The sequence below is a fragment of the Staurois parvus genome, unplaced genomic scaffold (assembly GCF_062004578.1).
Source record: "Staurois parvus isolate SC_StPar_1 unplaced genomic scaffold, SC_StPar_1.0 ptg000430l, whole genome shotgun sequence".
Lineage (NCBI taxonomy): Eukaryota > Metazoa > Chordata > Amphibia > Anura > Ranidae > Staurois > Staurois parvus.
This window is the reverse complement of record NW_028318226.1, coordinates 2,110,928-2,234,414: the sequence shown is the minus strand read 5'-3', so window position 1 is coordinate 2,234,414 and position 123,487 is coordinate 2,110,928. Positions and strand designations below refer to the sequence as shown.

General features: G+C 44.7%; 1 protein-coding gene across 1 annotated transcript; it reads right to left on the bottom strand.

Moving 5' to 3' along the window:
* Positions 1-8,586: 8,586 nt before the first annotated feature.
* Positions 8,587-96,412, bottom strand: LOC149454433 (glutathione S-transferase P 1-like). Its single transcript, XM_089687553.1, has 7 exons — positions 96,330-96,412; positions 92,664-92,699; positions 43,994-44,106; positions 26,227-26,314; positions 24,503-24,606; positions 15,991-16,098; positions 8,587-9,145 (listed from the first exon to the last, which is right to left on the bottom strand). Coding segments are annotated over exons 1-7 (636 nt in total). The 5' UTR covers positions 96,331-96,412; the 3' UTR covers positions 8,587-8,959.
* Between the last annotated feature and the right edge of the window lie 27,075 nt (positions 96,413-123,487).

Here is a 123,487-nt window from a genome sequence, read left to right as displayed (position 1 = left end):
AACACTTTTGAATGGCCTTTTCCTGACAATCCTCTCCAGGCTGCTGCTTGTGCACCTTTTTCTTCCACACTTTTCCCTTCCACATAACTTTCTATTAATGTGCTTTGATACAGCACTTTGGTAACATCCAACTTCTTTTGCGATTACCTTTTGAGGCTTTCCCTCCTTATGGAGGGTGTCAATGATGGTTTTCTGCACAACTGTCAGGTCAGCAGTCTTTCCCATGATTGTGATTCCTACTGAACCAGACTGAGAGACCATTTAAAGGCTCAGGAACCCTTTGCAGGTGTTATGGCTTAATTAGCTGATTAGAGTGGGACACTATGAGCCTAGAATATTGCACCTTTTCACAATATTCTAATTTTCTGAGATTGTGGGTTTGGGGTTTTCATGAGCTGTAAGCAATAATCATCACAATTATGACAACTCACGGCTTGAACTATCTTGCTTTGCATGTAATGAGTCTATCTCATATATTAGTTTCACCTTTTAAGTTGCATTACTGAAATAAATGAACTTTTGCACGATATTCTAATTTTTTGAGTTTTACCTGTATGTAAATAATCTTCTCAGAGTTTTAACTGTGTTATTATGTGCAGTTAAACCTGTGTCTGGTTTCTCCATTCAATTCTGCTGTGTGTCCACACACTTCCTGCTTGTGCACACTGATGTCACTGGAAGATCCCTGAGGAAGTCAATGGGACGCAACACGTAGGATCGCATCTGTGTGTCATCAGTGCACACAAGCAGGAAGTGTGTGGACACAGCAAAATTGAGTGGAGAAACCAGACACAATGTACAGAATTGATCCTGAGGTCTAAAGAAGAAGCAAGTGCTTTGAAACGTGTCACCTGACCCTGTTCCTGCCGTGCCATTGGTTGCCCACTGAGGTCCCGACTTCCTTGCTGGTTTGCGTGGTTGCACGCTGGTTTCAGCGCCATTTTCAAAAACTCTCTGCATTGCTGAATACTGACGGCTGCATCTCTGCTCATCCTGAATAGCCAGGACCCATCTTCACATCAGTGGCAGACTGAGGGCTTACCAAAGGCATTCTTTTACCATGCTGTAACACTTCTTACGTTTGTGAGTAGCTTTTAACCTCTTGTTACCAATAAATGTTTAACCCTCTACACTGAGATTGGTGCCCCCTTGTGTCCGATTTATCTTCTACAGAGTTCTGCTTTGCTCTATGGGGAGCTGCCTTCACCATCCATCCTCCACCTAGGACCCTTGGACTATGGACTTTCATGTTTCCATTTGTCACTTTATCGCCAACCTATTTTGAACTCATTATTATTGTATGCCTATTCTGCTAATTTATTTCTCCTTACTTTATTTCTCCTGCTGTATCCATCATTTGTCACTTACCATATCTAGACTTTTTTATGTGTGGTCCTCTCCCAGTGCCGTTTTTTTTTTTTATTTGTACAGAATTGATCCTGACTGAGATTTTAACGTGAGATATCTATGTGCACAAGAAATGGTGCACTTGTAAATATTGTTTTAATAAATGTATTTTTTATGTTTGATCCCAACCTGCAATTACTTGTTACAGACCTTTGGCTCATTTACTAACTACACATCTGCTTCATCCATACCTGCTATATCTACTACTGGATCCCAGCTTGTTCGCCTCCTGGATGGGTTATCCTGAGGACTGCAACTGGGTACTAGCACTCAGAAAAACCCACAAAACCCACATCCACCATCAGAAGCTTTGGTGAGCACTGGTACTTTTTTAGACTCCGCACCCCGGGTGAGCCTGTGTTATCCACTAGGATGACCTGCTTCTGCGCTTATCCAGCTGGTCAGAGGGACCCTCTCTACTGCTATAGTTACTGGTCTCTGAACCTGCCTGCCCCCTGACCATAAAAGAATAATCAAGCACAAACATGGAGGTTGTTATAACAAATGCTGTGGCTCCTTACAGGCAGCAAATTGCAGAGCTGCAGGAGTTTGGTGTTAACTACCAATACAAATTTGCAAAACTTGAAAGTGTGGTGAAAGGGCAACAGGAAGAAGTTCTTGCTCTGCAGAAACAATTGCTAGACTTACGTTCCCAAGATGATGCTAAAGCACGTGGTATGCCTCTATCACTCAAGTTCAATGGAGACTGTCGCCATTATAGAGGTTTCCTTAATCACTCCCACTTCGCTTGTGCCTCCCCTTACGTAGAACAAGACAGCGCCACTCTGAATAATTTTGAGACTTTTGTGACTGCTATGAATCAGGTTATTGATAATACTAACTGCTGCACTACTGTCAAAGCAGTTTGACCAGGGTCAAACTGCTTTGACAGTAGTGCAGCAGAATCACAATAGTAGATGCATAGTATGTCTCTGAAATATTAAAAATGAAGGCACGGTCGCAGTTTAAAAATTGCCCTTCAAATTTGAGGTGGCTAGAGTGGAGTTTCAATGAATATCAATGGGCGGCATGAGTTGCAAACAAATGGTCATATTGTGAATACTATCAGGACTATGGCTTAGCCGTGGACATTTTTAGTGGCAGCAGGGATACGTTTTGATATAAGATATGTGTAGGTGGGCTTGAAAATGAGGGAGTGATGGCAGTTTAGAAATCATGTCCTGATTTTTTAGCTCACCCTCTAGCTTTTGTCATCTCCCACTCTAGTTTTGAACATTCCGCCATTCATTCCTATGGGAGCAATTTCACGACAAAAACGGCGATATTTCGTGAACCATTCGGCGAAACGTTCCACAAAGTAATAGCACAGCAATCGGGAAGAATCCGCACGTTTCGGTATATTACTGTCTATGCAGTGTAAAAACTGTGGGAGGAGTTAGGGTGGTAAATTTGGCTATAATAATAAGAATATATATGTGAGATAACAGCAAGTGGTCTTGCCATGCAAGAACATTTAATTAGTGATGAAACTAATGTTATTATCAAATTTCTTGGGAATCTTTGTCCTTTTCTCTTCTGAGTGGTGGTCTGAGCATCTCCTAGTGAGGATATTTGGTATCTTTGAAGAGGATTTTCAGTTCTGCAGACTATTACTCCTTGGAGCTCATCCTGCAAAATTCCTATTGTTGCTGTCATCTACTGATCATCGCTCCCAGAGCAAAAAGTGCTTTATGCTGGTTTATCATATATCAGCATATTGCTCTGGTGAGTTTTATTTAACTGATTTTGGTGGTGTATTCACTTGGTGATAATATTTTTTGGACACCATTGATTATTTGAACTTTATAATTTTGGACTTTATTTTAACTGCATTTTATATTTTCCATTTTATGTTTTTTCTCACTGATTATTATTGGTTCGATACATATTTGTATATACTTTAGCGCAACCTGTTTTTTATATACTTGGTACACCCTATACACTCTTATAGGTTAGGTTTTGCACCTTATTGATTTATATATATTTTCCGTGGTGCTGGTTCCATTTATTATATCTCAAAATCTTCAGCTCGCTCAATCACGGTCCAAAGAGATTGCTGTGCAATGTCGACCAGCAATAATGAATAGCATAGGCTAGTGTTTCCTATAAGAGGCTTTGTGATCAAAGAGATGAAGCAAAGGTATTTGCATGCAGGGATAGAAACGTCCTTGAGAGGCTCTTGATGGATCCAAGCCCAGTGCGAAGTGCCTTATTCCATGACTCTGGCGAATCAGGCTGTTCCCCGTGCTGGGAACCTGCTATGCCTCTCCCAAGCAGCAGGGCCCCCTGCTTTTATCCTCCAGTGGTGGTCCCAAGAGAGCAAGCTTCCCCCGAGCCTAGCCCTAAATATCCTCTCCCAGCATTCCACACTTCTTTCCAGATGGCTGGACCTTGTAGTTTCCAAGAGCACTGGTTCCATCTAGAGAACCGACTTCCTGGACTATGTGTCTTTAAGTAACGGACATTGTAATCAACTGTCTGCTTGACACCTGTTTAATGAATAATTAGACTCACCTGTAGTTAAATTCTTGTTAATTAGGTATTTGCTGTCTAAAATATAGCTTTGCTCCTAAGGGCTCGTTCACACTTGACTGTTTTACCAGTGCTTGCCAAACGCCCCTATAGCATTTGGCAAGCGTTGGTCCGGCGTTTGCGGAGTGTTTTTTAACGCTCCGCAAATGCCGCATGCGCGGTTTAGCGGCGGTTGATAGGCGTTTGCTGAGTGTTAAAAACCCCCCACAAACGCCTATAATGAAGTTTAAATGGTGTTACCGCTCCACAAATGCCCCGCAACCGCGTCGCAAACGCCGGCCGGGCGTTTGCGGAGCGGGGCCATAGACTAGAATAGGAGGGTTCAACGCCTCCTGACTCGACCAGAGGCGTCCGTTTAGCCACGACGCGACACTAACGCTCTCGTTAGAACAGCACCATGTGCTGCAATGTGCAGAATTGTCCAAGGCATTTGGGAAGCGGTAAAAACACTTCCCAAACGCCTCTCTGCCACCTGCACACAACGCTATTGTGAACGTAGCCTAAGACTCGTTGGGATGTATTCATTTTTGCAACATGGTCTTGAATACATAAGGGGGGGCAAAATGCGAGACCACCCCCCAACCCCCTTCCCCGGGTGAAGGAAAAATGTATGTAATGTTTGTGGCATGTGCTGAAATAATACCAGTAGTTGTGGTACACTGCAATGAACTGAATAGTTTAAAATTGGTGCACAAGTGTGGGACTAACAGTGGCAAAGAAAAAAAAAATGCCCCAATATCAGATGTTACTAAAACGAAAAAAAAAATGTCCCTGTGTCAGGAATCAAAAAAATGCAACTACATTGCTGAAGTCAGTCTAAGGAGGACTGTCAGAGGGATGAAGGAGGGAAGGAGAGTTGGGCTCTGAGGGGTGCATAGAACTAAAGAGATCTAGGTGGGTTCAGAGAAAGGAAGCAGGGCTGAAAATGTTCTAAGGCAGTCGTAGGCAAGCTGTGGCCCTTCAGCTGTTGTGGAACTAAATTTCACATGAAGCATTGCAAGACTGGAGTTACAACCATGACTCCCTGAGGCAGAGGCATGATAGGACTTGTAGTTCTACAACATCTGGAGGGCCGCAGGTTGCCCAACCCAAGGGCTTGTACAGATATGCAGCATTTGCTTCCCTTCTGTAAAATGTTCTGTGGCAGATCATTGGCGATGTATCACCTACTTGCTGCGTATTTTACCCACTGAACAACTGCACTGCATTTGTGTGCATTGCCATGTTGTGTGCAATTGCATGTCATTTTACTGTAATTTTTGTCTTGGTCCCAAAGCAAAGCATCATGGCCATGGCATGTGTACAGCTCTGACCATCTGCTTCTCCTTGTTCGGGTTGGTGGTTGGGGGGGGGGGGGTCAACTGCTTGCTTTTGCTGCCCTTCATCTGCCCCTGTTAACTAACATTAAAGTATTTTTAACATTTATGGTTGGGAGAGATGGGGACAGTAAATAAAGGTGATTGAACTAAGAGCGGAGGTCTGAATTTCCCTCCCTCCCATGTATTCACAGATCACAGTCTTAACACAGTGCTGCCCAAAAGGCAGTTTCTTCATTCCCTCTCCAGTCATGTGATATGAGAAAAGTCTCAGTCTCAGCACTGGTTCTCTTTTGTTCCCAGCAAGCTGGAGGGAGGTGAAAGCCAAATTATCTCTCCAGCAGCTATCAGCTGTTGCTCCATCTCACAGGAGTGACACTATAGTCACTCCTCTCAGTGTGGAGCGGGATGAATAGAGAAATTGCCAGCATGCCTCCACTCAACAGGAGCCCGAGGCCCATGCCCCTTCTTTACCTTACCTACCTGGTCATACTGGCATCATGGCACTTCTCTTTGGAGTATGTGGATAGTATCTTGGCAATTGCTATTGCCATTTTTTTCCATACCACTTCTAACTACTGTGGTCCTATAAGGCTGTCATCTACTTTAAAGTGACCTTCACATTTTTTATAAAATTAAATAAATGCAATATGTTTAAATATAAGTAGAATGTACTTTCTATCTCTCCCTTGTTTTGCTTCATCTCTGAAATGCAAGCTTTTTTCTGCTATTGTCAAACTTCCTTTTCTAAGGTGACTATGTTTGTTCTTCATGCCCCCCTTGGGTATGGGAACATAGCCACTCTTCCCTGCTCACCCCTGAGACTGACTAGACATCTTTATGCAGACATATTGAGCTCTATGGGAGTTAAAGTATGCATAGAGTGGAGCAACAAGAAAAAATGTTACTGCTCACTCTAGAATAGTGGAGGTGAGATGCATTAGTGGAGGAAAGGGAGTGTGCCCAAGCCTGAAGAAAAAAAAAACAGAGCAATGGTATAGTTTGTATTTTAGAACAATTGATGTAAAAATTGAGTTTAGTGTCAAGCTAACTGTCCACACTTATGTTGAAAGAAAATTACTGCTCTACTGCTCTTCAGTAACATGTCTTATCATAGTGGATAACGTTGTACGTTGTGTGTAGATTTAATTTAAAGTATATATAAGCCAAACATTTCATATTCCTGATACAGTATGTGCCTGCTGTACCATGTACTTGTATGAAAAATTATCCAGTCCCTCTGCTTTCCTATTAAAAACTGACCACACTAGTCATGAGAGCATGGCATGGTCAGTTTTCAAGCTGTGCTGAGAACTCGGTTTGCTCTCCTGCATACCCCCCTCCCACACACACACACAAAACCATTTGCTGGGAAGATCAGTGTGCTGCTATTTTCCTCTCCAAGCTTTCTGAGGCCCTTACACGGATGAGAACAGAAGGTATATCCTCACTTATAGAAAAGGGGAAACATTTCTTTATAATGTTTTTTAGTTGAATACACAAATGTTTTGCCCTATTTCTATTTTAAACTGACTGGGTTGTTTTACAAGGTGAAGGTTTACCTACAGTGAGGCAAATAAGTATTTAGTCAGCCACCAATTGTGCAAGTTCTCCCACTTAAAAGATGAGAGAGGCCTGTAATTGGCATCACAGGTAGACCTCAACTATGAGAGACAAAATGAGAAAAAAAATCCAGACAATCACATTGGCTGATTTGGAAATAATTTATTTGCAAATTATGGTGGAAAAAGTATTTGGTCACCTACAAACAAGCAAGATTTCTGGCTCTCACAGACTTGTACCTTTTTCTTTAAGAGGCTCCTCTGTCCTGCACTCATTACCTGTATCAATGGCACCTGTTTGAACTTGTTATCAGTATAAAAGACACCTGTTTACAACCTCAGACAGTCACACTCCAAACTCCACTATGGTGAAGACCAAAGAGCTGTCGAAGGACACCAGAAACAAAATTGTAGACCTGCACCAGGCTGGGAAGACTGAATCTGCAATAGGCAAGCAGCTTGGTGTGAACAAATCAACTGTGGGAGCAATAATTAGAAAATGGAAGACATACAAGACCACTGATAATCTCCCTCGATCTGGGGCTCCACGCAAAATCTCACCCTGTGGGGTCAAAATGATCACAAGAACGGTGAGCAAAAATCCCAGGACCACACGGGGGGACCTAGTGAATGACCTGCAGAGAGCTAGGACCAACGTAACAAAGGCTACCATCAGTAACACACTACGCCGCCAGGGACTCAGATCCTGCAGTGTCAGACGTGTCCCCCTGCTTAAGCCAGTACATGTCTGGGCCCGTCTGAAGTTTGCTAGAGAGCATTTGGATGATCCAAAAGAGGATTGGGAGAATGTCATATGGTCAGATGAAACCAAAATAGAACTGTTTGGTAGAAACACAACTCGTCATGTGTGGAGGAGAGAGAGTGCTGACTTGCATCCAAAGAACACCATACCTACTGTGAAGCATGGGGGTGGCAACATCATGCTTTGGGGCTGTTTCTCCGCAAAGGGACCATGTATTATGCGATTTTGAGTGCAAACCTCCTTCCATCAGCAAGGGCATTGAAGATGGAACGTGGCTGGGTCTTCCAGCATGATAATGATCAAAAACATACTGCCCGGGCAACGAAGGAGTGGCTTCGTAAGAAGCATTTCAAGGTCCTGGAGTGGCCTAGCCAGTCTCCAGATCTCAACCCCATAGAAAACCTTTGGAGGGAGTTGAAAGTCCGTGTTGCCCAGCGACAGCCCCAAAAGACAATTACAGGCCTCTCTCATCTTTTTAAGTGGGAGAACTTGCACAATTGGTGGCTGACTAAATACTTTTTTGCCCCACTGTATATGTTAACACTACTACTATTACTACTACTGTTTAGCATTCTTGTGTGTTAGTCTTATATAAGGACAGTAAGGGGCTGTTCAGAACTCTCATTCTCCTTTATATTACCCTCTTACATGGTTTTATATCTCCTTGTTTAATTTTTTTTTTTCAGTTCATTGAGGGGGTTACAGTGTTCCATATCCAATAACACACTTACTTTACAAGATGTTGTGCATGTAAGGTGGTGAAAATATGTACACTGCAAACCAGCTTTTGTCAGCCTCTTTAACATGAAGGAACCCATGAAATAAATTTCAGGTCTCAGGAAACCTCTTCTAATATTATACAGTTACTACAGTTTATGAGACATTATCGTGAACAGTAAATTGTAGATATAAAGATTAAAAAAAAAATGTGCTGTACTAAGGGCTGCTTTATATTATTTTCAATAAACATAATGAAATGAAATAAATGGCCAGAAAATAAACACAGTTAAAATAGTACTGTTCTCTTTATTGGCTGATACGTGGGAAAGCTACCCTACATTGATGGTTATAGGAGACGTGGCCCCTTACACTCGGTGGTCAGTGGGAAGAATACCCCTGTTACAGATGCCTGAAAAGTAGTAGTTTATCTGAGAGAAAATAATTGCCCATTGCTCCTGGGAAATTTAGCAACCTTTGGAGGAACCCTGGTTGAGAAAGGCTGTTATATGCATAAGAGATGTAGCAACTGCAACAGAAACATTTTTGGGATAAAACAAAAGTTTATTTTGCCTTTTAAACTGTGTAATAGTTCTCATGGAGTGGAAGCTTAACATAAAACCATGAAGTGTGTTTTCAGGCTGGATGTTGGTAGTACATGCTCATTTGTGTTTAGGGGTAATAGGACGCTTGTTGCGTTTCTCTGATTTCAGATATCCACTCAACTTTGGACGGGTGGCAAGGTGTTGAATGTAAGCTGAGAGGAGAGGGAAGGAAGCTAAACATTTTGGGTCAAGGTCAAGGTGACAATGAAGCATGTCCAGGAGATTGTAGTCAGCATATGAGATCTGCAACAACAAAAGCATGAAACATCAGCTTCAAATCTCATACAATCTATTTCGTTTTAACGGTTTTAACCGATCCCAATGCTCATTTCTATTTCCCAACTATATTTTATTGCTGTGGCCCTGTTTGGGACTTTTCTACTTTCTCCATGCTTGTCTTGGTTGCACCTTGTGTGTCAGAGTGTGACAGGAGGTCACCAGAACATAAAGAAAAGGTAACCTGAAAGTTGATTCTGTTAAGAATGGCTAGAAAAGAATATCTAAGAGAAATATTTGCTACAATTTGATTTTAAAGCTGCATGCACCCCATTTCCCACAAATAACAGCTTTTTTTTATCCAACTAGTCCTTGCTTCTTTTTATTAATACCTACATTATCTATCTGCCTAACATTGAAGACAAATACTACCATTTTCTAAGTCAAAAATAAATCATCTAGAGAAACACTTCTGAATTGCTTTTAAAGTATCGCTTACAGTGAAAAACCTATCCTAGGTCAGGTAGAAATATCAGAGATAGCACAAAATATGATTCTATATCAATATTTTGAAATCTGCCTCCTCTGGTATTTCATCACTTAATGCCAACACTTCCATTGTATATTTGGTTTTAAATTTAAACATTTAAATAAAGTGCCACACCACTGCTATTCTAATAAATGTCAGATGGAAAATCCAAAAAGTATCCAATGCATTTCTAGGGATAAATAGACTACAACAGAACTAGTGAATAGTGTGTTTACAAGCACAGGTCTTGTCAGCAGCTGGTTTGACATTGTTGTCAATCAAGTCTTGATGATAGGGGACTCTTGGACCCTCAAAATGTATTGGCTACCTTTTGGATTGTCCCACTGATTTTTATAAAGTTGTATCTGGACCTCTTAGCAGCAATTTCAATTTTGGTTACATTACACTACAAGCCAAAGAGACCATGGAGATCCTCTAGGGTGTAGAAGCTGCTTGCCCAGGAACCAAATTATATACATCAACATCAATACTTAAAGATAGCAATACCTGTGAGATAACCCTATGGGTGCAGCGCTATTTTTACATTTTCCTCAACTAAGTTTATATTGAAGAAGCTGTGCAAATAAAGGTAGATAACACATTTCTACCAGGGTTGAGTATCTGCTTGGAATTCTACTTGTGTAGTATTATTAACCTCCCTAACGGTATTCCCGAGTGTAGCTCGGGGTAAACTGTCTATACCAAAAGCGGTAACCCCGAGCTACACTCGGGCTTACCATGCGGCGCTGCATAGGGAGTCCCTGCAGCACTTACCTTGTCCTTGGCTCCCGCGATGTGTCCCCTGCAGCGTCCCCGGCCATCTCCTCCGGGTGATGCCAGAATCCGCCTCCTGTGTTCCGGTCCCTGTGACGTCGGGACGTACGGGCACCGCCAGCGGCGGGAAATTTGAAAATTTAAAAAAAATTTCATTTTTTTCAAACTGATTTTACATAGTAAAACATTGCTGTTTCAACCTATTTCACATACATTTTGTCCCTAGTGCTTTGTCCTGTCCCCTGTCTGCATTTTGATTGTTCTTTCTGCCTGGAAACGTAGAAAAGTCCATGGCGTCCAAAAAGTGTCCCTTTAGGTCAAAAGCGGGTTTAGATCAGCTAGAGAACAGCGATAGTAAATCAGAACCACTTGCAGAATTGAGTGATAATGATTCGTGGAGAAATTTGTCATCAGACACTGAAAACAATTTTGCGACTTTGCTCAGTGATGTGCGAACTTGGTGCTATATTTCAAATTTCAGTGTTTTTGGTTTGATTATATTATTGAATTAAATGTATGATTTAGAATCTTGTTCAGACAGATTTCAGTGAGTTATTCCTAAAAATTACAGCCTACAATAAAAAAACTACATATTTCCATGCAAAATAATGGTACCGCTTTCAGCACCAAAAATATGAAATAATCATACCGCTAGGGAGGTTAAAAGGCTTTGTCCATTTCTCCATGTCAAAATGGTAAAAGGGAACCTGCTGAGCAGAGTAGGGACAGTTTAATTTGTGAATTCTTCTCTGCTGTCTTTCTTCATACATTTTCTCTGGACCTGTGCTCGGATTTCTGGTAAAGTGTAGGTGGAGGAGAACACTAAAGATACCAAACATTGAGAACTTCAGAACTTTTAAATTGTGAGGATCACTGAAGTAAGTGTAGTTTACACTCACATCCACCATTTGGTAGTTTGAGGTGGAGTCACTCTTTTAACCACTTCCAGACCGGACACTTTTACCCCCTTCCTGACCAGGGCAATTTTCAGCTTTCAGCGCTATCACCCTTTGAATGACAATTGCGCGGTCATGCAACACTGTACCCAAATGAATTTTTTACCATTTTTTTGAGACAGATAAAGCTTTATTTTGGTGGTATTTATTCACCACTTCGATTTTTATTTTTTTTGCTATGTAAATGAAAACGTCCAAAAATATTGAAAAAAAGAGTTTTTTAAAAAAACATTTTGCAAATAAATAATATTTCATCATAAATCTTGGCCAAAATTTATTCCGTTATCTTTTTAGTAAAAAAAAAAAATCCAAATTAGTTTATAACTAAAAATTATAATTTTTTAACTTTTTTTTTTTACATTTTTATTTTATTTTTTTATATTATTATTTTTTATTTTTATTTATTTTTTTACATACTGTCACCGTAGCAGTACAGTGTTACCATGGTGACACTGTACTACTTGTGGGGGGTGATGAAGATTTATTTTTTTTTTTACACTGATTGCTTTTACACCCATATAGGATGTAAAAGCAATCATTTCTCTTTCTCTCTGTCTGCATTCTTGCACTCATTGAGAAGTACTGAGTGAGCTGTGATCAGTCACAGCTTGTCACATGGTACAAGGCTGTTGTGAATAGCCTTGTACCATGTGACCTCTGTGATCTTTCACAGATTTCACAGGTAGTAAGCAATGATGTCACAAATTACTTTGCATGTGATCACTGATTGGCCAATCAGTGATCACATGATCGGGACCTCGTACAGAGGTCCCATTCGACGATCGGTGTTTCACTGTGCCCGGAGGACACAGCGGGCACCGGATCGCGGTGCTACGCGCTCCCAGGGAGCGGCCACCCGACCCTGCAGTGCCACCATCCGGCCGTTTATATGCAACGGCCAGTCAGGAAGTGGTTAACCACTTCTAGACCGGACACTTTTACCTCCTTCCTGACCAGGGCCATTTTCAGCTTTCAGCGCTATCACACTTTGAATGACAATTGCGCGGTCATGCAACACTGTACCCAAATGAATTTTTTACCATTTTTTTTAGACAGATAAAGCTTTATTTTGGTGGTATTTATTCACCACTGGGATTTTTATTTTTTTTTGCTTTGTAAATGAAAAAGTCCAAAAATATTGAAAAAAAGAGTTTTTTAAAAAAACATTTTGCAAATAAATAATATTTCATCATAAATCTTGGCCAAAATTTATTCCGTTATCTTTTTAGTAGAAAAAAAAATCCAAATTAGTTTATAACTAAAAATTATAATTTTTAAACTTTTTTTTTTACATTTTTATTTTATTTTTTTATATTATTATTTTTTATTTTTATTTATTTTTTTACATACTGTCACCGTAGCAGTACAGTGTTACCATGGTGACACTGTACTACTTGTGGGGGGTGATGAAGATTTATTTATTTTTTTTTACACTGATTGCTTTTACACCCATATAGGATGTAAAAGCAATCATTTCTCTTTCTCTCTGTGTGCATTCTTGCACTCATTGAGAAGTACTGAGTGAGCTGTGATCGGTCACAGCTTGTCACATGGTACAAAGCTGTTGTGAATAGCCTTGTACCATGTGACCTCTGTGATCATTCACAGATTTCACACGTAGTAAGCAATGATGTCACAAACGACTTTGCATGTGATCACTGATTGGCCAATCAGTGATCACATGATCGGGACCTCGTACAGAGGTCCTATTCAACGATCGGTGTTTCACTGTGTCCGGAGGACACAGTGGGCACCGGATCGCGGTTCTGCGCGCTCCCAGGGAGCGGCCACTCGACCCTGCAGTGCCACCATCCGGCCGTTTATATGCAACGGCCGGTCAGGAAGTGGTTAACCACTTCTAGACCGGACACTTTTACCCCCTTCCTGACCAGGGCCATTTTCAGCTTTCAGCGCTATCACACTTTGAATGACAATTGCGCGGTCATGCAACACTGTACCCAAATGAATTTTTTACCATTTTTTTGAGACAGATAAAGCTTTATTTTGGTGGTATTTATTCACCGCTGGGATTTTTATTTTTTTTGCTATGTAAATGAAAATGTCCAAAAATTTAGAAAAAAAGGTTTTTTTTTATAAAATTTTGCAAATAAATAATATTTCATCATAAATCTTTGCCAAAATTTATTTTATTATCTTTTTAGTAAAAAAAAAATCCAAATTAGTTTATAACCAAACATTTTAATTTTTAAACATTTTTTTTTACATTTTTATTTTATTTTTTTTATATTATTATTTTTTATTTTTATTTTTTTTTTTACATACTGTCACCCTAGCAGTACAGTGTCACCATGGTGACACTGTACTACTTGTGGGGGGTGATGAAGATTTTTTTTTTTTTTTTTACACATTGCTTTTACACCCATATAGGATGTAAAAGCAATCATTTCTCTTTCTCTCTGTGTGCATTCTTGCACTCATTGAGAAGTACTGAGTGAGCTGTGATTGGTCACAGCTTGTCACATGGTACAAGGCTGTTGTGAATAGCCTTGTACCATGTGACCTCTGTGATCATTCACAGATTTCACACGTAGTAAGCAATGATGTCACAAGTGACATCATGCTTACTACTTTGCATGTGATCACTGATTGGCCAATCAGTGATCACATGATCGGAACCTCGTACAGAGGTCCTGTCCGACGATCTGTGTTTCACTGTGTCCGGAGGACACAGCGGGCACCGGATCGCGGTGCTGCGCGCTCCGAGGGAGCGCGCACAAGCAGGGTGCGGGAGGCCGTTTATAAACGGCCACCCGACCCTGCACTGCCACCGTCCAGCCGTTTATATGCAACGGACGGTCGGGAAGTGGTTAAGTAGTGCTGTTACTTCCTCACTGTATGACATAACTGTAGGTACAGTATATATGCTGTGTCTATCAGTTCCTCTTACAAAACTACACTTACAAGAAAAGTGTAGGGGCTCATTTACACCTGCTTCAAAATTTGGCATTGGACATTCTTTTTTAACGTGCTCTGAATGACAATCAAAGCACCTGTCACTAAATAAAATGGTAAGCTTACAGTCCTAAAACAAATGAAAGTGTTAAAAATGCATGAAACAACTGTCAGAATCAAACAATGGGGAACAAGACCCTACCTGTCGGAACGATGTAGGAACGCTGACGTCACCTTACTCGTATCATCACACACCACGTGACTTCACCACGTGACCTCTTATGAAGTCACATGGTGTGTGACGATACGCGTAAGGTGACGTCAGTGTTCCTACATTGTTTCGACAGGCAGGGTCTTGCTCTCCATTGTTTGATTCTGACAGCTGTTTCATGCGTTTTTAACACTATTTTCATGTCAGTTCATATGCTTTAATAAATATTTGCCTTTTAAAGAAGCCTACTGCACTATGGTCTACTTTTTGGTTGTCAAGCTTTATCCACAAAGTTGACTGTACTGAAATCGGGTGCCATTTGTAAAGGTCCAGTGGTGATTCATAATGGGAAGAGTGCACAGAGGAGCAAGTTATGTATTACCCCCACTAATAGGGGAGATGCTTTGTTTGACCTGTGTCCACATATAGGTCCATGCAAGAAGGTGAGAGTCCACCTGGAAGTCTATGTTCACTGTGGGGATTCACATGTACAGTATTGAAGATTTACAGCACTGGGATTTTGGGCTCAATCACCAGCAGGCAGATTTTTCACTTATTTGGGTTTTTTTTGAAGAACTGTGTTTATTTTTGATCATATTTTGGGACTATCAGTCACGTTTTTGTTCGTATATTCATATGTATTGATTTATGCTAGCAGAGCAACACTTTCATTTCTGTTTTCTATGTTTACACACATAACACGTGTTCGCAGCTGCTCATCCATTATTATTCTCAATATTTGGCAGCGCACGATTTTCTTTTGCCTTTAAGCTTACAGTCCTGTTTACACATTGCGTTTGCCTTTCTTTGCTTCACTTCAAAAAATATACCTCATGTCGTATTTCTTGGCACTTCAAAGCATCTCCAAAGCCTCCTTAGAAGTCTGAAAAAGCTTCACTTTGTTTTGGAGGTATTGCAGATATGAGATATCCCAGGATGCACTGGGAAACCAGCAAGCGAACTAGAATGATGTCATCAACAGCCATCTCCGGTTCATGTGTATATATTCTGGGAGTGTCTGGTGCAGACATCACATCTGGTGTGCAGCGTGGAGCGTCATGAAGATGAGCGGGGTTCAGACAGGAGTGGGGCAACTAGCAGATGGCACATGCAGTGTGCAATATGGGAACGCAATAGTGGAAAGTGAACGGGAACCAGATAGAGAAGAGTGGCAGATTATCAGCAGAGCTCGGGGACCAGAGCAGGAGACATTAGATATTTCACATGTGGTGTGCAGCATTGGAGCAATATAGCAGGAGGGGAGAAGGGACCAGAGAGAGAGGAGGAACAGCAAACCAGATGATCAGCAGAGCTGGGGGTTACTGCTGAGTGAGGGATCAGCAGAGCTGGGGATTACTCATCAAAGCATTTTGAAGCAGTAGGCGCTTAAATGTGTGTTAAAGTCGAAGCAATTGTAAATGAGCCCTAAGGGTTTAATAATCATGAAACATGTTTCAGAGCAAAAATAATTTGTTTTGACTGATGTTACCTTATCTCCCACTACAAATTTGGTTCCATTTGCATTATTAGAAAGTATCCTTTCAAATGGTGAAAGCTGATTACATAGATCCTTCAAGTATTTCTCCTTCCCAGTTTCCTGTGAAATTAAAATAATTACATGTTAACAGTGCTTTCTAAAATAGCATTATACACACTATACAGTATATGCATACATATTATATACATATACTTAAAGTGTATCTAATGGCAAAACTCTTATTAAAATTCTGAATGAGAGGAGTGGTGAGAGGTGATAAGCTCTCTCAGATTTTTGCTGTCTTTGTCCCTGTTTTAGAAATTCACTCTATTTGTCCTTTTGGCAAATGTCACCATGACTGAAAGTGATGGAAAATTAAAATTTTGTCATGAAAACAGATATAAATACAGATGGCAACCAATTGACAGGAGTTTTAACTATTTCCTACTCTATAAAAAATAAATAAAAAAAGTTTTGGCTTTAGACATACTTTAAACTCTTATTAAATTTTTCAGAGATGCAATAAGATTCCTTATTGAACGCTTTGCTTGACTTTTCTCACTTAAATTTGGTGATAAACTGTGTATATGAACGGGAATGCACAGATTAGGGTTAAACTTTATGGGGATTATTGATCAAAATGAAAACTGTAGAAATAGGAAGAGAAAGCCCGACTGCAGATCTATTCTCCAAGCCATGCTCCAGAGGCTGGGCAAACATGTTGGAGGCATGGTTTGGATGAATCAAGCTGAGGTTGCTTTTACCTGCTAACCACTTGGGCTAGGTGAGGTGTGCGGCGGTCAGGCTATATCCTCCTATTTCTACCATATACTTTCCCCAGCCTGCACCCTCACTAATAGGCTGAGTAGGGGACACTAAGCATTTATCATGGGTTGCAATAATCAAACTGCAAGATATGATAATGGATGTTAAAATGGCTTTTAAAATTATATCCTGTCATGTCTACTCAGCCATTAAATAGGATACACTGCTTGTCTCCTCTACTGCTGACTGGGTCATCCCTCTACTATTTATTGATAGGGAGTTCATGGGATTATAAGGTCAGTACCTTATAAAGAATCTGATAAAGAATTACTGTAGTTTCTTACTGGGTGTCAATAGCCGACTGGCGGTAGCCTCTAGCGACTCACAGACCGGAATTCCTCAGGGCGCGGAATCTAAGCCTCAGTCTGGTGGTGGGGATGGATTTGAAGCAGCCTGAGACCAGGTCGCGACCCCCAAGTACAACCAACTGTTGTAGAGGCAGCCGCCAATGGCGGATAACAGGTGAGAGCCAGACGCGAAGAGGTATAAAGTAGTCAGACAGGCCAGGTTGGTAACAGCGGAGCAAATAGTACAGAGTGGTAGGCAAAAGAATAAGCAGGTCACGGGTCAGGTTTGGCAACAGGAGATCAGGCAATCAGGATCAGGCAGAGAATAGTCAGGACGAGCAAGAGGTCAGAGCAGGAGAGGACAACAGGATCAGGAACAGGCTGGGTCAGCAACAAATCAATCAAGGATACAGGAGCAATCAGGAACACAGGAAACAAGACCAATACAGCAGTTTGGAGGAGCACAGGGCTAGTTTAAATAGTGCGCCCTGTGCTCTCATTGGTGCCAGGCGTGGGTCCGCAATTGGGAGTGCGCATGCACGGCGGCTGCCGCGATCGCCCAAGCCCCAGTGCTCGCCGGCTAACACGCATCGGCGTTCTGCGCATGCGCATACCTGTATGCTGCCGAGATTCCTGACATTGCCCCCCCCCCCCTACGGGCAGCCTCCGGATGCCCAACTGACCTCTCCTTTGTGGGTGGTTGCGACAAAATTCTCGGATCAATCTGGGAGCGTGAACGTTTTGGGCTGGTTCCCATGAATTTTCCTCCGGGCCATAGCCTTTCCATTTAATGAGGTATTGTATCTGACCTCCTCTCTTCCTGCAATCCAAGATTGCCTCCACTTCAAACTCCTCCTCTCCATCAATGTCCAGAGGTACCGGAGGTCTTGATCTGCGATCTGGGAAAGGATCTGGAGTTGTGCGCTTCAACAGGGATACGTGGAACACTGGGTGTATCCTGAAAGATTCGGGCAGTGCTAATTCAAAGGCTACTTCATTGATCTGCCGTTTCACCGAAAAAGGCCCCACGAATTTGGGTGCCAACTTCTTTGATGGGCATGCCATCTTCAGGTTGGTCGTTGCCAACCAAACCTGATCTGCTGGGTGTAAGACCAATTCCCCCTTTCTCCTTTTATCAAATGTTTTTTTGTTATCCTCCTGGGCCATTGTCACTGCTTAGTGTAGTAACTTGTTGGAAGTGAAAAAATTTAACGCTTCTTGAATCAGATCCGGTAGAAAAGTGGGATGGAACCCGAAATTGGCGTAAAATGGAGACTGCTTCGTGGCGGAATGGTTTGTATTATTATATACGAATTCTGCTAGGGGCAGGAGTGCCAGCCAATCGTCCTGAAGAAAAGAGGTATAGCACCTAAGGTATTGCTCCAACGCCTGGTTGGTCCCATCCATCTGCCCGTTTGTTTGCGGGTGGTATGCCAATGAAAATGACAGCTTAATCGCCAACATTTCGCACAGAGCTCTCCAAAACTTTGACGTAAATTGGACTCCCCGATCTGATACTATGTTCCTAGGAACTCCATGGAGCCTTACTATTTCTTTAATGAAGAGTTGTGCGGTCTCGGGAGCGGAAGGTGTATTCCTGAGCGACAGAAAGTGAGCCATCTTGGATAAGCGGTCGACCACCACGAATACTGCGGTCTGGCTTTGTGAAGGTGGTAGTTCCACAATAAAATCTATGGAGACCATACTCCACGGTCTGTCAGGTACCGGTAAGGGTTGTAGTAGGCCCCATGCTTTACTCCACGTAGGCTTATTTCTGTTACAGATATCACAGGTCTTGACGTAAATTTCACAATCCTTGGCCATACTTGGCCACCAAAATGTGCGCTGGATCAGCTCTAGTGTTTTACCTATTCCGAACTGTCCTGTCAATGGGTGGTTGTGACAGTAGCCCAAGACCAGGGTTCGAGCTTCTTCAGGAACCACAATCTGTTCCCCCTTCCATAACAATCCTTCTCTGTTTTGTACCGAGACTCCGGATGGCTTGGGGGCCCCCATAGATGCGGCTTGTAACTTTGACAGGAGTTCTGACTGTAGTAGCAGAAAGTTACCCGCTGGCAGAATAGTATCAGGTTTAGGAGTTTCTTGAGGATCTTCGAACATCCGTGACAGGGCGTCGGGTTTTGTGTTCTTAGAGCCAGGTCAGTAGGTTATGTGGAATGTGAATCTCGAGAAAAACAACGCCCATCTAGCTTGCCGTGGTCTAAGGCGTTTAGCTGTCCTTAGGTACTCCAAGTTTTTGTGGTCTGTATAGACCAAGACTGGGTGCAGGGCTCCTTCCAATAAGTATCTCCACTCTGCTAGTGCATTTTTAATTGCCGGGAGTTCCCGGTCCCCAATATCGTAGTTCTTCTCCACCTAGGTGAGCTTCCTAGAAAAGAAAGCTACTGAATGCATGAGTTCTTTTACGCCTTTTCTTTGTGACAGTACCACTCCTACTGCGTTTTCGGATGCATCTACCTCCAAAATGTACGGCAGGGATGCATCCGGGTGACTTAAGATGGGGGCTGCCGTGAAAACTTTTTTTTTTTAGGGTCTAGAAAGCAACCTGCGCCTCTGGTGTCCAATGAAAACATACCCCCGATCTTGTAAGTTGGGTGAGAAACCAGGCCTGAGAAATTCTTAATGAATTTTCGATAAAAGTTTGTGAAGCCAATAAACCGCTGAACGCCTTTCTTATCTGCGGGTACTGGCCATTCCAGAATTGCATAGATCTTCTGGGGATCCATGGCAATTCCCGAGGTGGAGATGATTAGCCCCAGGAACTGGATACTGTATTGCTCGAAGCTGCACTTCTCTGCCTTGGCGTAAAGTCCGTACTGGCGAAGCCGCTCCAGCACGTTCCTGACGTGACCTCGATGTGCCTCCAGGGATGGGGAAAAAATCAGAATATCGTCCAGATAAACTACCACGAAGATATCCAGATAATCTCTGAAAATGTCATTTATGAAGTGTTGAAAGGTGGCCGGGGCACTGCACAACCCGAATGGCATAACCGGATACTCAAAGTGCCCGAATCGGGTGCGAAAAGCTGTATTCCACTCATCCCCTTGGCGTCCAGGTGGAGTAGTTCCTGATGGTGCCCCGCTACTGTGGTGTGGATCGGAGGGGTCTCTCGGTCTACCAACCTGGACTTTATCCGAGACCCGTCAGCCAAATAGATATTCAGGCCCTGTTCTTTGGTCTGCAAGGGAATTTGCTGATGAGCTGCAAAGCCAAGATCAATAAAGCAGCTACAGTCTCCTGAATCAATAATGGCCGTCACTGGTACGGTTCCTCCAGGGAGCTGGAAAGAAATAGGCACAGCTAGGTGAGTTGCGTTATTCAGGCAGGTAGGAGACACAGAAGAAGGGACAGATGCACACTTACTCATCTTTTCAGGGCAAGAGTGTACTATATGGCCAGCTGCTCCACAATACAGACATAAATTATTCAGCCGACGCCTCTGGCGTTCTTCAAAAGTCAGAGAGGGCCGCATCAGTCCGATCTGCATCGGTTCAGGCCCATCAGCCATCTCCGAACCTCGATTCCTTACTGGAGCATTCGGCTGGATCAGGATTCGAGGTAACACCCATGTTGGTCTGGAGCTAGGATTGGCCCTTTCTTGCCGATGCTCCCACAGGCTGCGGTCGATTTGAATGGCCAGGCTAATCAAATCCTCCAATGTGTCAGGTATGCCTACTCTGGCCAGCTCATCCTTAAGTGGGTCAGACAGACCTAAATGAAATTGGTGACACAGGGCTGCGTCGTTCCACTGTGTGTCTCCGCTCCAGCTCCTGAATTCGGCCGCATAATCCTCCGCTACCCGGCGGCCTTGTTGCAGGGTATGTAGAGCCGCCTCAGCAGAAGCGGCTCGTTGCAGATCGTCATAAATTGTGCCATCGCTTTAAAAAATGACAAAACAGAGTCCAAACGTGAATGATGATCCTCCATCAAACGATCCCCATTAAAACGCTCGGGCGTTGGTACTCGAGGTTCCAGTGGAGGAATGGTGAACATGGCTCTGGCAGATGATTCTGCGGAGCCCCGGACCGGGGACGGATTAGCTGTGGCTGATGGCGTGGCTGTTGGTGTGGTTAGAGTCTGAATCCGTCCCTCCAGATGTGTGTACCCCTCCTGAAGTGTCTTCACAGCCTGGGTAAGTGCCGCCAGGTGTTGGCATATCTCATCCAGGGGTGAGGGGCCTCTTCCTGGCTCAGTCATGGCCGTATGGTTCTGTTAAGAGCCGACTGGTGGTAGCCTCTAGCGGCCCACAGACCGGAATTCCTCAGGGCGCGGAATCTAAGCCTCAGTCTGCTGATTCACCAGAGCCCTTGACAGTGGGGATGGACTTGAAGCAGCCTGAGACCAGGTCGCGACTCCCAAGTACAACCAGCTGTGGTAGAGGCAGCCGCCAATGGCGGATAACAGGTGAGAGCCATACGTGAAGAGGTATAACCTAGTCAGACAGGCCAGGTTGGAAACAGCGGAGCAAATAATACAGAGCAGTAGGCAAAAGAATAAACAGGTCTCGGGCCAGGTTCAGCAACAGGAGGTCAGGCAATCAGGATTAGGCAGAGAATAGTCAGGACGAGCAAGAGGTCAGAGCAGGAGAGGACAACAGGATCAGGAACAGGCTGGGTCGGCAACAAATCAATCAAGGATACAGGAGCAATCAGGAACACAGGAAACAAGACCATACGGCAGTGCACCCTGTGCTCTCATTGGTGCCAGGCGCACGTCCGCGATCGTGAGTGCGCATGTGCAGCCGCCGCGATCGCTCAAGCCCCAGTGCTCGCCGGCTAATGCGCATTGGCGTTCTGCGCATGCGCATACCCGTATGCTGCCGAGATTCCTGACACTGGGTCTCTGGCCAAAACTCCTTGTTTTAGATAGTCGGGAAGTGTTAAAACCCCTGTCAACTTTCTTTTCTGCTATCTTTATATCATTACCTTCACAGATATCACCTGGTCAGGTATGCCCTTTGTTAAATTTCTCTTTACCTTCTATCACAATGGAAACTGTAAAATTTTGAATTTCCAATCACTTTCTGTTCCAGTGACGTTCACCAAGACCAATAGAGATGGTATATCACACTCACTGGAGACACAGACAATATTAAACGCCTAATAATGGCCACATGCTTCGCTTTCTTTATCAGATCAATGTGCAATTCATTCAAAATGATTGAATACGCAAACAGCAGAATAGCTTGTAAAAATAGTAACAGTTTTGGAAGACTAGCACTGTTTTACTCTGAAAATTTAGAAAACTAATTAAAGTAGAATAATGGCCTGCCATTTAAAAAAAATATTGTGCTACAGTACCTATTTATAGGTTCATCTGCATTTACAGTTTTCTCTTAGTCTCCCTACACAGTCCCTCAAATAACTGTTGAGCCTGCTGTGAAGTCCACCTAATTCCCCACATGGAAGAAAAATATATCTGAAATACATTTTAAAAATATTCTTCCCAAATATATTGACATATATTTGAAATACTACAATTTTGGCCATATTCAATATATATATAGATATGCTGTATTGTGAAATGCGTTTTTATTACAAAATATATGAAAAATATTTTTAAAAATACATTTTCAAATATACTGTATGTCTTTAAAAATACAAATCTACAATTTTGGAATGCATTTACAAATATATGTAAAAATATATGTTAAAATGACTTTTTTATGTTAAAATCTGAAGAATATATTTAAAAATATATATATTTTTACAAATATTTTTCATATATTTTGTAATATATGCAACATGCAGTATGTGTGTATATATATATATATATATATATATTTATTGAAATATATTTAAAAATATATTTCAAATATATTTTTCTTCCAAATGGGTCAGCTTCCTGTAATGGTGCAACAAAGATGCTGCACTGCTCCTGAATTCAGAGCAGAGTTGCCACTCTCTTGTAGGTTGTGCCTGCTTTCTGCTTTCACTACAGCTGGATAATAAAAGGTTGTAGAGGTTGTGGCTCTCAGTATTGTCAATGCTGATTCACTGTAGCTTTCAATCAGCACATAGCCACATGTAGTACTACCCCCTTTTACTGTTCTGGATTGACAGCACTGTCTCTGTTTGCAAAAGCCTGCTCACTGTGAGCTGCGGTGTCTGGGAGGGGATCATTTGAGACACAAATAAAAAAGGAATTGGTTCAGGAAAGGAAGGTAAAGGAAGTTTTTGTTTCCTTAATGTGGCTTGTGCATCACATAGTAACTTGATTTGTTATTTGCTTAGAGACTGTTATACAGAGTCTGTTACATACTTGATGGGAGACTGAATTGACGAGGTCGGCCTCACTTGTGTCACTAGCCCTGACCCCGTTGAAGTTGGAACAGAGGGAGTCTAGGGACCAGGGGGACAAGAGCACCAGAGGTTTGCTTGCAGCTCTTGCAGATGATGACCTTGGTAGGCAGGATATCCTCTGATTTAGGTACTGTAGCAATAGACCAGGCAGGTACAGTGGATTGCCAGATGCACAGCAAAGACAGGTTTGTAGCCAGGACTGACCATTCGAGAACTTGGGCACTGCCCGAGGGCCCAGGGTCAGTAGGGGGCCCCATGAAATGCCCCTGGTACCTTTTAATAGACTTTTTGGGTGTGTTTTGTGTGGGCAAGGACACAGGGGCCCCATGATCCCCTATTGCCCGGGGGCCCCATGAGTTGTCAATCCGCCCCTGGCCAGGACACAGGACTGGAGCAGAGTCGTAGGATAGCCAGGGTCATAACAGTCGGGCTGCGCGGTACAGGATCAGGAGGAAAAGCCAGAGTCAGGATCAGAGCCGAAGTCAGGAACCGGGGGCAGGAGAGTACTCAGAGTCGGGTCAGGAACAAAGAAGGTCAGCAACAAGGAAACGAACAGGAGCAAGCAGGACACGGGGGAGCTGAAGACCAGTCAGCACTGAATCTGGGCAGAGGCGCACCTTAAATAGCCCATCTGGCGCCAATCTTCGCCGTGCATGTGCACGTGTGCGTGCATGTGCGCGATCGCGCATTCCTGCGCGCCTGCACACAACCCACAATTCTTCTGTGGGATCTCTTTCGCGCATGCGCGTTCCCGATCGCGATTTTCCTTGCAGGAATTCTCTTACAGAGTCTTTAGTTGTGCTTTAACCTATCTAATACGCCTGACAGCATGTAACATACTGCTTATTACCTTTGATGTTAAGCAGATATTTGCCAACACTGTTTGCATTATGACATATTTACATGTATTTTACATACATTGGAATGGAGAAAAAAACCTGCTTGCAAATTCTGAATTGTGAAAGCCTCATGAGGCAGGTTAATCGATTCAAATAAATTAAGAAGGGAAAGAGGAGATGAGTGGTGAACACTAAAAGCAATTTTTTGAATTCCACCCTCTAATTAATCTATAATAATGGCACGTACATATTCCAAAAAAATCAAGCGGCTGTATTTCTGCCTTAGATCCTCCACGCCATCATTCACCATGTCGATAAGTGCAATTTCTTGGCTGTTACTGCCAGCAATTCCTGCAGAGTTAATAAAATTTGTGTTAGACCCAACTATGTATTTGTACACTTAAAGGAAACATTTTATATATTCTTAAAAAGTATGCTTTTTCACTTTGCTGTAATTTGCAATGTTTAATAAAAGCCATTTTTAGATATTACTTCCACATTTTGATTGACTGAAGCTATCCAAAAAAAGCACCCTGAAATAAAGAATTCTAAAAAGTATTCTTCAATTGTAAGCTCCAAGGAGCAGGGCCCTCCTAACCCTCTTGTATTGAACTGTATCATTGCTGTATTGTTTTCATTTATATTGTAAAGCACTAAACAAACTGTTGGCGCTATATAAATCCTGTATAATAATAATGCTCTCCAAAGGGGAGCAGCTATTGAAGTGTGGCTGATGATGAATATCCTTCCGCAGCTATATCTTAAGAAGAGTGAAGATCTGAGGAACGGACAAGAGGACAGGTCAATACAAAACTTTAGATTTTGAAGGTAACTTTGTTTTAAATTTTATTGGATAGAGTCACAGTTGACAGTATTCCTATAAGGAATTACTAGAAAGAAAATAAGCATTTTGCAGAAATCAGGAGATATTTTCAGTAAGATGATAACTTTGGAAAGGCAGTAAACTGATTTTAATAATCAGCAATTCATTTTACAGAGACCATGCTTTATTAAAGAAAATGTCTACTACTTGAAAAACTCAACCCTACATTTTAAAATGGAGTTTGGTCATGGGTTTTATTTTTAAACTCAAAATGGAAAAACATTGTGAGTACCCAGGACATATCTTGCACATACTGTATTAGAGACCTTTCACTCCAGGTGCAAGCCTGCTGGCCTAGTTGCCAGAAGCTGTCAGCAGTTGTTTTAGCACTGATCGCAACAACAGCTTTTCAGGAGTAGCTATTTAATATGTATCTATAGCTTATACAGGACTTGCTTAAGCAAGCATGAAGGTAGAGAAAAGGTAATTATTTACTTATTTGTGGTTTTAAAATTAATAGAATATTAAGTAACTCTTCAGAGACAATGCCACCAAAAGAAAGCCTAGTTTTTGTCCCCCAAATGTATATCACCTCTGTATCAAATAATAAAGTTATTGCCAAATTACCATGCCTATAGCTGAAACTAACAAAGAGAACTTATGTAATGGCATGTTTTTTACATTTGCCATTTTCCTTCTTCTGTTGCAAGCATCTTGCTGGAAAACCACCCCATGTGTTTATTTGTGGTGCTAGAAAGTCTATGCTTGCCAAGAGTTTTATATGCAATTAAAGAAATACTAAAGGTTCCTTTTTTTTCTTTTTGTAAAATAACAAACATGTTATATTTACCTGCTGTGTGCAGCCATGGCTTGGCCCCACCCCCTCTTTCTCCTCATTGGCTGACTGGCTGCGATTGACAGTAGCAGGAGCCCATTTGCTAACTTATCCAATGAGGAGGCAGAGACCCGAGACAACCGAGACTGTCATGTACATCACTGGATCTCGATGGGGCTCAGGTAAATATTGAGGGGGCTGGGGGAACTGCCGCACACAGAACGTTTTTTACCTTCATGCATAGAATGCATGAAGATAAAAAACCTTGAGTCTTTACAACCACTTTAAATAATAAAAAGATCTAAACTCTCACCTAATTTGTGTCCAAGGTACCTCAGGATAGTATTGCTCTGATACAGAACAAAGTCTCCATCTTGAAATCGAGGCAGTTGTCCAAAGACCTGCAGGAGACATCAGCTGTCATTATAGAGATAGAAAGGGTAAGAGTGTGATGGGGTAAAGATGTAGTGAGGGCTGGAAGACATAGGCAATCATAAATACAAACTCTGGGCTCACAATATTTTATGCATTTTTTAATATATACCTTTTTCCAGTCTTTAGGTCTGTCACGTTATTCTACAGGAACTTCTTCCTTTTTGATCTTCATCCAGCGATTGGTGGTCTTTGATTATGTAAAGAGCAGGGCTAACATGATTGTGTCAGTGTTGCATTCTCTATGGCACCATGGTAATACCTCTTCAGGGGGAGGCCCATGACACCCTGCACTCAGTCTGTCCTTCTCCACAGCCCTCCAGAATTATTGACACTGGGTGTTGTTCCACCCAGAAGGCTAACATTATAGTAGAAAGGGAATACTGTCATAGCAGCTCTGGATGAAAGGAGAGTATTGCCGCCTGATCTATAGTTTTTACCCTTTTGATGGGGATAATATTCTTATTAAAAAGCAGGAGTTTAGCAATAAGAAAGTATAGAAATTACTTACAGCTATTCACAGTTTTATCTACTTATCCAATAGGAGAGCAGATAATATGTCAGTAATAAACACCTCATAAACTATGTACCTGCTCTCACCACTACTTTATGCTATTTGATGGCATAAGATACACAGCATAGTTCAGGGAAAGTCCCACTATGCTAGGGGTGATAAGGTTTCTTGGTACAAACATGCAGAGAATAGAACATTAAAATATGTGAAATCAAGAGCCTCTAAATTTTACAAATAACAGAATCCCATTCCCAATAAATATGGCAGGTTCCTGCACCCAATAAACATTTACAAATTATGTAAGGAAAAATTTTTTGATAACCTGGGACCAATGCTGGGTATTTCCATACAAAATGTACCTTCATTTAATTTAAAAAAAAATGTATACACAGCATTTATGAGCACACTTATCTCTCCCATTAAAAACAAGGCAATGCTGTCTGAAAGTGTAAACTTGGAAGGTTTTTACCACCCTCTAAATCTCACATGGCATAGAAATACATATCAAATAATCCAGGAATATACACTCACTGACCACTTTATTAGGTACTCCTTATTATTGCCAAGAAAATATTCCCCCCACCATTACACCGCCACCTGCAGCCTGAACTGTTAATACAAGGCAGGATGGATTCATGCTGTCATGTTGTTTATGCCAAATTCTGACCATACCATCTGAATGTCACAGCAACCAGTCTGCCCATTCTGTTCTGACCTCTGACATCAACAAGGCATTTTCGTCCACTCAATTGTAGCTAACTGGATATATTCTCTTTTTCAGACCATTCTCTGTAAATCTTAGAGATGGTTGTGCATGAAAATCCCAGTAGATCAGCACTTTTTGAAATGCTCAGACCAGCCCGTCTGGCACCAACAACCATGCCACGTTCAAAGTCACTTAAATGCCCTTTCTTCCCCATTCTAATGCTCGGTTTGAACTTCAATACGTCGTCTTCACCAAGTCTACATGTCTAAATGCATTGAGTTAGCTGCCAATTTGAGTTCGCAATTTGTGTTACCAAGGAATTGAACAGGTGTACCTAATAAAGTCGCCGGTGAGTGTAATTCCTCAATTAAATATTTCCAAATAGTATATTGTAGTAAACTCCATACATATGGTTCCATTAAATGTGGATTGTAAGTACTTGTTATTATACAGTCTGTTCATGATACATCAATTCTCATTAGCATACATATTATGAATGAATGTAGGTAATTATCCTGGTTTGCACACAAAATCCTGACATATTTCCTCTCTCCCTTTGATCGAATGTGTTAACCCTATGGTGTATTAATGATATTTTCTCATATGCTAATGTTTCTCATGCCTGAGGTTTACATTCCACGACTGCCTCAGTTCCCACAGGAGATGTGTCTTCCAGGGAGTGTACAGTATATACACCCGAATTCCTGCACACTACCATACAAACATTTCTGTAGTATAGTATAGTGTTTATGACAGCCAATTCCGACTGAAGGTGCAAGCTAAAAAATGTTTATCTTATGTGAACATAACATACAACTTTAATTTAATGTGTACAGTAATCGTACGAAAATAATTGAATAGAGAAAAATTCACATGATCAGAAGCAAAGAACGACCCTACTCTTTCTCTTCTCCTATGCTAGTATGTAGCTATGTTTACCTTTGTCAGCTGAGAATTTTCTTACAAGTCAATACCATTATGACTACATCATGATATGCGCTATCTTCAGATGATCTTCAGATGATCATTTGTATGATTTTGTCATAGTGTGTACTAGGCTTAACGCAGGCCATACATTATTATTGCATTTATTTCTCTCCCTCATTACTTTGGTGTTGTTTTGTGCTTTTCCCACAGGCAGATTACAAAGACTACTGCTCGCAGTTATAGCCGCCAGCAGTGACTGGGCAAAAAACCCCAACAGGCTGGTTGTACTGAAGTCAATTGATAGATCGACTTCAGTACAAACAGCCTGACCATAGATGGATCGAAATATTGTCTGGTTCGTGCTGATTTCCATCCGTCTATGCCTGGTTTAAATGAACATTGTGTTTGTAGTACAAATCACTCTTCAACAAACGTAGTTTAATGAACAAATAAATATATGCAGTGCCTCCGACTTGCACACAGTATGGGCTAATCCTCTCTTCTTTAATAATGACAAGTAATGTGCTTATTTTTACTTGTAACTACCGTATCCCATGTCCGAGATTTACATTTCATAACTGCCAGAATTCCTCCAAGAGACATTGCCCTAAGAAAGAGAGATATTTCTGTTCATATCACGTTACTCCTCTTTGACAGACATGTGATTCAATGAATGAATAAACAGTGCCTATGGCTAAATCTGGCCATACACTGACCAAATTTGACTGGTTCAACAACAATGTACAGCTAGTCAGGCATAGAGTCCCATAGAAACAATTGCAACGTACTTAGTGAAACAGCAATGGACTTAAAGTAAAAGTATTGGCTCCAATTAACCATTTCAATACCGTGCAATTTTACAGCTTCCTGCCCAGACCCATTTTCAGCTTTTAGTGCTATCGCACTTTGAATGACAATTGCACGGTCATGCAACATTGTACCCATATGAAATTTTTATCATTTTTTTCCCACAAATAGAGCTTTCTTTTGGTGGTAATTAATCACCCCTGAGTTCTTTATTTTTTGCACTATAAACGAAAAAATAATAATAATAAATAAGATTTTCTTTGTTTTTATTATAAAATTTTGCAAATAAGTAATTTTTCTTCATAAATTTAGGCAAAAATTTATACTGCTACATACCTTTGGTAAAAAAAAAACAAATCGGTGTATATTATTTAGTCTGTGTGAAAGTTATAAAGTCTACAAGCTATGGCACCAATCATTGCAAATTGATCACACATGAAGCACTGATGGCCTATTTCATTTCTTGAGGCCCTAACATGCTAGGAAAGTACAAATAGCCCCCAAAAGACCCCTTTTTGGAAAATAGACAGTCCAAAGTATTTAGTAAAAGACATGGTGAGTTATTTGAAGTTGTAATTTTTTCCCACAATTCTTTGGAAAATGAATAAATTATTATTTTTTTTTTTTTTTCACGCATAATTGCCAAAATAAAAGTTATTTCTCACACCTGGCATAGACATACTTGCAATTGCACCCCAAAATGCATTCTGCTACTCCTTCTGAGTATGGCGATACCACATGTGTGAGACTTTTCCGCAGCTTGGCCACATACAGAGACCCAACATCCAAGTAGCACCTCCATGCATTCTAGGAGCATAAAAGGGGCATAAATTACACATCTAATTTCCTGACTCCCTATCACAGTTTTGAAGGCCCTGGAGCACCAGGACAGTGGAAATACCCACAAAATGACCCCATTTTGCAAAGCAAACATCCCAAGGTATATTCTATCAGGCATAATGAGTCTTTTGAACGGGTTATTTTTTTCCAAATGTTTTTAGAAAATGTGGAAAGAAAAATGAAAACTTTTTTTTTTCACACAAAGTTGTCAATTTCTAAGATATTTCTAACACACAGCATGTACATACCAAGAATTATGCCCCAAAATGCATTCTGCTACTCCTTCTGAGTATGGCGATACCACATGTGTGAGACTTTTCCGCAGCTTGGCCACATACAGAGACCCAACATCCAAGTAGCACCTCCATGCATTCTAGGAGCATAAAAGGGGCATAAATTACACATCTAATTTCCTGACTCCCTATCACAGTTTTGAAGGCCCTGGAGCACCAGGATGGTAGAAACACCCACAAAATGACCCCATTTTGGAAAGCAAACATCCCAAGGTATATTCTATCAGGCATAATGAGTCTTTTGAACGGGTTATTTTTTTCCAAATGTTTTTAGAAAATGTGGAAAGAAAAATGAAAACTTTTTTTTTTCACACAAAGTTGTCAATTTCTAAGATATTTCTAACACACAGCATGTACATACCAAGAATTATGCCCCAAAATGCATTCTGCTACTCCTTCTGAGTATGGCGATACCACATGTGTGAGACTTTTCCGCAGCTTGGCCACATACAGAGACCCAACATCCAAGTAGCACCTCCATGCATTCTAGGAGCATAAAAGGGGCATAAATTACACATCTAATTTCCTGACTCCCTATCACAGTTTTGAAGGCCCTGGAGCACCAGGATGGTAGAAACACCCACAAAATTACCCCATTTTGGAAAGCAAACATCCCAAGGTATATTCTATCAGGCATAATGAGTCTTTTGAACGGGTTATTTTTTTCCAAATGTTTTTAGAAAATGTGGAAAGAAAAATGAAAACTTTTTTTTTTCACACAAAGTTGTCAATTTCTAAGATATTTCTAACACACAGCATGTACATACCAAGAATTATGCCCCAAAATGCATTCTGCTACTCCTTCTGAGTATGGCGATACCACATGTGTGAGACTTTTCCGCAGCTTGGCCACATACAGAGACCCAACATCCAAGTAGCACCTCCATGCATTCTAGGAGCATAAAAGGGGCATAAATTACACATCTAATTTCCTGACTCCCTATCACAGTTTTGAAGGCCCTGGAGCACCAGGATGGTAGAAACACCCACAAAATGACCCCATTTTGGAAAGCAAACATCCCAAGGTATATTCTATCAGGCATAATGAGTCTTTTGAACGGGTTATTTTTTTCCAAATGTTTTTAGAAAATGTGGAAAGAAAAATGAAAACTTTTTTTTTTCACACAAAGTTGTCAATTTCTAAGATATTTCTAACACACAGCATGTACATACCAAGAATTATGCCCCAAAATGCATTCTGCTACTCCTTCTGAGTATGGCGATACCACATGTGTGAGACTTTTCCGCAGCTTGGCCACATACAGAGACCCAACATCCAAGTAGAACCTCCATGCATTCTAGGAGCATAAAAGGGGCATAAATTACACATCTAATTTCCTGACTCCCTATCACAGTTTTGAAGGCCCTGGAGCACCAGGATGGTAGAAACACCCACAAAATGACCCCATTTTGGAAAGCAAACATCCCAAGGTATGTATCAGGCATAATGAGTTTTTTGAACATGTTATTTTTTTCCACAAGTTTTTAGAAAATGTGGAAAAAAAAATGAAAAAGTTTTTTTTTTTTTTACACAAAGTTGTCAATTTATAGGATATTTCTTCTATACTCGAAAATACATTTTACTACTCCTCCTGAACATGACAATACCACAATCTGAAACTTTTTCACAGCTAAAGAAAGGATAAGCAAAAGATTACCTATGGTTTTAGGAGAGCATTGGACCAGGAAGCAGGCAACAGCAACAGGATTCGACCAGGCAGCAGGCAGGAATATAGTGGATAAACAAGCCAGGGTCAGAACAGGCAGCAGGCTGAGATCCAGGTAGAAGGAAGAAACATGGTCCATAAAAAGTCCTAGGTCAGTCCAGGCAGCAGGCAGAGATATGGTCAGCACAGCCAAAATATTGGTCCTAGACAACAGGCAGGAACATGGTCCATAAAAAGTCCTAGGTCTGTACAGGCAGCAAGCAGAGATATGATTAACCTGTGTTGGTTTGTATTGGTCCATGCAAAGTATTGGTCCAGGCAGCAGGCAGGAACATGGCCCGAAAGTTTTGGGTCAGTACAGGTAGCAAGAGGAGATATGGTCAGCACAGCCAAAGTATTGGTCCAGGCAGCAGACAGGAACATCAGGCTTAGGGCCTTGATCAGGTAGGACTGGGGCACAGGGGTAGAGGCTTCGTCCCACCCAATCTCTTCGAAGCCTCCGGACAACAGACCCTATTCCGGGACTAACAAAACCCGGAGAAAACCAAAAACTGGTTTTTATCTATTCTGAAGCCCCTCACATATGCGAGACCCCTGTGTTATCTTGAATCCCACTACTGCAGTAGCAGGGCAAAAGATCAATCCAAGCAGCAGGCAAAAAACATTGTCGATTTAACAGGCCAAGGTCAGTCCAGGAAAAAGGCATAAACGTGGTTAATAATCCAGACGGCAGGCAGAAGCATAGTCGATAAACAAGCCATGGTCAGTTTTGGTGAAAAGCAGAAATGTGGTGTAGAAGCAATTCAGACGGCAAGCAGAGGCATTGTCGGTAAACAGGCCAGGGTCAGTTAAGGTAGAAGGCAGAGGCATGGTAAATCATGGCAGTAGGCAAAAGATCAGCACAGATAACAAAAATGGGGAAGCTGTAGGCTGTTGAAAATATGGGGAACTAATATCTTATTATAGTGTGATAACGTTTGAAGCAGTCTTCGAAGCATAGGCCTGGTTGGGAGGGACATTGGGGACAATGAACACTGGTGTCTTTCCTAATTCCCCTTCTGCTGCATACCTTACATGTTTTTCGACGTCTTCTTCCTGTTTCTGATGGTGGAATTCTCTCAGGGAAATGGCGTTCATGCAGTCTGCTGACACAATCGGAGCGAATGGTTTGTGGTGGAGATCCTTGCTGATAGATTAGGGCAGTGATGACATCTTCAGTGTATTTGAAGAGGTGGCTAGGTCTTTCAGTTGATTTTTGATAGATTATATATGAATTATAAATTGCCATGTGGAAAATGTATATTGCAGCTTTTTTGTACCAGTAGAGGGTCTTCCTTGTTGGTAAGTATGGCTGCAGCATGCGATCGTTTAAATCCACCCCCCCCATGAATTGATTATAATTGAAGATACACTCTGGCTTTTGGACTTCCCCTCGTCTTCTATGAATGTCCACCATGATGTCATTATGGATTGTGGACAGGACATAAACATCTCTCCTATCCCTCCATTTCACGGCCAGCACTTCCTCGTTCCTAACACTTGCAGATTCCCCTCTTTGTAGAGTCGTTCTAATTAAACTTTGTGGGAAGCCCTTCCTGTTTGGTCGGACAGTACCGCAGGCCATTGTTTTTTCAAGGTACAGGTGGCGGAAAAGGGGCAGGCTTGTATAATAATTGTCAAGATAGATGTGATACCCCTTTTGGAGGAGTGGAAAGGCCAGGTCCCAGACAATTTTGCCACTTATGCCAATGTAGGTTGGGCACCCAGGGGGCTGAAGGTGGGAGTCTTTGCCTTCATACATGCGAAAGGCATGCACATAACCCGTGGCACTTTCACACAGCTTGTTGAGCTTAAGTCCATACCTGGCCCTCTTACTGGGCATGTATTGCTTGATTCCCAGCCGGCCAGTAAAGTGGATAAGAGATTCGTCCACACAGATGTTTTGGTCAGGGACATAAACTTCAGAAAATATTCTAGAAAAAAAAATAATTAGGGGGCGAACTTTGTACAGTTTGTCAAAGCCTGGCTGATCTCGGGGAGGGCACTGGGAATTATCACTGAAATGCAGGAAACGCATTATCATATCATAACGTGACCTGGACATTACGAATGAAAATATGGGAATGTGATGGATGGGGTGGGTGGACCAATATGAATGTAGTACATTTTTTTTTGTAAGCCCCATGTTGACCGTAAGGCCCAAAAACAATCTAAGCTCTTCTAGTGTTAGCGGTCTCCACTCGAATGGACGGGCATAACACGAATTGGGGTTGGCTGCAATAAATTGTTGGGCAAATAGGTTGGTTTGATCGACAATTGACTGAAGGAAACTATCAGGGAAAAATAAATTAAAAAAATCAATTGGGGAAAAATTTTCTGTGTTGATCTGCACTCCTGGTTGTGCGGTGAAAGGGTGGATTGTAGCTGATCCTGTGTTGGAAGGCAGCCACAAAGGGTTTGCAAGAGAGTTTGGGAGGCAAGTTTGGGACCTGACTCTTGGGGTCTGGCGTGATATCCCAGTGCTGGTACTGGGCCTGTCATCCTGGGGTCTAGCTCTGTTGGTATTTTCTGACTGACCATTTGTGTGTAATGGCACTTGTATGTTGGCGCTGCTCGTTGTTGCCTGCTCTTCAGAGCGTCTTACTCTTTTTGTAGGGACTACTTCCTCTTCCGATTCGGTCACCGATCCACTGCTTTCTCTTGGCTCGTAATCAAAATCGGAATCGGAGGGTGAGAGCTCCCCGCTGCTCTCGTCCGTCATGCTCAGGATTTGGAAAGCCTCCTCACTAGAATAATATTTTTTGGACATGTTGGCAGTATGTCAGGCAACTGTAATGGGTAATGGGTAACTACTGATGGGCTGCAGTGATGGTGGCTTTTATGGGTACTCTGATGACAGGCTGATGACAGGTACACTGACAGGCTGCACAGTTGTATGCGCTGACAGGTACGCGGTGATGGGCTGCTGACAGGTACGTGGTGATGGGCTGCGGACAGGTACACTGTGATGGACTGATGACAGGTACACTGTGATGGACTGATGACAGGTACACTGTGATGGGCTGCTGACAGGTACACTATGATGGACTGATGACAGGTACACGGTGATGGGCTGGTGATGCGCTGACAGGTACACTGACAGGTACACTGTGATGGGCTGCTGACAGCTACACGGTGATGGACTGCTGACAGGTACACTGTGATGGGCTGCTGACAGGTACACGGTGATGGACTGCTGACAGGTACACGGTGATGGACTGATTACAGGGACACTGTGATGGGCTGATGACAGGTACACGGTGATGGGCTGGTGATGCGCTGACAGGTACACTGTGATGGGCTGGTAATGTGCTGACAGGTACACTCTGATGGGCTGACAGGTACACTCTGATGGGCTGACAGGTACACTCTGATGGGCTGACAGGTACACTCTGATGGGCTGACAGGTACACTCTGATGGGCTGACAGCTACACCGTGATGGGCTGGTGATGCGCTGACAGGTACACTCTGATGGGCTGACAGGTACACCGTGATGGGCTGGTGATGCGCTGACAGGTACACCCTGATGGGCTGACAGGTACACCCTGATGGGCTGACAGGTACACCGTGATGGGCTGACAGGTACACCGTGATGGGCTGACAGGTACACCGTGATGGGCTGACAGGTACACTGTGATGGGCTGACAGGTACACTGTGATGGGCTGACAGGTGGGCTGACAGGTACACTGTGATGGGCTGACAGGTACACTGACAGGTACACTCTGGCAATCTATAATGTGCTGCACTGTACTGAGCTGTAACTCACGGTTCCCCTTCTTCTCCTCACACAGGATCCGTGTGTGAGGAGAAGAAGTGGTGACAACAAGTGACAGCTCTTTGTTTATACTTCTGATCGGCTGTGATAGGACACAGCCGATCGCAGGGTAAACAGCCAATTGTATTGGCTGTTACCCTAATCAGGGAAAGCGCTGTGTCCATGGGACACAGCTGGCAAGATACCGGCTCGCTGCGCCGCCGGGGGCGCGCCTTGGGGGCGTGCTTTGGGGGCGTGTCCGGGAGGAAGCCAAGTGACAGCTCCATTGTTGCTACATTGGATCGGCTGTGATAGGACACAGCCGATCGCAGGGTAAACAGCCAATAGTGTTGGCTGTTACCCTCATCAGTGAAAGCGCTGTGTCCATGGGACACAGCGGACATGAGACCGGCCAGATGCGCGCCGCTGGGGGCGCGCTTTGGGGGCGTGTCCGGGACAACGCCAAATGGCGTGGACCCGGAAAGCTAGAACGCTTTTCAAGCCGCCAAACGGCTATTGGCCGGGCGGCTAATGGTTAAACAATATGTGCTGCAACATTTAATTAGTTGTGCATCTGCAATTCATAGCAGAGTTGCCATTCATTCATATATTGGGATGAAAACATTTTCTTGTTCAAACTTTTTATTGTTTTCAAAAACATAACAAGAAAGAGAAGTAGGACAGTCCATGAACATACAGGCTCAAATGAATACAGAAAAAACATGTTACCATACAGGGAAGAAGGATTATTGCATGAAAATCTTCGTACAAGGAACCATATAAAGCATGAAGGGACACTGATACATGGGAAGATAAAATCTAAATGTACAACAGAGATGGAGCACTATTCCCAATGACCAATTGGAGGTTCCGTATGAAACAAGAGGAGGGGGGCAAAGGTAGATTGGAAAAATAAAAAGGAGAAAAAAGGAAAAAAGAAAGGGGGGAGGATTAGAAGAGACTAAAAGCGAGAGTGAGGGAGAGAGAGAGAGAGAGAGGGCGTGTGACTTCAAGGAGAGACTAGAGAATCTTGGAACCAGGACAATGCAAAACGCGGCTCTTAGGACTATCACGATGCAGGATAAGAGGACGTCAGGGAAGGAGCAATGAGTCATCAAAGTTTGGTGGAAGAAAATGTACCACCCATGGGGTCCAGATCAATAGAAACTTAGGGATCGAATCTAAAATAGATTCAACTTTGGCGTGAATCATTGATTGTGTTACCTTGTTTCGAACTGAAAGTGTACATAGAGACGATGACTTCCATGATTAGGCCAAAATCTGTTTAGCTGCGGTAGTGATTTGCAAGAGCAGTTTCAATTGGGATTTGGAGATGGAGGTGGGGCGCAAGTTTAAGAGTGAAATAGTTGGGTCTGGCGGTATTGATTTTACAAAGAGCTGGGATAACATATGGAAAACTTCGGCCCAAAAGGTCCGGGCAACTGGACAGGACCACCAAACATGGAAGTAAGTCCCTACCATCGCACAACCCCGGATTTGGTAGCAGACCAAATGTGGTCCCAGTCTGTAGGGCTCAGCTGGAGTCCCAGGTCTTTCTCCCACCTAACGACATAAGTACGGCTGGATGAGGTCCCAGAAGTGGAGAGAAGATTACAGATATCAGAAATAAGACCCCATCTATATGGGTCTCTATCACAGGATCGTTCAAAGAAAGACATTGAACGAGCTGAGCGGGAATGGACAGACGGGTGCATAGAAATGCTGTAACTGAAGGCACCTAAATATTTCTGATGCCGGTATAGAGTGCGACTCACGGAGAGAAGGAAAGGGTTTAAAGCCTCTACTGGTTATAAAATGGAGAGTACGAAGCAGATTCGCCGAGTTTGAAGGGGATGAAAACATTTTCAAGGGGGAATGGCTATCTTTATTGTCGCTGTCTGCATGTTATCAAACAGCACCTAGCCAAATCCAGTAATGTGACTGTTTTCTGGATTGACAGCACTGCCTCTGCTGCTGAAGCCCTCCTATGTGGATTGCAGTATCTGGGAGGGGGAGCGTGATACAATATGCAGCATCTGCATTCTGAGCTTATGCGGTTTCACAAGGACCAGACAAGATTTTTCAAAAGTGCACTTTATTCATTTTCCACCCTTTAGTAGGCTGTTTGCACTCTTATGAATATCCATGGATAGTTACAGTCAGGTCCATAAATATTGGGACATCAACACAATTCTAACATTTTTGGCTCTATACACCACCACAATGGATTTGAAATGAAAGGAACAAGATGTGCTTTAACTGCAGACTGTCAGCTTTAATTTGAGGGTATTCACATCCAAATCAGGTGAACGGTGTAGGAATTACAACAGTTTGCATATGTGTCTCCCACTTGTTAAGGGACCAAAATAATCATAAATCAAACTTTCACTTTTTAATACTTGGTTGCAAATCCTTTGCAGTCAATTACAGCCTGAAGTCTGGAACGCATAGACATCACCAGACGCTGGGTTTCATCCCTGGTGATGCTCTGCCAGGCCTCTACTGCAACTGTCTTCAGTTCCTGCTTGTTCTTGGGGCATTTTCCCTTCAGTTTTGTCTTCAGCAAGTGAAATGCACACTCAATCGGATTCAGGTCAGGTGATTGACTTGGCCATTGCATAACATTCCACTTCTTTCCCTTAAAAAACTCTTTGGTTGCTTTTGCAGTATGCTTTGGGTCATTGTCCATTTGCACTGTGAAGCGGCGTCCAATGAGTTCTGAAGCATTTGGCTGAATATGAGCAGATAATATTGCCCGAAACACTTCAGAATTCATTCTGCTGCTTTTGTCAGCAGTCACATCATCAATAAATACAAAAGAACCAGTTCCATTGGCAGCCATACATGCCCACGCCATGACACTACCACCACCATGCTTCACTGATGATGTTGTATGCTTAGGATCATGAGCAGTTCCTTTCCTTCTCCATATTCTTCTCTTCCCATCACTCTGGTACAAGTTGATCTTGGTCTCATCTGTCCATAGGATGTTGTTCCAGAACTGTGAAGGCTTTTTTAGATGTCGTTTGGCAAACTCTAATCTCGCCTTCCTGTTTTTGAGGCTCACCAATGGTTTACATCTTGTGGTGAACCCTCTGTATTCACTCTGTTGAAGTCTTCTCTTGATTGTTGACTTTGACACACAAACACCTACCGCCTGGAGAGTGTTCTTGATCTGGCCAACTGTTGTGAAGGGTGCTTTCTTCACCAGGGAAAGAATTCTTCGGTCATCCACCACAGATGTTTTCTGTGGTCTTCCGGGTCTTTTGATGTTGCTGAGCTCACCGGTGCGTTCCTTCTTTTTAAGAATGTTCCAAGCAGTTGTTTTGGCCACGCCTAATGTTTTTGCTATCTCTCTGATGGGTTTGTTTTGTTTTTTCAGCCTAATGATGGCTTGCTTCACTGATAGTGACAGCTCTTTGGATCTCATCTTGAGAGTTGACAGAAACAGATTCTAAATGCAAATAGCACACTTGAAATGAACTCTGGACCTTTTATCTGCTCATTGTAATTGGGATAATGAGGGAATAATACACACCTGGCCATGGAACAGCTGAGAAGCCAATTGTCCCATTACTTTTGGTCGCTTAACAAGTGGGAGGCACATATGCAAACTGTTGTAATTCCTACACCGTTCACCTGATTTGGATGTAAATACCCTCAAATTAAAGATGACAGTCTGCAGTTAAAGCACATCTTGTTAGTTTCATTTCAAATCCATTGTGGTGGTGTATAGAGCCAAAAATGTTAGAATTGTGTTGATGTCCCAATATTTATGGACCTGACTGTATATGAGCCTAGGAAAATTGTCAGGATGGAAATATGCTTTTAACCTTCCCTACCACTGGCACCCAGCGATCACCGAGTATCACTGACAGGGGAGAGACCCGTGTGTAAACAACAGGTCTCTCTCCTGCTAGCAGTAACATACTGCTGTATATTTCTCTGCACAGCAGAGAAATACACAGCAGTATGTCCTGCAAGTAAAACACACACAGCACACAGTTAACCCTTTGATCGCTCCATATGTTAACCCCTTCCTGCCCAGTGTAATTAGTACAGTGTCAGTGCTTTTTATTAGCGCTGATTACTGTATTAGTGTCATTGGGATGTCAGTGGCAGTTAGTCAGTTCCGCCCCAGTGTCAGAATGCCAGCAGTGCCGCTATAAGTCGCTGATAGCCGCCATTACTAGCATAAAAAAATTAAATAAATTCCAGTATATATACTGCCATTTGTAGACACTATCATTTTTATTATTATTATACAGTGTTTATATAGCGCCAAAAGGTTTGCTCAGTGCTGTACATTAAGGTGGGGGGACAGTACATGAGACAATACAGTAACAATACAATACACGAGGGGTACGAGGGCCCTGCTCTTTCGAGCTTACAATCTAGGAGGGAGGGGGTAGAGGTACAGGAGGAAGTGGATGTGGGGGATGGAGTGGTAGGAGGAGTGGAGGAGAACGGTTGTTAGGTGAGGGTGGGGTAGGGTGAGATAGGTTTTCAGGGTGCGCTTGAAGGTGAGGTGGGTAGGTGACAGTCTGATGGATTGGGGTAGTGAGTTCCAGAGGATGTGGGAAGTCCTGGAGAAGTCCTGCAATCGAGCGTGGGGGGAGGAGACCAGGGAGCTAGAGAGTAGGAGGTCTTGTGAGGAGCGAAGGGCACGGGTAGGGTGGTATTTGGGTATCAGGTCAGTGAGGTAGTTTGGGGCAGCGTTATGAATGGCTTTGTATGTCAGAGTTAGTAATTTGAATTTAATGCGTTGGGCAATCGGGAGCCAGTGAAGGGATTGGCAGAGGGGGGTGGCAGAAGTGGAGCGGTTGGTGAGGTGGATGAGTCTAGCCGCTGAGTTCAGGATAGACTGGAGCGGGGATAGCGTGTGTTGGGGTAGGCCGGTGAGAAGGGAGTAGTAGTCTAGGCGTGAGATAATAAGGGAGTGTACGAGTTGTTTAGTGGTGTCTTGGGTGAGGAACATACATATCTTGGAGATGTTGCGGAGGTGGAGCCTGCATGAATTTGATAGTGATTGAACATGAGGTTGGAAGGAAAGGTTTGAGTCCAGGGTGACACCTAGGACTTTGGTGTGTGGGGTAGGATTGATGGTGGCGCTTGTTAGTCCTGATGGAGAGGATGGGGGGGGGGCGCAGGCTGGGGGGAAAACTAGGAGCTCGGTTTTGGAAAGGTTTAACTTGAGGAAATGGAGCGACATCCAGTCTGATATGTCGTTTAGGAGGTGGGTGATGCGGGCGGGAGTGAGGGGGTGAGGCGAGGGGTGGAGAGGTAAATTTGTGTGTCATCGGCATAGAGGTGATAGTTGAAGCCATGGGAGTGTATCAGTTTGCCAAGGGAGGAGGTGTAGATGGAGAAGAGAAGGGGTCCAAGGACAGAGCCTTGGGGGACCCCAACAGAGAGGGGGAGAGAGGGGGAGGTGGCAGCGTTATAGGTAATGCTGAAGGAGCATTGGGATAGGTAAGAGGAGAACCAGGAGAGAGTGGCCACTAGCTTTGGCGGTTAGCAGGTCGTAAGTGATTTTAAGTAGGGCGGTTTCGGTGGAGTGTAGGGGACGGAAGCCAGACTGTAGTGGATCAAGGAGATTATTGTCAGTGAGGTGGGTGCTTAGGTGATTGTAGGCTAAGCACTCAATGAGCTTTGAAGTGAGTGGCAGCAGGGAGATGGGTCTAATGTTGTTCAGGTCAGTGGGGTCCAGGGAGGGTTTTTTGAGTATGGGGGTGATGTGCGCGTGCTTTAGGGAGGAGGGGAATGCGCCAGTAGAGAGGGAGAGATTGAAGATGTGGGTGACAGAGCGAATGAGGAGGGGGGTGATACTATAACTTTCACGTAAACCAATTAATTTACACGTATTGGTATTTTTTTTTTAGCAAAGACATGTAGCACAATACATTTTGGCCTAAATTTATGAAGAATTTTGATTTTGATTTTTAAAATTTTTTACTGGGTAAGTTTTATAGCAAAAAGTAAAAAATATATTTTTTTTTCAAAATTGTCGGTCTTTTTTTGTTTATAGCACAAAAAATAAAAAGGTGATCAAAAACCACTGAAAGAAATAGCTATTTGTGGGGAAAAAGGACATAAATTTAATTTATGCATCTTCAAAATGTTTGGTCTTTTTTTATTTATAGCGTGAAAAATAAAAAGCGCACAGGTGATCAAATACCACCAAAAGAAAGCTCTATTTGTGTGAAAAAAAGGACATAAATTTCATTTATGTACCGTATTGCACGACTGCGCAATTGTCCGTTAAACTAGAGCAGCGCTGTATAGCAAAAAAATGGCGTAAATTGCAGTATCTATACCATAGTTTGTAGACGCTATAACTTTCACACAAAGCAATCAATATACACTTATTGGGATTTTTTTACCAAAAACATGTAGCAGAATACATTTTGGCCTAAATTTATAACCAACTTTGAGTTTACTATACATTTTTTATAGCTGAAAGTAAAAAATATTTTTCTTCAAAATGTTTGGTCTTTTTTTATTTATAGCGTGAAAAATAAAAACCGCAGAGGTGATCAAATACCACTGAAAGAAATAGCTATTTGTGGGGAAAAAGGACATAAATTTAATTTATGCACAGCGCCGATTGTCAAAGTAATGCAGTGCCATATTGCAAAAAATGGAAGGGGGGGGGGTAAATCCTCTGGAGGGTAAGTGGCTAAAGGCACAAAATCTCCTTATCTACATACTTTTCCATTGGCTTACTAAATAGTATTTTCAGGATGAGGGACTGGACTTTTAAAACGTGCTTTTGCAAAACAGGTAGGGGGCTCGCACAAGGCGCCGCCCTACCTGCACTGCCGATCCACGGGTGTCAGTCGCCGGGTTACGGCCAGTCATTACCGGCTGTGTCCCGCCGATTAGCGGCAATCACTGACAGAGAGCAGGGCTGCAGTAGCTCTGCTTTCTGTCAGTTCCCTGACAGCTCCTGACACGCTGATCGGGAGAGAAGAGTTTATCTCTCCTGATCAGCGTGTCCCCTTGCAGTACACACCCCCGTCCCCTAGTAAAACACTCCCCTCACACAGTTAACCCTTTCAGTGAATAAAAAGCTAACCCCTTCCTCCCCAGTGCCATTAGTACAGTGTCAGTGTTTTTTTTTTTGCACTGATCACTGTATTGGTGTCACTGGGGATGTCAGTGACCCCAAGTCAGTTCCCCCCCAGTGTCAGAATGTCCCCGTAGTCCCGCAGTCGCTGCCATAAGTCACTGATCGCCGCCATAAGTCACTGATCGCCACTATAAGTCGCTGATCACCACCATTATTAGTATAAACAAAAATTAAAAATCCGAGTATCTTTCCCGCCATTTGTAAACGCTATAACTTTCACATAAACCAATTAATTTACACGTATTGGGGTTTTTTTTAGCAAAGACATATCGCAGAATGCATTTTGGCCGAAATGTATGATGAAATTTGATATTTACATTTTTTTTACTGGACATGTTTTATAGCAAAAAGTCCAAAATATAGTTTTTTTTTCTCAAAATTGTCAGCCTTTTATTTTAATAGCGCAAAAAATAAAAAACACACAGGCGATCAAATACCACCGAAAGAAAGCTCTATTTGTGTGAAAAAAAGGACATAAATTTCATTTATGTACCGTATTGCACGACCGCGCAATTGTCCGTTAAACTAGAGCAGCGCTGTATAGCAAAAAAATGGCGTAAATTGCAGTATCTATACCATAGTTTGTAGACGCTATAACTTTCACACAAAGCAATCAATATACACTTATTGGGATTTTTTTTACCAAAAACATGTAGCAGAATACATTTTGGCCTAAATTTATAACCAACTTTGAGTTTACTATACATTTTTTATAGCTGAAAGTAAAAAATATTTTTCTTTAAAATGTTTGGTCTTTTTTTATTTATAGCGTGAAAAATAAAAAGCGCACAGGTGATCAAATACCACCAAAAGAAAGCTCTATTTGTGTGAAATTTCGTTTGGGTGCAGCATTGCATGACTGCGCAATTATCAGTTGAATTAGTGCAGTGTCGAGTAGGAAAAAGAGGCCTGGTCATTAAGGGGGGTAAATCCTCAGGAGGGCAAGTGGTTAAAAAGTGTTACTCACAGCAGTCTTCTTCAGTTCACATTTTCCAGACCACCAATCATTCAACTGAACTTCGTCCTCCGTCCAGGAGGCCCCTTGATCGGCCAGCAACAGTCGGATAGGCTCCGCTCTAGCTGAAATAAGATCAACAGGAATGTGTAAGGTAACTTTTAAAAGGTTTTGTGCAAGTAATAATGATATCTGTCTTCTCTGCAGGAACTGCAAAAACTTCAGTCCATGAAGCTGTAATAGCTAGTGCCTACTTGAAAAACCTTTTGTATCTCTGAGCAAATGTGCCTTTAGCTGTATTGATGAGTTACTGGGAAGTGCATGACCCCATTTTCAGATTCTAGAATAAATGTGCTACAAAAGCCTATTTTGCCTTCTCTCTCATGCCTAAGGATTCTGCCTAATTATCTCACAATCCTCAACTAGAAACATAAGATTGATGAAAGCATGGAAAAAGTATCAACAAATACACAAAGAAAGTAAGCGAGCGCTAACAAAGCTAGCAGCTAAATGCACCAAAAGGAACTACAGGTCCTCTCATAGAAATTAAATGTATCACGAATGAGTGCAGCGCATAAAATGAACCAATGAATAACTGAGGTGATCTAGATCATATATGTCTCTCAATCAAAATAAAAACATAAAAACATATTCATCACTCAAGAAAAACAGTAAAATAGCACATGTAAGAACATAGGATTAGTCCCAATATATAAATTCTATGACGTGAAAGTACTATTCAAAAGTGAAGATCCAGCAGGCTGTGCACATATATTCTGAAAATCAGAAATCAGCCATAAAGTGGAAGATGATAATCATCCGGTGGTGTGTGAAAGAATAGTGGTATTGCAAACTCACCAGAAGCGCAATCGTAATGCGCATTGGTTAATATTAGCCAGCCTGGAGGTCTCCCTTCAAAGGAATCTGGTCTGGTCTGGAATATTCCCCCTCTAATGGTATGGGCGCTTAGAGCGATGTTAATCAGAGGTCCCTCTCATGGATGGTATGAAATGGTCTGGTCTAAGGAAGTTTATTCCATGCTCCGAGTCGGATGTGACCTGGGTCCTGAGGGTTTAAGTGCTCATATAGAGCAAAAAATAGGGGATCCCATAGTGTAGTATTCTTGTAGTTTATTGTGAAATGATTAAAAGGTAAAAAAGTGTACACACATATCATCCAAATAAAAATCAGGTGAACGAGGTAGAATAGCTCTGTAAACAATCAAATATAAGTAGCCTGTGCTGCCAATGTTACTGACCAGTCAGCTAGTTATGGTGGCCGCCGGACCTCCGTGATCCGGCGGCGTGACGTCTCAGGGTATTGGGGCTCCTCCTTGACAAGTTTTGTATAAATATATGTCCTCAAAAGGGACTATTATTATTATTATACAGTATTTATAAAGCGCCAATAGTTCGCTCAGCGCTGTACATTACAAAGGGAGACAGAACATGTGACAGAACAATACCAATACAATGCAAAACATGAGGGGATCAAGGGCCCTGCTCTTTCGAGCTTACAATCTAGGAGGGAGGGGGTGGTGGCACAGGAGGAGATAGCTGTGGGGGATGGAGTGGTAGGAAGAGTGGAGGAGGTCGGCAAGTTAGCAGGGGGTGGGGTAGGCTTCCCTGAAGAGATGGGTTTTCAGGGTGCGCCTAAAGGAGAGGAGAGTAGGTGATAATATGATGGGTTGGGGCAGGGAGTTCCAGAGGATGGGTGACACCCTGGAGAAGTCCTGGAGGCGGGCATGGGAGGAGGAGACCAGGGAACTAGAGAGAAGGAGGTCTTGTGAGGAGTGGAGTGTGCGTGCTGGGCGGTACTTGGATATTAGGTCAGAGATGTAGTACGGGGCAGTATGGTGGACAGCTTTGTACGTCAGCGTTAGGATTTTGAATTTGATCCGTTGCGCAATCGGAAGCCAGTGGAGGGATTGGCAGAGGGGGGTGGCAGAGACAGAGCAGTTGGAAAGGTGAATGAGTCTGGCAGCCGTATTCAGGATCGACTGAAGCGGGGATAGCCAGCGGCGAGGCAGGCCAGTGAGGAGGGAGTTGCAGTAGTCGAGTCGTGATATGATGAGGGAGTGGATGAGCTGTTTAGTGGTTTCTGGGGTTAGGAACGTGCGGATTTTGGCGATGTTGCGGAGGTGGAGTCTGCACGAGTTTGTTAAAGATTGGACTTGGGGCTGGAAGGATAGGTTGGAGTCCAGAATGACACCCAGTACTCTGGCCTGCAGGGCGGGTTTGATGGTAGCGTTGTTGGATGTGACGGAGAAATCAATGGGGGGTGGTGTCCGGGCTGGGGGGAAGACAAGAAACTCGGTTTTGGAGAGGTTCAATTTAAGGAAGTGGAGCGACATCCAGTCTGATATGTTGCTCAGTAGGTGTGTGATTCGGGCTGAGACCAAGGGGGTGAGGTGGGGGGTTGAGAGATAGATTTGTGTGTCGTCGGCATAGAGGTGGTAGTTGAAGCCGTGAGAGTGTATGAGTTGGCCAAGGGAGGAGGTATAGATGGAGAAGAGAAGGGGCCCAAGGACAGAGCCTTGAGGGACCCCAACAGAGAGGGGGAGTGAGGGGGAGGTGGTAGCATTATAGGTAACGCTGAAGGAGCGTTGTGACAGGTAGGATGAGAGCCAGGAGAGAGCAGAATCTCTGAGGCCGAGGGAGTGTAGTTTTTTGAGGAGGAGGGGGTGGTCGACTGTGTCGAAGGCCGCAGAGAGGTCAAGGAGTAGGAGCACTGAATAGTGGCCATTAGCTTTGGCGGTTAGCAGGTCGTTGGAGAGTTTGAGTAAGGCAGTTTCGGTGGAGTGTAGGGGACGGAAGCCGGACTGTAGGGGATCGAGGAGGTTGTTGTCGTTGAGGTGAGAGCATAGGCGGGTGTAGACTAGGCGCTCGAGGAGTTTAGATGTAAATAGGAGCAGGGAGATGGGTCTGAGGTTGTTCGGGTCATTGGGGTCCAGGGAGGGCTTTTTAAGTATGGGGGTGATGTGTGCATGTTTCAGAGGGGAGGGGAAAGTGCCTGAGGAGAGGGAGAGATTGAAGATGTGGGTGAGGGAGCGTAGGATGGAGGGGGAGGGAGGTCGTAGGAGTTGTGAGGGGATAGGGTCGAGGGGGCAGGTGGTGAGGCGGGCATCAGAGAGGATCTTGGAGACTTCCTCGATGGTAGTAAGGTCAAAGGTGTGGAGTGTTGGGGGAGCTTCAGTATGAGGAATGTAGGGTGGGGTGGAAGAGGAGGTCAGAGCAGTGGTGGGGCCGTGGGAGAGGGGTGATGAGGGGGTAGCTGAGTGAGGGTGAAGGGGGTTGGAGAGAGTTTGAGCAGCGACAAAGTCCCTGCGGGTTATGTCGAGGGGGAGGGGGGATAAGGGGGTAGCTGTGTGAGAGGGGACGGGTTGAGAGGGTGTGTGAGTTGCGGCAATGTCCTTGCGAATTGTGTCAATTTTGTTTTTGAAGTGATTGGCAATCTCAAGGGCAGTGAGTGAGGTGCTGGGTGGAGGTGGGGGTGGAGAGAGTAGAGAGTTGAAGGCAGAGAAGAGTCGGCGAGGATTGGAGGAGAGGGCCTTGATGAGGGTCAAGAAGTAGGCCTGTTTGGCAGCATGGAGGGAGGAGGTGTAGGTGCGGAAGGCAGATTTATAGCGGGTGAAGGCTTGTTGGGATTTGGTTTTGCGCCATAGTCGCTCCAGGGCACGACTTTGTCGTTTGAGGGTTTTGGTGTGATCAGTCTGCCATGGCTGGAGCGGTCGGGGTCTGATGTTGCGTGTGGTTAAAGGCGCTAGTGAGTCAAGGGCTGTTGAGAGCGCATTGTTGTAGGCGGTCAAAGCCAAGTCGGGGCAGGACAGGGGGAGGATGCGGTCGTGGAGTTGATCAGCTGCAGAGTAGAGGGAGGCAGGGTTAAGGTTGCGGAGGTTACGGCTGGTAGTAGTGTGACATTTGGAGGGGTAGGCGTTGGAGGACGAGGAGATAGAGAAGGTGATCAGGTTATGGTCAGAGAGAGGGAAGGGGGTGTTAGTGAGGTTGTGGGGAGCGCAGCGGTTGGAGAAGACAAGGTCCAGGATATTTCCGTCGGAGTGGGTGGTGGATTGTATGCACTGTGCAAGTGCAAAGGAGGAGGTTAGGTGGAGGAGACGGGCTGTGTCCGGGTTGTCAAGGTTGACAGGGATGTTGAAATCCCCAAGAATTATGGTGGGTAGCTCAGAGGAGAGGAAGAAGGGTAGGCAGGAGGAGAAGTCATCCAGGAAGCGGGGTATGGATCCAGGAGGCCGGTATATCACAGCAATCTTCAGGGGGGTTGGGGAGAATAGTCGGAGGCAGTGGGCCTCGAAGGAGGAGAAGGATAGGGAGGGGGGGTTTGGGAGGACTCGGAAGGTGTTCTGCGGTGACAGGAGCAGACCAACCCCACCACCTTTACGACCGTTAGGCCTGGGTGAGTGGGTCCAGGTGAGACCTCCGTAGGAGAGTGCAGCAGGGGAGGTAGAGTCAGTGGGCTGGATCCAGGTTTCCGTGATCGCTAGGAGGTTGAGGGAGCGGGAAACAAAGAGGTCGTGGATGGCGGTAAGCTTGTTGCACACCGAACGGGCGTTCAGGAGTGCACATGAAAATGGGGGGGAGATTTTAGGGAGCAGGGGGACAGATACTAAGTTGCGGGGGTTGCAGTAGGATGTGGAGGTGGGAGGGTGTTGAGCGGGTGAGGGAGGTGGAGGGCCAGGATTCGGGGAGATGTCCCCCGCGGCTAGGAGGAGGAGAAGGGTGAGAAAGGTGGCATGGGAGCAGGATGTGCAGGAGCGTGAGAAACTCCTAGTGGAGGTGTTGGGGTCAGTGGGAGAGCGGAGTAATAGGAGGAGGTGGTGGGTGCCATAGAGGGGTGAGGGAAGCAGTGAGGACACAATATACAAATGTTTGGGAGGGGCAGAGGGATATAGTGAATGGATTTTGGGAATGGAGGAGAGGAAAATGAGAAGGAGGAATGGAAGAGACATTTTGGGGAGGTGAAGAGAGCAATAGTAGGGAGATGATAGCAGTGAGGGGGAGATGTACAGGTTGTGGGGTGGAGCAGAGGGGTAAAGAAATGAGATTTGGGAACAGAGGATAGTAATATGATAAGGAGAAGAGGGGGTGTGTTATATAAAAGGTACACAGAGTGGGTCTCAGGCATGTAAGAGGTTTCCCAGGGTGTTTGCTTGCAGTCTTCCAGCATGCAGTAGAGCTTCTTGCTGTTGTTGTGTCTTCCTGCTGCTTGAGTTCTCCTGCTTTAGTTCAACTGCTGCGTTTAACTGCTTCTTCTATGCACTCGTTCTAAGCCACACTCAATCTGAAGCAGCACCCCCATCAGAGACTGTGCCCCCCATCAGAGATCTCCCCCATGAGCTGATCTAAATTTATAGGGAGATGCTCAAATGAGCATTCAACTCCACCCCAATTAGAAGCTGATAAAGATCACATGAGTAGTGGGGGATGATTCTCTCAGGAAACAGACACCAATCGTAAAACGGGTGCAGCTGGAGGTGAGAGCTGGTCAACATATACACAAATATAAAGACTATGGTCCCTTAAGTATTTTATAATAGATCTTCTAGAGTTTGCCATGCGGAAAAATTATTTTTGGTACAATCACACCTTTTACTTACAAACCAGGGGTGTTGCAATGGGCACAAAATTCGCCCCCCAGCCTGGCCAACCTCTTCATGGCCAGGTGGTAGGAGGACGTCACATATTCTAGGGATTGGCCAGAATTTTTATTTTATAAACGCTATATTGATGACTTTCTGCTTCTATGGCAAGGTGAGGAATCAGCTTTAGTTAACTTCTTTGGAACGCTCAACAACAATGACTTAAATATACACATACACCTACAGCACAACTGAAATGAATTTTTTGGACATTACGTTATTAAGTAAAGATGGCCACTTAACATTTCAAGCATTCTTTAAATAAACGGATAGAAACAGCTATATCCCTCTAGACAGCTGGCATCACCCATCCTGGTTAGCCAATGTCCCCAGAGGTCAACTTATGAGAATCAGGCGTAATTGTACAGATATTGAGTATATACCAAAGCGAGTATACTTAAACAGAGATTTATGGAGAAAGGCTACGAGGAAGAGATCCTTAATACTGAAATAACCAACGTAGCAGACATGAATAGGGAGGAAATGCTGTCTGATACTAACACGCAGAAGAAAAGTATGTTCTGCCCATTAGTCACTTCCTTTTCTATACAGCACAAAATCATTAACAAAATCATCAGGAAAAACTGGAATATCTTAAAGGCAGACCCGATTCTAGCGAATGCATTACCTGAGAAACCGGAAGTAGTCTTCAGGAAAGCACCCACCCTGAAAACAAAAATTTCACCCAATGTGATTGAACCCCCTCCCCGACCGAGTTTTTTCACGAATATGAAGGGTTTCTTTCCTGTAAAAAATGCCCAATATGTATACAGACCAAAATGCTCAAAAAAAGAATCAAAACATTTACATCTACTGTAACTGGTAGGATGTACGATATATTGCACTTTATGACCTGCAACACAAGATACGCAGTGTACCTTCTGAAATGCCCCTACCGAAAACAATATATTGGCTGTGATAGATTCTGTGAACACTGCTATAACATTAAGAGGGGTATTATAGAGCATTCGATATCCAAGCATTTCAGGTACCATCACAATTGTGATCCATCAACCCTCCAGTTCACGGGAATAGACATGGTCCAACAACATTGGAGAGGTTCAAATAAAGGCAGACTGGTTTCGCAAATGAAAACAAAATAGATCTATGAAATGAGGACCCTTACCCCCGCAGGCCATAATATCGACATTGATATTAACTGTTTTATAGCTGACAGTTTCTATCAATGAGCAATATCTATTTCCATTTTATATGTTTTTGAATTCCTTACATGTTCACCAACATGATGTTTTTGCCTCTCTAAATATTGTTTATATGTTTTACACTATTCTGATTTTATCCTATTTATTGGATTTTTATGCATTCTTACCTTTTTTACACCAAAATCAGGTTGTTATTGATTATCAATACTACATAATTTTTATTATTTTTTATTCATTTTATTCGTCATCAAACATTTATTATTTTGTTTGATGTTCGTATTTGTTAATAACAATATTTTAATATTTTTGTTTGTGATTCACGACCTGTGCTGCATGTTAGGCCCCAGACAGCGGATTACTTATGGCATCCACCTGTAATTGTTAGTCCATTTGTCCCATATACATTAATTAGGATTATTAGCTAATTAATCACTATACAGTAACTATCATATGCATGCTTTGTACTCTTCATCCATAGGAGTAACTATCATATGCACGCTTTGTACTCTTTTGGCGACTACAATAAAATGGTGGCAGTACAGCATGCACTAATATTCACTGATTCCGCTCTCATGACTTATATTAACATGGCGACTATTGTGCTTATTTAGTTTTTTCTGACCAATATAGACTCACAACTATATGGCCATTAGTATGCAGCTGGTCATTTACCATAGCTGACTAGTAATAGCCTCGCTCGCACGAGCGCATCTTTATTTACAGATTAAACGATCTACAGTAATATGGCGACATTCGCGCATGTGCAATTTGCATTGGCCGACAATGATCTAGTATACAGCAGGCCATTCACCATAGCTGACTAGTGACAGCTCCGCATAAGCGCATTTTCATTCTACAGTAATCTGGTGACACTCGCGCATGTGCGTTCTACAGTGGCCGACAATGATCTACAGGAACATGGTGCCCGCGACATTCGCGCATGCGCAGTCTGTACTGATCCTCGGCAAGATGGCGCTTGCTAATAAGCGCGCACCATTTGAAACACTATATATAGCTGCTCAGACGTCCAGGTAGTTAAGGCTCACCCCTTTTGAGGACGTATATTTATACGAAATGCGTCAAGGAGGAGCCCCACTACCCTGAGACGTCACGCTGCCGGATCACGGAGGTCCAGCGGCCACCATAACTAGCTGACTGGTCAGTAACATTGGCAGCACAGGCTACTTATATTTGATTGTTTACAGAGCTATTCTACCTTGTTCACCTGATTTTTATTTGGATGATATGTGTGTACACTTTTTTACCTTGTAATCATTTCACAATAAACTACAAGAATACTACACTATGGGATCCTCTATTTTTTGCTCTACTATGAGCACTTAAACCCTCAGGACCCAGGTCACATCCGACTCGGAGGATGGAATAAACTTCCTTATGACCAGACCATTTCATACCATCCATGAGAGGGACCTCTGATTGACAACGCTCTAAGCGCCCATACCATCAGAGGAGGAATATCCCAGACCAGACCAGATTCCATTGAAGGGAGACCTCCAGGCTGGCTAATATTAACCAATGCACATTATGATTGTGCTTCTGGTGAGTTTGCAATCCCACTGTTCTGTCGGACACCACCGGATGATTATCATCTTCCACTTTATGGCTTATTCCTGATTTTCAGAATATATGTGCACAGCCTGCTGGATCTTCACTTTTGAATAGCACTTTCACGTCATAGAATTTATATATTGGGACTCACCTATGTACTCACATGTGCTATTTTACTGTTTTTCTTGAGTGATGAATATGTTTTTATTTTGATTGAGAGACATATATGGTGTAGATCACCTCAGTTATTCATTGGTTTATTTTATGCGCTGCACTCATTCGTGATACATTTGATGGAAAAAGTATGGACATTTTCCAAGTATGAACAATTAGAATACTATATCTCAAGTTGCCTTACCTTGGATTTGTAAAAACATAGGTTGTCTACAGCTTTGACATATGAAGATAAATGGCCCCATCATAAAATGTGCATCGAGGGGAAACGATGCATGCACTGCAGATATGTACTGATTTTTTTTATATTATCCAGACATACAGTGAGGAACAGAAGTATTTGAACACCCTGCGATTTTGCAAGTTCTCCCACTTAGAAATCATGGAGGGGTCTAAAATTCACATTGTAGGTGCATTCCCACTCTGAGAGACAGAATTTAAAAAAAAAATTCAGGAAATCACATTGTATGATTTTTAAAGAATTTATTTGTCTTGCACTGCTGAACATGAGTATTTGAACATCTGAAAAAATCAGTGTTAATATTTGGTACAAAAGCCTTTGTTTGCAATTACAGAGGTCAAACATTTCCTGTAGTTCTTGACCAGGTTTGCACACACTGCAACAGGGATTTTGGCCCACTCCTCCACACAGATCTCTTCTAGATCTGTCAGGTTTTCAGGGCTGTCGCTGGGCAACACAGAGTTTCAGCTTCCTCCAAAGATGTTCTATTGGATTTAGGTCTGGAGACTGGCTAGGCCACTCCAGAACCTTCATATGCTTCTTACGGAGCCACTCCTTGGTTATCCTGGCTGTGTGCTTCGGGTCGTTGTCATGTTGGAAGACCCAACCACGACCCATCTTCAATGCTCTGACTGAGGGAAGGAGGTTGTTGCTCAAAATCTCACAATAAATGGCCCCATTCATTCTCTCCTTAATACAGTGCAGTCGTCATGTCCCCTTCGCAGAAAAGCACCCCCAAAGCATGATGTTACCACCCCGATGCTTCACAGTAGGGATGGTGTTCTTGGGATGTAACTCATCCTTCTTTTCCCTCCAAACACGACGAGTGAAGTTTAGACCAAAAAGTTCTACTTTGGTCTCATCTGACCAAATTACTTTCTCCCATGCCTCCTCTGGATCATCCAGATGATCCTTGGCAAACTTCAGATGGGCCTGGACATGTGATGACTTGAGCAGGGGAACCTTCCGTGTAATGCATGATTTGAAACCAGGACGGCGTAGTGTTCTACCGACAGTGATCTTTGAAACTGTGGTCCCAGCTCTCTTCATGTCATTGACCAGCTCCTCCCTTGTAGTTCTGGGCTGATTCCTCAACTTTCTTATCATCAGTGATAGCCCACGAGGTGAGATCTTGCATGGAGCCCCAGTCTGAGGGAGACTGACAGTCGTCTTTAGCCTCTTCCATTTTCTAACAATTGCTCCAACAGTTGATCTATTTTCACCAAGCTGCTTGGCAATTGCTCCGTAGCCCTTTCCAGCCTTGCGGAGATCCACACTTTTGTCTCTGGTGTCTTTTGACAGCTCTTTGGTCTTGCCTATGGTAGTAGTTGGCGTCTGACTGACTGCGGGGTGGGCAGGTGTCTTTAAAGAGCTCAAACTGGTGCTACTAAGTTAGATTAATGAGTGGAGTAGAGGTGGACTTTTTAAAGGCACAGTAACAGGTCTTTGAGAGCCAGAATTCTTGCTGTTTCTTAGGTGTTCAAATACTTTCTTAGGTGTTCAGCAGTGCAAGACAAATAAATTCTTCAAAAATCATACAATGTGATTTCCTGATTTTTTTTTTTTAATTCTGTCTCTCAGAGTGGGAATGTACCTACAATGTGAATTTCAGACCCCTCTATGATTTCTAAGTGGGAGAATTTGTAAAATCGCAGGGTGTTCAAATACTTCTGTTCCTCACTATACACTTTAATAACTTGCAAAAATATATTTTAAATTCCTCTTTCTGGAATTAAAAGCAATAATCTGATCATTGTACTTTCTTTTCCTGTACGCTCTTAACAAATCTGGACTTTGTCAACATACTAATGTAATTTACTTGCCAATTCATTATCAGTAATATAGTTATCAAATATATATTTATTCACTTGTTTTGAAAATAATCTCATCATTGGTGCTTTTTGTACCAGAGTACAATAGAGTTATCGTTAATAATGCTGAATACAGCATTTTCATGTATCTTTCACTGTTGAAAAAAAACTGCAGAACTCCCCGAAATCTCAACTGCAGTGCAGGGTTGTATCAATTACATGCTGTTCATGGTTTTGTGCCCATCCAGATACTCTAAATCAGTATATAAATATTTAATTTCTAAGTCTAACCTAGAGTAGGGGTTGGACCTTTAACTAGGAATGAGGGTGTCTTTAACACTACATTTTACATTGTAGTTTGGGAGTTGCCTTGACACAGAGGGGTTGTAGCCCAACGAAAAGTAGGAAATTCAATAAAAAAGCTTGTTTAGCATTTTTGGCTCCTCTTTAAGTCATGTACCAGTATTCCCAATATTCCCAGATGCATAATTAGATATACAGTCATACAGATACATTATTTGCATAATCATTTATACCTGTGCACACTCTAGATTGCTGATTGTCTGTATAGCAACTCAAGCTGAGAATCTGACATTGGATAAGCTACTGAAATTCGGTTTATTTTAATGTTCGTACAGTGTTCTCTAGATTGTGTTTTTTTCCTAAAAAGTTAATATTATATGCTTTGTGTACCAATATGTGTACAACTATTTATTTCTAGAGACATAGAGCATTTGGTGTCATCTTCAGTACTAGAACACAAATAAATTAATAAATGCTTGATTGCTTTCATGTCCCACCTATTTTCTTCATGGAACACGTAAAAAAACTGTAAGATGTTGCAGATAATTTATATTCAAATAATTTTTATTGAAAAGTTTTAACATATCAAAAGTATATACAAACAACAACATGGAATGGTTCACATTGGAGAGGAGTAGTACATGGAATGGGCAAATAAGGATGGAGGATCCCCACCATTTGGCTGGGAAAGCTATAGGTCTTAATCATATTTACATGAGAGGTATGCTCGGTGTCTTGTGAACCATGTTAGGAAACAAGTAAGATGTATGTAGGGGAGGAACACGGGGTAGAGGGAAAAGGGGAGGAAGGGAGGCTCCAATGCAGCAGGGATAAAGTACATTGAAATAGTATATTATAGTAATCAATTTATTGACCAATTGGGATTGTTTAACCATCGAGACCATTGGACTGTAAATTTGTTATAGGAAGAATTGTGAAGGGCTGTTCTTCTTTCCATCTCACATTGGAGATTGAGGTCAGCTATGAGGCGGGACAGAAGGGGAGTGGTGATGGATCGCCATAGTTTGGTAATGTTAGTCTTTGAGGCTGCTAAAATGTGTATGATAATGGTGCGTGAGTTCGTAGGGAATTTATCTATTCCGATGTGGAGGAGACCTAAGGCCGGGTTTGGGGTTACTGGCGTTCTTGTAATTGAGGAGATTATTTGGAAAACTTTGTTCCAGTAGGATTTGAGGGACTTACATGTCCAGAGTAGGTGAAGAAGTGAGCCAGTTTCTCCGCAGTGTCTCCAGCAGGCCTGTGAATGTTGAGGGTAGTAAAGGGATAATTTAGTAGGGGTTAGGTACCATTGGTGGAGAATTTTCAGATATGTTTCCCAATTGGAGCTACATTTAGAGGCTTTAAAAGTGATGGTGAATGTTTTTTCCCAGGTATGTGGGGTTGTTGGTTGGAGAAGGTTTTTTTCCCAGTTGATTAAGGATGAAGTATATGTGGTAAATTGCGCTTCAGTTATAAGTGTGTAGAAAGTTGAGATTCCTTTCTTTGGGTATTTTGTCCTATGAAAGAATTGGTGTGCAGTTGCAGGAATTTCTATTTCGAGTGGTATATTTGTTTTGTGAAGTGAGTAGGTTAATCGCATATAGGTGAATTGTTCTTTGTCAGGAAGGTGGAATTTCTCTTGGGTAGTATGGAAGGAGTCTAGTTTGTGTGTAGTGTAATTGTATTGGATATAATGTATGCCAAGAACTTTCCACGATGTCAGATTTAAGTGAGGAGTAATGAAGTGTAGGGATGAGAGTGGAGTAGGTATTCGCAGGTTGTCTTTGTGTAATTGGTTGTAAGTAGAGATGAGCGAATCGAACTCGGCGAAGTGGAATTCGTTTCGAATATTAGGAAAATGTCCGAAAATTAGCAGACTACGGATGCGCGAATCGAAATTTTTCCAAAAATGGCGGCGACATGTGCGGCGACGGAGCGGGGATCTCTGGGAAGGCGCGCAGACAAGGCGCGCTGACACATAATGCATTCATTCATGACATGTGATCGCATTAGCCAATCAGCAGCCAGCCAGCCAGCTCTGTGTAATGGTGGAGCTATAAATTGCGGCCATCTTACAATTCTCCATTTGCCTCTGGTCATTCAAGAGAGACAGACCTCTCTGTATTAGGGACAAAGAATCGTTACTTAGGGACACAGAACCGTTACTTAGGGACACAGAACCGTTACTTAGGGACAAAGAACCGTTACTTAGGGACACACAATAGTTACTTAGGGACACAGAACCGTTACTTAGGGACACAGAACCGTTACTTAGGGACACAGAACCGTTACTTAGGGACACACAATCGTTACTTAGGGACACAGAACCGTTACTTAGGGACACAGAACCGTTACTTAGGGACACAGAACCGTTACTTAGGGACAGACACAGAATTGTTACTCAGGGACAGACACAGAATTGTTACTCAGGGACAGACACAGAATTGTTACTGAGGGACACAGAATTGTTACTGAGGGACACAGAATTGTTACTGAGGGACACAGAATTGTTACTCAGGGACAGACACAGAATTGTTACTCAGGGACAGACACAGAATTGTTACTCAGGGACAGACACAGAATTGTTACTGAGGGACACAGAATTGTTACTGAGGGACACAGAATTGTTACTGAGGGACACAGAATTGTTACTGAGGGACACAGAACCGTTACTTAGGGACACAGAACCGTTACTTAGGGACACACAATCGTTACTTAGGGACACAGAACCGTTACTTAGGGACACAGAACCGTTACTTAGGGACACAGAACCGTTACTTAGGGACAGACACAGAATTGTTACTCAGGGACAGACACAGAATTGTTACTCAGGGACAGACACATAATTGTTACTCAGGGACACAGAATTGTTACTGAGGGACACAGAATTGTTACTGAGGGACACAGAATTGTTACTGAGGGACACAGAATTGTTACTCAGGGACAGACACAGAATTGTTACTCAGGGACAGACACAGAATTGTTACTCAGGGACAGACACAGAATTGTTACTGAGGGACACAGAATTGTTACTGAGGGACACAGAATTGTTACTCAGGGACAGACACAGAATTGTTACTCAGGGACAGACACAGAATTGTTACTCAGGGACAGACACAGAATTGTTACTGAGGGACACAGAATTGTTACTGAGGGACACAGAATTGTTACTGAGGGACACAGAATTGTTACTGAGGGACACAGAATTGTTACTCAGGGACAGACACAGAATTGTTACTCAGGGACAGACACAGAATTGTTACTCAGGGACAGACACAGAATTGTTACTGAGGGACACAGAATTGTTACTGAGGGACACAGAATTGTTACTGAGGGACACAGAATTGTTACTGAGGGACACAGAATTGTTACTCAGGGACAGACACAGAATTGTTACTCAGGGACAGACACAGAATTGTTACTCAGGGACAGACACAGAATTGTTACTGAGGGACACAGAATTGTTACTGAGGGACACAGAATTGTTACTGAGGGACACAGAATTGTTACTCAGGGACAGACACAGAATTGTTACTGAGGGACACAGAATTGTTACTGAGGGACACAGAATTGTTACTCAGGGACAGACACAGAATTGTTACTCAGGGACAGACACAGAATTGTTACTGAGGGACACAGAATTGTTACTCAGGGACAGACACAGAATTGTTACTCAGGGACAGACACAGAATTGTTACTCAGGGACAGACACAGAATTGTTACTCAGGGACAGACACAGAATTGTTACTGAGGGACACAGAATTGTTACTGAGGGACACAGAATTGTTACTCAGGGACAGACACAGAATTGTTACTGAGGGACACAGAATTGTTACTCAGGGACAGACACAGAATTGTTACTGAGGGACACAGAATTGTTACTCAGGGACAGACACAGAATTGTTACTGAGGGACACAGAATTGTTACTGAGGGACACAGAATTGTTACTGAGGGACACAGAATTGTTACTCAGGGACAGACACAGAATTGTTACTCAGGGACAGACACAGAATTGTTACTCAGGGACAGACACAGAATTGTTACTGAGGGACACAGAATTGTTACTGAGGGACACAGAATTGTTACTGAGGGACACAGAATTGTTACTCAGGGACAGACACAGAATTGTTACTCAGGGACAGACACAGAATTGTTACTCAGGGAAAGACACAGAATTGTTACTCAGGGACAGACACAGAATTGTTACTGAGGGACACAGAATTGTTACTGAGGGACACAGAATTGTTACTGAGGGACACAGAATTGTTACTGAGGGACACAGAACCGTTACTTAGGGACACAGAACCGTTACTTAGGGACACACAATCGTTACTTAGGGACACAGAACCATTACTTAGGGACACAGAACCGTTACTTAGGGACACAGAACCGTTACTTAGGGACAGACACAGAATTGTTACTCAGGACAGACACAGAATTGTTACTCAGGGACAGACACAGAATTGTTACTGAGGGACACAGAATTGTTACTGAGGGACACAGAATTGTTACTGAGGGACACAGAATTGTTACTCAGGGACAGACACAGAATTGTTACTCAGGGACAGACACAGAATTGTTACTCAGGGACAGACACAGAATTGTTACTGAGGGACACAGAATTGTTACTCAGGGACACAGAATTGTTACTCAGGGACACAGAATTGTTACTCAGGGACAGACACAGAATTGTTACTGAGGGACACAGAATTGTTACTGAGGGACACAGAATTGTTACTGAGGGACACAGAATTGTTACTCAGGGACACAGAATTGTTACTCAGGGAAAGACACAGAATTGTTACTGAGGGACACAGAATTGTTACTGAGGGACACAGAATTGTTACTGAGGGACAGACACAGAATTGTTACTCAGGGACAGACACAGAATTGTTACTCAGGGACAGACACAGAATTGTTATTGAGGGACACAGAATTGTTACTGAGGGACACAGAATTGTTACTGAGGGACACAGAATTGTTACTCAGGGACAGACACAGAATTGTTACTCAGGGACAGACACAGAATTGTTACTCAGGGACAGACACAGAATTGTTACTGAGGGACACAGAATTGTTACTCAGGGACACAGAATTGTTACTCAGGGACACAGAATTGTTACTCAGGGACAGACACAGAATTGTTACTGAGGGACACAGAATTGTTACTGAGGGACACAGAATTGTTAGTCAGGGACACAGAATTGTTACTCAGGGACAGACACAGAATTGTTACTGAGGGACACAGAATTGTTACACAGGGACAGACACAGAATTGTTACTGAGGGACACAGAATTGTTACTGAGGGACACAGAATTGTTACTCAGGGACAGACACAGAATTGTTACTGAGGGACACAGAATTGTTACTCAGGGACAGACACAGAATTGTTACTGAGGGACACAGAATTGTTACTGAGGGACACAGAATTGTTACTCAGGGACAGACACAGAATTGTTACTGAGGGACACAGAATTGTTACTCAGGGACACAGAATTGTTACTCAGGGACACAGAATTGTTACTCAGGGACAGACACAGAATTGTTACTGAGGGACACAGAATTGTTACTGAGGGACACAGAATTGTTACTCAGGGACAGACACAGAATTGTTACTGAGGGACACAGAATTGTTACTGAGGGACACAGAATTGTTACTCAGGGACACAGAATTGTTACTGAGGGACAGACACAGAATTGTTAATGAGGGACACAGAATTGTTACTGACGGACACAGAATTGTTACTCAGGGACACAGAATTGTTACTCAGGGACAGACACAGAATTGTTACTGAGGGACACAGAATTGTTACTCAGGGACACAGAATTGTTACTCAGGGACACAGAATTGTTACTCAGGGACACAGAATCATTGAATTAAAGAGTATGTCAGACAACATGCAGAGGAGTGGCAGAGGAGGCAATGTTTTAGGAGCGAGCAGACGTGGCAGCAGAGGAAGGGGTCGAGGCAGCACTAGTCGCAGCCAGAGGCCAGTGCTCCCGGTGTCATCCAGCGGTCGTGTCTCCACCGACAACCCTGCCGTCATCGATTGGTTGGCTCGGTCGTCTTCCTCTTCCCAGGTCACCTCTGACACCTACAGCCAATGGTCGGTGGGTACGTCAGACACAACCGTTAGTTGGCATGGCCCGGGAGCAAGCCCACTGAAATCACGTGTCCTCTACCTGCCCCTGTCCTTTGGTGTTCCCTCACCAAGCGAAGTATCGCATGCTGTGGGCTCAGACTCACTGTACAGTGAGGAAGAGCTAACAGAGGGCGGTCAGGAACGGGGGGAGACATCCGCCTCTTCATCAGCCAGGCGAAGAAGTACTGGCGAGGAGAGTGGCTCGGTAGCCGGTCTAGAGACAGGTCTGTCTCCTGACCCACACGCAGCCGAGGGGGCTAGTAGTGAGGCGGAGACCCTAATTGATGATGATGAGGCTGATCGCACTTGGCAGCCTCGTCGTCATCAGGCTATTGCTTCCGCATCATCAGGAGAAGAGGGTGGCAGCTTGGCAGCGAGCAAAACAGTCGGTGGGTTGCCCAGGAGGCAGCAGGGTCGCAGCAGTGTCAGTGGAGGCAAACGGCCACGGAGTAGAGCACCAGCTCCACTGCAGCCTACCACCACGGCCAGTAGTGGTACCGGTGTGCACGGAGGAAGTAGCAGTCAGCCAGTGAGGAGTAGCGGGGGCAAAGTTTCCTACTCGGCGGTGTGGCAATTTTTCGTCAAGCCGCCCGAGGAAGTAAACGTAGCCGTATGTCGACTATGTGGCCAGAAAGTCAAGCGTGGCCAGGGGGCCCATGTTGGGACTACAGCGTTGCGTCAGCATATGCAGCGTCGCCATTTGGTGGCCTGGGAAAACCGTGATAAAGATACGGCGGTTCTGCCTGCCCCAGCCCCCGCTCCATCACCCGCTCCGTTACTTGCTCCGTCACCCGACGTCAATCGCCCTCTATCAGCCAGTCAAGGCTCCAACACCTCTGCTGAGGGGAGTTGTCGCTCGTTGGCATCTTCCGCTCGTTCAGATGCTCCTTCTCCTGCTACTCCTCTTCACGGATTCCGTCAGCAGTCTTTCTTGGAATCCGTTTCCAAGAGACAACAGTTTGCGAGCACGCACCCGACGGTGCAAAAGCTGAACGTCCTCCTGTCCAAGTTGCTGGTGCTCCCTCCCTTTCCAAGTGGTGGACTCAGCACCTTTCCGAGAAATGATGGCTTGTGCCGCGCCGCGGTGGAGAGTGCCAAGCCGGCATTTCTTTGCCAAAAAGGCAGTGCCAGCCCTGCATTCACATGTAGAAGAGATGGTGGGCCAGTCTTTGAGCATGTCGGTCTCTGCCAAAGTGCACGGCAGCGCCGACGTGTGGAGCTGTAACTACGGTCAGGGACAGTACATGTCATTTACGGCCCACTGGGTGAACATGGTGCCGGCACAGCCGCACCAGCAACTTGGACAGGTCACGCCGCTTTTGCCTCCACGTTTGCACGTCCTTGGTCCAGCAAAGATGTCCGCCTCTACCACCTCTTCTTCCACCGTGTCCTCAGCCGCCACCCCCGTGCCAAGTCCCATTACCCGACCGGCATATCACATGTGCAGGGCGCAACGGTGTCACGCTGTGCTGCACCTGGTATGCCTTGGCGAACGTAGTCACACAGGGGAGGAACTTCTGACTGTAATGAACAGAGAAATCGACAGTTTGTCTCCGCGCAAACTGAAAATCGGAAACAATGTTGACCGACAACGGAAAGAACATAGTGTCTGCTCTGCGTCAAGGAAGGTTGTGCCATGCGCCATGCATGGCTCACGTGTTCAATCTGGTTGTCAAGCGGTTCCTAAAATCCACCATCCCACTGCAAGACATCCTTAAAATGTCACGTAAACTTTGCATGCATTTCAGCCATTCCTACACCGCAAATCACACCCTCCTTGAGCTGCAGCGGCAGAACGGAATTCCACAGCATCGCCTGATCTGCGACGTTGCAACAAGGTGGAATTCAACCCTACACATGTTAGACCACCTTTACGAACAGCGAAAGGCCATCACCGATTTCCTGATGTTACAAGCGGATAAAGGTACTCCCCTGTGTAACTTCGATGTCAGCCATTGGCAGCTCATGCGTGACACCTGCCGCTTGCTCAGGCCCTTTGAGGAGGCCACGCTATTCGTGAGTTGGCAGGACTATGGGATGAACGACGTCATTCCTCTGTTGCACGTCCTGGAACAAATGCTGTTAACAATGGCTGGTCAGGGTGCGGTAGACGTGGCGCACAGATCTCAACGCCACATGACCCCTGTGGGGGCAGGACAGGAAGAAGAGGAGGAGGTAGAGGAGAACATTGGTGTCAGGAATTATTGAGTGAAATGGGTGGTTTTTCCACTCAGCGGACAGGAGTGGAGGAGCAGGAGCATCTGGTAGAGGAGGAGGAGGAGGAGACAGAGGACCCAGACGCACCGTGGCAGTATGCTGTGGAGATGGAGGCAGGGAGTCCCTCGCATTCCTTGGCACAAATGGCCCATAGCATGCTCGGTTGCTTGCGTAGCGACAGCCGAATAATAACCATCAGACAGAGGGATGACTTTTGGCTGTCCACCTTGTTGGACCCTCGCTACCGTTCAAAAATGGTGGCCTTTTTCACACCTGCTGAGAGGGAGGCCAAAATAACGTACTATAAAAACCACCTATGTAGTCAGTTGGTCTCTGCCTTTCTGCGCCATCGTCCATCCTCAGACACTGTGGGCCCTGTGCGCTCGCGTTCCGCTGCCATGGCAGCAGGGGAGGGGTGGGGTGGTAGGAGCAGTGGCAGCTCCACCAGCAGCGGCTGCCTCAGTCTGCAGTCGATGATGAGTAGCTTTCTTCACCAGCGCAGTGAGGAAACTACTAACCAGCCGCAGCAGCAGCAGCATCAGGTGGACCTGGAGCAGGACCACAAACAACAGGCTTGGGCCTACTTGGACAGCACCCTGCCAACCGAGGTAGACAATCCCCTTGACTACTGGGCAACAAAACTTGACCTTTGGCCCCAACTAGCTGAATTTGCCCTTGAAAGGCTGTCATGCCCGGCCAGTAGCGTGGCATCGGAGCGCGTGTTTAGTGCGGCAGGAGGTATTGTAACTCCGCGGAGGACACGACTGTCCACCCAAAGTGTGGAGAGACTCACGTTTGTGAAAATGAATCAGGCGTGGATTAATCTGGATTTCAAACCACCAGTTCCTGACACAACTGACTAAATCCGCCATGAATCATGCCCCAAACATGTGCCACTTTCAGGTCTCCTCACACTGCTGGTGGGTTCCATTTTGTCATAGGGTGCTGGCAGATTACGGGCCTCCCATTGCTGCTGCCAGGCCCGTAATCTGCCATGGGCCCCTGTACCGCCTCCTCATGCTGCTGCCAGGTCCACAGTGTCTCATGGGTCCCTGTACGGCCTCCCATTGCTGCTGTCTCCATCGCCACACTCTGCCATGTGCCACTTTCAGGTCTCCTCACACTGCTGGTGCTGTCCATTTTGTCATAGGGTGCTGGCAGATTACGGGCCTCCCATTGCTGCTGCCAGGCCCGTAATCTGCCATGGGCCCCCGTACCGACTCCTCGTGCTGCTGCCAGTCCCGTAATCTGTCATGGGCCCCTGTACCGCCTCCTCATGCTGCTGCCAGGTCCAGAGTGTCTCATGGGTCCCTGTACGGCCTCCCATTGCTGCTGTCTCCATCGCCACACTCTGCCATGTGCCACTTTCAGGTCTCCTCACACTGCTGGTGGGTTCCATTTTGTCATAGGGTGCTGGCAGATTACGGGCCTCCCATTGCTGCTGCCAGGCCCGTAATCTGCCATGGGCCCCCGTACCGCCTCCTCATGCTGCTGCCAGGTCCAGAGTGTCTCATGGGTCCCTCTACAGCCTCCCATTGCTGCTGTCTCCATCGCCACACTCTGCCATGTGCCACTTTCAGGTCTCCTCACACTGCTGGTGGGTTCCATTTTGTCATAGGGTGCTGGCAGATTACGGGCCTCCCATTGCTGCTGCCAGGCCTGTAATCTGCCATGGGCCCCTGTACCGCCTCCTCATGCTGCTGCTAGGTACAGAGTGTCTCATGGGTCCCTGTACGGCCTCCCATTGCTGCTGTCTCCATCGCCACACTCTGCCATGTGCCACTTTTAGGTCTCCTCAAACTGCTGGTGGGTTCCATTTTGTCATAGGGTGCTGGCAGATTACGGGCCTCCCATTGCTGCTGCCAGGCCCGTAATCTGCCATGGGCCCCCGTACCGCCTCCTCATGCTGCTGCCAGGTCCAGAGTGTCTCATGGGTCCCTGTACAGCCTCCCATTGCTGCTGTCTCCATCGCCACACTCTGCCATGTGCCACTTTCAGGTCTCCTCACACTGCTGGTGCTGTTCATTTTGTCATAGGGTGCTGGCAGATTACGGGCCTCCCATTGCTGCTGCCAGGCCTGTAATCTGCCATGGGCCCCTGTACCGCCTCCTCATGCTGCTGCTAGGTACAGAGTGTCTCATGGGTCCCTGTACGGCCTCCCATTGCTGCTGTCTCCATCGCCACACTCTGCCATGTGCCACTTTCAGGTCTCCTCACACTGCTGGTGCTGTCCATTTTGTCATAGGGTGCTGGCAGATTACGGGCCTCCCATTGCTGCTGCCAGGCCTGTAATCTGCCATGGGCCCCTGTACCGCCTCCTCATGCTGCTGCCAGGTCCAGAGTGTCTCATGGGTCCCTGTACGGCCTCCCATTGCTGCTGTCTCCATCGCCACACTCTGCCATGTGCCACTTTCAGGTCTCCTCACACTGCTGGTGCTGTCCATTTTGTCATAGGGTGCTGGCAGATTACGGGCCTCCCATTGCTGCTGCCAGGCCCGTAATCTGCCATTGGCCCCTGTACCGCCTCCTCATGCTGCTGCCAGGTCCACAGTGTCTCATGGGTCCCTGTACGGCCTCCCATTGCTGCTGTCTCCATCGCCACACTCTGCCATGTGCCACTTTCAGGTCTCCTCACACTGCTGGTGCTGTCCATTTTGTCATAGGGTGCTGGCAGATTACGGGCCTCCCATTGCTGCTGTCAGGCCTGTAATCTGCCAAGGGCCCCTGTACCGCCTCCTCATGCTGCTGCCAGGTCCACAGTGTCTCATGGGTCCCTGTACGGCCTCCCATTGCTGCTGTCTCCATCGCCACACTCTGCCATGTGCCACTTTCAGGTCTCCTCACACTGCTGGTGCTGTCCATTTTGTCATAGGGTGCTGGCAGATTACGGGCCTCCCATTGCTGCTGCCAGGCCCGTAATCTGCCATGGGCCCCTGTACCGCCTCCTCATGCTGCTGCCAGGTCCACAGTGTCTCATGGGTCCCTGTACGGCCTCCCATTGCTGCTGTCTCCATCGCCACACTCTGCCATGTGCCACTTTCAGGTCTCCTCACACTGCTGGTGCTGTCCATTTTGTCATAGGGTGCTGGCAGATTACGGGCCTCCCATTGCTGCTGCCAGGCCCGTAATCTGCCATGGGCCCCTGTACCGCCTCCTCATGCTGCTGCCAGGTCCACAGTGTCTCATGGGTCCCTGTACGGCCTCCCATTGCTGCTGTCTCCATCGCCACACTCTGCCATGTGCCACTTTCAGGTCTCCTCACACTGCTAGTGCTGTCCATTTTGTCATAGGGTGCTGGCAGATTACGGGCCTCCCATTGCTGCTGCCAGGCCTGTAATCTGCCACGGGCCCCTGTACCGCCTCCTCATGCTGCTGTCAGGTCCACAGTGTCTCATGGGTCCCTGTACGGCCTCCCATTGCTGCTGTCTCCATCGCCACACTCTGCCATGTGCCACTTTCAGGTCTCCTTACATTGCTGGTGGGTTCCATTTTGTCATAGGGTGCTGGCAGATTACGGGCCTCCCATTGCTGCTGCCAGGCCCGTAATCTGCCATGGGCCCCCGTACCGCCTCCTCATGCTGCTGCCAGGTCCAGAGTGTCTCATGGGTCCCTGTACGGCCTCCCATTGCTGCTGTCTCCATCGCCACACTCTGCCATGTGCCACTTTCAGGTCTCCTCACACTGCTGGTGGGTTCCATTTTGTCATAGGGTGCTGGCAGATTACGGGCCTCCCATTGCTGCTGCCAGGCCTGTAATCTGCCATGGGCCCCTGTACCGCCTCCTCATGCTGCTGCCAGGTCTAGAGTGTCTCATGGGTCCCTGTACGGCCTCCCATTGCTGCTGTCTCCATCGCCACACTCTGCCATGTACCACTTTCAGGTCTCCTCACACTGCTGGTGCTGTCCATTTTGTCATAGGGTGCTGGCAGATTACGGGCCTCCCATTGCTGCTGCCAGGCCTGTAATCTGCCATGGGCCCCTGTACCGCCTCCTCATGCTGCTGCCAGGTCCACAGTGTCTCATGGGTCCCTGTACGGCCTCCCATTGCTGCTGTCTCCATCGCCACACTCTGCCATGTGCCACTTTCAGGTCTCCTCACACTGCTGGTGCTGTCCATTTTGTCATAGGGTGCTGGCAGATTACGGGCCTCCCATTGCTGCTGCCAGGCCTGTAATCTGCCATGGGCCCCTGTACTGCCTCCTCATGCTGCTGCCAGGTCCACAGTGTCTCATGGGTCCCTGTACGGCCTCCCATTGCTGCTGTCTCCATCGCCACACTCTGCCATGTGCCACTTTCAGGTCTCCTCACACTGCTGGTGCTGTCCATTTTGTCATAGGGCGCTGGCAGATTACGGGCCTCCCATTGCTGCTGCCAGGCCTGTAATCTGCCATGGGCCCCTGTACCGCCTCCTCATGCTGCTGCCAGGTCCAGAGTGTCTCATGGGTCCCTGTACGGCCTCCCATTGCTGCTGTCTCCATCGCCACACTCTGCCATGTGCCACTTTCAGGTCTCCTCACACTGCTGGTGCTGTCCATTTTGTCATAGGGTGCTGGCAGTTTACAGGCCTCCCATTGCTGCTGCCAGGCCTGTAATCTGCCATGGGCCCCTGTACCGCCTCCTCATGCTGCTGCCAGGTCCACAGTGTCTCATGGGTCCCTGTATGGCCTCCCATTGCTGCTGTCTCCTTCGCCACACTCTGCCATGTGCCACTTTCAGGTCTCCTCACACTGCTGGTGCTGTCCATTTTGTCATAGGGTGCTGGCAGATTATGGGCCTCCCATTGCTGCTGCCAGGCCTGTAATCTGCCATGGGCCCCTGTACCGCCTCCTCATGCTGCTGCCAGGTCCACAGTGTCTCATGGGTCCCTGTACGGCCTCCCATTGCTGCTGTCTCCATCGCCACACTCTGCCATGTGCCACTTTCAGGTCTACTCACACTGCTGGTGCTGTCCATTTTGTCATAGGGTGCTGGCAGATTACGGGCCTCCCATTGCTGCTGCCAGGCCTGTAATCTGCCATGGGCCCCTGTACCGCCTCTTCATGCTGCTGCCAGGTCCACAGTGTCTCATGGGTCCCTGTACGGCCTCCCATTGCTGCTGTCTCCATCGCCACACTCTGCCATGTGCCACTTTCAGGTCTCCTCACACTGCTGGTGCTGTCCATTTTGTCATAGGGTGCTGGCAGATTACGGGCCTCCCATTGCTGCTGCCAGGCCCGTAATCTGCCATGGGCCCCTGTACCGCCTCCTCATGCTGCTGCCAGGTCCACAGTGTCTCATGGGTCCCTGTACGGCCTCCCATTGCTGCTGTCTCCATCGCCACACTCTGCCATGTGCCACTTTCAGGTCTCCCCACACTGCTGGTGCTGTCCATTTTGTCATAGGGTGCTGGCAGATTACGGGCCTCCCATTGCTGCTGCCAGGCCTGTAATCTGCCATGGGCCCCTGTACCGCCTCCTCATGCTGCTGCCAGGTCCACAGTGTCTCATGGGTCCCTGTACGGCCTCCCATTGCTGCTGTCTCCATCGCCACACTCTGCCATGTGCCACTTTCAGGTCTCCTCACACTGCTGGTGCTGTCCATTTTTTCATAGGGTGCTGGCAGATTACGGGCCTCCCATTGCTGCTGCCAGGCCTGTAATCTGCCATGGGCCCCTGTACCGCCTCCTCATGCTGCTGCCAGGTCCAGAGTGTCTCATGGGTCCCTGTACGGCCTCCCATTGCTGCTGTCTCCATCGCCACACTCTGCCATGTGCCACTTTCAGGTCTCCTCACACTGCTGGTGCTGTCCATTTTGTCATAGGGTGCTGGCAGATTACAGGCCTCCCATTGCTGCTGCCAGGCCTGTAATCTGCCATGGGCCCCTGTACCACCTCCTCATGCTGCTGCCAGGTCCAGAGTGTCTCATGGGTCCCTGTACGGCCTCCCATTGCTGCTGTCTCCATCGCCACACTCTGCCATGTGCCACTTTCAGGTCTCCTCACACTGCTGGTGGGTTCCATTTTGTCATAGGGTGCTGGCAGATTACGGGCCTCCCATTGCTGCTGCCAGGCCCGTAATCTGCCATGGGCCCCTGTACCACCTCCTCATGCTGCTGCCAGGTCCAGAGTGTCTCATGGGTCCCTGTACGGCCTCCCATTGCTGCTGTCTCCATCGCCACACTCTGCCATGTGCCACTTTCAGGTCTCCTCACACTGCTGGTGGGTTCCATTTTGTCATAGGGTGCTGGCAGATTACGGGCCTCCCATTGCTGCTGCCAGGCCCGTAATCTGCCATGGGCCCCCGTACCGACTTCTCATGCTGCTGCCAGGCCCGTAATCTGTCATGGGCCCCTGTACCGCCTCCTCATGCTGCTGTCAGGTCCAGAGTTTGTCATGGGTCCCTGTACGGCCTCCCATTGCTGCTGTCTCCATCGCCACACTCTGCCATGTGCCACTTTCAGGTCTCCTCACACTGCTGGTGGGTTCCATTTTTTCATAGGGTGCTGGCAGATTACGGGCCTCCCATTGCTGCTGCCAGGCCCGTAATCTGCCATGGGCCCCCGTACCGACTCCTCATGCTGTGACGTTGCAACAAGGTGGAATTCAACCCTACATATGTTAGACCGCCTTTACGAACAGCGAAAGGCCATCACCGATTTCCTGATGTTACAAGCGGATAAAGGTACTCCCCTGTGTAACTTAGATGTCAGCCATTGGCAGCTCATGCGTGACACCTGCCGCTTGCTCATGCCCTTTGAGGAGGCCACGCTATTCGTGAGTCGGCAGGACTATGGGATGAACGACGTCATTCCTCTGTTGCAAGTCCTGGAACAAATGCTGTTAACAATGGCTGGTCAGGGTGCGGTAGACGTGGCGCACAGATCTCAACGCCACATGACCCCTGTGGGGGCAGGACAGGAAGAAGAGGAGGAGGTAGAGGAGGACATATGTGCTCAGGAATTATTGAGTGAAATGGGTGGTTTTTCCACTCAGCGGACAGGAGTGGAGGAGCAGGAGCATCTGGTAGAGGAGGAGGAGGAGGAGACAGAGGACCCAGACGCACCGTGGCAGTATGCTGTGGAGATGGAGGCAGGGAGTCCCTCGCATTCCTTGGCACAAATGGCCCATAGCATGCTCGGTTGCTTGCGTAGCGACAGCCGAATAATAACCATCAGACAGAGGGATGACTTTTGGCTGTCCACCTTGTTGGACCCTCGCTACCGTTCAAAAATGGTGGCCTTTTTCACACCTGCTGAGAGGGAGGCCAAAATAATGTACTATAAAAACCACCTATGTAGTCAGTTGGTCTCTGCCTTTCTGCGCCAACGTCCATCCTCAGACACTGTGGGCCCTGTGCGCTCGCGTTCCGCTGCCATGGCAGCAGGGGAGGGGTGGGGTGGTAGGAGCAGTGGCAGCTCCACCAGCAGCGGCTGCCTCAGTCTGCAGTCGATGATGAGTAGCTTTCTTCACCAGCGCAGTGAGGAAACTACTAACCAGCCGCAGCAGCAGCAGCATCAGGTGGACCTGGAGCAGGACCTCAAACAACAGGCTTGGGCCTACTTGGACAGCACCCTGCCAACCGAGGTAGACAATCCCCTTGACTACTGGGCAACGAAACTTGACCTTTGGCCCCAACTAGCTGAATTTGTCCTTGAAAGGCTGTCATGCCCGGCCAGTAGCGTGGCATCGGAGCGCGTGTTTAGTGCGGCAGGAGGTATTGTAACTCCGCGGAGGACACGACTGTCCACCCAAAGTGTGGAGAGACTCACGTTTGTGAAAATGAATCAGGCGTGGATTAGTCTGGATTTCAAACCACCAGTTCTTGACACAACTGACTAAATCCGCCATGAATCATGCCCCAAACATGTGCCACTTTCAGGTCTCCTCACACTGCTGGTGGGTTCCATTTTGTCATAGGGTTCTGGCAGATTACGGGCCTCCCATTGCTGCTGCCAGGCCCGTAATCTGCCATGGGCCCCCGTACCGACTCCTCATGCTGCTGCCAGGCCCGTAATCTGTCATGGGCCCCTGTACCGCCTCCTCATGCTGCTGCCAGGTCCAGAGTGTGTCATGGGTCCCTGTACGGCCTCCCATTGCTGCTGTCTCCATCGCCACACTCTGCCATGTGCCACTTTCAGGTCTCCTCACACTGCTGGTGGGTTCCATTTTGTCATAGGGTGCTGGCAGATTACGGGCCTCCCATTGCTGCTGCCAGGCCCGTAATCTGCCATAGGCCCCCGTACCGCCTCCTCATGCTGCTGCCAGGTCCAGAGTGTCTAATGGGTCCCTGTATGGCCTCCCATTGCTGCTGTCTCCATCGCCACACTCTGCCATGTGCCACTTTCAGGTCTCCTCACACTGCTGGTGGGTTCCATTTTGTCATAGGGTGCTGGCAGATTACGGGCCTCCCATTGCTGCTGCCAGGCCCGTAATCTGCCATGGGCCCCCGTACCGACTCCTCATGCTGCTGCCAGGTCCAGAGTGTCTCATGGGTCCCTGTACGGCCTCCCATTGCTGCTGTCTCCATCGCCACACTCTGCCATGTGCCACTTTCAGGTCTCCTCACACTGCTGGTGCTGTCCATTTTGTCATAGGGTGCTGGCAGATTACGGGCCTCCCATTGCTGCTGCCAGGCCCGTAATCTGCCATGGGCCCCTGTACCGCCTTTTCATGCTGCTGCCAGGTCCACAGTGTCTCATGGGTCCCTGTACGGCCTCCCATTGCTGCTGTCTCCATCGCCACACTCTGCCATGTGCCACTTTCAGGTCTCCTCACACTGCTGGTGGGTTCCATTTGTGTCATAGGGTGCTGTATGGCCTCCCATTGCTGCTGCCTCCACCGCCACACTGTGGCTCCACACTCTGGTTTTGGCCCCGTGACTGCCCAAATGAGTGAAGTGTGCGGTGATTCTAAGATCGACGGCACTCATCTGCATGTCATACTGACTGACAGTATTATTTCTCTTCCCCAGCAGACTCCAAGGGCATTTAAATTAAAGGTACAGTGTTCTGCACTAATATAAAGGCTCTCTGAAGCCTAGAAACACCCTTTTATAAGTTAAATTCGCAGCGAATATATTCAACTCGAATCGAATTTATTCCTCGAATTCGCCGAATCAGCCGAATCGAATTTTTGAATACTTCGCTCATCTCTAGTTGTAAGCTAAGAAGTCGTGCCAGGCCGTCAAAGAGGCTTGTATGCAGGGGTGTTTGTGTAGGGGTTTATATTGAGCTGTTCGGGGTATGAATAATATATCTGTTAATGTGTGTGGTAGGTACAAGGAGGTTTCCATGGTGGTCCAAATTTTTTCAGTGGTAGGGTGCCACCAGAAGAAGAGCTGGTCCAATAGGATGGCTTATTAATACGATTTTAGGTGTGGGAGACCAGCTCCACCTCTGGAGGGTGGACGTATTAGGAGATTTGTGGAACATCTGGGTCTTTTTGAGTTCCATAGGAATTTGTTCAGTATTTTTTGAAGATTAAAGAAGAAGGTGTAGGGAGCTGGAATAGGAAGTGTACAAAAAATATAGAGTATTTTAGGTAGTATGCACATTTTTACGGTTGCTATTCTGCCTAGTGTCGACAAAGTGGTTGTGCGTAGGCTCTTGAGCTCCTGTGGGATAGTTTCAAGTAATGGTTTGAAATTAGCAGTGTGAAGTTAGTAGTGGCGGTGAGTTTAATCCCCAGATAAGAGATGCTATGTTTTTCCCAAGTAAAGGGGAAATGTTTAGAGCGTAGGTTTTGGGTTACGGTGGGCATATAAAGGTTTAGTATAGATCAGGGGTCCTCAAACATTTTAAACAGGGGGCAAGTTCACTGTCCCTCAGACTGTTGGAGGGCCGGACTATAGTTTTAAAAAAAAAAAAACTATGAACAATTGCGGACACAGTACAGGAGATGACCAAAGACTGTGGACATACAAAAGCGGTGGGAATACTGGGCTGGCCACTCCATAAGAGGCACAGACATTTCCCCCCAAGTGTGTCTTATGGAGCGAAATAGTGCCCCATCATTGGTGTCAGTGGGAAGAAACGTGCCCCATCATTGGTGTCAGTGGGAGGAATAGTGCCCCATCATTGGTGTCAGTGGGAAGAATCGTGCCCCATCATTGGTATCAGTGGGAGGAATAGTGCCCCATCATTGGTGTCAGTGGGAAGAATCGTGCCCGATCATTGGTGTCAGTGAGAGGAATAGTACCCCATCATTGGTGTCAGTGGGGGGGAGGAATAGTGCCCCATTGTTGGTGTCAGTGTGGGGGGGGGATAGTGCCCTGTCATTGGTGTCAGTGGGGGAAGGGGATAGTGTCCCAACATTGGTGTCAGTGGGAGGAATAGTGTCCCATCATTGGTGTTAGTGGGAAGAATAGTGCCCCATCATTGGTGTCAGTGGGAAGAATAGTGCCCCATCTTTGGTGTCAGTGGAAGGAATAGTACGTCATTGGTGTCAGTGGGGGGGGAATAGTGCTCCGTCACTGGTGTCAGTGGGAGGAATAGTACGTCATTGGTGTCAATGGGGGGGGAATAGTGCCCCATCATTGGTGTCAGTGGGAGGAATAGTGTCCCATCATTGGTGTCAGTGAGAAGAATAGTGCCCCATCTTTGGTGTCAGTGGGAGGAATAGTAAGTCATTGTGTCAGTAAAGGGGACTAGTGCCCCATCATTAGTGTCAGTGGGGGGGATAGTGTCCCAACATTGGTGTCAGTGGGAGGAATAGTGTTCCATCGTTGGTGTCAGTGGGGGGGGGGAATATTGTCCCATCACTGGTGTCAGTGGGGGGAAGGAATAGTGTTCCATCGTTGGTGTCAGTGGGGGGTGGAATAGTGCCCCATCGTTGGTGTCAGTGGGGGGTGGAATAGTGCCCCATCGTTGGTGTATGTGGGGGGAAGGAATAGTGTTCCATCGTTGGTGTCAGTGGGGGGTGGAATAGTGCCCCATCGTTGGTGTCAGTGGGGGGTGGAATAGTGCTCCATCGTTGGTGTCAGTGGGGGGGAGGAATAGTGCCCCATCATTGGAGTCAGTGGGGGAGAGGAATAGTGCCCCATCATTGGTGTCAGTGGGGGGAGGAATAATGCCCCATCGTTGGTGTCAGTGGAGGGCGGAACAGTGCCCCATCATTGGTGTCAGTGGAGGAATAGTGCCCCATCATTGGTGTCAGTGGGAGGAATAATGCCCCATCATTAGTATCAGTGACACCAATGATGGGGCACTATTCCTCCCACTGACACCAATGACACGTAACTTGCTGACCCCTGCTCCAGCCTAGGTGCTACTGCAGCCAGCATACCTGGTTGCAGCAGCACCATCAGCACGGCACACTTACCTGTCAGCTGTTCTCCTTCACTCCGGCCTCTCTCTCACTCAATGTTCGCGGGGCCGCTCAGCTCCGCCTCCTCGCAGGTGATTGGCCACCTGTGTGCCTTTCCTGAGCTACAGTTCTGGCGCCCAATCACCGGAGCCGAGCGGCAGGAGTGAGGGAGCGGATCGTCGTGGGACTGGGACCGGAGCCAGGTAAGGTACAGCAGCCCCCTGCCCGCCCCTGTACTTAGTGTCCCTTCCTGTCCCGCTCCTGCCGGCAGGCTGGATGAATGGCCTCGGCGGGTCGCATGTGGCCCGCGAGCTGTAGTTTGAGGACCCCTGGTATAGATGATTTGGGTTCGTTGAGTTTGTAATATGAGACTGCTGCGTAGTTGTAGATATGTGTACGTATCGATTGGAGGGACTTATAAGGGTTTGTAATCATTAGAATAATGTTGTCTGCAAAGACACTAATTTTGTGTTCGTTTTTAAGAAATTTAATTCCCGTGAAATTTGGGTCGTCTTTGAGATTGGTTGCTAATGGTTCAATAAGTAAGGCGAAAATTATGGGGGAAAGAGGGCAACCTTGTCTGGTTCCGTTGGATATGTAGAAAGGTTGTGAAAGTGTGCCGTTGGTTAGTACTCTGGCAGAAGGTTTGGAGTAAAGGGATAGGATCGCTGATAGCATCCAATCTGTTATTCCATATTTTTGGAGTGTAAGTGTCATGAATTGCCAGTGAATTTGGTCAAATGCTTTTTCCGCATCGAGTGATAGAAGGAGTGAGGGTTGGTTGTCGGATTCAAGGTGGTGTAGTAGGGATATAATTTGTCTAGTAGCATCAGGAGCCTGTCTACCAGGTATAAATCCTACTTGGTCTGGGTGGATTAGTGTAGGTAGATACAGGAGTAATCTTAGGGCGATTATTTTGGCGTATATTTTTATATCCGTGCTGAGTAGTGAGATCGGTCTGGGAAATTTCCCTCTGATATGCTACAGTCAATAATTACCGCTATCCCGAAACCAGGTAAAGACCCCCAGTTAGTCCAGAATTAGAGGGAAATTTCCCATTAGAGGCAACATGATTGTATAGTACAGAGAGGTGTGACGTAAGATTGGGTGCGAATGTTTTGTAAAATTCGTTAGTGAAGCCATCGTTCCCTGGTGATTTGTTTAAGGGTAGGTTGTTTATGACTTTTCCAATCTCTGTAGGTGAGATCGGCACAGAGAGAGATTCGAGTTGAGATGGGGTAAGTTGGGGGAGATTGGTGTTATATAGGAAATTTTCAATGGAGGGAATCGTTGGTTGGGTTGTATTTGGGTTATCTTTTATATTATAAAGGTTCTGGTAGTAAAACGCAAAAACGTTGGCTATATCCTGTGGGTTTGTTATTGGGTTGTGTGTGGTAGGGTGTTGGATTGTGGAAATTTTAGTTTTGAGTCATTTTTGTTTGATGATTTTAGTGAGGAAGTGAGTTTGCTTTATTACCAAGCACGTAGAATTTGGTTTTCGTTTTTTGGAGATTAGTGTCATAAGTGTGGAGTAAGATGGTGCGTAATTTGTTTCTATCTAGGTTTAGGGCCGCGGATGTGGAAGGATTTGGGTTCTTTTTGTTAATCTCTTCGTTTAAGTGGATGGAGGTCAATAGTTGGTCAATTTGTTGGGACCGCTGTCTATTGATACGGGAATTTAATTGTATGAGGATACCTCTCATGTAGGCTTTGTATGCTGGCCAAAGTGTAGTAATAGAAATATCAGGGGTGGCGTTAGTTTCAAAGAAGAGATTGTGGGCTTCTAGTATATGCTTCTGGTTTTCTGGAAATTTCAGGAGTGAGGAGTTAAGTCTCCAGATGGGTGGGATTGCAGAGCGTCGATCATCGTCCAAGGATATATTGATTGGAGCATGGTCTGACCAGGTTATGGTTCCAATATTAGATGATGTCACGTGTTGTAATGTCCATTTGTCAGTAACGAACATATTGATTCTTGAGTATGAAAGGTGAGGAGGTGAGTAGTAGGTATAGTCTCTCTCGGTGCCGTGTTGACATCTCCAGATGTCGTACAGATCATGGTCGTGCAGGAAAGTTAAGTTTGGTGTGTTTTTTGTTGGAAGACGAATCTATAAGTGGGTTACCCATAACGTTAAAATCACCACCAATGATGAGTCTGCCTTGTTTATGACGTGAGATGATTTTGTAGAGCTTGCGGTAGAATTGCATCTGTTTGCTGTTCGGGCCGTATACGTTCACCAGGGTACAGGTTATGTTATTTATTTGGCATACTAAGATGTGGTAGCGTCCTTGTGGGTCAGCTGTTTTCGAGATGGTGCGGAATGAAAGAGAGTCATTGATGGCAGTAATAACTCCATTCTTCTTCTTAGTATTGGTTGCCATAAATAATTGAGAGAAACGGTGGAGATATAGTTTGGGTTTTTTTTCTGTAGCGAAGTGGGTTTCTTGTATAAAAAGTATGTCGGCTTGCGATTTCCGGGCTTCTTTGGAGAGCATTGATCTCTTGAAAGGAGAGTTTAGGCCTCGTACATTAAGAGATGTAATATTAATCATTGGTAAGTATTTTTCCTAGGTATATATTTAGTTGGGTTGTTATTTGATAAAATCGTGGCTCAGTAAGCGTCTCTCTGAAAAGGAAAGTAGTAGTATAGCTGCAGTATGGATTAGGCTCGATTGGAGAGGTAGGATGCGTATTCCATATAGATTCAAGGTTTTCAGATCTTGGAGTATAGGTGGATAGCTGGTGGTGCCGTGGTGGAAGAAAGGTGGGGATGCAAAGAACAATAAAAAAACACTTGCGTAAAATGCAAGTAAACCGAGTAGCTTGCATTGCTACTTCAAAACTGGGGGGTTTGAACGGGCTTTGACCGCCTGAGGGGTCATGCCATCTGTAAACGTGTAGAGCGAACTTCATCGGGTCTAGGCCAATCGCCAGAAATTTGTATATTGAAGAGTGGCCTCTGGGAGAAGGTATAGGAGTGCCTGAGCACGGAGTGTGCTACGTTGCCAGTTTGATGCCTCCATGTTTTGGATAGAGCTAGGTGCAGTTTCCTGTGAGTCTGCGGGTAGGATGTTCCAGGCTTTGAGTAGGTCTAGGCCTGCTTCCAGGGTTTTGATAGTAAAGAACCTGCCTTGTTGCCATACTGTTAGCTTTGTGGGGAAAGCCCATTGGTATGCTATGCCGTGATTTCTTAAGGCTTTGGTAATGGATACCATTTTTTTCCTGCTGAGAAGTGTGGCTTTGGATAAATCTGCATACAATCGGAGATTTACGTGTGATGACGGGAGTGGTGGTGGGTTTCTGGTCGCCGTCATAATTTTCTCCTTAATGTGGTAGAAATGTATGCGGGCTAGTACGTCTCTTGGAGTAGATGCCGACAGAAAGAGGGCTTAGGTAGTCGATGGGCTCGATCGATCGCAAGCTCTAAATCAGAGAGTGATGGGATGAGGAGTTTGATGAATTGCTGCAGGTAAGGTAGTAATGTCTCATTGGTAACTGATTCAGGGATCCCTCTGAATTTAATGTTGTTACGGCGTGATCGGTCTTCCAAGTCGGCTAATTTTAGGTTGATTTGTTCGATGTCGGATGAGTGATCCGCGTGAGTGTCAATCAAATCATTATGTGCCATTATTATGTCTCCCATATTAGTTTCAATGTGACGTATTCTGTGTTCTTGTCGTTGTACCATGTTAGTAATTTGGTTTAGTGATGCGGAGATGTCGTTGTGCAGGGTTTGTCGTAGTGACGCAAGCATGTTTTTCATGCATATTTCTGTTAGTGGCTGGTCCGATACAGGAAATGCGTCTATGTCAGGCAGGGCTGTATGAGGTGGCTGAGGTGGGAGGTTTAGGGCCTGGTATGAGGGGTCAGCGTCCTGGTCAAGTCGTGGCCAAGACTTGGCTGGGCTGCTAGTCGTAGGGGACCTTGGGGGTGACAACTCACCAGGGTCCCCTGGGTATAGCGAATGCTGCAGCCTGGAATCCAATTGCTGGGCCCTGTAGTCCTCCTAGTTTCCGATGCTGTCTCCCTGCTTATTATTGTGGGCACCATCTTGGATTCCCGGCATGACGGCCGGGAAGAATTGGGTTAATTTCCCTGGTTGCCCCGGGGTTTTCCTCCTGCGGGGCATGTCTACTGAGGTGCGGGCACACTTCAGCTAGGTAAGTGTATACTTGTTTTCCCCCAGGGCTGGTGTGGGCCGCTTCAGTGCAGGCGGATGGACGGAGCTCTGTCTATAGCGCGTCCATCCCGGAGCCGGCCGCTGCAGATAATTTATTAATGGATGATATACAGTAAAATTACTGAAAGTATCTGGGTTCATTTTTAAATAACTTTGCATTTACATTGTTTATTATTGATTGCTTACAGTTAAGCGGGCCATAGACTAGAACATTTTTGAGTAAAGGTTTATGCAAAAAATCTCCTTAGTACATTTAATAAAGAAAAATAGCTTTACATGATTTGAGTAATTATCTTTCCATTGTTATTAAACCTTCAGATAAAGGTGGGAATGTGGTCCTCATGGATAAGAACCAATATCGACAATTGTGTTAAGCTATTTTCCATAATAATGAATGGTACAGACCTATTCCTAGTGATCTATCCCACAGATTTCAGAGTGAATTCTCGGAGCTTCTTCTGGCTGCCTATCATAACGGGGCCATTACTAAAGATGTATATGAGTCTTTCTTAGTGAAATTTCCACGTACAACCACGTTTTATACATTACCAAAAACACATAAATTTACATCATCCCCCAGGCAGACATATAGTTTCGGGTATTGGATCTTACACTGAATTAGCTAGTCCGCTAGTTGATCCATATTTGCATCATCATGTTACAACAGTACCATTCTCTATTCAAGATACTCCCGATCTACTTAAGCACCTGGAAGGGATGCAGGTGCCCCCTAATACAAAATTATCGGCAATTGATATAGAAGCTCTATATAGTAGTATACCTCATTCTAAAGGCCTCTTGGTGATCAAATGTTTCCTTAGTGAGAGACCTCAGGAAGCACGTGTATATAGTGATTTCATACTTGCTCTATTGGAACACATTCTAACCAGGAATGTTTTTATGTTTGATGGTTCCCACTACCTCCAGGTGCAGGGCGTGGTGATGGGGACATGTTGTGCCCCATCGTATGGAAACCTGTACCCGGGGGGTGGGAACAGATGGTGCTCTCGGATGAGGAGTTCAGTAAATTTTGGCCATATATTGTGGCTTCGCTACATAGATGATGTTATCATTCCGTGGGTGGGATCCACTCAGGAGTTCTCTGAATTTATATCTATATTAGGTACAAATGACTTCAATTTGAAGTCTACTTCTCATATCAGTGATAAATCCCTCTATTTATTGGATACTCAAATCATGATGCTGGATGATGGTACCATTGGTACCACCCCATATCGCAAATCAACAGCAGGAAATACTATCCTGAATACAGACCGTTTCCATCCGAGGCCACACAAAGGCAGTATACCTTATAGTCAATACCTGAGACTCCGACGTATTTGTTTGAATGATCAGGATTTCAAAAAAGAGGCAGTAGCACTTTGTGATAGGCTGCTATGAGGCTATTCATGTACTATACTTTGGAAGGCATATAATAAGGTGTATGGATCTTCCAAGGAGGAAATTTTGTTCCATAAAAAGACACAGTCTAATTTGAACACAGTTCAACTAATCACCCCATTTAATACGCCAGATTCTTTAACAGCACGGGTACTTACTAACTAATGATACTATCCTCAAAAAATATGTTAATGATTATCCTGAAATTACTTATAAGAGAGCCCGGTCCATTAGTGGTAGTGTCAGGGATCTCCTCGATCCCCGCCGCGATGGTCCCGGCGCAGGCGCAGTGCACCGCCCTGTGCAGGGACACGGGCACTAGGTCCGGGCCGGCCGCGGCGTTCGAGTTCGCGCATGCGCAGTAGAAGCCGCGGCCGCCCGCTTGGCACCAATGGCAGCGCAGGGCGGGATATTTAAATGGCCCTGAGCTGTCATTCAGTGCCTTCTGGTCTTTCCTGCATCCTGTGATTCTGCGAACCTGTGCCCTGTAAGTTATTGACCCGGATTGTACCTGACCTTGCTATTTTCTCCTGTCCTGACCCTTGCTTTGCCTGACCTCTCTCCTGGATGCCCCCTATTGGATTTGACCTGCTGTTGCTGACCTGGTGTGTGACCCGACCATTCTCTGCCCGCTGCCTTGTACCTTACCGTCCTCTCTGTTACCGACCCGGCCCGTCTGACCTTGCTAATCCATCCATCCATCCGCCCATCCCTCGCAGTGGGGTCTTCTGACCTCCTCATATCAGACTCTTTCCCGTGGGAGCCCTTGGCGCATACCACTACCACTGGCGGACGTACCCAGTAGCCACGACCTAGTCTCGGGGGGCTCCAAGTCCATCCCCACCATCAGGGGCCCTGGTGAACAAGCACCCTGGGACTTACATTCCGTGTGCTGGGGACGCCTATTCAGTGGAGTGCTAGTGGTACCGCCGGGCGGTCCCTTACAGTACCAGTAGGCCATGACTGAGTCTAGAGGAGGGCCCTCTCCGCTTGAGGAGATCTGCAGGCACCTGTCTAATTTGACACAGGCCGTATCGGCCCTGCAGGACAGATGTCTGCACATTGAGAACCAGTTCCAGGCCTGCACTATATCCGTTCCTGCCCCACAGGCCGCGGTCCCCGCACCCCCAGCCATAGCAGCCCCTGGGCCAGCTTCTGGGGCTCCCGCACCACTCCCGGCGGCCGAACCCCGAGTACCCTTACCAGAACATTTCCACGGGGACCGCACACGCTTTAGGTAGTTCTGTGAGTCCTGCCTTCTCTATTTTGAATTACAACCACGGACCTTTGTGACTGAAAACATGAAGGTGGGGTTCGTCATCTCCCTCCTGCAGGGTGAACCCCAAGACTGGGCCCACCGACTTCGGGGAAAAAATGACCCTCACCTAAGTTCGGTTGACAATTTTTTTGATGCAATGGCCATCCTATACGACGACCCACAGTGGGCAGCTTCTGCTGAAGCTACTTTGTACACGCTCCGGCAAGGCCGTCGAGCGGCGGAGGAGTACGCATCTGAGTTTAGGCGCTGGATGGGGGACACACGCTGGAACGAGTTTGCACTTCTGCATCAGTTCCGTATAGGCCTATCAGAAGGCCTGAAAGATGAGCTCGCCCGGGTGGAGGTGCCTGAGACTTTAGAGGACTTAATTGCGCTGACCATTAAGATTGACCGTAGACTTCGGGAACGCAGGTTTGAGAGGTCCGGTCAGGGTCATGGAAATCCCTGGGGGTCATTTCAAGGTCCCAGCCAAGCATCTAGGCCAAGCATCCAGAACCGGCCACCTGGAGATATCCCTGAACCTATGCAACTCGGCCTGGCACGGCCTAAACTATCCCCAGAGGAACACCAGCTCAGACGATCCCAGAACCTGTGCCTCTACTGTGGTGAAGCTGGTCATATGGTACGATCCTGCCCGCAGAAACTGAGTAAGTGCACCTTTTCTTCCTCCTTGTCCATTGGCAATGTTAGTCCATCCCAATACTTAGTGGTGCCCCTTTCCTTTCAGCTTGCAGAAAGGACTGTGGAGGTGACGGCCATAGTTGATTCGGGGGCATGCAGCTGCTTCTTGGACATTAATTTTGCTCACCAGCAGGGTATTCCCCTCCAATTAAAACAGAAAGGGTTCAATATATTTTTGGCCGACGGTTCCCGGATAAAATCGGGGGTAGTGAACCAGGAAACCCCCTCCATCACCACTGTCATTGCCAGCCAGCACCAGGAACTCCTCCACCTGGATGCTATAGCTTCACCCCTTTTCCCAGTCATTTTGGGGCTCCCATGGTTACGGGCCCATAACCCCCAAATTGACTGGGAGACCGGAGTAATCTCGTTCCCTTCCCCATACTGTCGGGTACACTGCCGCACTTCGGGCCTGGGGGTCCCTTAATTCCTCCTGTGCTCTGAGGGGGATGCCGAGTTAAAACAAGTAATCCCTGCAGCCTACCATGAGTTTTTTGATGTGTTCAGCAAACGGGGAGCCGATACTCTACCCCCCCACCGCCCATATGACTGTCCCGTTGACCTGTTACCCGGCTCAGAGATTCCTTTTGGGCGAATCTTCCCCCTTTTGGAACTCGAATTGGGGGCCCTGAAGGAATATATCGAGGACAGCCTCCAGAAGGGGTTCATCCGCCCCTCCACTTCTCCGGCAGGGGCGGGAATTTTCTTTGTTGAGAAAAAGGACAAAACCTTAAGGCCGTGTATCGATTACCGGGAGTTGAACAGGGTCACAATAAAAAACCGTTACCCACTGCCATTAGTGCCGGAGTTATTCCAAAGTTTAAAAGCAGCAGTGGTTTTTACAAAGCTGGATTTGAGGGGAGCGTACAACTTGGTTCGCATAAGGGAGGGGGATGAGTCGAAGACGGCATTCCGCACCCGCTTCGGCCACTTTGAATATTCGGTCATGCCGTTCGGGTTGTGCAATGCTCCGACCACTTTTCAACACTTTGTGAATGATATTTTTAGGGACTTCCTGGATGTCTTTGTTATCGTCTATTTAGACGACATTTTGATTTTCTCCCCTTCTTTGGGGGAACACAGAATACATGTAGCAAAGGTATTGGGGCGATTGCGGCAGCATGGGTTGTACGCCAAGGCAGAGAAATGTTGCTTCGAACAATCCAGCATGACTTTCTTGGGCCTGATTATCTCCACCGCGGGGGTCACGATGGACCCTCAGAAAGTCGCTGCAATACTGGATTGGCCTGAACCCATGGACAGGAAAGGCGTCCAACGATTTATTGGTTTTGCAAACTTTTACCGGAAGTTCATTAAGAACTTCTCAGGTCTGGTCTCCCCCATTACTCAGCTAACCAAGCTTGGAACTCGGTTCAGATGGACACCAGAGGCTCAGGAAGCTTTTGAAGCCTTGAAGAAGCTGTTCACCTCGGCACCCATTTTGGGTCACCCAGACGCCGCCCTGCCCTACATCTTAGAGGTGGATGCATCGGAGAATGCTGTAGGTTCCATTCTTTCCCAGCGGAAAGGCACCAAGGAATTGCTCCATCCTGTAGCATTTTTCTCACGGAAGCTTACCCCGGCAGAGAAGAACTATGATATCGGTGATCGAGAACTACTGGCGATCAAAACGGCGTTAGAGGAATGGAGGTACCTGCTGGAAGGCGCCGTGCACCCCATCCTGATATTTACTGACCACAAAAACCTGGAATATCTGAGGACCGCCAAGCGTCTATGCCCACGACAGGCAAGATGGGCATTGTTCTTTTCGAGATTTAACTTCCACATTACGTACCGGCCTGGATCAAAGAACACAAAGCCGGATGCGTTATCACGTATGTACGAGGACACCAAGGAGATACCAGTGCCCGACACTATCCTGTCCTCGGTTAACTTCTTGGCTCTTCAGTCGGACCTTCGTTCCAGGATAATGGAGGCGTCCACAACCGTCTCTACCCCAGTCGGAGGGCCCCTCCAGAACAAGGGAGGACTCCTATGGAGGGAAGATCGGATTGTGGTGCCGGAGGAAGCCCGAACCTTGGTCTTGGGGCATTACCATGACCACCCGATGGCGGGGCACTTTGGCCCAGAAAAGACCCTGGAACTTCTCCGACGCTCCTTCTGGTGGCCGGACATGGCTAAAGATTGTAAGGGCTATGTAAGATCCTGTATCACATGCCAGAAGAACAAGCCATCAAGGAACAGAGTTTGGGGTCTGCTGCGATCCTTACCGATTCCTGAACGACCTTGGCAAAAGATCTCGCTAGACTTTATAGTCGAGCTTCCGCCATCACTAGATCACACGGCAATCCTTGTGGTCGTGGACCGCTTATCCAAAATGGCCCACTTCATTCCGTTGAAGAAAACCCCCTCGGCAGCCGAGACTGCGCGAGTCTTCATTCGTGAGGTGGTAAGGCTGCATGGGGTCCCCGAAGACATTGTCTCGGACCGGGGGGTCCAGTTTACGTCAAGATTTTGGAGAGCACTGTGCAAAGCCCTGGACATCAAATTGTCCCTCTCCTCTGCGTTCCACCCTCAAACTAACGGACAAACCGAAAGGACCAACCAGACCCTGGAGCAATACTTGCGATGCTACACATCATTTACTCAAGATGACTGGATGCCACTTCTAACCCTAGCGGAATTTGCGTACAACAACGCTTGCCATTCAGCAATGGGGCAGTCCCCGTTCTTTGCCAACTATGGTTTTCACCCCGTCTTCCTCCCGGATTTGGTCTCGGAATGCCCAGTTCCAGCAACGCAAGATGTGGTAACATTTTTCTCCACGAACAACAAGAAACTTCAAGAGGCCATCAGTCGGGCCCAGGAAGACTACAAGAAGGCATTCAACAGGAAACGGAGGGGAGATCTGGTGTTGCGGCCTGGGGAGAAGGTTTGGTTAGCAACATCCAATTTAAAGATGCTTTGCCCCTCAAAGAAATTGGGACCCAAATTTATAGGCCCTTTTTGCATTAAGCGGATGGTCAACGAAGTTGCCTACGAACTCGTCCTTCCTGACACACTCAAGATCCACCCAGTCTTCCATGTGTCCCTGCTGAAGCCAGTGATCCCAGATGCCTTCCCTGAACGAGAATCTAGACCCCGGAGGCCATAACGGTTGAGGGAGAAGAAGAATTTGAGGTAGAAACAATCCTGAAGTGCCGAAGGAGGGGGGGGGCATACCCAATTCCTTATCAAATGGAAGGGCTATGGCCCTGAGGACAATTCTTGGGAACCAGCCCATAATGTCCATGCACCCAGACTTGTTCGGAGGTTTTTTCGCGATCACCCGTGGTGGAGAGATCGGGTGGGCATCCGGAGGTTGCCCGTAGGGGGAGGGCAATGTCAGGGATCTCCTCGATCCCCGCCGCGATGGTCCCGGCGCAGGCGCAGTGCACCGCCCTGTGCAGGGACACGGGCACTAGGTCCGGGCCGGCCGTGGCGTTCGAGTTCGCGCATGCGCAGTAGAAGCCGCGGCCGCCCGCTGGGCACCAATGGCAGCGCAGGGCGGGATATTTAAATGGCCCTGAGCTGTCATTCAGTGCCTTCTGGTCTTTCCTGCATCCTGTGATTCTGCGAACCTGTGCCCTGTAAGTTATTGACCCGGATTGTACCTGACCTTGCTATTTTCTCCTGTCCTGACCCTTGCTTTGCCTGACCTCTCTCCTGGATGCCCCCAATTGGATTTGACCTGCTGTTGCTGACCTGGCGTGTGACCCGACCATTCTCTGCCCGCTGCCTTGTACCTTACCGTCCTCTCTGTTACCGACCCGGCCCATCTGACCTTGCTCATCCATCCATCCGCTCATCCCTCGCAGTGGGGTCTTCTGACCTCCTCATATCAGACTCTTTCCCGTGGGAGCCCTTGGCGCATACCACTACCACTGGCGGACGTACCCAGTAGCCACGACCTGGTCTCGGGGGGCTCCAAGTCCATCCCCACCATCAGGGGCCCTGGTGAACAAGCACCCTGGGACTTAGATTCCGTGTGCTGGGGACGCCTATTCAGTGGAGTGCTAGTGGTACCGCCAGGCGGTCCCTTACAGATAGAATCACTAGGAGTCATTTTGAACAGGTAGGACCTAAACAGGACCATCAGGTATGTGGTACGTGGAAATGTGGCAAATGCAATTGTTGTAATTGGATTTATGAAAATCAGTCACTGTACTTGCCTAATGGTCAACTTTATTCTATCAGACATTATGTGGATTGTCAAACTATTGGTATTGTTTACATCCTCCTCTGTCAATGCGGAGCATTTTATGTGGGCAAGACCAAGCGCCAATTTTGGCGAAGGATTAAATATCATATTTATTACACCAATAACAACTTACTATCTACTCCAATAGGTAGACATGTAGGACTGTGCCATAAAAAATACTGACCTAGTGAGGTTTGTTGCATTGGAATGTATAAAAGAAAATCGAAGAGGAGGTAACTTTGACAAATATATCCTGCTGCAAGAAGTGCTCTGGATATATTGTCTAAAAGCTACCACACTCCCTGGTTTAAACGAAACCTTTAGCTATAAACCCTTTCTATAATGTGTTTAATATTGTGGGTTAGCTATCACACTGACTTCAATATCATCTTTTCTCTGATATGTTGTGAGATATGTTTAATATCAAGCTGTGTCTAATTGTATCTGTGCTTTTGATGTGCATTGATGATTTTTTTTATAAAGAACCAGCAAACACAAATGCTCCTGTGCTTGGGGATGGACTCGATACAGGCTACAAGCACATCAAGAATGTCCTGGAACATGCACACCTTGCAGCCCTCAATGGACCGGGGAAATCCAAATATACTGAATGAGGAAAGAACAAACATAGGGCTCATGGGCCTAGTGCAATACCATAAAAATTTTTTAATAAGAAATAAAAGTAGGTGTTGTACTTACAAACGACAGCAAAGTCAAAGGCACGTCATAAAAGAACAACTTGGTCAACACCGCGGTAAGTGACAGTCCTCAATAGGGAGTGAAGACATCCAATATGTGATGACTTTTGGACTGTTTATTAAAAAAAATGGAAAAAAGGAAATTCTAAGCTGACTGTCATGGGTTGATTTTAAGTGACCTTCCAGGAAGTTACAAAAAAACAATGAGTGGAAGAGACTTGTTTAAGATACAATGAGGCTAAAATACCACTATTTGAATTTCTGCAGGTGATCAAACACAGTACCAGAGTGACAATCCTGGGACTAAATCCTTATTGTTTTGAATTCTCCCAAAACCTTGGAAGGTGTGTGATCACCAAACAAAACCTCTGAACTATCACAATCAGCTGTGGTTAAAATCCAGTCAAACATCTCACTAAACTCCAACTGGATGTTTACCCTAATTATCACACAATAGTGCTAGTAACTAGAAGCTTTCTATGTAATATATCCTTGAACTGTGCCCTCAAGCTCATATGAGAAAAAAAGACTTGGGTCATTTAAGATTACAAAAAAAAAAGAAAAAGAAGTGTGGAATATACCCAAACAGAAACATTATCAAAGGTATGTTCCCACACACCAAAATCTATTCAATAAAGTTGGGTACTGCATACCCCTCAACTGAAGATCATGAAGTTATAAAATATAAGATGGTGTGAGTTGGGTAAGTTCTATATTTCCACAGGAAATCAGCTATCCCAATACAGTTCATATATCAGAAAAATGAGAAACCAAATGTATCCACATATTTCTATGGTCCTTATTTGAGAGTTAGTGGGGAAATCATTTATACTTGACTAGGACCCATATATTTGATCCATAAAGACATACTGTTTATATCAAAGGGTGAATCATCATTAAAATCACCAGTTCATTTGTGATACCTGACTGTCCCCGGTGGACAGGTCAGGAACCTCTATAGGTACGCAAACTTCTCAACCGTCCAATCAACAAGCCTGTTGGGAGTCCTTCGGAACAAAGGACTTGTATGGTATAAAATGCCAAACACCTCAAATTGAAAGACGACGTCTAACAACTTCTAAGAACTTCTAAGACTGCTACAACTTCTAAAAAACTTCTATGAACTACTTCTGAAAACTTCTGAATCATCACTTCTACCACTTCTTGATCACTTCTGAACTACTCCTGAAACTACTTCTTCACTACTCTACTACCACTATATACTGCACTATACTCACTTGCTACCTGCAGCCATTTTGCTGAGAACTTCCAGCTGCATTTTGTTTTTGAAGGCCATTTGAAGGAAAAGAATTTCGCCAGAGACGCTGATGCTCATTTCAATTCTGGTGCCTGACTGCCCAGAAACATATCTTTTCCAAACTGTACCCCACTGGGAGGCCTCAAAATCGAGATTCTGGGAGTAGTGAGACTGTGCCAAAATATTGTAATTTGCTTTGATAATTGAAACTTATTAAGATTTATAACATTTTATTGTGTGGTTAGGAATGTATTAAGGTTATCTGTATAATTATAATTATAACTTTTTGAGTATTGGTACTGAGGTTATATACTGCATACTAACTGATGTGTAGTGTTTTTGTGGTGCTAATTATCAGAAATACTTTCTTAATTCCCTATGGCCGTGGGAAATTGGAAATAATATCTAAAGCACTATAGATTACAACTAACCTCTCAAAATGTTGTTTTCCCTTATCTGATAACCATATCTTGTATGATACTGTAGATGATAGCGTACTATATCTTTGATTGTGTGTACGAATATATTCATCACCAGTACTTTGCGTTTGTATTAATATATATATAAATATTTGTACATAAATAAATGTATTTATTTATCAAAAAGGCAAATTTTGTGTATATGGTAATGAAATCATATTGGTGAAAGAACTCAAGGTATATTATTAAGTGGTGATCAAATTATTAAGGTGTCCAAATTATTGGTTTCTTAAATATTTGCCATATTTTAACGGCTGGATGCACTGCAATATTTTGTTTAAGGGAGCTGACACCGCCCTACGTACTTAGAATAAATTATTACATAAACCACCACAAAAAGGCTGACACATTTCGAGGACTTGCCTCTTCCTCAGAACCACCAGTGTCTCTGAGGAAGAGGCAAGTCCTCATATAGGAGTTATGGTCCTGAGGAAGCCAGATATATAGGCGAAATGCGTTGACCATTTTTCCAATTTTCAACTTTATTCTTGCAACCAACATTTGTGTTACAGGTGAGATATCATATATGCCAAGGGATCAGCTATGTACTTTCTCTTTATCCCCCCTTGATGTGTCGATGGGTTATGTATGTATTGTTTGTTTCACATATTTTTCCTGTGATTCTTTTATGTGAATTTATTGTGATAATTTTATATATTAGTGTGGTCTCTCACTGTGCCTAAATAATCCACTAGCTTGGCCATACTATTTTTGTCTGGCAATATTTTTCTCATACACTTGATACAGAGAACAGAGACTTGACAAGTGATGTTTGAAAGTGCTTCAACATTTGCTTTTAAGATTTAGTTTTGTTATGAATGGAGTTTCCCAAATTAAAACTGCTCCTGCAACACTACCATTAAAACAGCTGGCGATTTGATTCCACTAATAATTAGAAAATCAAACAAACATTCTAATGAAAATTTATCTGATGAAAATGGAAACTTTCTGACAGCCTTCTACCTGGATATGGCCAGCTTCAGTCAAAAAGTGCACTCAATTTGGGAGTATTAATAATTTCTATTTGAAGGATGGGAAGATAGTATATTGAGTGCAAAAAGGTCCTGGGACACAGATAATTCATTAATTTATTTATTCTTCATATTGAAGAGTAGCTCAAGCCAAAACTGTTGGATGGTGGTGAGGGGCTAATTTTGCTGTCTGTCCCCTCACCCTACCTATGGAGATGAACTCTCTGATCAGATGCTGGTTTTTCAGCAAGCTTGTTTGACAGAAGCCGGCTGTGAGATCAGCTTCTGTCAAATAAGGACCTATACACACAGGCCGAACGTCAGATGGTATCTACTGTACCAGCTGATTTTAGCTGATTTTTGGCCTGCATGTATGGGGCTTTATTCTAAATACAGTGATAGATGATACATGTGTCACCATATGCCTTGTACCTGTAAAGAACTTTCCATTTCTAAGCATATTTTATTAATATTATTATTATAATGCAGGATTTATATAACGCCAACAGTTTGCTCAGCACTTCACAAATATTACATCAACCGTCACTACTATCTATTCAAGAACACATTTTCCTTTGAATAAAATACTTTGACCATATCATGGTTTTACACATGCAGTTACTCTGAAAACAGAGGAAGTCACATGTTCTTTGTTAGCCAATAACTGTTGTTATAGCAGGAAGTTAACAGCAGTGGAAGTGACAGAATGAGTAAAGTACAGTAAGAGTAACTATTAAAATGTGCTGTATTGCATAGTTGGAGGTTCCCCCCATTTTGACAGGGCACAAGTTGACAGCTGTCAAACATCAGATCACCGAGAGATAGAGTACCCCCCCCCCCCCAAAAAAAAAAACACACACTTCATAGACAGACCTGGCCATTAGTGTTTCTGAAGTCAAAAAGGCTGGGGGATCTAGACTAAGAAACATGGCTGCCAAATTCGAACAAACATGGCTGTTATTGAACATGTCTTGAGGCTTAAGCTCAACAATTCCTTTGCTAATATACTTGCTTGCTTTTCAGTTATAGCAAGTCATCTAAGAAGGATTCTATAGCAGCACAGTGTAAAACAATGCTTTCCATTGTGCTTAAATGGTAAGGGGGGAAGCTCACTTCCTGTGAGCTCCAGCAGCAATCTCTACAATGGGCAGAGATGAAAGCCTGACATGATGTTACCTAAATGTCACACTAAAATGTCACACAAGGTTTGCTTGCTCTGTGTATTGTAGTGTAACAATAAAAGGAGACAAAGGCTCATCTAAATTAAAATGATTACCTTTGAACACTACCATTCTTCTATCATACATAAAAAAATGCACTTATGTGATATTCATTTGGTCAAAATATATCCTCTGAAAGTTTGCAGGCCTATCATCTGGTTTCAAATTCCAAACTGCCTTTCATCTCCTACAAATTTATATTGTTAGTAGTATTGATGGTTTCTTCTTTACTGCTCTCAGCTTACCCTTGGCTGGTAGCAGTTTCTGATGTATACTGCATATCTCTTTCCTTATTCTTACCCTTCCGTATTACTACACTACTCTAGGGATCTCTCTCACAGCCTGGCCTTGTTCACACTTAGGCGATTTGGAATATATATATATATATATATATCTATATACGTGTATATATATACAGTTCTGTGAAAAATCATTTGCTTCCTTGCTGATTTTTTTTTTTGCATATTTGTCACACTTAAATGATTCAGATCATCAAAAAAATTTTAACATTACACAAAGATAACCCAAGTAAATACAAAATTCAATTTATTTAATTCATGATGTGTTGCTTTTTGACATTGTTTAGTGTGCTTCGCATTGTCAGACATTTAAGGGATTTAACAGTTCTGACAGTAATCAGGTCTGGGTGTGGGAAATGAAATTTAACTATAAAAAAATGTGGTCAATCACAATTCATTCATGATTTACCAAGGGGAGGAGGGACAATTACTTTTTCACCAGGCAGATTTGGGCAGCTTTTTCCCTTATTAAATGAAATAATTAAAAAAACCCTGTATTTTGTATTTGTTATTTTTGTGTAACATAAAATTGTGTTTGATGATCTGAATCATTTAGGGGCTACAAATAAGCAGAAAAAAAATAGGAAGGGGCAAGTACTTTCTCACAACACGATATATATATATATATATATATATATATATATATATATATATATACACACACACAAACTATATTGCCAAAAGTATTGGGACACCCTCCACATCATTGGATTCAGGTGTTGCAATCACCTCCAGGTACACAGGTGTATAAAATCAAGCCCCTAGGCATGCAGACTGCTTCTACAAACAGTTGTGAAAGAATGGGTTGCTCTCAGGAGCTCAGTGAATCCAAGCGTGGTACCTTGATAGGTTGCCACTTGTGCAATAAGTCCATCCATGAAATTTCCTAAGTACTAAATATTGAACCCTACAGACTAAGACTAGGATGCCATTAAAGTTCATGTGTGTTTAAAGGCAGGTGTCCCAATACTTTTGGCAATATAGTGTATCTTAGATGGAAATTCATCTCATTTGAGGGATATTTTTGCTGATTTCCTGTTGCCTCTTTAGGACAGTGAGTGAAGAAGAATCTCCCCAGCAGGATAAACACAGAAAATAATAATCTGATGCAGGTTTCCTTCTTTGCTTATGAACAATGTGAACTGTTAAAGAGGTTTAGAAGTTCATTACAGATACCTGAAAATTAAAAAGGAAGACAAAAGTCCAAAAGGGGAACTGGTAACTGTTTCATGCTCAGGTAGGGATCAAGCTTAGTGTCCATTTTTCAGATTACAGCTACACACAACAAAAATGTTTGTATCTGATATTCTCCAATCCCAGCATAATTGTTGTTAATGATGATGTATTTTTTTCTAAGTAGCAGGATGGATTGATTAATTTATTTTATGTTTTATTAGGAGCTGGCAAAATTAAACATATTGCAGTTCATTAACAATAATGAAAAAAATCACTAACCTCTGATTGGGAAGTAGGTAATTGTAAATCCAGGCACTAGGGGGAAAGAACAGAACGTTATATTTATAGGCACTTAAATATTGATTTTTAACACTGGTTGTAACTCTGTCTCAGAATAAACCTCACACTCCAAATAAAACAAAGAGTGGATTATTGTTGTTCCTTGTGGACCTGTCCAAGATGGCAACCAAAGTAGATGTGGAGCTCTGTTGCCTTATCCTTTCTATCAAGAATAGCTCAATGGAATGTAGAACCACCCCACACAGATTCCTGATTGGTCATTTCACTAAAGATGGTAGCTTGATAGCAGAGGTACTATAAAAAGCCTCATTGGGAAGCCATTATCTCAGTGAGCCTCATTGGGACCCCTTTCCCAAGGTGACTATAAACTGAGATTGCTCTCATTGTCTGCACTGGTGAACACACAGAAAGTGAATGAACATCTCCTCAGTTGATTTACAGACAGGTATTCAAATAAAATCAAGGGTCCACTCTATTCACATCTTATAAAACATTTTGCTGGAATTGGACTTTAATTGGTTACTTTGGTCAACTAAGATATGTTTAAAAATAAGATCTTAGAGTCAAACTAAAGTTCCCATTTTAATCAGCAAAATACCTCCTCAAAACTAACTGTCAGGCACCGCCCAGCGGAATCTCTAATGATCCACAGAATGGGATTCCCCAGGACGCGGAGTCTAAGTCCCAGTCTGCCTTTTCACCAGAGCCCCTGATGGTGGGGATGGACTTGGTGCGAGACTGAAACCAGGTCGCGACCCCTGAGTGCACCCAACTGTGGTAGAGGGGTCCCGCCGAGGGTACGTGCCGCGGGGGTGAGCCTGCTGTGAAGAGGCTGACAAGTCCAGATCCCGAGCGGGATGGATGGATGACAGTCAGGAATGAGCGTAGTCAGACTAGCCAGGTCGGTAACGGTGGAGGCAGGTAGGTACCAAACAGTAGACAGAGAGCAGCCAGGTCAAGAGCCAAGGTTCAGCAATGGGAGGTCCAATAGTAATATACAACAGGCAGGAGAGTAGTCAGGGGCGAGCCGGGGGTCAGAGCAGGAGAAGGTCAACACAAATCAGGACAAGCAGGATCGGCAACAGGAACACACTTCAGAACACAGGTACAGGAACTAGACCTTACGGCAGCCTAGTCACCGTCTGGCCAGTTTAAATAGTGCACCCTGCACAGTCATTGGTGCAATTGCCGACGCCCAGATCCTAGTGCCTGCACATTAGTGCACCTAGGCAATCTGTGTATGTGCAGACCTGTGCGCCACTGCGAGACCCGCAGTCCCTGACACTAACTCTGTACAACTCTCTACAGTTGCAACCTGGGTAGAAACATCTGTCTCCTGCCAGCATGCTGTAGAGAAAAACCCTCTGAAGAGGTCTGAGATCTCCAGTCATCAAGAAGCATGAACTTTGCTGATTGCAGAGCTATAGGTCTGACTCAATAACTGGCATGTCAAACCTTAACAGAGAGATCTTGGTCCTAAATGAGCCCTTCTTTGCAGAATGCTGGCAAAGGTTTATCTACTCAGGCTGTGGCTGGATGGTGGACCAATGCTCTGGTGGGACATTTGCTCTGGCTTGTACACTTTGTGTCATTTAACTAAGTACTTTGGTTCTCTGGCTGACAGACTGTATTTAAATAATATACCTTTTCATGCCTAATCTTGATATACATGTACTATATTGTCTTAACCAGTTGCTGCCAGATAGCGGCCGTGTGAACAGCTGGCCCCTCCGGGTGGATGCCATAAGAGTGTGCATTGCGCAGGGCAAATTGTGTAAAAAAAAAAAAATAATAATAATATTGATCACTTTCTCAAAGTAGTACAATGTTACTATGGTAACCTAATACTACTTTGGTCATAGTAAAATATGAAAACAAAATCTTAAAAAAAAGAAAAAAAAATTTAATAAAAAATTAAAAATAATTTAAATAAAAAAATCTAATTTTTTTTCCGTACTATCAGCAGTCAGTGTCCCTGATCACCGACATGGCTGTTATATGATGACGCTGTACTGCACTGATGTCAGTATATTAAAAAAAAATTGTGAAAATAATTTTTTAATTTCTTCATTTTACAAAAAAAATTACAACTTCAAAAAACTCGCCATGACTGTTATGAAATATGTCGGACTGTCTACTTTGCAAAAAGGAGTCATTTGGGGGATATCTGTACTGTTCTGACATTCTTGGACCTCAACAAATTAGATTGGCTGTCAGTACTTCAGGATTGATCAATTTTCAGATATATACCATAGTTTGTGAACTCTATAACTTTCCTACAGACTAAGTAATAAATACTAATTTTGGTTCTTTTCACCAAAGAAATGTAGTAGAATACATATTGGCCTAAATTTATGAAGAACAATTATTTATTTGCAAACTTTTATTACAGAAACAAAGAAAAACGTGTTTGTTTGTTTTTCAAAAATTTCAGTCTTTTTTTGTTAATGTTGCAAAAAATAAAAACGCCAGTGGTGATTAAATACCACCAAAAGAAAGCTCTAGTTGTGTGAAGAAAATGATAAAATTTTAGTTTGGGTACAGTGTTGTATGACCGTGCAATTGTCATTCAAAGTGTGAGAGCGCTGAAACCTAAAAATTGGCCTGGCAAGAAGGGGGTAAAAGTGCCCTGTATGGAAGTGGTTAATATTTCTGTGTTAGTCCCCTGTGTTCATTGGTCTGTTTTTGCTCTTTATTTGATTAGGCTGCACTTATTGAAATTAGGACACATCATAGCCACTCCATAGCATGTGACATTTGGGGGTAAATGTTCTCAGATACCTGATGCCAATTGACAGTATGTTGGCCCACTGTCTTTTGCAGTAACACTGATGTAATATCTTTTTGGTATGCATTAGTATTATAGATTGTGGGACAACTTACTTGATAATATGTAAGAGTCATGTGTCTTATCTTTCTGGTACAGGCTTTTAAAGGCCCCATGTTGGATTGCTGTATCGCACTTGGATTTGTATTTACCATAGTGGGCACTCAGCTGGAAGAGCCTTGAATGTTTCATGTCCCACCTAAATTAGGTCCACATATAAACATTGATACCAGATCCTTTTGGTAGGTTTTCTTTGGATATACTATGACTATTACCTTAGCCTAATAATGGCCACCATTTACTGGAACTAGATTTTTCCTTTATTTACAGCTTTTAATGGGTGATCTGTCTGTGGGTCTCCCATACCTGCTGAGGGTACTTCTCCTTTATCATTTATGTTACTGACCTGGCCTGTCCAGCACTAGACATTATGTAGATCCATAATCAATGTTATGCACCAGCACCTAGTCTTAAATATTGGTTGGGTTCACCTCTCTGCACTAAGTACTTCTACATCTGCTCTCTGTTCCCTTCCTTGGAAAGGATGGTGATGAAGTCATATGGAGCACTGTATTGTGCCCATTAGGTTCTTCAGCTACCTTTCTGCTTTTATAGACACACAATTCAAAATGAAGAAGCTGACAGATGGCTATAGGAGCCAACAGAAAATGAAATAAAAATCGTTATCTAAACTGAACTGCTGTCCATTGAAATTCATCCTAAAAATGAAATGGTAAATTCTTTCACTGTGCCCCAGTTCCTACAAGTCAGTCCCTATGTCTCTAGAGAAAGTGAAAAGAAGTATAAGAAATACTTACTTGTTGCAATGTGAATGTCCTTTTTTGCAGTTTGATTCTGTCCTCTACTGAAACTTGCTTCGGTCACCCACACAATGGCTCTAAACTGCCAGTTTATATAGATTGTAGCTTGTGCTGAGTCACAATGAGGTAGGTAAGAGATGGATTAAGTCAATATAAAGTCAACAGTGTTTGAGAGGGACTATGATTGGCAAAAGAAAGAAGTATAAAAAAACATTATTTACATGTACTAACAGAAGAAACGTGACTTGATAATGTGTGTATGGTTATAAATTTTGTTATATTAAGATTTACATGAACTGATTTAAGGGGCCTACAGATATAAAAGTATCTGTAGTAGATAGAGGAGTAAATATTTTTCTTTAAATCTTTTTGAATGTTAACAAAAAAAAATAATTATTGACTCAAGGCCGTAATAAAGCATTTGGAGTCTGCTGGCATTAAACACAAAGCTGTAGACCACAATCTCTGTCTTGATGAACTATGTACATATACATCTCAAAAAATATCAACCAAAGCTGTCCTTTAAATACTCTGTTAAGTTAGAGTTAAAGTTAAAATGTTCTGCAAGGTAGTTCTAGTGTAACCCCCTAAATAATCAAAATAAAAAAGTATAAGTCTGTGGCACATGTCAAATTATCTAGAAATAAAGAAGCATGAGCATAGGACTAGATAATCCAAATACAGTAAACAAAAACAATAAATAATAATTACTGAAACAATAATTTAGCGCAGGTCCGCAACAGCCAGATGATTCAGAAATTAGGTTCCTGTATATAAAAAATGTCCTGTGTGCTAATCAGCAAAACCAACCAATGTAAGGCAGTGGTGATGGCTGAACCATAGGTATCTGTCAAAAGTGTCTTGCCCAAAATGTCAAGATCACTGTAGAGATCAAAATTACACTGGCAGGCGCACTAGCCCAGTGCCTGATTAAGTAAGAGCCCTAAACATACATCAGTGGTTCATATAGTGAACTCGGTGTAGAGTTATTCACCCTGAGGTCATCACAGAGGACAAGGGGGCACTCTTTATATTTGGAGGAAAAGAAATTTAATCTCTAAACACGGAAAGGTTTGTTCACAGTGAGAGCTGTGAAAATGTGGAATAGACTCTCTCAAGAGTTGGTTCTGTCCAGCTCCGTGGATTGCTTTAAAAAAAAGGCTTGGATTCTTTCTTAGATACACAGAATATAACTGGATACTAACATTTATAGGTAAAGTTGATCCAGGGAATATCCTGTGCGTATAGGATTATAACTTTTTTATTATTATTATTATTATTATTATTATTAATGGTTGAACTGGATGGACTTTTGTCTTTTTTCAGCCAGACAAACTATGTAACTATGTAAATGTAAGATCTATGCAATTGTATCATTTCTGAATCTGAAGCAATTGTACAGAAAAGGACACGTGTCTTGCACAAATCAAGATGTTAAAATCAGAGTGAAAATCAGAAGGACACTGGCAGCCGCACTAGTTTGTGCATGCCCAGATTTGTGTCCTAAATGTACTATGACTATATACAGGCCTCCCGGATCCATACCCAGCTTCCTGGATGACTTCGCCGCCTGGCTTCCCTTCTTCCTCTCCTCTGAGCTACCGACCATCATCCTTGGGGACTTCAATATCCCCATCAACGACAACAACCCGGCTACTTCCCAACTCCTCCACCTAACCTCCTCCTTCGCGCTCACACAGTACGCTCAATCCTCCACCCACATCGATGGGAACACCCTGGACCTCGTCTTCTCCCACCTCTATACCCTCAACCAGTTCACTAACACCCCTTTCCCTCTCTCCGACTACCACCTCCTCACGTTCTCTATCTCCCCTTCCCCTAACTCCCCCCCTCAAGGGCCAAACCATCACCAGCCGCAATTTCCGCAACCTGAACCCGGCCCCCCTCCACTCGGCTGCCGACCGCCTACACGACAGCATCCTTCCACTGTCATGTCCTGACCTAGCCACCACCACATACAACGACTCACTGTCAGCTGCCCTAGACTCTCTGGCACCCCTAACCACATGCAACATCAAACCTAGACCGCTCCAACCATGGCAGAATGACCATACTAAACGCCTCAAACTTCACAGTCGTGTGCTGGAGAGACTATGGCGCAAAACCAGGTCCCCTCGTGCGTTCTCCCTCTACAAATCTGCCTTGCTCACTTACACCTCCTCCCTCCACGCCGCCAAGCAGGCCTACCTCGTAAACCTGATCAACACCCTCTCCACCTGCCCTCGCCGACTCTTGTCCATCTTCAACTCCCTGCTCGCCCCCCCCCCCTCCTCCACTCAGTACCTCACTCACTACCCATGAGATTGCCACCCATTTTCACAACAAGATTGACACAATCCGTAAGGACATAGTCAACTCGCAATCTACCTCCCCACCTAGCCTCCCCCCATTACCCCCTCATCTCTCCCCTCCCCTGACCTCGCAACTGCACTGCCCCCCACCACACCCAAGGCCCCGCTTACCGTAACCCCCCCAGCACTGTACTCTTTCATCCCTGCTACCACTGAGGAAGTCACTAGGGTCTTCTCAGAAGCCCGCCTCACTACGTGCCCCCTGGACCCTTTCCCCTCTCATCTCCTCCGGTCACCCCCCTCCTCCGCTCCCTCACCCACATCTTCAATCTCTCCCTCTCTACTGGTGCATTCCCCTCCCCCATAAAGCATGCGCACATCACCCCCATACTCAAAAAGCCCTCCCTGGACCCCACAGACCCAAACAACCTCAGACCCATCTCCCTGCTGCCACTCACTTCCAAGCTCCTTGAGTGCTTAGTCTACGATCGCCTGAGCACCCACCTAACTGACAACAACCTCTTTGACCCACTACAGTCTGGCTTCCGTCCCCAACACTCCACCGAAACCGCCCTCCTCAAAATCACTAACGACCTACTAACCGCCAAAGGCGACTACTCTGTTCTCCTTCTCCTGGACCTCTCTGACACAGTTGACCACCCCCTCCTCCTTAATAAACTACTCTCCCTTGGCATCAGAGACACCGCTCTCTCCTGGTTCTCCTCCTATCTATCCCAACACTCCTTCAGCGTTTCCCACAATGGTGACACCTCACCTTCCCTCCCCCTCTCTGTTGGGGTCCCCCAAGGCTCTGTCCTTGGACCCCTTCTCTTCTCCATCTACACCTCCTCCCTTGGCAAACTCATACACTCCCACGTCTTCAACTATCACCTCTACGCTGATGACACTCAAATTTACCTCTCCACCCCTTACCTCACCCCCACAGTCTCCGCCCGCATCACTCACCTCCTAAACGACATCTCAGACTGGATATTGCTCCATTTCCTCAAGCTTAACCTCTCCAAAACCGAGCACCTCGTCTTTCCCCCTGCCCACGCCCCATCCTATTCATCACTACCAACAACACCATCATCAATCCTGCCCAGCAAGCCAAAGTCCTTGGCGTCACTTTGGACTCAAACCTTTCCTTCCAACCTCATGTCAAATCACTTACAAACACATGCAGGCTCCACCTCTGCAACATCGCCAAGATACGCTCCTTCCTTACCCCAGACACCACTAAGCTATTCGTGCAATCCCTGATTGTCTCGCGCCTTGACTACTGCAACTCCCTTCTCACCGGCCTGCCCCAGTGCAGGCTCTCCCCGCTTCAGACCATCCTGAACTCAGCGGCTAGACCAGCAATGGGCAAACTACGGCCCGCGGGCCGTATACGGCCCGGCGGACCTTTTAATCTGGCCCGCGGAGCTAGGCTCCCGCTAGGCTCCTCTCACAGTCCGCCCTGTTTCCTATGAGGATCTGTCCCCCCTCGACGTATCTGCGCATGTGCCGGAGATCGCTGATCGGCTGCTAATGCCTGAAACTGGCACATGCGCAGATACGTCGAGGGGGACATCCTCATAGGAGACAGATTTTCATGCTACACCGAACGGCGCGGGAACAAGAGGAACGCGCGGAGCAAAGGTAAGTGAATTGACACGGGGGGGACATGGGGAATGAATTACTATAGGGGGGATGAATTACTATAGGGGGGATGAATTACTATATGGAGGATGAATTACTATGGGGGATGAATTACTATATGGGGGATGAATTACTATGGGGGATGAATTACTATGGGGGATGAATTACTATATGGGGGATGAATTACTATGAGGGATGAATTACTATGGGGGATGAATTACTATATGGGGGATGAATTACTATGGGGGATGAATTACTATATGGGGGATGAATTACTATATGGGGGATGAATTGCTATATGGGGGATGAATTGCTATATGGGGGATGAATTACTATGGGGGACGAATTACTATATGGGGGACGAATTACTATGGGGGACGAATTACTATGGGGGATGAATTACTATATGGGGGATGAATTACTATGGGGGATGAATTACTATATGGGGGATGAATTACTATGGGGGATGAATTACTATGGGGGATGAATTACTATGGGGGATGAATTACTATATGGGGGATGAATTACTATGGGGGATGAATTACTATATGGGGGATTAATTACTATGCTTACTATGGGGGAATATTACTATACTTACTATGGATGACACATACACATCATTCATCTACTTTTGGTCCGGCCCCCCGGGTCCAATATATGAACCCATTGCGGCCCTCAAGTCAAAAAGTTTGCCCACCCCTGGGCTAGACTCATCCACCTCACCAACCGCTCCACCTCTGCCACCCCCCTCTGCCTATCCCTCCACTGGCTCCCGGTTGCCCAACGCATCAAATTCAAACTGCTAACCCTGGCCTACAAAGCCATTCACAACACTGCCCCTAACTACCTCACCAACCTGATTCCCAAGTACCACCCTACCTGTACCCTTCGCTCCTCACAGGACCTCCTTCTGTCTTGCTCTCTGGTCTCCTCCCACGCACGACTGCAAGACTTCTCCAGGTCCTCCCCCATCCTCTGGAACTCACTACCCCAATCCATCAGATTGTCGCTTTCCCTCCTCATCTTCAGGCACTCCCTGAAAACCCACCTCTTCAGGGAAGCCTACCCCACCCTTACCTAACAGCCGTCCTCCTTCATTCCTCCTACCACTCCATCCCCCACAGCCACTTCCTCCTGTACCACTACCCCCTCCCTCCTAGATTGTAAGCTCGAAAGAGTAGGGCCCTCTAACCCCTCGTGTGCTGTTTGTTGTTGCTGTACTGTTTCATGTATTGTCCCCCCCCTCTATTGTACAGCGCTGAGCAAACCCTGTGGCGCTATATAAACGCGATGTAATAATAATACTATGACAATCATGAGAGATGGTGCATCAGATTAGACACAGATTGGCCTGATTGGCTGCTTCACTGGCCGGTAATGGCCAGATAAACAAAGACCCAAAAATGGAAGTAACTAAATCCTTGTCTCTTTCTGGCATTTCTGATATCTCACAGTGGGAAGAACATTAATTCCTCTCTCTGTGTGCCCAGAACTGGATGCCACTGGTCACATCCTTACCAGGCTTCCCAATCGTGTGGTCTCCCAGTAAATGCGGCTGAGGTGGGACCCCCTTCTGCCCCTGTAAACGTAATCCAACGGCTCTATACCTGTTCAGATTACTTTTACCTGCTTTGGAATCGCTGGCTGAAAATAATGATACCTTGAAATATCACCCTTCCTATGCAGTGATGTGCCGGTATGTAACTGGATGGACTTTTGTCTTTTTTCAGCCAGACTAACTATTAAGCTGGATGGGAAGCAGTTACTGATACCCTGTTTGCAAATTGTTATTAGTGCAATTGATATGTGACCTTTGTTTGCAATTCTTCGCTGTTGTTGTCACTGTTATTTGTTTTGTTGGGCATTTTGCCCAAATAAACACTCTTTTCTTCAGTCGTTGTGTGCCAGAGATTGTGGTACTGCAGGAGGGGTCATTGTCAATAGAAACCAGGGAAACCAATCATGCAGCAAAACACAAGAGTGGAATAAAAAAATTTTAAATCCCATTGCTAAAACACATAAGTAAAAGCCAGTGTAACTCGAATAGAATGCTATTGGATCTTTCTTTTCACAAGTACCTGTTTTGAAAAAAAGTTTTGAAAAAGGGGTTGTAGCAGAGCATCCCGAAGGAAAGTCCTGTTCGGGGTTCATAGATCTCCCAGTTTCCTTACCTATACCCTATACCTATACCAGGGATTTCTGATATGAGGTCCAGTGCAGGGTTTACCTCTCTCCAGGAGCAATTAAATTCACCTGGGACCTGTAGCCAGAGCTCTTGGCCTGGGGATCAGACAAGTCCTGTCTGGAGAGCTGAAAGGTTGGTGGAAACTAACAAGCTGTGGCTGACAAACAGTAGGCTTGATCAGTCTGGTAGATAGGACCTGCATTACTGTGTACTGAGAGCCGGGAGACAGCTAGGTTCTTGTTTGATATTTTTTTGCCCTCTTTATTTTGGTTAAACACTGTACAGGACTTTGTATATCATTTTGTAAATAGCACTAATAAACACCTTCACTGTTTGCCACTAATCTCACTGGATTTGGTATCTGTGCCTGAAAGACTGCTTACCCCAGGAAGCATATATCCCGGCTACTTATCCCCAGCTCACATACGGTGGAGGATGCGGGCACTCATAGCAAGAACCTGCTAATTAAAGGGCCAGTACCTAGAGTGGCTAAAACATGGAGTAAATCCTCGAACAGTTGGTGCTATCTAACGCTGCACAGCAGCAAGCAAACGCTGCACAACAGCGAGACAATGCTATTGCGCAGGAGCAAACAAGGGTGCTCTGCGAACATATTAGTGCTGTACAGGTGCAAACACAGAGGCTGTTTGAATAGTTAGCCACTGCTGCAGAAGCGGATAGAAAAACCCTGACTGAGGTCGTGCAGATGCTGGTGCAGTGGTCACCTGCCAAATGTGAGGATGTTGGAGAAAGGCCCACAGCCATCCATGTGGGTCGCTTCCTTTCTAAGATGACTGCACATGATGACCCGCAGGCCTTTTTGCTGTCATTTGAAAGGACTCCCGAGAGGGAAGGTTGACCAAAAACCCAATGAGTTGGAACCCCTGGCCAACGCTAACAATGTGGGTTCAGGGGACTCCAGGTTTTCCTTTTTCAGTAATGGTGGGAGAACTGGAGGAGCCTGAAGAAGTCCCCACAACCAGTGGAAGTAGCCATCCTTCTGCTGACCCTGAGGCTACACTAGAGTATACTAACCTTAAGGTACACAAGGAAAACTTTAGTACCGAGCAGAGAAAAGATCCTACCCCTACCAGGGCATGGGAAAATATAGTGATGATTAATGATGTACCTGTCGAACCAGGGGACAGGCCCTGTTTTCCTTATTTCAGCAACAATGAAGGTTTATTGTATCATGTATACAAAAAGAATGAAGAAATAGTTGAGCAGTTGGTGGTCCCTAAGCCATACAAAAGGGTGGTGTTGGAACTTGCTGGAAGGTCATTTAGGGGTGTAGAAAACCACTGAAAGGGTTGTGCGCAGATTTTACTGGCCCAGGGTACAGAAAGACATTGAGAATTTTTGTCAATCCTGTCCTTTGTGTCAAATCTCAGCACCCCTGCTCCACTTGCGAAGTCCTTTAGTGCCCTTACCCATTATTGAAGTGCCCTTTGAGAGGATTGCCATGGACCTTGTGGGTCCACTGCCCAAGCCTGCCCAGGCAATCAATATATCCTTGTAATTATGGATTATGCTACCCGTTACCCTGAGGCAGTTCCTTTGCGCACTGCAAATGCTAAAAACATAGCTTAAGAGTTGTTCATGGTGGTCAGTTGTGTTGGGGTCCCTAAGGAGGCCCTTACAGACCAGGGCACCCCATTCATGTCACTGGTAACCAGAGAAATGTGCAAATTGTTTAAGGTGATGCAATTGCGAACTTCTGTGTACCACCCGCTTTAATAAAACGTTAACACCCCGGTCATATCAAGCCCCACATGAAATCGTGCGACTTACATTGAAGCTGCACGATTTCAAAGTCGAGTGACATGCCAATTTGAGGTGCAATTTGCATGGACATCTAACACAGATGCCTATGCAAATCACACCAAAAGTAGTGCATGCACTACTTTGGAAATAGGTGTGGCACCGACCAAGTCAGAACCGCACCGATATAACCGCTGTAATTGCGGACAATAGGGTGTAACATGGCATTTGATTTTCAAGTCGCATGGCATGCAAATCTCATGCAAAAGTCACACCCGATGTGACTGGGGTGTTAAACAGATGTTGAAAAAGGTTGTTGATAAGGATGGGAAAAACATGGACTTTCTTTTTCCATACTTAATGTTTGCCATCAGGGAGGTTCCCCATTCCTCTACTGAGTACTCTCCATATCAGTTGCTCTATGGGAAAAACCCTAGGGGACTCTTAGACATTGCCAAGGAAACATGGGAGGGGGAGTAAACACCCCACAAAAGTGTCATTGAGCATATTGCGCAGAAGCAGGACAGGATTGCAGCAATCATGCCAATGGTAAAAGAACACTTACTTCAGGCCCAAGCAGCCCAACGAAGAGTATATAACAGGGGGGTTCGTCTCCATGTTTTCTCACCTGGTGACAGGGTCCTGGTGTTAGTTCCCACAGTTGAAAGCAAGTTACTGGCAAAGTGGCAGGGGCCCTTCGAAGTAATTGAAAGAGTTGGAGAGGTAAATTACAAGGTATATCAACCGGGTAAAAGAAGGCGTGAGCAGATATACCATATAAATCTGTTAAGACCCTGGAAAGATAGACTGGCATTGACTATGGAGGTCATTCCTATTACTCCTAGGGGTACTGAGTTCCCTCTGGTCCCTGAGGTCACTATTCCTGGCACCCTGTCTCCTTCCCAAAAACAGGAAGCTAAAGCCTTCCTGATAAAAAACAGAGAGAAATTTTCAGAATTGCCTGGTATAACTTCAGCTGTTTGGCATGATATTTTTACTGAACCTGGGGTCCATATCAAACTAAAACTCCAGTTATACAAAGTAGAAGCCATCCAAGAATGTCCAGCAAATAAGAAGCAGGTCAGGGTGTTCTTGGGTATCACAGGGTACTATAGACTGTTCGTCCTGAATTTTGCCACCCTAGCAGCTCTACGGACTGACCTGACAAAAGAGAAAGACTCGGTAATCGTGAAATGGTCCAGAGGAGTCTTTTAAAACCTTGAAGAAGGCCCTTTGTTCACAGCCAGTGTTATAATCCCCCAATTTCTCTAAAGATTTTTTTGTGCAGACGGATGCATCTGATGTTGCATTGGTGAGGTATTGTCACAGGTACGCAATGGAGAAGAACATCCTGTGGTGTACCTGAGCAGAAAGCTCAATGAGCATGAGAAAAAATATGCTGTCATAGAAAAGGAATATTTAGCCATAAAGTGGGCCTTAGATGCACTAATGTATTATCTGTTAGGATGCCAGTTTGAGTTGATAACTGACTATGCTCCCCTCAAGTGGATGGCTCAAAAGAAAGAAACAAATAGGCGGGTGAACCGGTGGTTTCTGGCCCTGCAAGACTATGCCTTCACTGTAAAGCACAGGCCAGGGCTTAAGATGGGGAATGTTGATGCCCTGTCTCAGGTTCATTCCTGTTGGGCCACAGATGTTCCAACCCTGGGGTTGAAACAAGGGGGGGATATGTGGCAGAGCATCCCAAAGGAAGTCTGGGAAAGTCCTGTTCAGGGTTTATAGATCTCCCAGTTTCCTCACCTATACCTTTAGGGATCTCTGATACAAGGTCTAGTGCAGGGTTTACCTTTCTCCATGGGCAATTAAATTCACCTGGGACCTGTAGCCAGAAATCTTGGCCTGGGGATCAGACAAGTCCTGTCTGGAGAGCTGAAAGGTTGGTGGAAACTAACTAGCTGTGTATGTTGTGGCTGACAAGCAGTAGGCTTAATCAGTCTGGTAGTTAGGACCTGCATTACTGTGTAGTGAGAGCCGGGACATGGCTAGGTTTTTGTTTGATATTTTCTTGCCCTGTTTTTTTGGTTAAACACTGCACAGCACTTTGTATATCGTTTTGTAAATAGCAATAAAAAACACCTTCACTGTTTGCTACTAATCTCACTGTATTTGGTTTCTGTGCCTGAAAGACTGCTTACCCCAGGAAGCATATATCCTGGCTGCCTATCCCCAGGTACAATGACTAGGAACTTGATAGGAATGTTCAGGAGATCGGGTTAATAGATGGACATGAATTACTGTAAAATTTGAAAAGAAAGAATGATAGAGGTCCTGCTAATTATGCATGTATTACTAGTTTTCTTACTAGGCCTGTCTTTGGTTGTCATAGTTACATTATAGTTAGTCTGGCTGAAAAAAGACAAAAGTCCATCTAGTTCAACCATTAAAAAAAAAAAAGTTATAATCCTATGCCCACAGTTGATCCAGAGGAAGAAAAAAAAACCCCACCAAAGCATGATCCAATTTGCTCCTACGGGGAAAAATTCCTTCCTGATCCCCGAGAGGCAATCAGATATTCCCTGGATCAACTTTACCTATAAATGTTAGTATCCAGTTATATTCTGTGTATCTAAGAAAGAATCCAGGTCTTTTTTGAAGCAATCCACTGAGCTGACCAGAACCAACTCTTGACGGAGTCTATTTCACATCTGTCACGGAGTACCAGCAAAAATTCCACATCTGTACCAGTGATCCACATCTGTTACAGCATACTAGTGTAAATTCCACATCTGTACCAGCGATCCACATCTGTCATAGTGTACCAGTGTAAATTCCACATCTGTACCAGTGATCAACATCTGTCAGGGCCTACCAGCGTAAAATCCATATCTGTACCAGTGATCCACATCTGTCACAGCGTACCAGCATAAAATCCACATCTGTACCAGTGATTTACATCTGTCACAGCGTACCAGTGTAAATTCCACATCTGTACCAGTGATCCACATATGCCGCGGTGTACCAGTGGGCATCCATATCTGTACCAGAAATTCACAATTGTCACTGTGTATCAGTGTAAAATTAACATCTGTACCAGTGATCCATGTGACGGTGCGCGGCGTCAGACCCCAGCCCTTCTCACCAACTTGTGATCAAAGGACCAGCCGATCTCAAACTGCGCTGTCACTTGCGTAACAAAGCCATTCTCAGCTGCGCCCTGCACAAAGATTTTCCAGCTCATGGGACCACAATCTATGTGCCAGCAGCCTGAGAGCGATTGTTACTGGGTCAGGTTGATTACGCAATTAACCCTTCACACTGCCACCACCACCTTTTTACAGAGAAGGAGGAAACTCACAAATCTTAGCAGTAACACTATGATATTAGTATAAGCTTCTGTAACACACTGTCATCACAGACAGATGTATTCAGAGGATTAATACATACAGTAGCACTCTTCAGAGACAGGGATTCTTAGTTTGCATTAAGAGCTTCAGAAACAGTTCAACACTTTTCAGAAAATAAAATTTATTACTAAAAAGGTTGAAATGGTGCAATTAAAATATTTACAGAAAAAGATGTAACAAATATATATATATATATATATATATATATATATATATATATATATGTATAGATATAGAAGGAGAGCAATAAGACAACAGAGAAATAAAAGAAAAAAGTTTCAGAAGGCAGGATACTTTGAAAAGTCCTTGGTTTGAGCAGAGTCCAATCGTCCAAACGAAAAGGTTGCCTTTCTCCCAAAGATGGTTCCTGATGTTAAAAGGGAGAGCGCTTACTTTTCTCCAGGCTGTCAGTCTTTTTCTATTATCTCAAAGGGGTGTCTCCTGAGAGCAAATAGCCAATCATTTGGGGATGGGTGTTAGGCGGTGACCAAGGTTATGACCAAATCCTTTACAAGTTCATACTACCGTTAATAACCTTCAATAGGTACAGGTTACATCCTAGCAACTGGCAGATTAATGTGTAGAATCATATTCCAAATGCACAGATACCAAACTGTAGCTGTCAGGGATCCCGGCCGCTCAGAGGTGCGCGCATGCGCAGATCGCCGACACGCACTAGCCAGCGAGCATTGAGACATAGACGATCGTGGCGGCAGCCGCGCATGTGCACTCGCGGCCACGCGACTGTCACCAATGAGGGCACAGGGCGCCCTATTTAAATCAGCCCTGTGCATCTCCAAATCGCCTTATGGTCTTGTTCCCTGTTCCTGATTGCTCCTGTGTTCCTGATTACCTTGTTGCCAACCCAGCCTGTTCCTGATACTGCTGTCTTCTCCTGCTTTGACCCCTGGCTCGTCCTGACTATTCTCTGCCTGATCCTGATTGCCTGACCTCCTGTTACTGAACCCGGCTTGTGCCCTTTTATTCTTTTGCCTGCCGCTCTGTACTGTATGCTCCGCTGTTGCCAACCCGGCCTGTCTGACCACGCATACCTTTTCACATCTGGCTCTTACCTGCTCTACGCCATTGGCATTCGCCTCTACCACAGCTGGTGTTTCTCGGGGGTCGCGACCTGGTCTCAGGCTGCTTCAAGTCCATCCCCACCATCACGGGCTCCGGTGAACCAGCAGACTGAGGCTTAGACTCTGCGCCCAGAGGGACTCCGGCCAGTGGGCCGCTAGAGGCTACCGCCAGTCGGCTGCTGACAGTAGCATATCCTGCCACTCCGGATAAAAGATTTTGCTTTCTACTCTCTTGTAGGCACTACATAGGGATGTAAGGTGTCATGTGACTCATATTAAAATGACCTATTCAAATATACAGTCAGGTCTATAAATATTGGGACACCGACACAATTCTAACATTTTTGGCTCTATACACCACCACAATGGATTTGAAATGAAACGAACAAGATGTGCTTTAACTGCAGACTGTCAGCTTTAATTTGAGGCTATTTACATCCAAATCAGGTGAACGGTGTAGGAATTACAACAGTTTGCATATGTGCCTCCCACTTGTTAAGGGACCAAAAGTAATGGGACAATTGGCTTCTCAGCTGTTCCATGGCCAGGTGTGTGTTATTCCCTCATTATCCTAATTACAATGAGCAGATAAAAGGTAAAGAGTTCATTTCAAGTGTGCTATTTGCATTTGGAATCTGTTGCTGTCAACTCTCAAGATGAGATCCAAAGAGCTGTCACTATCAGTGAAGCAAGCCATCATTAGGCTGAAAAAACAAAACAAACCCATCAGAGAGATAGCAAAAACATTAGGCGTGGCCAAAACAACTGTTTGGAACATTCTTAAAAAGAAGCACCGGTGAGCTCAGCAACACCAAAAGACCCGGAAGACCACGGAAAACAACTGTGGTGGATGACCAAAGAATTCTTTCCCTGGTGAAGAAAACACCCTTCACAACAGTTGGCCAGATCAAGAACTCTCTCCAAGAGGTAGGTGTATGTGTGTCAACGTCAACAATCAAGGGAAGACTTCACCAGAGTGAATACAGAGGGTTCACCACAAGATGTAAACCATTGGTGAGCCTCAAAAACAGGAAGGCCAGATTAGAGTTTGCCAAACGACATCTAAAAAAAGCCTTCACAGTTCTGGAAAAACATCCTATGGACAGATGAGACCACGATCAACTTGTACCAGAGTGATGGGAAGAGAAGAGTATGGAGAAGGAAAGGAACTGCTCATGATCCTAAGCATACCACCTCATCAGTGAAGCATGGTGGTGGTAGTGTCATGGCGTGGGCATGTATGGCTGCCAATGGAACTGGTTCTCTTATATTTATTGATGATGTGACTGCTGACAAAAGCAGCAGGATGAATTCTGAAGTGTTTCGGGCAATGTTATCTGCTCATATTCAGCCAAATGCTTCAGAACTCATTGGACGCCGCTTCACAGTGCAGATGGACAATGACCCAAAGCATACTGCAAAAGCAACCAAAGAGTTTTTTAAGGGAAAGAAGTGGAATGTTATGCAATGGCCAAGTCAATCACCTGACCTGAATCCGATTGAGCATGCATTTCACTTGCTGAAGACAAAACTGAAGGGAAAATGCCCCAAGAACAAGCAGGAACTGAAGACAGTTGCAGTAGAGGCCTGGCAGAGCATCACCTGGGCTGAAACCCAGCGTCTGGTGATGTCTATGCGTTCCAGACTTCAGGCTGTAATTGACTGCAAAGGATTTGCCACCAAGTATTAAAAAGTGAAAGTTTGATTTATGATTATTATTCTGTCCCATTACTTTTTGTCCCTTAACAAATGGGAGGCACATATGCAAACTGTTGTAATTCCTACACCGTTCGCCTGATTTGGATGTAAATACCCTCAAATTAAAGCTGACAGTCTGCAGTTAAAGCACATCTTCTTTGTTTCATTTTAAATCCATTGTAGTGGTGTATAGAGCCAAAAATGTTAGAATTGTGTCGATGTCCCAATATTTATAGACCTGACTGTATACTTCATATCAATGTGCCCAGTTCCTGCTGAAGTTTATGAATTTGTATGAAAAATTACTCATGTGGGATGTACGTTTTATGGCACCCGCTGCTGTAATGCTTACAGGTCATGACGGACTGAGTTATGGTTTTACGACTGGGCAGAGGAAAGTGGTTGTCAAGCAGACATTCTGGAACCAGGCTAATTAGGGATTTACAGCCATGATATGGACTTTCGACCCCAGTTCATTTACAGACCACATTTCATTCAAAATGGAGGGGGACGGAGGGAGACAAAATGGTATAGACCTTAACAAAATGGTTGCCAGCGTCCATGTGTCTAAGCGCACAATTGCCAAAATCCACATCTCACAGTGTACCAATGTAAAATTCACATCTGTACCAGTGATCCACATCTGTCATGGTGTACCAGCGGTCATCCACTTCTGTACTAGTGATCAACATCTGTCACGGCCTACCAGTGCCAAATCCACATCAGTACCAGTGAATAAACATCTGTCACAGTGTACCAGAGTAAAATTCACACCTGTACCAGTGATCAATATCTGTCACGGAGTGTGACGGGAGTGACTTTTGGGGGTGGGGGGACCCTTGTTGTTCCTCTTATGTGTAGCCCACCCTGTGCCTGTTAGGGGCGAAGGGTGCTCTGTCCCGGTATTGTGTAGACATGTATAGGTTGGGTGTGGGGGTTGTCCATTATCCACTGTCAGGTGGTTGCCCCATTGTTCTATTGTGTCTTGCTTGCCAGCAAACTATTATGGGATGCATGTGTTCCCTTATTGTCTACTGCCACCTGGTGTATCCCATTGTTCTATTGTGTGTCTTGGTTTGGTGCGGGTGTTTCCGGCAGCCCTTTCCTCCTGTTGGGATGGCCTGCTGATGTGTTTCCTGTTCCTGGTTGTATTTCCCCGCCCTGTGTATATATCTTGTGTTTGTGTAAAAATAAAGCAGTTGACTTCCTGTCTTAAGAGAGTCTGGTGCTGTCTATTTCCTGCATGATCAGCGGTGGTGTCTGTGGATCTGTGCTCGGACAGGGAAGCGGGAGTATAACGGAAATATCCAAGTGCGGTGTGGGTCCGGTTCCGTTACACGGAGTATCAGTGTCAAATCCACATCTGTACCAGTGATAACCATCTGTACCAGTGAACATCAAAATCAACATCAGTTATATCATCAGTGCAGCATAAACATGTCTAAAAAATTAAACATCAGCGAGGAGGCTTTCCAGATACTGAGTATGACGGAGGAGAGTAGCGGGGAACTCTTTCTGTCAGACTCAAATTCTGAGTATGAGTCAGTCGAAAGAAGTGGGTCAGCAATGGATTCTGAGGAGGAGAGAGTCCAAATAGGTTCAGGAGATCTGAGGAGCAGCAGGCATCCACCAGTAGCGCAGTGGCGAGTACAAGCAGTGCAACACTCCCAGAAGATAACAGCAGAATGTATTTTGGGGTGTACTTTTTGGTATGTACATGCTATGTGTTAGAAATATCTTATAAATGGACAACTTTGTGTGAAAAAAAAAATACATTTTCATTTTCTTTCCACATTTTCCGAATACTTGTGGAAAAAAATGACATGTTCAAAAGACTCATTATGCCTCCTAGAATATACATTGGGGTGTTTGCTTTCCAAAATGGGGTCATTTTGTGAGTAATTCCATTGTCTGGTACTCCAGGGCCTTAAAAATGTGATAGTTAGGAAATCAGATGTGTAATTTATGCATCCAGAACTCCTGTAGGTACTACTTGGATGCTGGGCCTCTGTATGTGGCCAGGCTGTGGAAAAGTCTTACACATGTGGTATCCCCAGGAGAAGCAGCAGAATGTGTTTTTGGGTGAAGCTGCAAGTATGCATATGCCGTGTGAGAGGAATAACCTGTTAATATAACAATTGTGTGAAAAAATAAAACAAATTTTCTTTACTTTCTTGATTTTCCAAAAAATTGTGGGGAAAAAATTACAGGTTCAAAACACTCACCATGCATCTTAATAAATACATTGGAATGTCTACTTTGTACTGTCCTGGCTTGTTAGACTGGCCATACATTATACAATTATCTTCCAATTTTCTGCCCAATTTCCTTTAGATTTACCTTCAACTGTGTATTGCAAGGGCCTGCCTAATTAGATACAACTGAAAGTGTTGTTTAGGTTTATCCTCCTATTATATGGTTTTTGGTAAATCTAAACCACAAATCTCCAGATAATTGTATAATGTATGGTCAGCCTTATGCAGTCCATAGATGGGTCGAAAATCGGTCGATTTTTCGGCCGAAAATAAAATTGGCCGATTTTCGGATCGTTAGTGGGCTATTTGTTCGACCGTTTTTCGGTATTTTGGCAGATTTTTTTTATCGGTAAAGTTGGAAAAAAAATCGGCCGATTTTGCCGATCGGCCGATTTTCGCGGCAATGATGGGCAAATCGGCCGATTTTTTACCGATAAAAAAATCTGCGCATGAGCAGTGACCTGCAAGAGGAAGACAAAAAGAAGAAGAGGAAGGAGAAGAGAATGAAGAAGAAGAAGAAGAGGATGAAGAAGAAGAAGAAGAAGAGGATGATGATGAAGAAGAGGAAGAGGAAGAAGAAGAAGATGATGATGAAGATGATGATGAAGAAGAAGAAGATGAAGAAGAAGAAGAGGATGATGAAGAAGAAGAAGAAGAAGAAGAGGATGATGAAGAAGAAGATGATGAAGAAGAAGAAGAAGAGGATGATGAAGAAGATGATGAAGAAGAAGAAGAGGATGATGAAGAAGAAGAAGAGGATGATGAAGAAGAAGAAGAGGATGATGAAGAAGAAGAAGAAGAGGATGATGAAGAAGAGGAAGAGGATGATGAAGAAGAGGAAGAGGATGATGAAGAAGAAGAGGATGATGAAGAAGAAGAAGAGGATGATGATGAAGAAGAAGAAGAAGAAGAGGATGATGATGATAAAGAAGAAGAAGAGGATGATGATGATGAAGAGGATGAAGAAGAAGGATGAAAAATAAGAGGAATTCCAGTACGGCAAAAAGTGTCCCTGCAGAGAGCTCCGCTATTTCTTTGACAGTGCTTTGACAGTTCCTTGACATTTACAGCGGTTGCAACATTGTATCTATTTGTTTCCGAATAAAAACATCTGTATCCTAAATGGATACAAATAGATACATTGTTGCAACTGCTATAAATGTCAAAGAACTGTCAAAGAAATAGCAGAGCTCTCTGCAGGGACACTTTTTGCCGGCTGTAGACGGGATGAAAATCGGCATATTTTGTTTTTTTTTTTTTTTTTGTTTTTTTTACCATTGCTGGTAACGTCGGCCGCTTGAACGACCGATTTTTTGTTTTTTGAAAGAAAAATCGGCCGTTTTTCTCCCCGTCTATGGCCTGCATTAGTGTCTCAAGAAATGAGATAGGCAGTCAGTACATCAGGTGTGATAAATTTTCAATGACTGGTACCATAGCTTGTAGACTATAACTTCCACACAGACCAAATAATATACACCGATTGGGATTATTTTTACCAAAGCAATGTAGCAATATACATTTTGGCCCAAATTTATGAAGAAAAGTTACTTATTTTCAACATTTTATAACAGAAACAAAGAAAAATGCATTTTTTTTCAAACTTTTTGGTCTTTTTTAATTGTTAGTGCAAAAAATAAAAAAAAACAGTGCTAACCACCAAAAGAAAGCTCTTTCTGTGAAAAAAGAACAAACATTGAATTTGGGTACAGTGTTGCATGACTGAGTAATTATCATTCAAAGTGTGAGAGAGCTGAAAGCTGAAAATTGGTCTGGGCAGGAAGGGGGTAAAAGTGCCCAGTATTGAGGTGGATAATGGCCCTGTAATCTATGTTTCATTCAATCATTTCTTGCTGTGTTTGTCTGCCTCCATGTACTGTCCTTGGTGAGCTCCCAAACCTCTGCTTTTCCATGTCACTTCTGCTTGTCTAAAATGAGCAGTGCATGTTAGTAGTGGTCATCTGCACTGCTTGATGCACTTTCCATATCCCATAATGTCTAGTGCATTTGGAGAATGAGAGAGAGGGTGGCTACTAGAGATGAGCGAATCGAACCTGGCGAAGTGGAATTCGTTTCGAATATCAGGAAAAATTCGATTCGCATCGAATCCGAATTTTAGCAAACTTCGGGTGCACGAATCGAATTTTTCCCGATCAGCCGGCAAAAGTGTCACTGCAGAGAGCTCCGCTATTTCTGACAGTTCTGACAGTTCATTTACAGCGGTTGAAACATTGTATCTATTTGTTTCCATTTAGGATACAGATGTTTTTATTCGGAAATAAATAGATACAATGTTTCAACCGCTGTAAATGTGAAGGAACTGTCAGAGAACTGTCAGAAATAGCGGAGCTCTCTGCAGATACACTTTTTGCTGTACTGGAATACTTCTTCTTTTCATTCTTCTTTTTCTTTTCATTCTTCTTCTTCTTTTCATTCTTCTTTTCATTCTTCTTCTTCTTCTTTTCATTCTTCTTCTTCTTCTTTTCATTCTTCTTTTCATTCTTCTTCTTCTTCTTTTCATTCTTCTTCTTCTCATTCTTCTTCTTCTTCTTTTCATTCTTCTTTTCATTCTTCTTCTTTTCATTCTTCTTCTTCTTCTTTTCATTCTTCTTCTTCTTTTCATTCTTCTTCTTCTTCTTTTCATTCTCCTTCTTCTTCTTTTCATTCTTCTTTTCATTCTTCTTCTTCTTCTTTTCATTCTTCTTCTTCTTCTTTTCATTCTTCTTCTTCTTTTCATTGTTCTTCTTCTTTTCATTCTTCTTCTTCTTCTTTTCATTCTTCTTCTTCTTCTTCTTTTCATTCTTCTTCTTCTTCTTCTTCTTTTCATTCTTCTTTTCATTCTTCTTCTTCTTCTTTTCATTCTTCTTCTTCTTCTTTTCATTCTTCTTTTCATTATTCTTCTTCTTCTTTTCATTATTCTTCTTCTTCTTCTTTTCATTCTTCTTTTCATTATTCTTCTTCTTCTTTTCATTCTTCTTCTTCTTCTTTTCATTCTTCTTTTCATTCTTCTTCTTCTTCTTCTTTTCATTCTTCTTCTTCTTCTTTTCATTCTTCTTTTCATTCTTCTCATTCTTCTTTTCATTCTTCTTTTCATTCTTCTTCTCATTCTTCTTTTCATTCTTCTTCTTTTCATTCTGCTTCTCATTCTTCTTTTCATTCTTCTTCTTCTTCTTTTCATTCTTCTTCTTCTTCTTCTTTTCATTCTTCTTCTTCTTCTTTTCATTCTTCTTCTTCTTCTTTTCATTCTTCTTCTTCTTTTCATTCTTCTTCTTCTTCTTTTCATTCTTCTTTTCATTCTTCTTCTTTTCATTCTTCTTCTTCTTCTTTTCATTCTTCTTTTCATTCTTCTTCTTCTTCTTTTCATTCTTCTTTTCATTCTTCTTCTTCTTCTTCTTTTCATTCTTCTTTTCATTCTTCTTTTCATTCTTCTTCTCATTCTTCTTTTCATTCTTCTTCTTCTTCTTTTCATTCTTCTTCTTCTTCTTTTCATTCTTCTTCTTCTTCTTTTCATTCTTCTTTTCATTCTTCTTCTTCTTCTTCTTTTCATTCTTCTTTTCATTCTTCTTCTTCTTCTTTTAATTCTTCTTCTTCTTCTTTTCATTCTTCTTCTCATTCTTCTTTTCATTCTTCTTCTTCTTCTTTTCATTCTTCTCATTCTTCTTTTCATTCTTCTTTTCATTCTTCTTCTCATTCTTCTTTTCATTCTTCTTCTTCTTCTTTTCATTCTTCTTCTTCTTTTCATTCTTCTTCTTCTTCTTTTCATTCCTCTTTTCATTCTTCTTTTCATTCTTCTTCTTCTTCTTTTCATTCTTCTTCTTCTTCTTTTCATTCTTCTTTTCATTCTTCTTCTTCTTCTTTTCATTCTTCTTTTCATTCTTCTTCTTCTTCTTTTCATTCTTCTTCTTCTTCTTTTCATTCTTCTTTTCATTCTTCTTTTCATTCTTCTTCTCATTCTTCTTTTCATTCTTCTTCTTTTCATTCTTCTTCTCATTCTTCTTTTCATTCTTCTTCTTCTTCTTTTCATTCTTCTTCTTCTTCTTCTTTTCATTCTTCTTCTTCTTCTTTTCATTCTTCTTCTTCTTCTTTTCATTCTTCTTCTTTTCATTCTTCTTTTCATTCTTCTTCTTCTTCGTCTGCTTCGTCGTGCCCCGTGACTGCCCAAATGAGTGAAGTGTGCGGTGATTCTAAGATCGACGGCACTCATCTGCATGTCATACTGACTGACAGTATTATTTCTCTTCCCCAGCAGACTCCAAGGGCATTTAAATTAAAGGTACAGTGTTCTGCACTAATATAAAGGCTCTCTGAAGCCTAGAAACCCTTTTAATAAGTTAAATTTGCGGCGAATAAATTCGCATCGAATCGAATTTCTCCCGCAAATTCGGCGAATCAGCCGAATCAAATTTTTGAATAATTCGCTCATCTCTAGTGGCTACGCTGTTAGTTACAGTAGGACCATGGCGAACAAACTTCGCCACCCTCCAACACGGAGTTTGATTACAACAGTCAGGGAAAAATTGGAATTTGGAGATTTGGAGGAGGTTGAGAGACCTGAAGTTACCTTTTGAGTTAAGAATACACACTTGAATGGAATATATTTTTTAAGCCAGAGTTTAGTGTCACTTTAATAATAAGTCTTAATACTTTTAGAGTAGAATTATTTGTTCGAGATTCATTTACAGGATAATCATCAAATTATGTTATATGATGAACACAATAAATTTATATTAGTTACTCTATCACTGCATATGTTCTCAAATGTTGTATTATTCGATAACTAGATTTTTTTACTTACATGTAAAATCCATTTCTTGAAGTACATCACAGGACACAGAGCAGTTCTGTTATTCAGTTCTCCTCACAGGATTATGCATCACCTTCAGGTAATTTGACATTGGCAAAAAGACCGAAAAGTCGGGAAGTACTTTTGTATATAGCCCTCCTATACAGTAAGTACCTCAGTTTTGTAGCAAATCATACATCCTAACCCAGAACAGAGGGATCTCTGTGTCCTGTGATGTACTCCTCAAAAAGGATTTTACAGGTAAGTCAAAAATCCATTTTTCTTTATCATACATCTTGGGACACAGAGAAGCTCTATTATTCCTTACACATATGGATGTCCTAAAGCAATACCCATCATGGGAGGGAGACATGACTTGTCATAATGGGCATGATATTGACACCGCTCCAGATGATCCACATTGGCTCACAATTGGTATGATCCAAAAATATTTAGACAGAATAAAGGTGAAAAAGCACCTGGACTGGATGGCATACACCCACGGGTCCTTAAGGAATTGAGCTCTGTCATTTCAAAGCCATTGTTTCTAATTTTTAGGGACTCTTTAGTGACTGGCATAGTACCACTGGATTGGCGTAAGGTCAATGTGGTGCCAATATTTAAAAAGGGGTCAAAATCTTTACCAAGTAATTATAGACCTGTTGGTTTGACTTCTATAGTTGGGAAGATACTGGAGAGTTTAATAAAAGACCACATAGATGAGTTCTTGCTGGAAAAAAATATTTTAAGCAACAGACAGCATGGATTCATGAAAGACAGAAGTTGTCAAACAAATCTGATTTGTTTGACAACTTGGACAGAGGGGTGGCAGTGGACGTGGTATACTTGGATTTTGCAAAAGCGTTTACAACAGTTCCCCACACACAGCTAATGTGTAAGGTAAACTCTACAGGCTTGGAAAAATCCGTATGTAAATGGATAGAAAAAACTGGCTAAAAAATTATATTCAAAAAGTAGTGGTTAATAATTCATACTCTGAATGGTCTAGGGTCATCATTGGTGTACCCCAGGGTTCAGTGTTGGGACCCTTACTTTTTAATATATTTATAAACAATATAGGGTCTGGGATTAAAAATACCATTTCAGTGTTTGCAGATGACACCAAGCTGTGCAGTGGAATAACGTCCTTACAGGAGGGAGAGAGCTCAGCTATGAGGAAAGATTAGAGGAACTGAATTTATTCTCTATTGAGAAGAGGAGATTAAGGGGGGATATGATCAACATGTATAAATACATCAGTGGTTCATACAGAGATATAGAGATCAAAAGGACACTGGCAGGCGCACTAGCCCAGTGTCTGCCTAAGTAAGTGCCCTAAACATACATCAGTGGTTCATAGAGTGAACTCGGTGTAGAGTTATTCACCCTGAGGTCATCACAGAGGACAAGGGGGCACTCTTTACATCTGGAGGAAAAGAAATTTACTCTCCAAACACGAAAAGGTTTCTTCACAGTGAGAGCTGTGAAAATGTCTAATAGACTCCCTCAAAAGTTGGTTCTGGCCAGCTCTGTAGATTACTTTAAAAAAGGCTTGGATTCTTTCTTAGATACACAGAATATAACTGAATACTAACATTTAGGTAAAGTTGATCCAGGGAATATCCGATTGCCTCTCGGGGGATCAGCAAGAATTTTTTTACCTGCAGGAGCAAATTGGATCATGCTTTGCTAGATTTTTTTGCCTTCCTCTGGATCAACTGTGGGCATAGGATTATAACTTTTTTTTTTTAATGGTTGAACTACATGGACTTTTGTCTTTTTTCAGCCAGACTAACTATAATGTAACTATGACAACCAATGACAGGCCTAAAAGAACCTATCCAACACCCTGCAAAACACTGCAACCAAAAGCAGCATCCTCAGCTGCTCTTACATCCACCTCCACCTGGTAAAATCTTAAGTGTGAACCAAAGACCATATTGCCACTTTACAGACCTGAGCCACTAAAACCTCATAACAGATAGTGCAGGAGGCACCTGCACTTCTGGTAGAATAAGCTGTCACCTGAAAAGGTGGAGCCATTCCTTTCAAAGAATAGGCTTGAGCACGGCTTTTTTTCTCAGAGAATAGGTGCAGGAATACGTCCCTTCTGAGTCAACCCTTGTCTCCACACCCTACCCATCTCCGAGCACCATCCCTTAGTTCAATAAAATGCAATAAAATACCACCCCAGCAGTAACAGATATTCCAGAAGCTAGCATTAATATATCCTCCAGCAGCCAGTAGATCCCTCTCAGCAACAACTGACCCCCAGCAACATAAGACCCCCACCCCAGCAATAGTAGACTCCCATGCAAAAATAGATCCCCTCCAATGACAATAGATCATTCAGCAGCCAGCATCAATAAAACATCCAGCACATCTCAGCACCCCTTGCCATTACATACATTCAGATGCCAGAACTGTGTGCCCCCGCATTCCAAATGAAAAAAAAGACCTGGGCTTGAGAGATAAGCTGACAAACCCTATGTCAAATAGTAGAACTGCAAATGCCTGATTAGCCTTGGTCCCAGCAATGAACTTATCCAGTTTCACACTGAACCTGGATACTAACAGATCCACATCCAGCTTTCTACACTGCCAATATAGAGCCTTGAATACCTCCGGGTGCAGAGTCCACTCCCTTGGTGACAACTGCTGTCAACTGAGTAAATCAGCCTTCCAGTTTTCCACTCCTGGAATGTGCATTGCAGTCAGAGTGGGAACCTGAAGCTCGAAGGTCCACCTCCTTCTGGAATGCTTGATTCCTGGTGCCCCATTGATAATTTATATTTACCGTGGCATAGTCCAAATTAGAGATGAGCGAATCGAAGTAGGCGAAGTGGAATTCGTTTCGAATATTAGGAAAATTTTGATTCGCGTCGAATCCGAAAATAAGCAGACTTCGGATGCGCGAATCGAAATTTTTCCTAAAATGGCGGCGACATGTGCGGCGACGGAGCGGGGATGTCTGGGAAGGCGCGCAGACAAGGCGCGTTGACCCATAATGCATTCATTCATGACATGTGATCGCATTAGCCAATCAGCAGCCAGCCAGCCAGCACAGTGTAATGGTCGAGCTATAAATGGCGGCCATTTTAGAATTCTCCATTTGCATCCAGTCATTCAACAGAGGCAGACCTGGCTGTATTCAGGGAGAGAGTTAGGGACAGAGAAACGTTACTTAGGGACACAGAAACGTTAGTTAGGGCCACAGAATCGTTACTTAGGGCCATAGAAACGTTACATAGGGCCACAGAAACGTTACTTAGGGCCACAGAATCGTTAGTTAGGGCCACAGAAACGTTACTTAGGGACACAGAATTGTTACTCAGGGACAGACAGAATTGTTACTGAGGGATACAGAATTGTTACTGAGGGCCACAGAATCGTTACTTAGGGCCACAGAAACGTTACTTAGGGCCACAGAATTGTTACTTAGGGACAGACACAGAATTGTTACTGAGGGACACAGATTTGTTACTGAGGGACACAGATTTGTGACTGAGGGCCACAGAATCGTTACTTAGGGCCACAGAAACGTTACTTAGGGCCACAGAATTGTTACTTAGGGACAGACACAGAATTGTTATTGAGGGACACAGAATTGTTACTGAGGGCCACAGAACCGTTACTTAGGGCCACAGAAACGTTACTTAGGGCCACAGAATTGTTACTTAGGGACAGACACAGAATTGTTACTGAGGGACACAGATTTGTTACTGAGGGCAACAGAATCGTTACTTAGGGCCACAGAATTGTTACTTAGGGACAGACACAGAATTGTTACTGAGGGACACAGATTTGTTACTGAGGGCCACAGAATCGTTACTTAGGGCCACAGAAACGTTACTTAGGGCCACAGAAACGTTACTTAGGGCCACAGAATTGTTACTTAGGGACAGACACAGAATTGTTATTGAGGGACACAGAATTGTTACTGAGGGCCACATAACCGTTACTTAGGGCCACAGAAACGTTACTTAGGGCCACAGAATTGTTACTTAGGGACAGACACAGAATTGTTACTGAGGGACACAGATTTGTTACTGAGGGCCACAGAAACATTACTTAGGGCCACAGAAACGTTACTTAGGGCCACAGAATCGTTACTTAGGGACACAGAATTGTTACTGAGGGACAGACACAGAATTGTTACTGAGGGACACAGAACCGTTACTTAGGGCCACAGAAACGTTACTTAGGGCCACAGAATTGTTACTTAGGGACAGACACAGAATTGTTACTGAGGGACACAGATTTGTTACTGAGGGCCACAGAATCGTTACTTAGGGCCACAGAATTGTTACTTAGGGACAGACACAGAATTGTTACTGAGGGACACAGATTTGTTACTGAGGGCCACAGAATCGTTACTTAGGGCCACAGAAACGTTACTTAGGGCCACAGAATTGTTACTTAGGGACAGACACAGAATTGTTATTGAGGGACACAGAATTGTTACTGAGGGCCACAGAACCATTACTTAGGGCCACAGAAACGTTACTTAGGGCCACAGAATTGTTACTTAGGGACAGACACAGAATTGTTACTGAGGGACACAGATTTGTTACTGAGGGCCACAGAAACGTTACTTAGGGCCACAGAAACGTTACTTAGGGCCACAGAATCGTTAGTTAGGGCCACAGAAACGTTACTTAGGGACACAGAATTGTTACTGAGGGACAGACACAGAATTGTTACTGAGGTATACAGATTTGTTACTGAGGGCCACAGAATCATTACTTAGGGCCACAGAAACGTTACTTAGGGCCACAGAATTGTTACTCAGGGACAGACACAGAATTGTTACTGAGGGATACAGAATTGTTACTGAGGGACACAGAACCGTTACTAAGGGCCACAGAAACGTTACTTAGGGCCACAGAATTGTTACTTAGGAGCAGACACAGAATTGTTACTGAGGGACACAGATTTGTTACTGAGGGCCACAGAAACGTTACTTAGGGCCACAGAAACGTTACTTAGGGCCACAGAAACTTTACTTAGGGCCACAGAATTGTTACTTAGGGACACAGAATTGTTACTCAGGGACGGTGTCAGGGATCCCCTTGATCCCCGCCGCGTTGGTCCCGGCGCAGGCGCAGTATGCCGCCCGGCGCAGGGACTCGAGCACTGGTTCCGGGCCGGCCGCGGCGTTCGAGTTCGCGCATGCGCAGTAGAAGCCGCGGCCGCCCGCTGGGCACCAATGGCAGCGCAGGGCGGGATATTTAAACGACCCTGAGCTGTCATTCAGTGCCTTCTGGTCTTTCCTGCATCCTGAATCCTGTGAACCTGTACCCTGTAAGTTATTGACCCGGATTGTACCTGACCTTGCTGTTTCTCCTATTCTGACCCTTGCTTTGCCTGACCTCTCTCCTGAATGCCCCCTATTGGATTTGACCTGCTGTTGCTGACCTGGCGTGTGACCCGACCATTCTATGCCCGCTGCCTTGTACCTTGCCGCCCTCTTTGTTACCGACCCGGCCCGTCTGACCTTGCTCATCCATCCATCCATCCCGTGCAGCGGGGTCTTCTGACCTCCTCACATCAGACTCTTCCCCGTGGGAGCCCCTTGCGCATACTACTACCACTGACGGGCGCACCCAGTAGCCACGACCTGGTCTCAGGAAGCTCCAAGTCCATCCCCACCATCAGGGGCTCTGGTGAACAAGCACCCTGGGACTTAGACTCCGTGCGCTGGGGACGCCTATTCAGTGGAGTGCTAGTAGTACCGCCGGGCGGTCCCTTACAGTACCAGAAGGCCATGACTGAGTCTAGAGGAGGTCCATCTCCGCTGGAGGAGATCTGCAGGCACCTGTCCAATTTGACACAGACCGTATCGGCCCTGCAGGATAGATGTCAGCGGATTGAAACTCAATTCCAGGCCTGCACTATATCCGCTCCCGCCCCACAGGCCGCGGTCACCACATCTCCAGCTGTAGCAGCCCCTGTGCTGGTGTCTGGGGCATCCGCACCACTCCCGGCGGCCGACCCCCGAGTACCCTTACCGGAACGTTTTCACGGGGACCGCACACGTTTTAGATCATTCCGCGAGTCCTGCCTCCTCTAT

Excerpts from the sequence above, each read along its gene's own strand:
- LOC149454433 (XM_089687553.1), bottom strand. Across the intron at positions 44,107-92,663 it reads TACCTACTTCCCAATCAGAG|CTAGAGCGGAGCCTATCCGA; the intron begins GTTAGTGATTTT and ends ATCTTATTTCAG. Across the intron at positions 16,099-24,502 it reads GCTTGATTTTTTTGGAATAT|GAAACTGGGAAGGAGAAATA; the intron begins GTACGTGCCATT and ends TTAATTTCACAG.